General features: G+C 36.1%; 2 protein-coding genes across 3 annotated transcripts in view; both read left to right on the forward strand.

The window, feature by feature from the left end:
- The window catches only part of LOC149794074 (coadhesin-like), a 90,239-nt gene extending 77,668 nt beyond the window's left edge, over nucleotides 1–12,571 (forward strand). For both annotated transcript variants that reach the window (XM_089966510.1, XM_089966511.1), the window contains one exon: nucleotides 11,424–12,571. In XM_089966510.1, the coding sequence (XP_089822636.1) occupies nucleotides 11,424–11,452 (29 nt within the window). In that variant the 3' untranslated portion in view covers nucleotides 11,453–12,571. The remainder of the gene's footprint in view (nucleotides 1–11,423) is intronic.
- Nucleotides 12,572–30,469: 17,898 nt separating this feature from the next.
- On the forward strand, nucleotides 30,470–113,801 carry LOC149794076 (cytoplasmic polyadenylation element-binding protein 1-like). The gene is made up of 13 exons (XM_089966512.1): nucleotides 30,470–30,660; nucleotides 32,510–32,654; nucleotides 42,816–42,989; nucleotides 49,196–49,553; nucleotides 53,396–53,582; nucleotides 63,089–63,386; nucleotides 73,951–74,067; nucleotides 76,763–76,825; nucleotides 78,488–78,612; nucleotides 85,049–85,247; nucleotides 95,890–95,984; nucleotides 101,679–101,881; nucleotides 113,431–113,801. The coding sequence occupies exons 1-12, from the start codon at nucleotides 30,649–30,651 to the stop codon at nucleotides 101,874–101,876; spliced, it is 1,971 nt and encodes a 656-aa protein (XP_089822638.1). The 5' UTR covers nucleotides 30,470–30,648; the 3' UTR covers nucleotides 101,877–101,881; nucleotides 113,431–113,801.
- The last annotated feature ends 30,378 nt before the right edge of the window (nucleotides 113,802–144,179 follow it).

Below are 144,179 nucleotides of genomic sequence, written 5' to 3' on the forward strand. Positions count from 1 at the left end.
TAAATTCGTTTCGTTTATTTATTATTAACAAAACAGTACCTGAAAAGAACACAAACTATTGCGGTTTCTTCTACTGCATTTCAAAAAGTTGAGTGTGTTATGAGCTGTCATTGAATTTGATCTTAAAGAAAAGCCATTACAAAGTGTTAATTACTATTTTAAATCATTTTATTAAATATCATAAAAATATTAATTGACTTTGATAAAAGTGGAAGCATTTTTTTAAATGTCGCCTTAATGGTTATTTAGTGACGGTGGGGCTAAACACAACTTTAACACACGTACACATTTTTGCATAACAATATTTAATAACTAGATGTATATCTTAAGTAAAAAACATTAAATATGAGTTCAAGGCGATATTATAATACTTACATGAAATTCTGTATGTGAATAAATGAGATAGATAATGTACAGCATGAGAGCAAACATTAAGGTGACACAAATTTTGTCACCCTAATGCTACTGTCGCCATAATGACTACCCAGTGACAATGAACTGTCGCCGTAATGACGGTTTCGCTGTAACACACACACACCACGCACACACACACACACACACACACACACACACACACGCGCGCGCGCGCGCACCACAGAGGGAAGAAGAATAAAACCATTATACACTATCCACACGGAGTGAAGAAATAACCCTTTACATATACTATCAACAGAGAGTGAAGAAAATAACCCATTATATTCCATCAACAAAGAGTGAAGAAGAAAAGTTTTTTGAAAGCACCTAAGCCCTCACCTGCAATGACCAACTCTGCCAAACACCTACACCCCACCCCACCCCCACTCCCAACACTACAAAACCCATTTAACCCGTTATTTTATGGCATCAGTGTGTGCTTTAGGAAACATCAAGACACAAAAATGATGGATGAATAGACTGACTATTGTTTACGAACTTGCATGCCTAAAGAGCGTGCGTGAAGGAAAACATCCTTCCATTTCAATTTTAACTAAAACATGATCCAGAGGGATAGAGAGAGGTGAAAGAGCACAATTTCATAAAGTGTGAGTAAAAACAAAACACGCCATCCTTATTATACAATGTCAAGACCAAAAGACACTTACGTTTTCTTTCTGGTCTATTCTCTTTTAGAAGGTAGTATGAAATTTCACATCAGGGCCAACGCATCGGCTCACATTGTCAATTTTTCCATTTCCATGTCTTTACTGGCACAAGTTCTTCATCATCTTCAATTTCTTCTTCTTCTTCTTCTGAATCCCTCTTCTCTGTTTCGTCTTGTGTTTTGTTTCTTCTCTTTTCTCGTAGGGCACTCTGAATTCCAGTGTCCTTTCTCCTGACAACGATATTAGGTATCTTGACTTTTGTCTCTCTTTCTTAGACGAAGTAGGTATTTTGGAGACAAATACCCATTTACCTTTGCAGATATAGCAAACTTCATTCGCACACACTTTCGTATGACTCTCATCAAATCAACGACCAAAAGAGTAAGTTTTGTTGCCACTTTCGCCTGTGAATTATGCTTTCGTATGACTTTTAGCAAATATTTGACCAGCAGGTCGATCTGTGCTGACTCTTCCATCTTCGTGATCGTTTGAGAGCGGAATGAATACTCTGACGCTAAGACACTCTCCTTATATACAGGGACCTGCTGCGTATGAAACCTAGTCAAATGTAATTTTGCAATAAGATGAAACGATTTCATTGAGGAAGTAAAAGGCAATGATGTACCGTATCGCCTCACACAAAACCTGAAGTGTTAGCTCAGATCCGTGTCAGCAATTTCGAAGACGACATAACTGAGCTTTCATCAATGTTCTCCAATTATGCCACAAAACCACGAGTCCTGATTCACGCAAAAAGAAATTTCGTTCGGTCCATAAAAAATAGTATCACATCTGAAAAACGCAAAAACGAACTTCCAGAAAACTGAGAACGACGGCTTACACCTACAACGTAAATGTATGAGTTCAAGTAGTGCGTAAAACTTAGTCAAATTAAATTTTTATAGTCAAGACGAAACGATCTCTTTTCGAACAAGAAAGCAGACACCAAGCGACAATGGCAATCCGTGTCACACAACACTTTACAAAATGTATATGATCAGAGGTTTGTTCTAGCGATCTGCACGGTTAATTAAATGTTGATGTATTTTGCAATAAGACGGACACAATTTCCATGGGATCGCCATTGGTACGATTGTTCGTGCATTAGTTTAATTTTTAAAAATATTTTTTATATAAATCGCCTATAGGATAGACCCAGTAAAGCATGGCCATTCTCGTCACTGTCTGAATAGCTACTCAAGTCAATTCGAAGTGAACGCGGTAAGAAAATAAGTATAGCCAATGAAATGGCTTACAACGGGTGATGCATTGTTTTGTTCTAGGACTGTGTGGCATAATAATCCCTATGTTCTTGCGTTGTTACCATTACAGTACAGACAGACTGAAATGTGAACTTACAAGCCCTCTTTGTCTGTGTTGTACCATTTCTTCTTACCACATCAAAATACTGAGCGTCACAGTATTGGTTCGCGTTTTCAAGCTGACCATTTTTTTATATCTCACTTAAACATTTTAACATAAACACTCACACTCACATCGGTAGAGTCAGAACAGATGTGTTACAGTATTGAGGGGCATGTTATCTTTTTTTTCAAACTAATAAATTTGGGGTTTGTATGAAGTAAAGAACCGACAGTACAGTGAAACTCAAGGATGATGACCCAATCTGTCTGTCTATTGATGCCTGTATTTACTTAAGAAGAAATATGACCTCTAAAACACAAAGAGATACGGCAAGCATGATTAGAATGAACATAATGATGTTTTCCTTCCCGCCCGTGTAATTTAGAGCTTCAATCCTCTTTGAAGACAAACTTGGTCTCCTTTTGTAGGGCTTGAAATAATAAAAAACCTGAAAAAATCTTAAGCACTTTGCTATAGATAATTTCATCAACAGACTAAACAACATAAATACCGTTACAACACTAGAAAGCCTTAAATCTTCTATCAAAAAGAAATGCATCAAAAAATTAAAGACTAACGATAACTAACCAATGAAACCGAATTTAACAAAGGCAGTGACATGTACTCTGTCATGCACATCAACTTGAAGAAAAAAAAATTATAAACAGAGAGAAACCTGAATTCAAAATTCAGTTGTTTTTTCTTATAAATTGTTTCGTTTCTTTTTTCTTTTTTGGAACAAATCTAAGCACTAATATAGAGTGGAAAAGGGAAAATGCACATGCAAGCTTTGATATTTCTGAAAAGATGAGGGGACATTCCTAACGTTCATAACCACCTATGGACTTGGACTTGTCTGTCACTTATCCACAAAACAAGATGTACATATTTCTGGTCAAGCTGCAAGTGTGTGCGTGTTTTTGAAAATGGTAAAAATTGGATATACAATTTTCTCGTGACACTTATAAAGTGAAGAGTCTGTGCAAGTGTCAAAAGCCAAAGTCATATAAGTTTTGTATTTTGTACGGCTTGTAAAGATTTCCACTTTAGAAAATGTGAAGTATCACAAGTTATTATCACAAACAGAAGTGGAACATAGGGGCTTGCAAGAAAGAAAATAACCCATACAGTTGGTGTCATCAAGAGTGCTAGAGACGGTACCCGAACTTGCTTGCTTGCTTACTTGAATTAAAGTGATTTTCGCTCTAATGGAGCATATATCACTGGTTTAATAACGCACCGCGTGATTTTTAATTACTCCTGGGGAAGGAAAAGAGAGCCTCATCCCCCAGGCTTTTATGTACTCACAGACTACTTTTAAATTTAGCCACTCAGGTGTAGGACTAACTAATCCTTAACAACCTGACTGAAAGGCTTTAAACATGAGTGGGAATAGTCTCACCACACACTCATTTTTCTGTCCGAGCGTGGTAAAGGAGGGAAAAGGTGCTCAGCAAGACAGCCATGGGTGTTAAGTACTCAACAAAACGCTAGCCCGTACTTATTTCAAATCAAGTCCCGTTTTTGCTAATGGACAGTAAAAAGTACCAATAATGTGTTAACCACTTGTGCAATTAGTTCAAATCTAACGATTCTGTTAAATTTCCTACTTCCTAACATATCTATCTAATATTAGTACTTAGTGTACATAAAAAAGCCATACTGATCTTATTTAAATTATTATGTCTAAGCGACATATACCAGTTTGGTCACTGTTAGGTTTAAAAAGTTAAGTTTGTTGCGGTGTTCCAATGGGTCAAGTTTGTTTCGAGAATAGTTTAGTCAAGGAGAGATACCAAGCCAAATATGGTTCCCTAGTTAATAAAAAGCAATCTTTTGGAGCCCTAAAAAAGGCTGTTTTTTTCTGTTAGAAGGTAACACGTCTCTCTTTTGCTTTCACGTTCTTTCCCGCACTCCTAGTCTCATGATTCTTGATATCAGGAAATGCGTAGCCATGATGGGCGGCAATGTAAGCAGCGGCTTCTACCAGTTGACTGAGGGGGTATCCAGTGTAGGTTTGTCTGTAGAATTGGGGAAGAACTCTGACCCTAATCCCCATTGAGAAGGTCTTGGTTTAAAGGTGTCTAGAGATTTGTAGGCAACGTATTGTATGGCTCTAATAAACTACCCTGCTTTGTTGACGTCATACAATGCTTGATCTAGTCCCATTTCGGTGTACTTCTCAACGAGTGTCAGCGTCCCCCTCCTCCTCCCCCTCAATCGCCTCAATTTCCTCTTCTGGTTCAGATACTAATTCTTTAGTTGAGGTAGATAGTTTCAAATCCGCTGTTATGGTGTCTGTCGCTGTTATTGTTGTTGTGGTTGTTCTTTCAGCTGAGATTGCCTGTAGTATCGGAGTGAGAAAAGAACGTTGTTGTTGTTGTAGGGTTTAACGCCATTTTTCAGCACGCGATAGGCTATACATGGCGGCCAGTATTAATGGTGGAGGAAGAACCCGCGAAAAACCCGGAAAGAACCACCGACCCACGAGAAGCTACTGGCAAGCTTTCTCACATACCCACATTAGCCGAATCCGAGACTCGAACCCACGCAGACAAAGGTGAGATGACAGTGATCCGTAACGGAGAGCGCTTTAGACCACTCGGCCACTCGGGGCCCCAGAAAAGAACGTAGTGCCTCCGATAATTACATTTGAGTTTGCCATACCGTTTGTCTAACATAATTGGCCCTTTGTTTTACCACCACTCTTTCCGGGGCAGGTTGTTTGTTAGGTATAGTCGGATGTTGATTAGATGTTATTTGTGTTCTCGAGGTGGGTGGAGTGATAACTGGTTAGGTCTGCATTTCTTGCTCCCGCTACTGTTGCGTATATTTCTTCCCTCCACACCGAGTTCTGGGCCTAATTCTTTTAATTTCGTTGTACCCGAACTTACATTATCCATATTATCACCAAAAAAAAAAAAAAAAAACGCACAAACCTAAAAGAAACACTCACTCACTTTTTTTACAAAACATTACTATTTTTAAAATTTTGATAAGCGACGGAAACGAAGGACTTAGAGTCGCACTTTCTAACCAAGATAAAAAAATCATGTGCTGATAGACTCACTTCTGTATTTTTTCTTCTAACTGACTAACATATCATAGGCAATGGAATGTTATTTCTTTTCGAGAGTATGGGGTAGCCCTGAATATTTTTTTTGGAACTTGAAGCTATGGCGGTCGCTTAGGTTATAAGATGGCGACCTCCTCTGACGACAGGCTTTCTCACAGGATAAGGTCTGCTTCTTCGGAAAAGAGAAGAAGAACCCTTTGGTGTCGATACAACTGTTGACAAAGCCTCTGTCAGGTTCATGCTGCTGCTGTTGCTGCTCTCTCTGCTGTTTATGAAGTCTGTACTTCTCCATCCATTCTTCTTTCTCGTTCTTGAATTCCTCCTTGAAGAGTTCTTCTTTCAGGTCTTCAGTGACTTTTAGCATTCTCACATTTTCTATCTCTTCTGGCTTCGGTATCAGACTGTGTCTGACCCTATGCAAATTCACGTAGGCTTCGTTTAGCTTAGCTAGTTTGGAGCACATCTTCGTAGGAGGATGAGTTAACAATGGATGGGCAGACTGGAAACTTCCCCGGTTCTTAAAGTCAAAGCGCGGACGTGAAGGAAAACATTACTACACGGTTTTCTAGCCGGAACGTTCAAATAGTGTTATGGGAGGGATAGAGAGAAGTCAAAGAGCATGAATCAACATTCCTATAGCCAAACAAACCACAAAGGCATTTTTTTCTTCAAAACACAACATTTTTTATTCATACTAACAAACAACTCTAACATTTTTTAACAATAATCCAACACTATAACATCAAACATTTTTTTCAAATACCAAACATTTTTTTTTCAATTCACACTCTACTTTAAACAGGGCTGACAACGTTGTGAATGAAATTGTGATTTCCACTATTGGAAGTCATTAGGCCATTGATGGACACTACGTTTCCTAGTTAGAGACAAAAGATAAGCATACTGGTCACAAAACCATCGATCTACTTTCACATCGTTTCTAGAAGAATGACGAGGATCAAAATGAGTCACTAAATGTTCTAAAGAATAGCCCAGGCTGCAATGATGCAGAAAATACACACAGTACTGTCCACACACCAAGGAATATGTGCCTTGTTATTTCACATTATTGAATCGTGTGGTCTGAGCATTTCTTCTCAGAAAGTCAATGATATCGTCTTCCAAAGGGGGCAGTCCATAGGAATCAAAATATTCCACACATCCTTCTTGAGGAAAGTAAACGGCTACCCAGTGGGTTCCTGGGAGATGACTGTCGTCCGTGTTGATCACATAAGCTTGATGGTTTTGAGGTGTGCAATGAGGGAGTTCATCTTTAGCACAGACGACAGGATTCCAAGAAGCAGTGTACAAACTGTGGTTCAAAAGGTAATAAAGTTCTCAGGTATCCATTTTTTGTTTTTTTTTTCTTCTTCACAGGTAATGATAAGTCATCAATTCGATCCTGACTTTTTGCTTGAAAATGTCTGACAAATAACCGTTTCTTCACCTTGTCTCCTCACTCTGATCCAACAGAGCTTCGATGCGATGGATCTCTTGAGTTGTTAATGGAGGACAATAATGTTCACGCAAGCCTTTATACCACTGTTGTAACACGTCTTCTTCCGAGATGAGACTCCAAGCTTCGTCCAGATATTCGTCCAATTTTTCTTCTTGACTCAGCATCAGGCATTTATCGTGTTGAATTTCACTGGGATGATCGTTATGACATCCATAGCAATCTTTCTTGATCAATTCCTTAATTTTTTTCTGTCAAGACTATAGCATAACAGGAAACTAAATGTGATTCTTGTTCTGGCCATCTAGACTTCATCATGATGACTTCTTCGTCTTTGTCTTGGGGTTCTCCTTCCTCAGGATCTTCACATTCCATGTCCAAAGAATCCCTACTATACAAACATTGATAAAAGTCTTCCATGACTTCTAATAGTCTGGAATGACTTCTCTCAAACTGTTGGTTTATATCGTATTGTCCAATTCAGCATACAGGATGACGTTCACCGTATTATCTGCGCGTAGATTTTCTGCAAACTGAAATTCCACACGCATCTGACCGGATTTTATAGGGTGAAAATGTCCCTCCTCGCTGTCTTGACTTACAATTCGTTAGAGAACCGTTTTCGAAAATGGAGTTTCACTGTAACTTTCCCTTTGGAGAATGGAATATTTTGTCCCAGATCTCCTTTTATAGCAATGTTGACAGTGTCTAAATAAGACTTACTGACGGGCAAATAGTGAGGATGTACAAATTCACGGTGTACGTGATAGGTGTTTGCACCTTCCTGGTCATTGTTTGTGGTACTATCCACTTTGAAAGGAATGACACGCAGTAACGGCACAGAGGTGTGTCCCACCACGTTGTACTCCACCACATCGGAATACACGAACATCAAATTAAGTCCTTGGTTCAGTTCTACCGGGTTTCCAAAAGCTCTGTAAAAATCCATATTACTTTTGATCTTGGGGCTCATATTGTTTGCGACCATTTCTGCATGTCCACCCAAAATTTCAAACAAACTACCATTGAACCTGAGGGACAATGTGTCCGTATCTTGAAATTTGATCACGAGACGATGAGCCACTTTATGGTACTCAATCTTCACACTTTTTTTGGTTCTGTTCAGTGCTTTGCCAAAGGCTAAGTTGAACCTGTCCGCAATAGTGTCCACCAAATGTTCACCACTAAAATAATAACCTGAAGGAATTTTCAAGGTGTAGATAATGAAGGCTGGATTGCTGGCTGGTCTTGTGTCCCCTAAAAACCCGATTTTGTTGATTTCTTCCTCCAATTGGGCATTCAGGATTTCCACCTCGAAAGTGTTTTGCTTTTCGGTGATGTTTTTGATTTGTGTTGGGTGAATGATTTCCACTCAAGCCACTTCCCAATGGGCTTCGTGATCTAACTGGATGGTCTGAGGTAATTTGACCGTGTAACAGCACAACGTGTTCTTGGGAAACACCTCCATGGAACTGTCACTGGGTAAGGTTAAGTAAAATTGGTTGTTATTGCTCATAATTCCAGAGTTTTGTGGCTCTCCGGGGCGATACTGGAAGTTAGAGGAGTGTCTCCGCCCAAAATGGGGTTGTTGTTGTTGTTGTGGTTGTTGTTGTTCGACTGGTGACTGGCACTGGCACTGGACACTAGGATCCCGTGGTTACCGTTCGAGGAGAATTTCAGGGAGGGATTAGGAAGCAGGTAACCGATGTAACTGCTCAATACAATGGTCCACAAGTGTTTGTCTCCTTGTTGCAAACTCAAATTGGCAATGGCTGAACCGATGACACAATACACCACGAAGGTTTGGCAGAAAAAGACGATTTGCGTTTTAGGCACACGTTTTCCATACCACACCCACAAAGGTTGTGTTTGTAAATCTTGCAGAGAAGAATTGGGTGAAGGAGTGATCGCAGTAGCTGAATCTGTGTGAAAGGGCATGATGGTCACTTCTTTTTATAGTGCGAAGCGTCGATGCAAGAATCAAAACTGGGTGGATATCCTTTCCAATGTACTTTGACTTCTTTGACACGTCGTTTGCCCACTTTACGGTTTCTGCGTTTGCCAATGCCTTTGATGTCGTACACGTCGTCTTTTTTGGTGACACGACTTGATTTGAAATAAGTACGGGCTAGCGTTTTGATGAGTACTTAACACCCATGGCTGTCTTGCTGAGCACCTTTTCCCTCCTTTACCACGCTCGGACAGAAAAATGAGTGTGTGGTGAGACTATTCCCACTCATGTTTAAAGCCTTTCAGTCAGGTTGTTAAGGATTAGTTAGTCCTACACCTGAGTGGCTAAATTTAAAAGTAGTCTGTGAGTACATAAAAGCCTGGGGGATGAGGCTCTCTTTCCTTCCCCAGGAGTAATTAAAAATCACGCGGTGCGTTATTAAACCAGTGATATATGCTCCATTAGAGCGAAAATCACTTTAATTCAAGTAAGCAAGCAAGCAAGTTCGGGTACCGTCTCTAGCACTCTTGATGACACCAACTGTATGGGTTATTTTCTTTCTTGCAAGCCCCTATGTTCCACTTCTGTTTGTGATAATAACTTGTGATACTTCACATTTTCTAAAGTGGAAATCTTTACAAGCTGTACAAAATACAAAACTTATATGACTTTGGCTTTTGACACTTGCACAGTTTATTCTTATTCTATGGTTTTATTCTTCTTCCCTCTGTGGTGCGCGCGCGCGTGTGTGTGTGTGTGTGTGCGTGTGTGGGGTGTGTGTGTGTGTGTGTGTGTGTGTGTTAGCGTACGTTGTGTAGATCGTATATTTGGTTGTTTTGTTTCTTCCTCCCGAGTGTGGATAGTATATTTGGGGTTTGTTTTTTCCTCTTCCCTCTGTGTGTGTGTGTGTGTGTGTGTGTGTGTGTGTGTGTGTGTGTGTGTATGTGAGTGTGTCTGCGCGCGTATGTTGTGTGTGTGTGTGTGTGTGTGTGTGTGTGTGTGTGTGTGTGTATTGGTCTCTGTTTGTCCCTATAAAGCTCACTTTATCCCTATCAGATACACTCTACCTACCTACCTACAGTAGCGCGTATTCAGGTCAGCCACTTGCAACACTGTTGCCATTTATCCCCTAGTGTTCAGTACAGTGACGTCACTGACGCTGGAAATTTTGAGACTATGAATATCGACTTGGGGATTTCCACATTTTGTAGCTATACATATATACTAGAATTCATAAACAGGAACGTCACTCAAGCTGAGGCTATAAAAAGATAGTGGGATTTTCCAAAGGAAAAACCCACAAGTTGGAGCTATAAATAGATAGTGGGATTTCATAGGAATTTCAGCTGATTATAGATACATAGGTATTTATCCACGATCGTCACAGAAGTTGTTATTGTAAGTAGTTACTAATTTATCCATTTTAGTCTAAACCATTGTAACTTAATTTTCGGGGATATGTTTATTTTCCTTTAAATTCTGGGACAATTTCGTCATTTTAGCGTTACTTTTAGTCACATCCATTTTGTCGTTGAGCATTTCCTTGATTATAGCTATTTATAGCATCATTACAATTATGCAAATTTTTGAACACCCCAGCAAGATTTCAGGTCTTGGTAATGCTTTATATATAAATCTCACGCTTGTACTAGTGTATGTATGTCTCTGTCTCTGTTGTGTTTGACCCTCTACCATCATTGTCCCTAGACAATCCCACCATGTTCAATTCCCCTTGACGCTATACAGACCCACCATGTTCAATTTCCATATGTTCAATTCCCCTTGTCCCTAGAGTGACCAGCAATTTTTCCCATGTTCAATTTCCCTTTACGCTATACAGTCCCACCCTGTTTAAATTCCTTTGACGCTATACAGTCCCCTATTCCCATGTTCAATTCCTCTTGAGGCTATATCGTCCCACGAATTTTCTCCATGTCAAATTCCCTTGAGGCTATATGTTCCCACGATTTTTCTCCATGTTAAATTTCCACTGAGGCTAAACGTTCCCGGGGGGGGGGGGGGGCTGTAATGCTAATTCCCATTGAGGCTAATGTATCCCCATTCACTACTTATAGTGGTATACAAAACTATACAGCAGATGAAACATATACTAGATACAGTGGTATACAAAATCGTACACGAGATTATATAATCATGATAGATACGGTGGCATGCAAAATCGTACACCAGATGATATCTACTCATGCTAGATACAATGTAGTTTTACTTTAGCTAAAACTCCGTAACAGTTTTGCATAGATCTTATTGAACTTCACTTGAACTCAGTTCAAAATTTGTTTCGATTCCACATAATGTTTAGTATGGTCTTGTATTCTCAAAATGATCTGTGCGAAGTTCCAAGAGATAAATGCTTCCTTATTTAGACTAACATATTTATGTAAGTGGAATGACAGCGTTGTATAAGAGCATAATGAATGATCTTATATTTCCGTATAAATTGCAGTATTGTATGTGAAAGTGTTCTATTTACAGAAAAACACACAGACGTACAGCAGAAATGAAAGAATACGCCTGAAGGCCCATGTCACGAAACCGATGCTTAACAATTTTATCTGGTGACCCGTACAGGGCCAAACTATGTTCAAGCACTTTTGCTAATACTCTGTGAATATATTAACATTATCATTTAAATACATAATATTCTCATTATAATTTCAGCATTCAGAATACATTCCTATGTTACAATTAAGGATACGGAACCCCGGAAACAAACATTCAGCTAAATGTTAGAAAGTTCTACACCAGAACAAGTAACTTCCCACAATATAAAATTTTGAGCACTCGTAATATTTAGCATTTTCATCTATGTTTAGAAATTCTATATAATCCGTACCGTTAATTGTAAAATCTTGATTAGTACGTATATGTTGCTCGTGCTGTTCTTTATTAGATAACCTACCAATTAGTTCCACACCAAGGACGTTATTTTTCACAGTGATGCACAATGAGTTGTAAATCAGTGTAAATCTTATTGTCCGTAATCATGAATAATAAATACTTACACCCAGTGAAATCGTTTGGAAAACAATACTGAGATTATGCACCGATTTATGCGTGCAAACGTTTGATAGAGCATGAGCGAAGACTTTGAACCCAGAGGATAAGTCCGATGATTTAGTCATTTTTTGTTACTCAGGCGAATGTTTGCAAACAGAAAACCGCGCTCGTTATTTGTGTATGCTCAGTAATCCTAATGAGTAATTTTCAATAACAAATTATCAGATTAACAATTTAGAATATAAGCATATAAGCTTTTCCGCACTTCGGACAACAAAAATTCCGATCTCCCAAGTTTTAAATATTCGATGTTCAGGTCAAGTTACCAGACTTTGCGCTAAACTTGGTGAGGGACTGCAAATATGGCAAGGGTAGTCTTGCCTTAGTTCAATTACTCCCGTCCATCTGCAAAAATATGACATAACTTAAATATTCGATGTCCAGAACAAGTTACCCACTTTCTGCCAAAGCATCAATGTGGCGTCCATCTTAAGTTGAATTTGCGTAAGACTGCCCCGGAATAAGCACATATAAAATAGTAAAAAGAAAAAAGGGCTTGTACTGAAGCAGCAAGCTGATTTTCCATTTTCAACACAGGTTACGTCGCAGAAAACACTCGTTCATTTAAGAAAGGAAAATAGATATTTGTATTATATCATTTGCAATTATATTACAAATAGTATAATAAAAAGTTCCCAAGGTATTATGTTAAACCGTCTGAGTGTACGTTTCTTTAATGTCAGTTTTCTGAGTCTCAGTCTCTTCAAACGATTCAAATGCTTATTTTTGTTGTTACTGTTATCATTATTAGTACTGCACATTTCCACCAACATCCCTTATATTATAAATACATCCATATCTGTGTTTCTGTTAGTGCAATTACATCATGGATTTACAGCAAGGAACGAATAACGCGCCGCTTAGAGATGGCGCACTTTCAAACCTGACCTTTTCGCAATAACTGTATCGGTAGCATAATTGATTGATAGCTTGCATCTAAACTCGTTAGCATTATTCATAAAGTATAGACCCCCTTTCATGCCATGTACTTGTTTTTCTATTGTTTCGACCTCTTCATTACTGTATAGTTTTTCTTCTCTATGCTAAAATGCAAACATCACTATTATTCGCGTACCCCTCGGTGCGTGTGCGCGCGTATTTCCTGCCTTCTTCCCTACCACAAACCTTACTTATGTTATTTCAGTTTAATACTGCTCGAAGTATGAATAATGCAAATGAGGTGCGGAATTTAAGCTGTTTATACGTGCCACAATTTCTTCGGGTTCTTTGTCCAGAGTTATGAATTTCCAGTACGTTGTCATTTCAGCATGGAAATACTTTCTTACCGACCAAATATGCATCCAAAGGAAGAGAGAGTTAACCAATATGTGTTTTCAAAAATAGTATCACACATATTTGTATCCAGTCCATACATTAAGTCACATCACAGCATCTATAACTATTTACTCACAATTAACAGTCTCGCTGGAGGGCTGAAATAAATCCTTAAGGTGATTAGGGTTTCTACAAAGAGCGTGGATGTATGGAAGAATAGTGTTTAAAATCATCACAAACATTGTTGAAGTATTCGGTTGCCTAAACTTTCGTTGAAGTAGTCCAAATTCTTTATTCTTTCTTCAATTAATTCAGCAACCTTTTCCTGCAATTCTTCGATGAATGTATTTTGTCTTTTTCATTCTACGTTTGCATTAATTGATCAAATAATTCAAACAATGTAATAGGTCCTTCAGATGCAAGATCATAAGCTATTGCACCACCTATCATTAGTGCAACTACCGTCTTTAGAGTTCACGCTATTTAATTATAGTATCATCTTTAGGATTTCAGCTTTTTTATTCTGTGGAGATAAGGATCTATTTTATTTTTTCACATCTAAGGAGTTAATAGCATTCTGGCTATCTATTACACACAATGTAAAATATAAAACAATTTCTATCCGTTTTAATTGTTTCACCAGAAAACATCATAAAAATGGAAGTATACATCCGACATAAAGGATAATATGGTGTGTTTTTCTTGATATGTGTTCAATGAATCGTGTTTGACGAATCGTGATCCTGCATCATTCAACCCATAGTGTAAGTAAAGAAACCGCAAGACTGAGAATTTCCAACAATCCTTTGGTTAATTTAATTGTGTTCCTTGACCAATTATAACTGTATCCATTGTTTTATTCCAGCAAGTGACCGCACCGGCCACCTAGTGGCTATAGCGTCCGCTTTGGACGTGGATAGTCGCGGGTTTGAACCTCGGCCGAATCATACCAAAGATTTTAAAAATGGCACTAACAGCTACCTCGGTAGGCGCTCAGCATTACGAGTTTATTGTTAGGACTGGTCGGCCTGTTGTCAGGATAATATGACTGGGTGGGGACATGATGCTACATGCCTGCGGCATGATTCCCCAGTGCTAGACATCACTATCAACAGCCACACTGCAGAGATCGTGGCGATATGACTGCAGACATATGACTGAAAAATTGTTAAAGCTTCGTTAAAAATCAAAATCTCTCTCTTTCTCTTTTTCTTTCTCTCTCTCTCTCTCTGTCCCTTCCTCCCCCCCCCCCCTCTCTCTCTCTCTCTCTCTCTCTCTCACACACATGCACAATCCAGCAAGCTGGTAGACAATGATAGTTTAAGACTTTAATGTTGTCAATGACATCCAGTATAGATAAATCATAGGTATGAATTATCGATCTGTAATACTTCCTTTCAATTTATTCTTATTTGTAAGTCTTTTATCTTTTCATTGACTTATTTATCTGCAATTGTGAACTATTATTGGTTAGCTGTCAGCTTATCCTCCAACTTTAGCAAACCATCTTTACAGCCATCAACTTACCTTTTAATCTTTTCATCTTCCTGGTTTTGTCTCATCGTTTATTTCTTTCTGGTATTGTTCAAGTTGTGATTGTAAAATATTGTAATCTTCCACACAACGTATTTTTTCTATATCAGTTTCGAAGGCAGATGTTTTTAACAATTATCATTTGTTTGATGGGTCGTAAGTATTGTCCTGTTTTCTACAAGTCTTTATCTAACAGTTTGTAAAACCTGTAAAGCACTTGGTAATTTAATTAGTCTCTGGGAAATAAATCAAGAGCGACTGACCGATTCTTCTCTTTCTCGTCTATTTGTTTCTGCAGTCATGAGAATTTGACTGACCTGTCATTTGAGTTTTGCTCTGTCAAGAAACAGATTCGCAAGCTTTACAAACTTTTAGAGCGGAATCAAACGTAAGATCTGAAGAAACATACAATAATATATTACAACCAACTGCACAAAAGATACATGCTGAAGTACTAGCCTTAGAGAGTAAACTGCAAGAAATAGACAGGTCTCTAGAAAGGTACAATACATTACAATCACAACTTCTACTGTTGCAGAAAGAATGAAACTATGAAGAGAATGATAATGATAAAGAAAATTAAAAGAAAGTTGAGCTCTTTCAGCTGGCGTGAAAATGTTTAAATATCAAGTGACCGCTATCAATACTAGTCATTCACAAATTACAGATGAAGAAAGACTTTCTGAAGTCAACAAAAAGAAAGAGGACGGAAACATAAGGTTAATACCGGTGAAAGTACGATTAGATCTATGAAAACGACCTATGCTCAATCTATAACGGACTTTAGCAAGTAAATAACCCAGAACATATTGGTTGTCCAAATTAAACAGTATACAGGAATAGAAAAAGTAATAACAGATAGTAAAGCATATAAAGATAAAGATCGTTGGAATAATACCAGTATGCTGCAAGGAGGCATTGACGAATTAGGGAAAACGATGAAACAATTAGGAAGAAATTGTACTGACATAAAACAAAATATAACCCATAAACAGACAAAATTAATAATGACGCAAAGACTTTATCAACAAGTGAAAGAATTGTAAAAGTTCAGACAGAAATAGAAACAAAATAAAATAAAAATTTATATAAGGTGTAAAGACTCTACCAAGTTGATTGAATTAAATTTAGAGAATGTTGAATCACTGTAGTATCAGGTTAAATATTCGTAATAAAAGGTTGAATATTAGTAATACAAGGTTGAATATTCACAAGTCTGAATATTCGTAACACAGGGTTGAAAGTTCGAAATACAAGGTTGAATATTCGTAATAAAAGGTTGAATATTCGTAACAAAAGGTTGAATATTCTTAAGTAAAGGTTGAATATTCGTAACAAAGTTTGAATATTCGTAATTAAAGGTTGAATATTCGTAATGCAAGGTCGAATATTCTTAACACAAGGTTGAATATTCCTAATGCAAGGTTGAATATTCGTAACACAAGGTTGAATACTCGTAGCACATGGCTGCATATTCGTAATGCAATGTTTAATATTCGTAATAAAAGGTTGAATATTTGTAACACAAGGTTACATATTCGTAAGTAAAGGTTGAATATTCGTAACAATGTTTGAATATTTGTAATAAAAGGTTGAAAAATCGTAATGTAAGGTCGAAAATTCGTAACACAAGGTGGAATATTCGTAATGCAAGGTTGAATATTCGTAACACAAGGTTGCATATTCGTAACAAAAGGTTGAATATTCTTAACACAAGGTTGAATAGTCGTAACACAAGGTTGAATATTCGTAACACAAGATTGAATATTCGTAGTACGAGGTTGAGTATTCTTAACATAAGGTTGAACATTCGTAACATAAGTTTGAATATTCGTAATACAATGTTGGATATTCGTAATACAAGGTTGAATATTCGTAAAAAGATTGCATATTTGTAATACAAAGTTAAATATTCGTAACACAAGATTGAATGTTCTTAACACTAGGTTGATTGTTCGTAATATAGGGTTAAATATTCGTAAAAAAAGGTTGAATATTCGAAATACAAGGTTAGGTAAGTTTGATGATGAAATATGAACCATATTACTACATGAGTCCTTATATATCAAAGGGATGTACTATGTTTAACACAGGAAAAGAACCATCTTAATATTCTAAAAGTGAAGGAGGTAATAAATAAAAATTCAGTGAATATTTTGTAAATGTTTTTCTGGATTCAAAACACCACAGACATTGGATGGATTTAGTCATGCTCCATCAGGTTTTGATGAATTCAAGTTACATCGTAAAGATTCAGTACTCTGGTGTGTTATTAAAAATAATAAGTCAGGTTTATCTTCAAATTTTATCAACTTAAATCTCCAAACTCAGGATAATTAAAAACTTGTATATTGTGATAATACTATATAAGTAATTCTTGTACAGTAAATATAAATAACGAAATTGAACTAAAATCATTTCAAATGTTATAACTCTAAAAATGATATAGTATAGAACAAAAGAACCAAATCTATAGTAGTTAAAAGAAAACAAGATTTAAGGTTTCTTTTATTTATGGCAGTTCAATATTGTTAATCTTACTTACACAGACTTAAATTTTCATATTCGTGACAAATTAATTTCATTAACGATGATGGTGAACAGGTATCCCAATTAACTTGTCCGTGTCACCGTTTATTTTTAATAAACATTGACATAAATATCACTAACTCCACAGCTAATATCTTCAAGAGAATCAGTCCTTATTAATAATTACTAAATGTATCTTTTCCCATGATATGGTTAATTGTGATGTTACGAATTACTGAAATATAAAGTTGTTGAAAACAATATAACAACTCATTATATCAATGTTAGCATTTACCCAACCTTTAAGCACTGTAAGGACCACATCAGGAAATGACTTTAAGCACTGTAAGGCCCACAACAGGAAATGACTTTAAACACTGTAAGGTCCACATCAGGAAATGACTTTAAGCGCTGTAAGGCCCACAACAGGAAATGACTTTAAGCACTGTAAGGCCCACATCAGGAAATGACTTTAAGCACTGTAAGGCCTATGTTAGGAAATGACTTTAAGCACTGTAAGGCCCACAACAGGAAATGACTTTAAGCACTGTAAGGCCTACGTCAGGAAATGACTATAAGCACTGTAAGGCCCACAACAGGAAATGACTTTAAGCACTGTAAGGTCCACAACAGGAAATGACTTTAAACACTGTAAGGTCCACATCAGGAAATGACTTTAAGCGCTGTAAGGCCCACAACAGGAAATGACTTTAAACATTGTAAGGCCTACAACTGAAAATGTCTTCAAACAGAATAAGGCCCACACATGAAAATGACTTTAAAAACTTTAAGGCCTCCAGCAGAAAATGACATGAAATACTCTATGGCCTCAAATAGAAAATAACATTAAAGGACAACACTGTAATTCTTATAAATCTTGGTGATAAATTCATTCTATAACCCGTTAGAATTACTTATGAGTGTATACAATGAAACTAATAATTTGCTATTATAGATCATTGTGCGATTTTATATGATGTAAACAAAAAGAAATCAACAAACATAAAAAGTAAGCATTCAGTGGAAGACATAATGGAATATTTATTACAGGTAATAGTAAAAATATTACTATCGCAAAGCTACTCATGAAAGGGTCAGATTGTAGTAGTGTTATATTCAGAAGAAACAATGTCCATGGAAAACAATTTTAATGAAGATGATGCAGTATCAGAAATTATTATATATACAAATGATAAAGAAAACAAAATAAGCAAACTTATTTTGACGCTGGTATCTTCATTTGATTACAAGATGGCAGGAGGTTAAATTAATTTGTTTTTGTTTACGTAACAGACAGAAGGTAAAGTATTTATTTATTAATTAACGTTTATCATCACACGGTATAAAGGTAATCTAATTTACTGTGATATTTTATATCTATTAATTGAATAATCTAATTCAACTCACCTCTTGATTATTTAGATTTTGGTCAGGTAAACAATATCTTGCACATATCTAATATGAGGTTCTTGTGTTACGAATATTGATCTTAAATTATTTAACAAGAGTGAAACCAACAAATTAGGTCAAATCAACAAGCAATTTAGTTCCCTACAATACAAAGTAAAACCAACAAATTAGGTAAAATCAACAAGCAATTTAGTTCCCTACAATACAAAGTGAAACCAAGACATTAGGTCAAATCAACAAGCAATTTAGTTCCCTACAATACAGTGTGAAACCAACAAATTAGGTAAAATCAACAAGCAATTTAGTTCCCTACAATACAAAGCGAAACCAACAAATTAGGTAAAATCAACAAGCAATTTAGTTCCCTACAATACAAAGTGAAACCAACAAATTAGGTAAAATCAACAAGCAATTTAGTTCCCTACAATACAAAGTGAGACCAACAAATTGGGTAAAATCAACAAGCAATTTAGTTCCCTACAATACAAAAAGAAACCAACAAATTAGGTAAAATCAACAAGCAATTTAGTTCCCTACAATACAAAGTGAAACCAACACATTAGGTAAAATCAACAAGCAGTTTAGTTCCCTACAATACAAAGTGAAACCAAGACATTAGGTAAAATCAACAAGCAATTTAGTTCCCTACAATACCAAGTGAAACCAAGACATTAGGCCAAATCAACAAGCAATTTAGTTCCCTACAATACAAAGTGAAGCCAACAAATTAGGTAAAATCAACAAGCAATTTAGTTCCCTACAATACAAAGTGAAACCAAGACATTAGGTCAAATCAACAAGCAATATAGTTCCCTACAATACCAAGTGAAACCAAGACATTAGGTCAAATCAACAAGCAATTTAGTTCCCTACAATACAAAGTGAAACCAAGACATTAGGCCAAATCAACAAGCAATTTAGTTCCCTACAATACAAAGTGAAATCAACACATTAGGTCAAATCAACAAGCAGTTTAGTTCCCTACAATACAAAGTGAAACCAACAAATTAGGTAAAATCAACAAGCAATTTAGTTCCCTACAATACAAAGTGAAACCAAGACATTAGGTCAAATCAACAAGCAATTTAGTTCCCTACAATACAGAGTGAAACCAAAACATAAGGTCAGATCAACAAGCAATTTAGTTCCCTACAATACAAAGAGAAACCATGACATTATGTCAAATCAGCAAGCAATTTAGTTCCCTATAATACAGAGTGAAACTAACACATTAGGTCAAATCAACAAGCAATTTAGTTCCCTACAATATAAAGTGAAACCAAGACATCAGGTCAAATCAACAAGCAATTTAGTTCCCTACAATACAAAGTGAAACCAAAACATTAGGTCAAATCAACAAGCAATTTAGTTCCCTACAATACAAAGTGAAACCAAGACATTAGGTCAAATCAACAAGCAATTTAGTTCCCTACAATACGAAGAGAAACCAACAAATTAGGTAAAATCAACAAGCAATTTAGTTCCCTACAATACAAGGTGAAGCCAACAAATTAGATCAAATCAACAACCCATTTAGTTCAATACAATATAAAGTGAAACCAAGACATTAGGTCAAATCAACAAGCAATTTAGTTCCCTACAATGTAAAGTGAAACCAACACATTGTGTCAATTCAACAAGCAATTTAGTTCCCTAAAATACAAAGTGAAACCATCACATTAGGTAAAATCAACAAGCAATATAGTTCCCTACAATACAAAGTGAAACCAAGACATTAGGTCAAATCAACAAGCAATTTAGTTCCCTACAATACAAAGTGAAACCAACACATTAGGTCAAATCAAAAAGCAATTTAGTTCCCTACAATACCAGGTGAAATCAAGACATTAGGTAAATTCAACAAGCAATTTAGTTCCCTACAATACAAAGTGAAATCAACACATTAGGTCAAATCAACAAGCAATTTAGTTCCCTACAATACAAAGAGAAACCAACACATTAGGTCAAATCAACAAACAATTTAGTTCCCAACAATACAAAGTGAAACCAAGACATTAGGTCAAATCAACAAGCAATTTAATTCCTTACAATATAAAGTGAAACCAACACATTAGGTCAAATCAACAAGCAATTTAGTTCCCTACAATATAAAGTGAAACCAAGACATTAGACCAAATCAACAAGCAATTTAGTTCCCTACAACACAAAGCGAAACCAACACATTAGGTAAAATCAACAAGCAATTTAGTTCCCTACAATGCAAAGTGAAACCAAGACATTAGGTCAAATGAACAAGCAATTTAGTTCCCTAAAATACAAAGAGAAACCGAAGACATTAGGTCAAATCAACAAGCAATTTAGTTCCCTACAATACAGAGTGAAACCAACACATTAGGTAAAATCAACAAGTAATATAGTTCCCTACAATACAAAGTGAAACCAAGACATTAGGTCAAATCAACAAGCAATTTAGTTCCCTACAATACAAAGTGAAACCAAGACATTAGGTCAAATCAACAAGCAATTTAGTTCCCTACAATACAAAGAGAAACCGAGACATTAGGTCAAATCAACCAGCAATTTAGTTCCCTACAATACAAAGTGTAATCAACACATTAGGTAAAATCAACAAGCAATTTAGTTCCCTACAATACAAAGTGAAACCAAGACATTAGGTCAAATCAACAAGCAATTTAGTTCCCTAGAATACAAAGTGAAACCAACACATTAAGTCAAATCAACAAGCAATGCAAAGTGAAAATTCAAGACACGCTTATAATGTTGTGAATTAAATTCCAAATAATCATAAATATCCTATCATAAACAAAAACATATACAATGTTCCGAATGAATTCCAAAGTTTTGAATGTCCTGATAAAATACAATGATGCAAACCATAATGTCTTTGAATGAGTTCACAATAATTCAAAGTAATCTATTGATGAACAGAAGGCTCTGTACTTTTTCATCTTTTTTCAAATTCCTTTGGAGTGCAGATAAATCTCAATCACTGGCGTCTTTTTTCCTTACACAAAAAGATAATCTTTTAAACAGTTCTGCAAATCTCTTGAGAATGGTAGTCGCCTTTGCTTTGCTCCACTCCGATATGGTCTACAAAAACATGTCTTGTTTTGCAGGACATTACATTTATTACAAATTAATTAAAATTTATTTACATCTATATCAGTGTTTCTTAGATTAAATGCCTGATCTTATGTTAACTGTATGTATATATATATATATATATATATATATATATATATATATATATATATATATATATATATATATATATATATATATATATATATATATATAACCTATGTATTGATATTACCAACGCAAGTATATTTTTATCTGGTGAATGCCGACCTTTCAATGTTCAGACGAAGATGTGTTACTTTAATCTCAAGATAAACAATTTCCTACAAAAAAAGGACGGATTTAGATTTTTACACATCAGACCAAGAATACTTTTTTCAAGCCATTTACTGTCACACATTTTTTTCTCCAAGAACACAGAGCCCTCATAAAATTATATGGTATCGTTCTGATAATACTGATGACGGTAGCAAAATTCCACATCCCGATTGATGTACAACGTTTTAGATACAATCAGGCACTCGAATGGCAAAAAAACCAAACAAACAACAAAAACAATTGGGAGATACTGAAATGTTATTTCTTGTATATTTCTTTGAAAACGCCGATTTGGTAATATTATCTGCGACACGTTGAACCACACGCGAGTGAATATCAAAATGTTTGCTGGCTGCGTTCATTGATTGAAATATTATTCATTCGCCAGTCTTTGTATTTACAGATTTAACCACACTTTTTGCAACTGTTTTATATTTACAAGTACCACCACATGCAGAATTATCACTGTGTGTGATAGCTCGTAAATTATTCCAGGAATCATCGAGTTTTCTACCGTGGATATGATTAATCACAATACAATTTTTAATCAATCCGTTAAACACTCGTAGACAAATTTAAGAGAAATAATGTTTATTTCCCTTAGTATTTATTGCACATTAGGTAACCAGTATTAGTGACATTACCGACTGGTTCTTTTTAGTCGCCAGTTTCTGATTACACCATCACGAGATGCCTCGTAATCCTTGATGATATGATGTTTCATAAATTCATTTTGTTCCATTTTATATAATAATATTATTTGTCTAAATGATTATTTTGAAAATCTGGCAAGTTAATCTTCAGCATTTTTTATGACCTTGTCATTATTGTCGGTGTTATTTTTCTACGTTTCTTCTCTAACCCCAACACCATACTTCAAACACGGTTTTGGTCCTAAACTCCCTCTTCGTAAACTTTGTAAGTGAAGTCCACAGAATTCGTTTAGGAAGCTTTGTTACAAGGAGTTGTGTAATCTATCACAAGCCATTTGCATTTGCAACAAGCTGCAGATGAATGATGATAAAACTGAGGCCATTCTGATTACAAAACAAAGACTTTCTCATTCACATCCTCTACTTCAAACAATAAATATCAGCAACACCAATATTAAATTCACACAATCAGTACGAAACCTAGGTGTTACTCTGGACAGTATTCTCACATTGCACCAACATGTCATGAACTTATGCAAGGCTGCATATCTTGAGCTGAGACGCATCAGCTCAATTCGCAAATATCTTTCAGTTGATGCCACTAAAACACTTGTGTATTCATTAGTACTTTCAAGACTGGACTATTGTAACTCAGTTCTGTCTGGTTCATCTCAATATCTACTCCAAAAACTTCAAAAAGTTCAAAACACAGCTGCTCGGATCATACTTACAGTACCACGATCAGAGCACACCTCCCCGCTGCTCTGTACCCTACACTGGCTCCCCATTCGATCCAGAATCAAACACAAAATGTGTTCTCTGTGCTACGTTTCACTGACGGACTCTAGTCCAATATACCTATCCGACCTCACCAATGTGTATACACCAGCAAGATACTTACGCTCCTCTTCTGACAATCGTATACTCATTATTCCCACTATGAAAACAAAGTCATATGGACAACGTTCTTTTGCATACCAGGGCCCAGCAACGTAGAATGAATTGCCCACTGAACTTAGACACAAAGACACGGTGATCCCATTCAAGATGGCTCTCAAAACCCACTTATTTCGACTGCAAGAACAAACTTAAAGCCCTAATAATGTTTTCAACCATAAATATTCTCAGCATGTTTTTTATGTTTTCTAATTTCATGATGTTTGTGTTTGTAATCATATCATTATATATGTTTTTATCTTATAGGTGTTGTCTAATGTTGTAAAGCGCTTAGAGCTTCTAAAGATTAGTCGCTATACAAAGTCTTCATTATTATTACTATTTGTTTGAATCATTATATATATAAACATTCAGAGAAAATGTTGGAACCAACAGGATTATTACGGTATATACCTGATGTAAAAATGCTATTGTTGTTAACAGTAAGTGAAGCAATTATATCATATAGCCCACAAAAACAAGTTTTGTTACCACAGCAAAAGAAATATTCTGCTGATTAAAATCCTGATTTTACCGATTTTGAAAATAAAATGGCAAAAGATCTTGGTAGAAAAATAATTGTTAAATTTACCCAATTTACACATGGACTCGCCAGAGAAATGAACGAACGAAGAGTTAAATCTTATACTTATCACAGCTTCTTTCGATGGAATGGAGATACATGGACTCCTGAACGAATGGATGAAATATATATTCCAAAGATTACTCTCTGGGATAATATATTTAGTGTCGCTGGAGACATAAAATATTTCTTGATTGGTTATTGACAAAAAATACTGCTGTAATAATGTGCGGCGATCATGGTCAACCACCGCCTTTTGTTGGATTGTCTCACACGAATGGTTGAGGAATTTTGTAGATTATTTTGAGGAAATAACTGATGATCATAGAGCACTTGATCCAGAATGAAGAGAGTTTAAGAAATCAATCAGAGTACAACCAAATAAAATTCAGTTTGAAATAATTCGTGAAATAATTTCAGAAACCCCTATTCACAATTTTTGGAATTTATGGAGACCAGATGATCTGATATTTGCAAGTGGAAAAATAGTTTGTGATACACTTCAACAACAATTATTTATGTTACATAAAGAAAAGATTTCTAATCTACCTGTACCATTGTGTTATCGACCAGCAGATACGCGACGACAAAATATTGAAGTTGATATATCAGGATCGTCAGAAAAACAAAATCTTGTACTAAATTATATTGTTTTAGTTCCTGTCAGTGTTGTTGAGAACGCGTTAACAATGGACAAAACTCCGTGGACACTATGATATGCTCTAACGATTCATCGTCACAAGGATTAACTATTTCTGATATTAATATTTGGATTGTTGATGATCATATCGAATGGTCAAATTTAGTTTATCTCGCAGTGTCTCGAGTCAGAAGATTATCTCAGCTGCGGAGGGTTATCATAGACTTTACAGAAACAGCTGGTAATAGCGATAATCTTATTGATAATTATGTAGTAAGATAAAAATTAGTTAGTTATAAACAGTGTGACAAAAAAAAATAACCGCGAATTTGATCTCGCCTCTAAATTTATCATGACGCTTAAATAACAACAAAATAATCATTGTGCAAGCTGTAACACAGTAATGTTTTGGCAGTATTCAAATAATAATCCAAGACAATTTACCGTAGACAAAATTAATAGTAATTTTCGTCACACACGCGAAAATGTGATGCTGACCTATCTTGAATGTAATCGACGTCGATGTGCTAGTTTACGAAAGTGAACGCGGTTGTAATTGTGTCTTCGGGAATTACTTGTAACTGTTCACGTACAAATCCACGTTGAGGAGCAGTTGAATCTAGTCTGTAGATTGCAGGTCCACTCGTGGATCTTACCACACTGGAAATTTTATATGTCGTAATACTCCAAATAGGATCAGTCGCTTTCATTTTACCACCTTCAAGTTCGCCAGGTTCATAAAAATATATTGCAGTCGCATTACCTAGTACTGGTTGTTTTGAAAAGGAGTCATGTAGTTGTACTGGTATATGTTTTTTGTGATCGCATTGATGGGTTTCATAGAAATTGCACGACTAATTTCATTATTTAATGCAGCTATCACACATGGTATTCTTGCAACCCATTCACGAGATCTTTTGTATTTCTGAATTATTTCCTTCGCATACTGATATCCAAACAATCTCTCAGCAAGTGTTCGATTAAATCGTTCAACAAGTGCCTGATCTCGATGAATTGAAGCATGTCCTCGTCTGATTTTGACGTTATGTTTTTTCATCAGAGACGATACTGCACTAAGATATTCCTTGCCAGGATCTACCTGTAGTAAATGTGGCCATTGCAAGGGTCCTCGTTGATAAATTCGTTCAAAAGCAGATACAACTTCAGCTGATGTTTTGGTTGATAGTGGTTCTGCAAAAGAATGATAATAATAGGTCCATCTGGATAAGGTAAAACACAGTTACTGCTTAATTTAGTAATGAGATGGGTCAAGTAGGATAAAATATATTTAGTGGCACCATCTGTAAATTCTCAGAGATGCTACGATGTACTTAAAGATTTTACGAAAATGAAAAATTACCGGATGAAAATGGTGAGGATATTATTGATTTTATTGCTGATATTGATAAAGCCCCATCTGTAGATGACCTCGATGGATTTAATAATAATCTCGTGGTATACGATGATGTAATTTTAGTAGTATTTAATGGAATCGATAGACATACTCTGCGTAACATTCACCAGACCTGGTGTTCAGGGGATGTGGACATGATTAAGTTCAAAAACTTCTTTTCAAAAGCACAAGCTACCCCACACGGATTTAACACAATAAATTTGCATATCCTCCTTCGCGATATCATATAGTTCTTGATAAATCTTTGGTTAAAAATGGACTGTTTGATCTGCCAAGTGTATATAGGTTTATGGGAACCTTGGCTAGCGAAGATGACCGTCTGTAATATCAAATGAGATGACTCCAAGACAATGTTTTGATGATCCAAGCCAAATTTCCTTTCCAAAAGCCGACATACATAGTTCACATATCACAAGCTATCTATTTCATCACCTTTACAAATCGTTATATAAGTCAGTTATTTAGTCCTTTTGTAAAGCAATAAAACAATGGCGTCACTACGGGGGTGCGGCGGTGCGGACCGCACCGGATGACACCATCAGAGGGGGTGACACCAAAATGACTGTCTATAAAAAAAAATAATGTTTGTGCAGGAAGGAGGTTCATGGAGGTGACAACAAAATGAATGTCTATAAAAATTTTGAACTTTTGTGCAGGAAACGATGTCCATGGGGGTGACACCAACCTTAGTGACGCCACTGCAGCAAAGCCAAATGTTATTTGTGTGAACTCATCAGATCTTTGAATCATTATAGGAATTAGTCACGTGTCAACGAGTACATTATTTTTCAAATTGTCAGCTGAAAAGAGAGCAACTTGAACTTTGCACCAGAGAATAAAACAGGGTAAATGTGTACGTTTGAAAGCGAAGTTTTGTGTCATTTAGCCTTGTCGTGTGAGCCCTGAATTTCAGCAAGCAAATGTAGAAAATTAAATTTTCAGTGTTAGAATTTGATTTTTTTTGTTTGCTGCGATTGCAGAGTATATTCTATTGAGCTACAATTGAATAATAAGTATAAAATGTACTGTGAATCTTCCAAACAATGTACACGCACACATCTGATGACAATGGCTGTTTCACAGCAACACACTAATAACCGTGGTAGCAGCTGTATTTTTTTTTCCCGCTGCAAGTCTAATGGCGGCAATAACGTTGCACAAATTGCGCGGGGGTGGGGGACAGGGATTTGTCAATTTGAACACCTTCTTATACCTTGGTCAACCAAAAACTTCAAGGCAATGTTTGTTCAAAAGTTTGTGACAGACACTGCATTCAGCTGCATGATTAGAAGAGTAATAACTTTCAACAACAAATGCATGGGCATAGTGGTTTGCTGATATGGCTATCTTCACAACTTGACCATAACATTACAGAGTTTCACGTCGATTCACTGAAGACCAGATGCGTTCACATGATTATTTCACATACCACATCGAGCGCCAAGTCATAAAGGGAAGTAACTCTTACAAATATTGCGGAAGAACAGTGAATTGGTGATATGTATCATCAGCATAATATGTATCGAATTTCTCGGCGATCCATTTAACTGTGAGACGCAAAAATCCTAAAGTCAACGAAATATAAAAATTAAAAGTTAAGAAGAAGATTGAAAATTATTAGTCTTATTTGTGGAGAAAATCGATGATATAATGAATTAAGTTATTATAAGAAATTAAGCTTCATTCTTTGATATCTCATGCACAAAGCGTCAATGTGACTGTGAAAAATCATAACGTAACCCTGTTTATCAGAAGCATAAATGATTTTTATGTGCCAAAATAGTCTATAGCATTCCTTATGCAACGAATTTTCTTGATAATTAAATCTTACTTTTGACGATCATTTGATGATCATTTAGATACAAATTTATGACGTATTCGGCACGTCATTAGAGCGTATTTCACATGTATTTATTGTAATCAATAAATTAATTTTACCACTTGGTAGAAATAGAGAAATAATAACCTACTTATTTCCAAAGTGAAGAAACTCGGTCTACTCTGTGTAAAGCATAATATTTTGAAGGAACCCATACTGAATTATTTGCACGGGATTTCCGCTTGACTTGTGTCGCATTGACAAATGACATGACCCAGTATGGTTCCTCAGGACAGTATTCATCTTCATGTTCGAATGAATAAAGTTTTCATTATCAAATTACCCCAAAGAGACACAGAAACTGAATATGTTATTTGGTCGTCATAGAAACTGTATTCAAATTTAAAAAAAAAAAATTAAATGGAGGCATATTCAAGGGTTTCATTGTGTGAAGATAAGAAAACTTATGAGAAAAGGGAGAGAAAAAAAAAAACATTCCACTAGTGTTTCTGACCCAATGTTTCATTAAGAGTGAGCGAGGACTATATGATCCCGTTCATCTATCTGTCCACGCATGCGTGCTATGGTATTTTCTCGTGCCGCGCGTTTCATGCTACATTTGTGACAATAACTTTTAAGTGGGTGAAGATAGGATGGGAGATGATCTGAAATTAGCGAGTATGCGCAAGATTCGTATTATTTTGTCTCTCACCCCTTTTATGCAGGGTTAATAGTTCAGGCTTCTGGAACGGGTGTAAAAATGAATTTATGATCATAATTCGAGGAGAACAAATTTTTTTCCAGGGAGATACCTGGTAGTAAACTAAAGGATTGTTACCGAAAGGCACGTTTACAGCAGTATAACGTTTTCTTCTAACAATTTTTACTTTTGTGTTGTTGTTGTTGTTGTTGGTTTTTTTCACCTTTCCAGTCGTTACCATTGCTATAAATATCTTTTACACCGAAGTAGTAACTTTACTTCTAGATAGATATTGCAGCCTGTTAGAGTATAGTTCTATATAGTTTCTCATGATAAAACATTTTGAAAAAAGAGAAAGCAAATTCAGTCCGCGGAAAACAACATTGAAAGATGTGTGTGTTTGGGGAGGGATGGATCATGCACTTTGTGATATGTAACATGTAAGTCGGGGATTTTTTTTTATCAAGGATATGTAAAAAGAGAAACAACATTTTTTATATAAAAATTCTCAGCACCTTTCAAACATTTTTAAATTACAATTGTGCACAATTTAGCTGGAGCCAGATGTCGCCTAAATTTCAGTTCTGAAATATATTCTCCCGTGGCGGATTCCGAAGTATCGTTTAAGGTGTGGGTGGAGTGGGGCGCAAACAGGTAGGCGATGGTTCTGTGGAATGGAATTACTGGCGTGTGCCCAGGAGGCAAAGCCTACATAATCGCCTGCATTTTAATCCTTTGCAGCGCATAATTTTGCCCATTGAACTGTACAAAAACATTGCACTAGAAAATGTTAGATCTTTCGAGCTTTTTAGTTTTGGAGGAGGGAGCGGATTCTGCTTCCCCGCCTCCACAACCGATAAGCCCTGCTTTAAAAATCAAAATCAGTCTACTAGTATATTTCTTTTCTTTAAGTTGTGTACCATTATGTAAAATAAGTCTGGATTTGTACACCATGACTTAAGTTGTATAATACGACAGCGGTTGATATTCAATAAATTGGGTTCATTGTTGCTTAAATAAAGCTTTTTTTTCTTTAATTCCAATATTTTATTCAAGTTTGCAATATCTGAACAGTTTAATATGAAGATTAAGTCACCATTGGGATGATAATTGTTGTTGGAGTTGTTGTTGTTATTATTATTATTATTATTATCGCATCTACTGTAATTTCTCATTCTTCGTTACTTGGTTAAGCTGCAAATACAACGTCAACCGGCAGGAAGTACTGGTCGGGTTCATTTTACAATGGGAAGAGTGTACTTTTATATTTTCATTAGTTCATCACATTTGTATGCTTCTTTGAAAAATGTCTGCATCGAACAGTCTTTTCTTAGGCATTTTGTTTTTATTTTCCATCTCTCTTAATGCGGGTTAACATGAGCTGATTTACTCCCACCTCGATATACGAAACATCATACCGCATGCCCAACAAAACAAGAAAATAACAACTTACTCCCCTCTGATAAAATGGACATGACACGAAATCAGCACGTGGGAAAGTTGGCAGACAGGACTCAGAATGGTCACCGACAGGTTACAGTTGCACGAGCTTAAGCGATCGCCAGGTGAGGTTCGTTTTTCATTGGAACGACTTTAGTTGAGCATGTTGGATATATAAACAAGATTATTGCTAAATTACTTGTGCTCACCTCAATTACGCGGGAGAGGGGGGTCTAAGTTTACTTATACCAACACAGGCAGTATTACCCACTCTAGTTGATGTGAAAAAGTCACAGAAGTTTGCACCTGGATTTTTTTGCCATAAAAATGTCGGGAGTGGTAAGTGTTCTCCATCTTTTCACGGGAACTTACGTAGTTGCTTCTCTAGAGCTGTCATTGCTGAGGTTTACCAATGTTGTCGTTTTGACGAGACACAACTTCCGGCAAGTGACAAATGAATTTTCAAGTGACATATATAAGCAGAACAGGGTTTTTATATTTTTTAAATTGGCTTTTTGAGCATCCCGAGTTTCCACAGCTACATCCACCGAAACTCGTTTGCTGACATAGCTAACTTGCGAGATGCTGGTAAATTTAATCTGGCCCGATGGCCATACCTCTTTTACCTTACAATAATTCCATTCATGGAATTTTTCTTTTATTTATATCTCAACCATTCCATCATTATTAACCGTTTTTGTAACGCCTTCGCTGTACTTATATTATTTTTCCCCCAAATGTTATGACTGCCTTAGATGTGCAGCGACCAGAAATGGGTTATGAATATTGGAAGAATGATAGAAGGATAGATAACTAAGAAAAATAAGATAAGAATATGACCAAGAGGATTTGGTTCCCAATGATTAAGCACATCCAAAGCACAATTTGTATGGTTCAAATGAAAACTGAAATTTGTGTATTTTCAACAAAAAAAAAGATTTTGTTAGACTTAAGTTCTCATGTCATCTGTTTAAAATCCATTGCATGATCCATTTGGCTGATTGTTTTTATGCCTCACTACAGCTTAGTAGGTGAATATTGTGTTGATCTAGTTTGTTCATCTGTCCATCACACATTGGTTGAAGTTTGTATTGGGTCAGTGTTCTATGAACACATTTTTGGTTTGAGTAAATTTTCAGTATTAAAAAAACTATCTAGTCTATTCCAGAAAGCCACTCTTCAGGGTTATATATATATATATATATATATATATATATATATATATATATATATATATATATATATGAAAAGATGGACCTCTTGATTTTACTGAAAGATGCCAGGTACAAATGCAAGGAAAACTCTTGGAGTTTACATTTATCTTGTTTTGCATTCCTCATTTCTCAAGATTATTCATTTTGCCATTGGCATCTCCTTAATTATTACCCTTTTATTAGGGAGGGTTGAGGTAAAGTGGTGGACATTTACCTTGAAGCTGTCTTATTTAAAAAATAAATTCTTAAGATGTTATTTCAGATGCCAGAGCTACAAATTACCATTAGCCCTCTAACCTGAGGCTAGTATATTTCTTGTCAGATAAGTAATTTTCATGATTTCAAAAATCCCAAATTCTAGATCTAAAAGGGACACATGGACAGACAAGGGTACAAAAAAGTGGTTGAGCCTAAAATGTCACCACATTAATGCCCATCAGAGTGAGCAAATCCACCAGTAAGAATGCCATTAGTAAGCAGTAATTTGTTTCTTGGATGACTGATAGACTATAGACAATTAATGGGGGGTAGGGGGAATAGTTTTGGAATACAGTATAAGGAACTAACAGAATTGGGAATTCAGCATGTATTTGGAAAATTTCCTTTTAACTTCGTCATATAGTACTTGATGTTTGTTTGTATGGTATTATTGATCTTCCTAGCCTTTTTTGCATTTTATCTTTATACTTGTAGAACTTTATTTTCAGTTGGCACCATATAACCAATAATGTGTTGACATGCTATTAAACCATACAACTTCTGTTATAGTTGGGATTGGAGCAGTTACAGCCCCTGATGAACCCTATTTCCTGTTAAGAGACTGCTGATGGTTAGATTTTTTTTTCTGTTTTTGGATGTGAGCTAAAGTTTTTAGAAAGACGTTATCCTACAGGAAATGAGCTGCCATTGGGTACAGCTAGGACAACAATGATAGCTGATTGCATATAACATATTTTGCTGTTGTTTACTTGCAGAGTTCAGACATACCTTCCATACAGGTGGAGGATTTTGATTGTGGTAGGAACTTGGACATCTTCAATAGAATAAATGCACTTCTAGACAACACACTTGACCTGAAAAATCTAACTGGGGTGGCACTGTGCAACGAACAGGCAAAGCGTAAGGAGCTTTGATGTATTCTCTAAGCAAACGGCAATAGTGTGCAAAATTTAGTGGCTTACCATGCAGGTTCAATATGGTCCACCTTGACCCACCATAAACTTGAAATAGCATGAAAACTACATTAGTTTTTAACAAACTTGTGAATGTAAAAAGCTAATATTCAGGGACCAACGTTGTGGTAGTAGAATTTTGTCTGTAAAGTTGGAAATTTATAGACACTATTGTATCAATTTTCACTGATGTAGGGCCACAAGATTTCCTCTGATAATCAATAAAATGTTGAAATGGGGTAAGTTTGCTTTGAAACAGCCCTTATCATCAGGTTAATTTTGATGTAACACAAAGACGTGTTTTACTGTTGGTGACTAAATATTGCAAAGATTGTTTTACTAGTGGCAATTTAATGTCACAAAGATGTGTTTTACTGGTGACAATTTGATGTCACAAAGATGTTGTTCTGGTGGTGATTTGATGTTACATTTTATTGTTGGTGACGTAATGTCACAGATTTACTAGAGGTAACTTGTTGTCTTGATGACTTGATGCCACACGAAGATTGTACTGATGGTGATTTGATGTTACACTTTATTGGTGGTGACATAATGTCACAAAAATTTTACTGGTGATAATATATCACCTTAGAGTTCTATTTGTGACTGGAGACCTTTCATAAATTAAAATCCTCATATGCTTGACAGCAAATCCCTAATTGTCTTCAAGTTTGAAAGCAATTTTTAGTTAAATTATTGTATAAAAACTCTGGCTTAATGTCTATGGCAATGCATTATGAAATATTTTGACTGTTTATTATCATTTTTATATACATCAGAAACTAGGATTCAGAGTTTTACTTTTTCTGTTTAAATTTCAGGAGATTCTACCAAAGGGGGATGGTAGTTTTTTCCAAATTCCTTGTCCCATAAACAAGTGGCTTTTCAAAATGAGTATACTTTGTGTTATGCCATATGTCACATAAAAGCCCAAAAATATAGTTTGTAAAGGATAATAGACGAGTTAAGTTGAAAATGTAAATAACAAATTGCAAATGCTTGAAATTCCATACTTTTCAATAGTTGTCTACAAATTGAAACATTTGTTCATAACCATTCTCATTCACTCTTTAAAAACATTTTTGCTCTATTGATCATGGACATAAAATAACTTATGTCATGACCTTTTCTCAAGCATCCAGTGTCCATTAGCACAGATTTGTTATAGCTGCTCTTAAATTATTCAGAAGATTGCGAAAAATCTTTAGATTCATTCCTTGATCTGCTTGGTCCTAAATGAAAATGATGTCCCTCAGACACCCAATATAGCCACCATTGGCATTCCCATGATCTGCTTGGTCCTAAATGAAAATGATGCCCCTCAGACACCCAATATAGCCACCATTGGCATTCCCATGATCTGCTTGGTCCTAAATGAAAATGAGCCCCTCAGACACCCAATATAGCCACCATTGGCAATCCCATGATCTGCTTGGTCCTAAATGAAAATGATGCACCCCAGACACCCAATATAGCCACCATTGGCAATCCCATGATCTGCTTGGTCCTAAATGAAAATGAGCCCCTCAGACACCCAATATAGCCACCATTGGCAATCCCATGATCTGCTTGGTCCTAAATGAAAATGATGCACCCCAGACACCCAATATAGCCACCATTGGCAATCCCATGATCTACTTGGTCCTAAATGAAAATGATGCCCCTCAGACACCCAATATAGCCACCATTGGCAATCCCATGATCTGCTTGGTCCTAAATGAAAATGATGCACCTCAGACACCCAATATAACCATCATTGGCAATCCCATGATCTACTTGGTCCTAAATGAAAATGATGCCCCACAGACATCCAATATTGCCACCATTGGCAATCCTATGACTACTTGGTCCTAAATGAAAATGATTCCCCTCAGACATCCAAATAGCCACCATTGGCAATCATCTAGAAAATCTTGACAACGCTACCATTCCAGTCATATTGAATGGAGTTTTACTAAAATGCTTCATGTCAGAGACTTGATACGAATTGAAAATATTTCTGATATGACAGCCAATATGGTGACCATTGGCCACCTTTCAAAATCTGTAGTTGCTTATCTTTCGGAGTGGATGGTCATATTGACAAGGATTTTACCAAAAATGTTTCTTGAAATGGTGTCACTTGGATATCCACATAAGGCTACTATAACCATCTTGAAAATCTTGTTGCTACACTGCCCTAACAGCTAGTCATATGCATGACACATTTCTTATGATGTAGGGGTGAACAAATGGTTCAGAATGAAAATGGTGCCCTTTTGGACATCCAATATGGCCACCATGGCAGCCATCATGAACATTTTCTCATCATAAAAGTAGATCACTGTTAACCATGTTTCACATTTCAGACTGGTTCACTATGATGTTTTTACATTTGTGCTTTAATCATTAAACTAGAAATGTGTACATTTCTCTTAGTGCTAAACCCTTTCAAAATAAAGGGAATTATGACCTATATTTGACATTTTAATGGCTTGGGCTAAGATTTTGCATTCAGCTAAAGACTACTTAGGTTTTCAGCATCCTATGTACATTCTGTCCTATCTAAGATCCTAAAGCTGAGGTTGCATTTTGATGAGCACTATTCAAGCCCTCATTTCATTTGTGGGGCCCCGAGTGGTCTAAAACACTCCGTTACGGATCGTTGCCATCTCACCTCTGTCTGCGTGGGTTCGAGTCTCGGATTCAGCCAATGTGGATATGTGAGAAAGCTTGCCAGTAGCTTCTCATGGGTTGGTGGTTATTTCTGGGGTTTTCCCGGGTTCTTCCTCCACCATTAATACTGGCTGACATGTATAGCCTATCATGTGCTGAAAAATGGCGTTAAAATGAGGTCTATGCAACCTACATATGATACTAAAGTGACTTTGTTAAAGTTTGTATTCATTGGGTGCTGCTATGTTCCAATCTTGAAATTGTTAATACTGCACCCTAAAACCATGGTCAATATGACCTACATTTTTATTTACTCACATAAGTTAAGTAATTGCATGATTTTCACACAGGCATGGAGTCACTGTGGCTAATCAAGGTAATTAGTGTTTCAAAAACATTTCATCTGGCTGTCACTCTAAGCTTAGCCATAGCCTGTGACCTTCATCCTGTAAAATCTGGCTTTGTGATGGACAGTGATGGCCTTTATGAAGATTTTAGAAGATTGATTTTTTGAAATAATTATGCAAAAACATTAATCTGGTTTCTTTAAACTCGTTCATATCACATCAAATTTTATATAAATGAACTGTCTTATTTTTATGTATCCTGTCATGGTGGGTAGGTGTGTTGTGGTTTATTAGCTAAACTGTGGGTAGGAGGTTTCACATTGTCAGTACAATAACAGCTATATAGTGCCAATAAAATAATTTCAATTTCAGATGTAAGCTAAAAGACTGCACACCAAAAAAATCCAGTTTGGAAAGGGTCCAAGATCACTTTCATCTGAATTTATTTTTGGCTTGAAATGTTTTCAGTGGCTACTCGAGATTTTAAGTAAAAGTAGAGGTGAGCTGCATAATCATGGATTACATTCTGGCTTTTCACTCCTATCGCTATGATGTTTGCAGCGTGACAGTTAATAGTGATGTCTAGCACTGTGGCATGGAAGCCGCAGACGTGTAGCATCATGTCCCACCCAGTCACATTATCCTGACATTAGGCCTACCAGTTCTAACACACTATCATCTTAATGCTGAGCACAGACAAGGCAGCTGCTAGTACCATTATTATAAGTTTTTGGTATGACTATCTTGGGAATTGAACCTTCAACCTCCCACATCAGAGGCAGACACTCTAACCACTATGGCCAATCTTCTGCTGTAAAATGGCATCAAACCCCACAACTAAAAATAAGAAACCTTAATACTGCTGAATGGAATTTAATCAGTTTTGGCACAAAGCACCCAGGCTTGAATGGCTTTAAAATATTTGCAAATAATGCCATCTTGCCACCAGATATGACCATTTTACTGAAAATAGTGATTTTGAAAACAACACTGGCAGTAGTTTGACCAAATTTGGCAGAAATGGTTATCCTAGCCTCGAGTTTGTACCAATAATGCTGATCTGCTATCAAATTAGATCGCTGTTGCTTAAAATTGAAAGTCATTGAAACAATGATTTGGGAAAAAGTAATATACAAAAACATTAATTTCAGATTGTTACCAACTTATCATAGTACTTTCATTTTGATATTATAGAAAAGATTTGCCTTTTCTTTTATTCCCTGCTGTGGTAGGTAGGTACGTAGGTTTGTGGTGTTATGGTATGTCAGTACAATACTGCAGTATAGTTCAGATAAGTGTACATTTTTAAAGAGCTTATAAATTGCATTTTAATTAGAGAAGGAGCCAATATTTAATTGTTAAGATCAGTTTGGTGTGAACTTGTTTTCAGCTAATAAGTGCATACAGTGGCTAAGGGTGACTACTAAAAATTTTTTAGAGATCAGTAATGTAGTCACTATTTGCTTTTTGAGTTTGCTTGTGAGGACCGTGCAAATAATTTCCTGCAGTTGGCAACAGTAAATTGACACCCTGTCCCACAGCTCTGTATACATTTTTAATGTTAGCTCTATTAGCCATAGAACAGTATTCTCAGCTTATGTAATGGTCTGTTATCCATTTGTCATCTGTTCATCATGTCATCCATCTGTCATCTGTCCATCTGTTAGCACCAGCTTGTTATTGCTAGTCCTCACTTTCTAAAGAACTGGGAAGATTGTCATGAAACATTGCACACATATTCCAATGTCTAGGTTGGTGCCTCTTGATGACCACTGTGATGAAAATGTTGCTACTACTTGTGTGTAGACTGCTCCAGTTGCCTAGTGGTTAGAGCATCTGTCTCAGATGTGGGAGGTTGTGGGTTCAATCTCTGGCCAAGTCATTCCAAAGACTTACAAAAATGTTACTAACAGCTGCCTCACTTGGTGTTCAGCATTAAGAGATTAATGTTAGGACTGGTCGGCCTGGTGTCAGCATAATGTGACTGGGTGGGACATTATGCTACATGTCTGTGGCATGATGCCCTAGTGCTAGACATCACTATAAACTGCCACCAGACATTGTAAAGATATGACGGAAAAATTGTTAAAGCTACGTTAAAAATCCAAATCGCACACATGGCACATGCATGCTACTACTTGTGAATGAATGGTCATGTTAAGGGCTTTTTAAAGAAAGACTTTTTATGAAAAGTATGTTTTCAATCAAACCTGAATGTATTTCTGGTGACCATGTTTTGTTGAAAATCTTCTGGATAGACAGTTGAATAGATGTCCAGTTTGTACTGAAAGACATCATTGCTAGTGGGCAATGTTTCTAGCTGGATAGTCATTGTGACATTGGGATTTTACTTGAAGACTGTCTATTGTGTGTAGTTTGTCCAAAATGAAAATGGTGCTAAGACTTCCAGTATATCTACCATAGTAGCCAAGCTGAAAACCTTGTTTAAGTTTTTTGGCACAAGGTTTTATGATAGCTACTTGTCCCTAAATAAAAATATTTCTGGCCATTTTACCAACATGATTGCCATGGTGGCCATATTGAATATCTCACCACTGCTCTTTACGACATTTGTATGCTGAAATGGGATTTACACTAAGATAATGGAAATAACGCTAAAGTGACTTCCGAAAGTTGAAAACTCCTGACTGCTACTCCTCCAGAATCCTTGGACATTCTATCATGTAAAAAAAACCACATTTCTTTATTGTAGTATATAGTTTTTAGCTCCTGTCCAAAAGACCAAGTGTGCTTATGGTATGGTCTCTCATTTGTCAGCTAGCATGTGTCATTCATTTACAATGTGCTATTTACAACATATCAAAAACTGCCCAGTAGAATTTTGAAGTTGGGTGAAAGAATCCTAGCATAAAGGTCTTTCCGACCTTTCAGCTGTTGCCAATCTGTTTAATATGTCTGCTGTTACTATAAATAAAAAAGCTTGGTGGCTTGTGCTCAAAAACCACTCAACAGAATTTGACCAAAAATTTGATGGAGAACAAAAGTATCTTAAAATTTGGCGAAACATTGCTAAACCATTATTACTAAAAGTAGAAGAACCTTTTAAACTGCTTCTCAAAAACCACTCAATGGGCTTTGAACATTTTTGGCAGAAGGCACGAGCAGCTTGTCAGTAGATTTATGATGACAATCCATTACTAAAACTATAGCCACCATTATTAAACTGGAAAAACTTTATAAAAAACCTTTTTAAGCACTGCTGTATAGAATCTAAATAAATTTGACGGAAGGCATTTTGGTAACAAGATCTTTAAGAATACAGATGATGCCAGTTGCCATAAAAAGTAGCCACAATTATGTAAAATGGAAAAACCTTTGAATAATTTATTTGGAAAACTACTTGCCAAACTTTGTCCAAGTTTTACAGAAAATGATTTTCCATGAAAGGCTGTCAATTTTTGTACAACTGATACCGTCTAGAATCTAAAATGACTGATGCTGCTAAACGTAATTCTTTAAAACGTGTGAATTCTTAAGAGAAAAAATAACGGACCATGATTCAGTTGGACAAAAAGTTCTTTAGCTTGAACACTTTTCATATTTATGCAAATGATGCTGCCCACCATTAAATGACAGCCATTACAAAAAACATTTACAGGACTTTATTGTAGTAAACTGCTGAACTTTGATGGAAAAGTACAACCTGGCATAGGACCTTTTAGCATTCATTCTATTGATCCTGATTTCTTGTTAGAATAAAGAAAAGTAACCTATTGTAAGGATTGTTTAGAATTGCATGGTAAGGACTGTTTAGAATCACACGTTTGTGGTAATGCAGTTACAAGACTGGTTTTGTTGAATACCAGTGGTTAGCATGCTCAGCCAGGACTTGTGCCCCTGAATACCAGTGGTTAGCATGCTCAGCCAGGAATTGTACCCTTGAATACCAGTGGTTAGCATGCTCAGCCAGGACTTGTACCCTTGAATACCAGTGGTTAGCATGCTTAGCCAGGACTTGTACCCTTGAGTACCAGGTTTGTTGTTGGCTGCTATTCATGTCCTTGAGAGCAAGACACTTAAATTAAATTGCCAAAGAAAAAGAAATGTTGCTTGGCAAACTACATTAAGGAGGGCTTTCCTTACCAAACCATAAATGCTGTTTATCTAGGATGCACTGATGAAAGCATATTATAGCAGATGTGCGTCATTGGATCTTTAAGTTCCTAGGCAACTTTTCAGAGTGGATTTCAAAGCACCAGTACTCCTAGGCAAGGGCCTGAGGGGAAAAAACTTTGCATGTGTACCTTAGTCAAACATCTTTGTGAAGTTTTGTTTAGCTGGAGTGTTTTGTACACTTATAAATTTATAGATATTATGATCGTTAAACTTGGTGAGGGGCTTCATCTTTTTTGGTGCAAAGCCCTTATTTCAAAATTGTCACTTTGACCTTCATTTCAAGTCTACTGGTACTGCCTTGGGTGAAGTTTTAGTTTTAAATCCTGACCAGCTAGAGTTACGGTACTCTTGTGTGTGTGTGTGTGTGTGTGTGTGTGTGTGTATATATATATATATATATATACACGCACACACCTCACAAGCAACTGGGTCCATAAGCATAAAAATAGATGGAATGCTAGATTGTTAGAGGGAAAATGTATTTTTTAAATTAAAAGCTGACATACAGCCCCTTAAATTGGTACAACAGTAAACTTTGAGCTGCCTCCCCCTTAGTATTAAACCACGTGTATCAGAATGAACTAATTTAGTATTAAACCATGTGTATGCCAATGAACTAATTTAGTATTAAACCATGTGTATGCCAGTGAACTAATTTAGTATTAAACCATGTGTATGCCAGTGAACTAAATTAGTATTAAACCATGTGTATGCCAATGAACTAATTTAGTATTAAACCATGTGTATGCCAATGAACTAAATTAGTATTAAACCATGTGTATGACAATGAACTAATTTAGTATTAAACCACGTGTATCACAATGAACTAAATTAGTATTAAACCGTGTGTATGCCAATGAACTAATTTAGTATTAAATCATGTGTATGCCAATGAACTAAATTAGTATTAAATCATGTGTATGCCAATGAACTAAATTAGTATTAAACCATGTGTATGCCAATGAACTAATTTAGTATTAAACCATGTGTATGCCAATGAACTAATTTAGTATTAAACCATGTGTATGCCAGTGAACTAAATTAGTATTAAACCATGTGTGCCAATGAACTAAATTAGTATTAAACCATGTGTGTCCCAATGAACTAATTTAGTATTAAACCATGTGTATGCCAATGAACTAAATTAGTATTAAACCATGTGTATCACAATGAACTAATTTAGTATTAAACCATGTGTGTGCCAATGAACTAAATTAGTATTAAACCATGTGTATGACAATGAACTAATTTAGTATTAAACCATGTGTATCACAATGAACTAAATTAGTATTAAACCGTGTGTATGCCAATGAACTAATTTAGTATTAAATCATGTGTATGCCAATGAACTAAATTAGTATTAAACCATGTGTATGCCAATGAACTAATTTAGTATTAAACCATGTGTATGCCAATGAACTAATTTAGTATTAAACCATGTGTATGCCAATGAACTAATTTAGTATTAAACCATGTGTATGCCAATGAACTAAATTAGTATTAAACCATGTGTATCACAATGAACTAATTTAGTATTAAACCATGTGTATGACAATGAATTAAATTAGTATTAAACCATGTGTATGCCAATGAACTAATTTAGTATTAAACCATGTGTATGCCAATGAACTAATTTAGTATTAAACCATGTGTATGCCAATGAGCTAATTTAGTATTAAACCATGTGTATGCCAATGAGCTAATTTAGTATTAAACCATGTGTGTCCCAATGAACTAATTTAGTATTAAACCATGTGTCCCGATAAACTAAATTAGTATTAAACCATGTGTATGCCAATGAACTAATTTAGTATTAAACCATGTGTCCCGATAAACTAAATTAGTATTAAACCATGTGTGTCCCAATGAACTAATTTAGTATTAAACCATGTGTATGCCAGTGAACTAAATTGGTATTAAACCATGTGTATGCCAGTGAACTAAATTAGTATTAAACCATGTGTATGCCAATGAACTAAATTAGTATTAAACCATGTGTATGCCAGTGAACTAAATTAGTATTAAACCATGTGTATGCCAATGAACTAAATTAGTATTAAACCATGTGTATCACAATGAACTAATTTAGTATTAAACCATGACCCCAATGAACTAATTTAGTATCAAGCCATGACCCCAATGAACTAATTTAGTATTAAACCATGTGCATCACAATGAATTAAATTAGTACTAAACCATGTGTAACTTCATAGCTTCTGAACCTCCACATCCAGGCACATCAGTATGGCTGCACTGGATAATTCATCAACATGGTGATGTCGCTACTTCTGTGTTGATAGCACCTGTATGATTGAATGTTGTTTGTATTGGTATTAACAGATGGTATAGGGCACTGTCCCCTGCACACTTTGGAGTTTTTAATATGTCACTACAAAGTTTAGTGAACAGAACAGTCAGATTAGCCAAAAGCAAAGAGACTTGGGAATATCTACTGTGTGATTTAAACAAGAAAAACAATTATGATCAACACAGGGGTGTTCATGTTAGTAGTACATAGTTCCTGTTAGTACATTTAATAATGCTAGATGATGTATTATCAGGAAGTTCCTGACTTTCAGTCAGTCAGTGACCTTAATTAGTTCATCCTGCCAAGTCACTGCAGTATAAATTTAATGTATAGGGATATTAAATATAGCATTTTGTTTTGTTGGTTTTAACAGCACTAAGTTTGACAGATTTTTGGTTATGTATTGCTGAGGAAATGGAAGCTAAATGCCTTTCCCCAAGGATACACCAAAACAGTCAACCTGGACTGGCTTAGTCAGGTATCAAACCTGTGACTCTGATTACTTGTTCTGTATGCTCAACGTTTCTTGACCCATAAATAGCCTATTGCAAAAATCCAACCTGTGATTTATTAATTTGTATATACCACACGGAGTGTCATAGTTTGTATAATATATGTTTTATGTCAACCATTAAAGTTGAAATTTTACTGACTGTTTCAGAGGCCATGCCACATATTCCAAGCAGTCAGATCCAGCATCAGCATCAACTTCCTCATTCACAACAACAGCAGCATAGTGCATCGGCTGCATCACAGCAGCATGCTGAAGCATCCCTGATGCCCATTGCCAACTATGATGACTACTCCAATAGTGCTATTAACAACCTATACTCAGGTCAGTTAGCTCATAAATGGTGGAAAGGGGCTTGGAACTGTGCATCACTTCATCTGATCGTTCATTACAAAAGCTACTCTTGAAGTCATCGATAGTCCAAGTCATATTTTAATCAGTTTGTACATCTCTTGTTACATCCATCACTCATTCATGAAATGTTTGGTTTCTGCAGGATAACTTGTACCATGGATTTTGAGTTTCTGGGAATATAAATCGTCCACATTTGAGATCTTGGCTGAAGAGTTCACCATCATTTTGTGGTGGTGATTCCTGTGTCGCATGCCAAGTCATTCTCATGCAGTAACATTATTTATTTTATCAGATTTTCGCTCAACTGAATTATCTGAATGCTTTACATTTAACTTAATCCTATTGGAAAGTCATGATTATGATAAATAGTTTGTTAGTCGCCACTGTTTGCCATGGTCTGTGACTAGATCTATTGCTTTCTGTTTGAAATGATGCCCATCTCTTGACAGCTCATGATTTGTGTATTGTCTGTAGTACTGTAGTATGGATGGAAGATGGATCCAACTGCAAACAATAGACACCCTGATCTGTCATTGTATAATTCACCAACAGATCAGGGTCTGTGTTGTTTTACCAATTAGCCACTACTGCATAGACCCAGATATGCTTGCAGATTTGGATCTGTGCTGTTTGCACTTGGATCTGGCATGTTAGTTTTAACAGCATCCTAACCTACATCCAACATTAAGAAAGTGTCAGATTGGGGAAGTTATGATTAAGATGGAGTTTTTATACTTTAAAGGTGGGGGTATGAAATGTGGCCTCACTGAGCAACTTAGATTAACTATGTAAATGATAATGACTTGATCTGATTAACTTATTAAATCATAGTGACTTGTCAGATTATTTAAATAAGTGAGAACTTATTGATGCATACAGTGGTACATTCTTGTGGCTTTTACACGTGTGGAACAAGATGGATACATGATGCTAATCTGGTTTTACTCACATGGCACATTATAAATGTGTACAAACACAATAAGTGGTATTGATATAAAGGTTGGTAGATAAAACACTATACATCTGTTTTTACACATGTGGCAGATAAAACTATATACATATACAGTTTTTACACATTGGGCACCAGTGGGTACATAAATATTATTGTGACTCATACACAGCAGGTATATAAAATGTACCTATGAGGTTTTCATGGACTTGAGAGGATTAAGTAAAACGTTGGTTTACTTGTTATGTTTTAGTCATCAAGACTTTTTATTATTCATAATGATTGCTAATATTATATTAGTTGGTTCAATTTTAAAAAAATTCAAAATAAAAGGCATTCTCTTAACTACTCAGAAAGATTCATTTTCAACCATTTGTAATGCTTGATTGACTTTTTATCTTGAGTGGTTTATAATTAAATTTATGCTAGGCTGTAAAGTACTGGATATTCCTATGGTCATCAATAGTTATTGCAGTGAAATTTGAAGTTACTATTAGATGCTCACATGGCTTAGAGTGGTTAATTTGGTTGGCTCCAGTTAAAGATTATTAGAGTTCAAATCCAACGAGATGCAGATTTTAAAAAAAAAAAAATATATCTGCTACTTAAATTTGAATTCGGAAGGATAATTATGTAAAACCAATAGTTTGGAAAGGGATTTATCTTTTAGAATTTTGCATTGACTGGTTTACATTCCCATTGCTGAGTTTTTGCTATTTCCATCAGCAGGCCAGATTTCATTCAAACCATTTATGTACTCCCCTCTGGCATTGCACCTTTTTACTGATCCTCACCCATTTTTAGCTCTCTTGGTCATAGACCAGAAGAGCTTATGGGATGGCCTGTTGTCATCTGTCATCAATCTGTTAGCACAAGTGTTATACAGTGGAACCCCGCTATAACACGCCCCGCCATAACGCGAATTCGGATATAACGCGGTCGTAGCATGGCTCCCGAAATTTCGTATATTCATTCACACATGAAAAAAAAAAATTTGGAGAAAAGTAAAAAAAACAAAACAAGAAATTAACTTCATTTTGGGCATGAGATTAGTTGTGACTTTTAAAATAATATGATCGTGGCATGGTTCCTGAAATTTAAATTCATTTACGTGTATTTTTATCGGACTGTGAAAATATTTGTTTAACGTACGAGAAATAGTGTGTAAAACGTTTATAATTTGGTGGAAGAATTCGCGTATGACTTTTAATAATAAACGATCGGAACTTAACAATTTATCCAGGTTCTTTAAGTGATTTTGGAGAAGTGATCGTGTATGAATTCTAAAATAATACGATATATATAACGTACGAGAAATAGTGTGTACAACACTTGGCTTCTGAAATTTATCAATTTGAACAGGTTGTGGTGAAGCTCCATATTCTACTCTAGAAGAGAAAACTGGTTTCATTAGGTTTTTGAATTGTTAAGCCGAAGTAAACATTATCGGAAGTGTTACTTATTACGGATCCATGAGTAAAGCCAGTAAATCGTCTTTGTGATTGTCTTCCATGAAATCTGTATACAGTCGTTGCTCAAACAATAGCCGACATGGGCTTCTTATTTAACTGCAATCACAGCCAAGCAGCAGACAAAGCTGTGGTTGATACAAGAGTCGCACAATTTAATAAACATCAAAGGACGAAAGCCGCCAACATGTGTGCTGTGCTTGGCGGTGTGATCAAACAACAAACAGTTGAAAGTAAATAATATCCAATACAGACACCGTATGTAGACCCGGGAATAGCTGCATGCAATGACCGTACGATATCAGACGGCAAGTAAATGGTTTCAATATTTTGTTCATCCTATATTTTACACGACGAATTCAGACTATTACAAAATTATTGAATATTTTAAATCTGTACGATTTTCAATGAAATTACATCCATTATGGATGAACTGCATGCCACGACGGCACGGTAGCATACGGTGTTGATACACTTTTCATGATATAGCGATAGTCTGGTATTATCGGTCAATCTGTATTATCGTTCAAACAAATAAAAATTAGTAAATGTTTTTAATGCACAGTAATAACCTATAAATATATTAGCCATCGATTATTTTGAATATATCTTAATTAATGCATTCCAGTTAATATTCATCTGATGATAAGCCGACTTTTGATCATTGCACATGTATACACGTATATGTTCTGGGAAAAAAAGTTAAATATTGTAAAACCCCGCATTAATGCGACCCCGCTTTTAACGCGATCCGATTTTATGGACCCCGATCATCACTCAACTCCTCCTGAATGAATGGTCAAATCTGAATGAGGTCTTCACTAAAAGACTAATACTGTAAAATCTGGATGGTCATAAATGAAAAAGGTGCCAGTATGACATGGCAGTAGGGTCAGCACACCAGCCATCTTGAAAATCTTGTTATTGCTACTCCTCCAGAACAAAAGGCATCATCAGATTGGGGTTTTCACTAGACTTCTTATGGTGTCTGAATGGTCCTAATGAAAAAAAATACAAATTGATCTGATATCCAATATGGCCACCACAGTAGCCATCTTGAAAATCTTACTGCTACCTCGTCCTAGACTGAGTTATATCAACATTGGTTTTTCACCAAAGACTTGTTAGGATGTATAGTTGGTACATTAAATATAATATAAATGGTGCCCATTTTACATCTAGTATGGCCACCATTGCAATGATCTTGAAAATCTTCTTACTGTTACTGCTAAGAGAAAGGTCATATCAACATAGGGTTTTCACCAGAGAATTGTGATTTCTAGTTGGTCCTAAATAAAAATGGTGTTGATCTGACCTATAACAAAAATATGACCACCATGGCAGCCATCTTGAAAAGCTTTCCCACACTATGCCTCCTAAATGGAAAGTCTTATCATCATTAGGTTTTCATAAGACAATTTTATTTGGTGTTAAGTTGGTCCTAAATGAAAAGGATTCCACTCTAGCTTCAGTATGGCCACCATAGCAGTCATCTTGAAAATCATATCAATATTCTAGTAATAGCCACAGCAGCATGTTGGGTTTTTACTAGAATGTTTTATCTAGTTGGTCCTAAATGAAAGACATCCATTGGCTGTCACAATGAACATATTGCAAATCTTGTCAGTAATTCTCTTGAGTCAATCATCATATTCTTATTGGGTTTTCACCAAAAGTTGTCTAATGATGTCAAGCTTGTTCTACATGAAAATGGTACTGATCTTGCATCCAGTATGGCTGTCACAGCAGCTACTTTGAAAATCTTGTTGTTCAAGAATACCAGCAATGGCTTCAACATTCAGCAGTTAAAAATGAGTTGTCTTGAATTCCTTGAAATTCATTCTGAACAGTGAAGACTTTTCATGAAATTTAAGATTGTTCCATATCAGTCTGATGAAAATCAGATCTCCATTCTCGTGCATGAAGATCTGACAGTAGCTGCGTAGGGATCATGTTCTGGTGACCTTTGAATTAGCCAATGGAAATGCAGCTTTCAGAAATCTGAAAGATCAGAAATCATTCAGCAAACTTTGGTGCTCTTCAGTCGTACTGTTTAATATACCAAAAATAAAGATACAAGATTTTATCTGATTGGCTGATACAAATATTGATTATGATAATACCATAAGTAACATGACAACTAAGTAGTCACTATCAGATCTTATCATAGGACAGTAGAGATCTGATTTTAATCAGAATAGTCAATATATATTTTCTTTCTTGTATGCATGTATTACATTTGTTGTACACAGGATTTTACCACTTAAGATGTATAATAATTAGGACTGGCATTTGCTTGGATGAAATCCGAGTTTCTTGTGAATAAAACGTGAAAAATAAAACAATTTGTTCTTCTTAAACTGAGTGTTTGTCCAGGCTAAATGTACATTCTGACACTGGTGGCTTAGTACTTATTGTTCAGATTCGCAACTGAAAGGGTCAGGTTTAGAATCTTTGTTATCAGAACAGCTTGGGTCAGCTACCGTTGCATGTCCTTAGTCGAGGCACTTTGCTCCCAGCTGCTTTAGCACTAAATAACCTACTTGTTGTGTTGTACCATAAAGAACCAAACAAAAACATAAGCTGATCCTAACATAGAATGAGTGTCTGTCAAACTGAACCAAGCAAGCTTAATTTGACATAATGCAGTGCTTGTGAAACCAAACCAAACAAGCTTAACTTGCCATAATGCAGTGCCTGTAAAACCAAACAAAACAAGCTTAACTTGACACAATACAGTGCCTGTGAAACCAAACAAGCTTGATGTAATACATTCTGTCATGCTAAACCAAACAAGCTTAACTTGACATAATACACTGGTGGCTTAAACCAAACAAGCTTAACTTGACACAATACAGTGCCTGTGAAGCCAAACAAGCTTGACATAATACATTCTGTCATACTAAACCAAACAAGCTTGACTTGACATAATACATTGCCTGTGAAACCAAACCAAACAAGCTTGACATAATAAATTGTCATACTAAACCAAACAAGCCTAATTTGACATTATAGTCTGTCAAACTAAACCAAACAAGCTTAACTTGACATAATGCAGTGCCTGTCAAACTAAACCAAGAAAGCTGATCCTGATGAGTGACTGCCATGATGAAACATGAAGCTGATCCATACAGTCCCTCTCAAAACAAAACAGAAAGCTGATCCTGACATGCACAGAGTGCCTGCCAAGGCAAAACAAAGCTGATCTTTACATACATTAAGTGCCTGTTGCTACATAACATAAATGTTCATCCTGACACACTGAGTGCCTGCCAAGACAAAACATAAAGCACATCGATATAGGTAAATCCCTATTTTCAGGGAATTCCAGTGAGAACCTGTCTGTGCTGAATTTACTTGTACTTCAGCCAATGAAAATGTGTCTTGGAAACCCCACATTTGTGGTCAATGTTTATTTAAATTCTCAGTCCTGCTACAACTGAAAATCAGTAATCTAATACATGTAATTGAAGATTTCATTCAGTGATGACAGTGTTACACTAAAGGAAAGATGAGTTGCATTTGACCGTAGGTAGAGATCCACATTGCATTGATTTTGTTAGTTGATTATAACAAAAAAGTCTGACTGTTTGATGCGGAGACTTCTAATTTAAGGGTCAATCTGAAGAGTGTCATATACTGCAGAAATATTATGCAATATGGAAACCTTTTTGTATTAAATAATACACTGTTGAGTGTTATAAATGAGTTTCATTATTATGCAACATCTCCAAAATATAATTATCTTTGTATTGCAGGATTTCAGCTGTTTTCCTTGCCCAGTCAAAATTCAACAAACCCCTCACAGGGCTATACTGGTCACTACAAGGCAGATGTGGGGTCCTACAGTCAACAGTTTAAAGTCACTGATATGTATCTGCAACAGCAGCAGTATAACAGGCAGGCAGCCGAGGCCCAGTATGCCCAACAGCAGCAGGCCAGCCAACTGCAACAGCAGCAACATTACAATTCTGCAGCTGATTCTTATGTTACAGACTACCGGCCTGATGTCAGCAGTACTCCACTGAAATCCCAAGACATCAAGAATACACCCCAGAAGTTCTCCCGTGCAATAAAAGGGTCAGATAAAATGCTGCTTTCTCAGACTCCACAGAGGTGATAAACAGTCACCACTCTGATTTCCTCATTAATCTTATTCTGCTATCCCGTGCATGATTTGGGAAAATGCACCTTCCTGGCCGATGGTAGGGGTACAGAGATTAGCTACTCCCTCACCCCTTGCTATCAAAGAAATTTTGCCACAATAGGGTATTTGAGTGGAATTTAATTTGACCATAAAGCCCAGTTAAACTTGACTTGTCATGCTGATTTTTGTGTTTTAACAACCTTTGGAATTGTGATTGATGGGGTGGGGTTAGGTAAGAAATTACATTATATTTTAAAACCTTTTGATCAGTTGAAAATTGATGATATGCAAACTTTAACATGCTAGAGATTTCGCTCCTATGGGAACTTAAACACATCAAAAATTTTGCTGCATAGGAAACACTGATATACAAAACATTTTGCTGCTATAAAAGACAAATTTGGATATCTAGGGACTTTGGCTCATTGATTGATCTAAACCTATGGGAGACGTGGCTCCTGGTTTATGAGTTCTGCAAACTCTTTTCCACACTGTGTGGGTGTGTGTTGGTGTGTATATATGTATGTATATGCATTTGTATGCATATGTAGATACATATATTTATATATATGTACATTTATATGTATATATGTATATGTATACATATAATATATATGTTGGTGTGTGTATAGATATGTGTATACATATGTGGACCGCTCCGGTGGCCTAGTGTTTAGAGCATCTGCCTCGGATGCAGGAGGTCCAGGGTTCGATCCCAGACAGTCATACCAAAGACTTACAAAAATGGTTCTAACAGCTGCCTTGCTTGGCGCTCAGCATTAAGAAGTTAGTGTTAGGACTGGTCAGTGGTGTGTCATAATAATGTGACTGGGTGGGACATCATGCTACAGGTCTGCGACATGATGCCCCAGTGCTAGACATCACTATAAACTGCCACATTGCAGACAGCATAGCAATATGACTGAAATATTGTTAAAGCTACGAAGCTATATATATATATATATATATATATATATATATATATGTTTGTATGTATATATGTATGTATGTGTGTGTGTGTGTATATATATATATATATATATATATACACACATTTATATATACACATATATATATATATATATATATATATAATTCGCTCTACATCCCCAAACACAGAAATGCACATGCACACACAGGGACTTGTTGAGTTACCCATCCTGTAATTATAACTCTTTTGGGGCTGTGGATATTAGAAGAAAAAAAACCTAAGGCAAGCTTACATGGAAAACATAATCTCCTGTTCCATTGTTTCATCTTAAAAATCTTTCAAGTAGATTTGATGTACATCTTGCATGCATGAAACTTTAATGTGGCAAGAGAGGAAACTTCAAATCAGAAATGCAGCCATTCTGAACTGTTATGTAAAAATATTTCTGAAATTGTTTGAATTACGATAGGACAACGATATTCTTTACCAATTTATGAAATATATGTTCAAGTAGTTTTAGATAAAAGAAGAAGAAAAAATTCCATCATTTACATTGTTTTTGCTTAAAAGAAAAAAGCCTGTCTTCAAAATAAGTCCAACAGAAACTGCTAATGATTATTACAAGCTGCAGCATGTTTCAATTTGTGTAGTCTTACTGAAATGAAAAGATGCATGCAGTGCACAGATGACATTAGTGTGTGTCATCATCAATTGCAGTTTTCAACTTCTCAAAAAACTGCACAAGTTTCAACCTAATTTGGCAGTTTCCTGGCATGAATTTAGATCTTCCAGTTTTGTGATAATGATTTGATATCAACTGGGTACCAGTTAAAGAAAATAAAAGTTTCTCTAAAAGCTCATAATAGAATATGTAAAAATTTGATTGAAAGCATCCTGAAATGCTGGCCTTTCAAGTTGGTACAAATCATGCTGATCTGCCATCAGATCTGGATACCATAACAAAATCAGAAAATCAGCAAACCTTGAAACAAATTCTTCTCAAATACCTCAACAAAACTTGACCAAATTTCACAGAAAGCATCTTTGCATAACATTTTGTTTTTCTTCAGAAAAGTTCTCCACAGTTGGACCTAGTTTGACAGCATACTGGCATGAGGTGATTTCATATTTGTTTCCACTGCAGCAAAGTCAGATATGGATGACATGACTAAAAAAAACAGAAAAACTTGAGAATATGTTTTTATCAAAACCCCACTCAACACATTAGAATGAATTTTACAACTTGTAAAAACAAAAATGCACTGCACAGTTTGACAATTTTGACAAAAAGAATTCTGGTTCAGAGGCCTTCAAATTTATAGATGAAGATACACAAAATAGAGAAAGGTTGAAATTGTTTTTACAACCAACAATGTTGAAAGAAATTTCTAGATGCATGCGTTTTAAATCGTATTTCATTCATTGGCTGTTGTATAGACGTCAACATGATGAGCAGTTTTAAGCCTATGTGGGTCTCTTTAAATTGGAGTCTTCCTTATTCGTAGCTGATTTCAGTATGACGGTCTTGGATCCTCCACTAGTTTTGTAGTTAATTATTGATTTCTTAGATACTTCAGGGGTTTTCCTAGGCCTGATGCTTCAGGGGTTTTCTTAGGCCTGAGGGGTGGGGGAACAAATTTTGGCCCCATCACCCAACCCCCAGATTGATATATTTTCCTGAGAAAAGCTAGACTGGAGATTCAGAGAAGTAAAATGTGCAAATCTTTTTCATTTCTGGTATTCCTAGGGCTATTCCAGTAGAATATACGTGGGACCCAGGGAAGGCACTTTTAATATAGAATAGTCACCCATAGATGCAATTTAGAATTTTGCATTGTTAATACATGAACTCTTCGGGTAATCTGAGTACCCTAGCATATATTATTTTTAAAGTACCTTCCCTGGGCAATATGTATGTTTAAATGGAATAGCCCTGGGTGCCATGTATGTTGAAATGAAATATCCCTGAGTACCATGTATGTTGAAATGAAACAGCCCTGAGTACCATGTATGTTGAAATGAAATAGCCCTGAGTACCATGTATGTTGAAATGAAATAGCCCTGAGTACCATGTATGTTGAAATGAAATAGCCCTGAGTACCATGTATGTTGAAACGAAATATCCCTGAGTACCATGTATGTTGAAATGAAATAGCCCTGAGTACCATGTATGTTGAAATGAAATATCCCTGAGTACCATGTATGTTGAAATGAAATAGCCCTGAGTACCATGTATGTTGAAATGAAATATCCCTGGGTGCCATGTATGTTGAAATGAAATAGCCCTGAGTACCATGTATGTTGAAATGAAATAGCCCTGGGTGCCATGTATGTTGAAATGAAATAGCCCTGGGTGCCATGTATGTTGAAATGAAATAGCCCTTACTAAAAATGTGTACAATGCACATGCAGTCTTTTTTTTATTCTGGAAATTTCCATCCGAGCTAGTTAATGTGCATAATTTTCACTTTGGGAATATTGGAATAGTAGAAAACTCCATGTGTAGTTTGATTGACCACTACATTTTTGGTGGAGTTCTTACCCATTTTAACTAACATCGAGATGCAGTATACAAATCTTGCGACTGCGAATATTTATTAATGGGTTTTTTGTGATATTTGGTACATATTATGGTTGTTTTGATTAAATCTGTGATTTCACTGAAATGTTTATTTTCAGACAAATGGAAAGTTTTCTTGATTGCAAAATTGTGCATTTCTGTCTTTTTCATGTGTTGCAATGTGTCATATGCATCATTTTGAACAATCTTGCATACGTTCCAGACATCAATCAGTGTAAAAATCTATTGACATCACATTTTTACTAATTAGTGTCATGTATCACTCTGAAGAAGCTAATAACTGTTTCTGTACATTCCAGTGACTATGGTTCTATGACCCCTTCTCCCTCAAGTCTGAATGAGACCCTGTCTCCTATAGAGAAGATGCTGTACACCAGTCTGATGAATTCAGGAGGGTCCCGGTATTCCCGTAGTCCCTCACCGTACGAGTCTGACACCAGTGGTTTTGGCAGTGAGAGTTCAGATACAGCTCTGCTTGATATGATGGTTTGTGGAAAACTGTTTCTTATTTGTATCATAAATCTTGCATTTAATGCCACTATTGATCTAGTTAATGAATCGGCTGATGTTTGTTACATATACATTTTCATGGGAACATTTAAGTCACACCATCATAGTTCTTGTGTTCTCTAGCTGTAATTTGTCGTTGCAGTTTTTGCAATTTAGTTTCATTTTTCAAATAGTCTGTTTCGAAATAGAAGATAAAGAGAAACATATCTGCCTTGTTGTTAGAAATAAAAGAAATTACATAAACACACAATTTCCAGCCAAACAAAAATTCTAAATGCATTCTAAAAAAAACTAACAAAAATTGGGAGGGTCTTCACTCTAAACAAAACTTAAAAATTGGCAATTTTAATTGACATAGTATTCAGCTCTAAATACTTAAAGATTAATCAAGCTTTTATCTTACCTTGTGAGGACTGAGTCATTGACACATCCTTTAGCACAGTGATGTGAGTATTGAAAGAAACTGACGTGTCCTTTTTCATATGGATGTGAGTATAATGAGTTATTGACATGTCCTTTATCACATGGATGTGAGTATAATGAGTCGTTGACATGTCCTTTATCACATGGATGTGAGTATAATGAGTCGTTGACATGTCCTTTATCACATGGATGTGAGTATTGAAAATTATTGACATTTTGTTTAGCACATGGTTGTGAATACAATAACTAAAGTTTAAACTACCAATTATTATCAAGCTGGATGGTGCAGCAATTAATACATCAAAATAAACTTTGGTGAAGGTTAAAAAAAATGTTACTATGAAAATTTAAAATACTGCAGTAATGGATCATAAATGTGGATGTATGTCAGACAGCTCACATTATGCTGTGATGTCTATCCATATCCATCTGTCCATCTATTATATATTTAATTTCTACACAGCAACTCAAATTGTCCACCTCTACTGTTATCAAACTTTGTTGATGGCCTCGACTTGGGGTAAGAAATTCCTAGCAATTTTGGGGTCAGAAAGTGATGTCAAGGTCACTGACTAAAAGTAAACTGGTTTCTGCACAATAACTTGAGCTAACCTCTATCTAGTTACCAAATTATGTGGATGGCTTGGACTTTGTGTATGGAGGAACTCAAGGTCACTCTGGGAGATGAATGGGTTTCTACACAGTAACTAGAACTCTTCAATATATATTAAGGGTGAAATTTGAAGGTCACCATGACTGAAAAAAGATAAATATTTCAGTTACTGTCATAGATATTAAAATCTAGGCCAATGTATAATGTACCATACATAATATTCTGTTTTGTCTTTATTGTTTGGGGTTTTTTGCATGCCTTGTCGAATACTTGCACTTGAAACAATATTGGATTGCATGCCTTGTAGGATACCTAAACATTTTGACACTGTATAGCCAGGATTACATGCCTTATAGAATAGCTATAATTTTAAGCAGTCAGAATTTCATGCCTTGTAGGATACCTACCTTGTAACCATATAGCCAGGATTGCCTGCCTTGTAAAATACCTGTACTTACTTGGAACGTTATAGCCAGAATTGGATGCCATATAAAGTACCTGTACTTATTTGGCACTATATAGCCACGATTGCATGCCTCGTAGAATACCTGTACTTGGAACGTTATAGCCAGGATTGCCTGCCTTGTAAAATACCTATACTTACTTGGCAGTATATAGCAAGGATTTCATCCCTTGTAAAATACCTGTACTTTCTTGGCACTATATGGCCAAGATTGCATGCCTTGTAGAATACCTGTACTTTCTTGGCATTATGTAGCCAGGATTGCATGCCTTGTAAAATACCTGTACTTTCGTGGCAGTATATAGCCAGGATTGCATGCCTTGTGAAATACCTGTACTTACTTGACAGTATATTATTGCCAGGATTGCATGCCTTGTGAAATACCTGCACTTACTTGGCAGTATATTATTGCCAGGATTGCATGCCTTGTAAAATAGCTGTACTTTCTTGGCACTATATAGCCAGGATTGCATGCCTTGTAAAATACCTGTACTTGCCTGGCACAATATAGCCAGGATTGTTGTTGTTGTTGTTGTAGGGTTTAATGCCATTTTTCAGCACAAGATAGGCTATACATGGGGGCCAGTATATCTGGTATAGGAAGAACCCTGGAAAACCCTGTGAAGAACCACCGTCCCACGAGAAGCTACTGGCAGGGTTTCTCACATACCCATCTTAGCCAAGCCTGAGACTCAAACCCACACAGACAGAGGTGAGATGGCAGTGATCTGGAATGGTGATGGTTTTAAATCCACTCAGCCACTTGGGGCCCCTAGCCAGGATTGCATGCCTGGTAAAATGCCTGTACTTGCCTGGCACTATATAGCCAGAATTGCACTGATGTGCCATTAAGCTGTATACAAACAGATACTGTTCAAATCCTGCCAGTCCACCATCAGACATGGCCACTTTTGGATACAGGACAATGAAGTGTGCATATTTGTGGCACAAATGATTACCTGGAAGAACCATTTACACCTGGTTTTTCTTGGCTATTTGCCTTCATCCCCTGCAATAAGTCAGGTGATTGAGGAGGAAGAGGTGTATGATTTTAAATGGTAAAAGAAACCTTGCACAGTTGAACCTTTGTTGCTTCTCCCTTACAAGAGGGATCCATACAGCAGAAGGGGTGGTATGCCCCAATTTCTACATGTTGGATCCTTGTCTCAGCTAATAGCTACAGGGTCATTTACCTGCATAGTCCCTTGTGCCCCCAACCATTGGATTCTGGTGCCACCCAGGTGGGAATGTTGGCTGGGACCTATGCCCATCTTACCATCAGGGTTCTTGAGGACATTTTTTTCTTTGCTGCCTTCTTCAGTCAGTTGAAGGAGGAATGTTGGTCTTCAGATGTCTTCCACAGAATGATAGAAGCCATGGCCAGGATATCGAGATTTTTAGCGTGGGGAACAAGTTAAAATATACAAGTCTGAAAGGGCAGGAAATAGCAGAATAGCAGTGGCAATATCAGGTTTCCAATTAGCAATAAGTTGTGTGTGAGAAGTTGGAAAACATCAATAACAGGTCTGGGATTCAGGAATGCTTTGACAAATCTAAGTAACAGGTCAGCATCATGATAAATCTGGGTAACTGGGTCATATTCCTGCTGTTTCAGCCCCATTTAGTTATGCTATGATCTGGGGATAAGAGGGCTGTCTTTCATTTAGTAATGGTTAGCCAATCATATTCTGTATTTGGGGAAAGTTGGTGTGGATTAGGATAATATATATATATATGTATATGTATATATATATTAATGTGTATATATGTATATGTGTATATATGTATGTGTGTATATATGTATATATATATACAGTAAAACCTGTTATGAGAGACCGCCTCCTGCCAACCAAAAGCGGTCTCTCAAGACAGGTGGTATCTCATAAGAGGTGTGAAAATGGACTGGTTTTCAGGGTAGTAGTTAGTATTGTTGAAAAATAAATAATACCCATATTCACTGTACATGTATCATATCCTTTTTTATAAATCTTGTTAAATATTGCATGCATTCCTCTCAAAATATTTTTATATAATAAAGATACATCAAACAACGAGAATAAAATTTATATTTCAACATCACATTAATATGTACAAAAAATGAATAGTTAGATATGATGTATATATCTTATTCTATACACTTATTCACTTGTTTTTTAAGAAATCCATTATACTTTTTTGTTGACATGTTTTACTCAGCTGTTTGGTCTGAACATGTATCTCCATTTCTGAGCAAAGAAGCAAAATTTTGGAATCACCATGTTGTAAAGCATATTCTTTAATCTCTTTTAAATGTTCTGTGACTGTAGAATGTGAAATAACGAGGCAGAATTTCACCAACAGATGACTCATTGTCACTATCACTGTCTGCAGTTGGAGAAGTACCAGATTTACCTCTCTGAAGAATATCCTTCTCCCAGTCGGCCTTGAGAATACATTAGAAGTTTCTAGACTGATCCATATTGGCATATTCTTCCAATGTCATGCCATTGAGAAGAGGTTCCATTGATGGATGCACATCTTGTTCACTCTCTTCGCTCTCTGGCATTATGGCTTCAACACTTACAGAAAAGCCACACTTGGCAAAACACCTTTCAGTGGTGTATGAAGACAGAGCATCCCGCACAGACTTGATCCATAAAATGGCATCTAGAACAGTGACAGTCTTAGATATTTCAGTTGCCGTAGAGCACTCATCCATTTTGGAAAGAATATAGCGCAGCAGTTTCTTCCGATAATGAATTTTGACAGTCTGAATTATCCCTGCATCACAAGGCTATAGTTTAGATGTTGTATTTGGGGGCAGAAAGACCAGTTTTACATTGCTAAACTGACAATCTGGGTGTGCACTGCAGTTGTCTACAATAATTAAAATGTTCCGATTTTTCCTTTTCATTTTGTTATTGACAGTTACAAGCCATTTACTTAAGATGTCTAATGTCATCCAAGCCTTTCTGTTGGATTCATAGGCAACACCCACAGATCTTAAATTAAATGACCTAAAACATCTTGGGTTGTGCGATTTGCCTATAATTAAGGGGTCCAGTTTTTCTCCAGTTGCACTACATGCTAACAATAGTGTCAACCTCTCCTTTGCTTTTTTCCCTCCTTTGCGAACATCATCTTTCACCACTAGGGACCTGTCAGGAAGTCCTCTGTAAAAGAGTTCTGTTTCATCAACATTAAAAATATCACATAGGTTATACCCTTCTGTGATGGTAGGTAGTCTTTTTTTCCAGTCATCAACTGTCTGTAAATTCACATCAGCTGATTCTCCACTGAGCACACTTGCTGTGATATTGTATCTATTTTTGAAGCTCTCCAGCCATCCGCTTGATGCAGCAAAGTCATCATAATTCAGTTCTGCTGAGACAATTATTGCCTTTTCCTGAATCAGCTTTCCACTTACTGGTATGTTTTTACTCCTTGCAACACAAAACCACTCCCATACTCGCTCGTTCAGATCTCCGTAAACTGTCTGTCGTGCCGTGGCATATTTCCTCTGTGCTTGTGCACCTTTCTGCCATTCGTTTCTAATGGACTCCTTGTCTTTGATTACATTTTGAACTTGCGTTTTACCAACGCTTAAGCTGACTGCTATTTTGCGAGCTGTCTCCCCTTTTTCATTTCTTTCATTGACATTAATCCTTTCTTCCAGTGTTAAAATTTCTTTTTTTCAGCTGAGGTTCTGCCATTGTTATTAGTGTTGACGTTATAAAGACTATCGGTTTTGATCAGGTTTTGGGGAAATGTGGAATAAATATATATTATGTACCAATGAATGAAACCAAAAGACATAATTAACTCATCAAGAAACAATACATTTATTCTGAGACAAAGTTTAAATCAACAGCGTTATAGCTCAATAAACAAAGGTTGCGACCATCTGCACCCAGGTAAACAGATGGTGGTTTGGTGAAACACTAACAAAAGAAATAAAAAAATCTTAAAAATCCGGAAATGATTCTCACTTACTAGTATCACTGCCATCTCACCTCTGTCTGCGGCGGTTCAAGTCTAAGATTCAGCCAATGTGGGCATGTGAGAAAGCTTGCCAGTAGCTTCTCGTGGGTCGGTGGTTCTTTCCGGGGTTTTCTGGGTTCTTCCTCCACCATTAATACTGGCCGCCATGTATAGCCTATCGTGCTGAAAAATGGCGTTAAACCCCACAACAACAACAACAACAACACTTACTAGTATTAAAGACAATGAGCTCATTCACCCTCCAGGCATTATGGATTAACTGGAAAGACAAACAATGTACTCAAACCTACACTGAAGCCCTTTCAAACGATTTCTCACTGGGACATATGGACTACCTGCGTTTTGCAAGTTTTCATAAAGATGAAGAAAAAATACAAGCCTCTAAATTGACTGCATATATCCATCATTACTCCCTTTGATGTTACTCTTACTGGCTATTCACATGACTTCAGCACTACAATGGCAGTTAGTGCCATGTACTTTAGTCTGGTTTACTGCAGTTTACAAATGACACCGTACGCTGGAGTTGTAAATTTCACAAAACTGGTACTGTAGCAAGACAAATTCTTTTTAAATACGTTATTAGAGCAATCTTTACTATTTATGCAGCCTTTGTTACAAAGGATTAAATGATGGTTATAGGTGTTTATCTCGATATATGGTTGTTCAGCTATAGTGTTATTTAATGTGCACTTGGTTTGCATACTACATTTATCCTGAGCTCTAGTGTTTACAAAGGATTAAGTTAAGGTCAGTGGTGTCAGTCTGTTTTGTTTTTTTGGCGATGCAGTTCATAGCAGTGTCAAAATGCATATTTTGCCAAGAAATCATGGTCGCTGGTCGCATTCAGCTGGTGGTCGTTCATAACAGAGCATTTATATAGTAAAATCGATCCGTGCATTACGATTGTGGTGGGAAATGACAGGTGGTCACTCATAGCAGAGGTCGCTCATGACAGGCTTTACTGTATATGTATATATATATGTATGTGTGTATATATGTATATATATGTATATATGTATGTATATATATTGAGCTGAGAAACAATGAACAGATTAATGCTTATGCAACTAGAGGCAACATCTTTTAAAGATTTTGATTTTAATAGGGGTCTTACAGAATGCATATTGAAGTGTTATGCATAGGTGTCAACTTTTACGGTTTACCTGTAATTTATGTTTTTTTTTTCTTTTTCATCTCTGTATGGCCATACAACCATTTTGTACATTTTTTTATTCAAATTTTTTAATTTTTAGTTTTTCCATTGTGTGTGCATCTCGGACTCTGGGCGTAATTTGTATAGAATGAGAATTCAGTGAGACTAGAGTGGCCCGAAACAACCAATCCAATCGTACTCAAAAATGCACTTTTTCTTTGATAATGAAACTAGTTTCATTCATGGTTCAGCTCCTGAAGATCTTGTCATTTATTGCTCAGAGATTAGACGCTCACTCGGACTTCTAATATTGACTAACTACCTGCGAAGTAAGTATGTTTTCTTGTTTTATACATGATTATTATTTTATTATTTTTACTTGTATGGTTAAGGGCATAAAGTTTGGAGATAAAGTTGATTTATTCAAATTTTTAACAATATACTTATTAAAAATACTCGACGATTTTAGCACTGGCATTTTATCATGCTGTTAGTTTTGAGTTAAGTTTGTCAGATATGTAATGCAAACAGGAAGATGCATTGCCATAATGACAGAAGTAGTACAGATATTGAGTGATGTTATTCTTGTGGCTTGAAAATATGTATCACTGCCAATTTATATAAAGTTTGTGACCAAAATTAGTACACCATATAGCAAGTTAATAACTTTTCAAACACCAGATATGCAATTTTAATAGAAACGATCAATAGCTTATGAGGTATAAACTTCTGGATGGCTACTTTGTCAATTTTTTTATTTTTAAATTTCAGTTTTTGGAGCGCTTTTATGAGGAAAAATATAAGTTTGTAACATATTTTTAATCGCGAGATCTTACTGTATCGCATGTCAAATCTAAACTTTTAATTTTGTTATTATTTCTCTCATCCAGTTGAAATATTCCATCCATCAAATGGCTGAGCCTAACTGAAATAAACGCAAGCTTGAAGACACTGACCGAGGTAGTGGCAAGTTTCAGGCTGATTGGATTAAAGTCTTCCCTGGCATTGTAGATGTATCCAAGTTAGGATCTTCACATGCTTTTGTAAATTATGCAGTTAAGACATGAAAGTGGGTGTCGAACATATATGATCTGGAGGAACACTTTTAGAAGAAACTGCATGAAAGAAATTGTTTAATGAAGGGAACATCCATCAAAAGCTTCTTTGCTTAGCCAAAGCAGGAAGATGATAGTGTTATAAGTAAAAAGAATGAAATAAATTTCAGAAATATAAATAATTATGTAAATGTGTAAAAATACTTTGCATATAACATTTGTTGTTTTAAAACTGTTGATCTTATATAATGTATGAATATATTTTTTCGTGCACGATGTTTTTGGTCTTTATAACCTTTTTTTGGTCTGGCATACAGGTTTTCATCTCAAGGGGGTTGATACCCTTGTACCCTTGGTTATGTAAATAATGTATGGCCATTTCCTTCTACTCATTTGTTCCACTCCCCCCCCCTTTTATTTTTGGGACAAGGGGAGGCCCCAAGTAGCAGAATGCTCTAAAGTGCTCACTGTTACTGATCACTGTCATCTCACCTGTCTGCATGGGTTTGAGTCTAGGGCTTGGCTATTGTGAGTATGTGAGAAAGTTTGCTGGCAGCTTCTTGTGGGTCGGTGGTTCTTTTCAAAGTTTTCTTGGGGGTTGTTCCTCCACAATTAATACTGGCTGCCCTGTATAGCCTATCTTGTCCTGAAAAATGGTGTTAAACCCAACAACAATAATAAAAGCAGACCAGCCTTGTATTATCATTCTTTTGTATCAAATAAAATTTTACAATAAGTCAAAAGGAATAAATAAAGTTAAAAGGCAGTTTCTGCCTGCAGAAGAGCTAACAGTTACAGTTGTGCATCAGGTCAACTCACCTCAATTGCCCACTTGAAAATTGTTGTAGATATGTGGAATGCATGCTTTTGAGTCCTAACCTGTATTGGTTAATTAGGATGATAATTGATGCATCTGTACCATCTTTCTACTGTTGCCCATCACTTGAAGGCTTCTTGTATCTGTAACATTCACCTACAATAAATGTGGCTTCCTTGAGTAGAAAAAGAATAATAGCTTCTAAAGCAGATTTTAGGTAAAGTGGAGGAAAAAAGATAGAAGAACCTTCTCCTGTTTTCAAAAGTGGAGGAAAAAAGATAGAAAAACCTTCTCCTGTTTTCAAAAGTGGAGGAAAAAAGATAAATAAAGATTCTCCTGTTTTCAAAAGTGGAGGAAAAAACAGAAAAACATTCTCCTGTTTTCAAAAGTGGAGGAAAAAAGATAGAAGAACCTTCTCTTGTTTTCGAAAGTGGAGGAAAAAAGATAGAAGAACCTTCTCCTGTTTTCAAAAGTGGAGGAAAAAAGATAGATGAACCTGCTTCTGTTTTCAAATGTGGAGGAAAAAACATAGAAAGGCATTCTCCTGTTTTCAAAAGTGGAGGAAAAAACAGAAAGGCATTCTCCTGTTTTCAAAAGTGGAGGAAAAAACAAACATTTTCCTGTTTTCTTGCACCTGTAGTACTCCATCTTTGGTGTCAGTGAAAAGAATATTTTGTTTTTGTCTTTTGTCCCCTGTCATAGTACATAGGTAGATACATTGTCAACACAATAATAGCCTGCTGATTAAATGTTTCAGTATTCAGTTTAAAAGTTTATATGTAAGGAGAGCAAATTAGAACAAAAATCAGCAAAAGGGACAAACATTTTGTTTACAAGATCATTTTTGTCTACTTATTTTCTGTATGATAATTAATGCTTATAATCATTGCTGGAGACTACCAAAAGCTTCACATAGGTGAGCTATGTTGTCTTAGATTAAACTTAATTTCAAATGATATCACTTTGAATTTCAGAATGCTCTGAACATCGGTGGTAACAGAGGAAGCAAATCCCCTCCTCCTTCAAGTGTAGCCCAGCAGCTGTTTTCCATTAGTGGTATAAGCAATAGTGGTCAGCAGGGTCAGGTGTCTACCTCCCCCTCACATCTGGTATCTTCAGCATCTATTAACACAGACGTTGGTCCCTCCTCCATCCAGACAGCTACCAATCATAGCCGGGCGACTGCTGTGAACTTCATCAATCCTTTCTTGATGCCTAATTTAGATCCATATGCCATTGATAGGGCAGCCAGGTTACACAGAAGTGCTGCAGGTATGGAACTAGTCCAGTGTTTCATAGTCAGGCTGGTTCCAGCTGACATGTCATTTGCAAGTTTTTTAGTCACCTGTACTCGAGTGATTGAATTCCAAATGCCCACACAATGTACTCAAGTAAAGGAATTCACTTGCACACTAAATCTACTCAAGTTATGTCTTCTACATGCCCACTAAATGCAGATTTTTATGGATTGTTTTTGTATGGCACCATTTTCATAAATTTGTGGTTGATGAAAAGGACATTTAAAGACCCAACAAACTATGATCCCACCCAATTTAATTTCTTACATATATATATGCACAAATGATACACATCTTGGGATGTATTTTTCTGCTTCTGTGCTTAATTTGTGTAGATGTAAGAGTTGGGCTTGTCATGAAGTATGCATAAATCATGAGTTTACTGTATCGATTTGTATCAGAAATCGCATTATGATGAGACGTGTTATAATGGGGAGCTGTATTATTTAGCATTCAATTTATTGCTTTGTTACACTTATAGACTGCACTGTTCTTTCAATCTGTGCTCATCCTGCATGTTTTGCTCTTCATTTTTCTCTCATTCATCATTCCATTTGCTACATACATTATATATATATATATATATATATATATATATATATATATATATATATATATATATATATATATATATATATATGCATGCATACAGAATGGATGGACCAGCACAATACAAAATGCACATTTATGACAGGCAAATAAAATTGTCAAGAACAGGCAAGAAGAATACACATGCCAAGTTTCATGAATTTCAATGGCTTCAAGTTAGAGAGCATCTCCTTATGCCATTTTCCCTCCTATATTGTGCTTATGGTTATAAATTCCACAAACACTGACTTAAACAAGGCTGAAAAAATGTGCATTTCCGGTCTGCTGGCCCTGGCACTCCCCCCCCCCCCCCGAGTTAAAATTTCCCCCCCCCCCACCAAAACATCCCTAAATTGATCTGTTTTTCTAATTGACTAATTTAATTGTCTTAGCCCAGTACTTGAACTGCTTAGTACATTATATATATCAATCATTATAATATCTGTGTAAAAAAATAATAATAAAAAGCTATCTACCTAATCTAATTTAAAACCAGTGCAACATGAGCTGCATGTATTATTCCTAAGTTCCAACATGTATCTAAATTTGTTTATGGAATGAATCTGTAATGGGCTAATTTGCTGAAATGTTATGTGGTCTATTACTCTTTATTTTCTCTTGAGTAAAGAATGAAGGTAAAGCAATAAGTATGCATTAAAAATGTACAAGTAATCACATTTAGCAGGAGTTTGCTAAATTCCATAGAGAATCATAAAACATAAAAGTAAAAACAAAATGGAAAAGTGATGAGAATCGCGTCTGATTTGAAAACCTTGTCACCCTCTTGCTAATTAATGACAACATGATTGCATTGATAACTTGAGTATAGCAGGTGCAGCAGTAAGTAATAAATTTGCAAAATGGACTCTGTGATTATGTGCTGCAAGATTACACGGACATGTCATTTAATGTACAAGATCATGGGGGGCAAAATAGTGCAGCAACAATGTAAAGTGCCCACCAAATAGCAGTCCCATAGATTGAAAAAATGCAGCATAATAATTTTACTCACCAGCATGGTAACTCCATGAATTTCATTGGGGCAAACATCACTGTTACAATAACGCTTGCTGACATTAATGGGGCATACACCTCTATTACCATTGCACTTGCTGACATTATTGGGGCATACACCTCTATTACCATTGCACTTGCTGACATTATTGGGGCATGCACCTCTATTACCATTGCACTTGCTGACATTAATGGGGCATACACCTCTATTACCATTGCACTTGCTGACATTAATGGGGCATGCACCTCTATTACCATTGCACTTGCTGACATTAATGGGGCATGCACATCTATTACCATTGCACTTGCTGACATTAATGGGGCATGCACCTCTATTACCATTGCACTTGCTGACATTAATGGGGCATGCACCACTTGATGGAGATGAACTATGCCTGACACGGAAGGATACAAATTTGCAAATGGTCTGTCATGATAGGTAATTATCTACCAAAACACCAAGCAGTCTATCAGTAAAAAAGTTTGTGGCTTCTCAGTAGGATAAGACTTTTTCTCCTTGAAAGGCAAAAAAAACTATTTTATAACAGTTCCATACAACACTGTTTAGACTAATATAGTATGGGGTGATTAAAATGATAAAAACAGAAAAACTAGAGTAGAATATCTTCAAAAAAGAGCATTTGGGCTGATATCAATCCAGAAAAAAGGCGAGGAAAATTTAGCTGGTAGGTTAAAAATATTATCTATTAAAGATGAAATCTGGTTGAGAAAAGCCAAATTAATGTACAGGATATCCAATAATAGTGCTTCTGAAAATTTACAATCACTATTCCAGTATAGGCTACCTGGTAATACTCACCTGCAATCCATGTCTACTAAACAGAATAAAATTCTTGAACAAAATAAGGAATTATTCAAAAAAGAGTTTCCAATACTCTAGAACTCTGCTCTGGAATAGTATTCCAGTTGAGATTAGAAATGCCCACTCTGTTTCCTTCTTCCAAACCCAATATATCTAGTGGCTTCAGAGATGCAGTTAAAATAAATTTTCTTTGCATGAGGGCCTGAAGGTAGATTAGTTCTTAGCTAATTGTGTTACCCTCTTTAAATAAAGTCATTATTATTATTATTGCCTTAAAACTGTACAATTTAATCCTGAGGTTTATTTGGTCTGGAATGAAAATGGCATTGCTTGTATAACCAATATAGTTGACACAGTAGCCATCTGGAAGATCGTTGTACCTTTTTTTGAATGACATGTAACTTTCTCAAATAAAGTTTGATGTCTAGTTGGTCCTTAATGAAAATGGTGACAGTCGGACACCAAAAATGGCCAACAAGGAAGCAACCATGAAAATGTTGTTACTATTATGCCATGATGGAAAGTCATGTTGACATTTTGTTTTCACCAAAGTCTTGTGATGTTCAGTTGGTCCAAATCAAAATCCTATTGACTATTGTTTCTTCATTTTACATTTTTAGCTCTATAGATCAGAAGAGCTTGTCATGGCCTGTTTTCCATTGTTGCCCATCTTGTTAGTTTGTTACTGCTACTTCTCCCAAACTACTTGGAGGATAATTGTCATGAAACGTTCCATACACCTTCATCCCAAGGTCTAGTTGGTCCTAAATAAAAATTATGTGGCTCAAGCAACCCATATGGCTACCACAGTATCCATTTTGGAAATCTTGTCACTACTCTTGATGTCTATTAGGTTGAGAGGATTGGAAATGGTTCCGGTCTGACATACACAGCAGCTAATTTAAAAATCTTCTAACTACTCCTGATGTCTATTAGGTTGAGAGGATTGGAAATTGTTCCAGTCTGACATCCACAACAGCTAATTTGAAAATCTTGTCACTATCCCTGATGTCTATTAGATTGAGATGATTGGAAATGGTTCCAGTCTGACATCCACAACAGCTAATTTGAAAATCTTGTCACTACTAGTGATGTCTATTTGGTTGAGATGATTGGAAATGGTTCTAGTCTGACATCCACAACTGCTAATTTGAAAATCTACTTATTGCTGAAGAGTATCAGATATCATTTCAACACATGGCAGTTTAAAATAAAAAAGTGGTCCTATCTAGAAATCTTGGAGAGAAAAATTCAGCCATTAGAGCATCAGGGCCTGTTCTTTATTAGCTTGATTATTGGAGAGAAAAATTCAGCCATTAGAGCATCAGGGCCTGTTTATTAGCTTGATTATTGGAGAGAAAAATTCAGCCATTAGAGCATCAGGGCCTGTTCTTTATTGGCTTGATTATTGGAGAGAAAAATTCAGCCATTAGAGCATCATGGCCTGTTCTTTATTAGCTTGATTATTGGAGAGAAAAATTCAGCCATTAGAGCATCAGGGCCTGTTCTTTATTGGCTTGATTATTGGAGAGTTAAATTCAGCCATTAGAGCATCAGGGCCTGTTCTTTATTAGCTTGATTATTGGAGAGAAAAATTCAGCCATTAGAGCATCAGGGCCTGTTCTTTATTGGCTTGATTATTGGAGAGTTAAATTCAGCCATTAGAGCATCAGGGCCTGTTCTTTATTGGCTTGATTATTGGAGAGTTAAATTCAGCCATTAGAGCATCAGGGCCTGTTCTTTATTAGCTTGATTATTGGAGAGAAAAATTCAGCCATTAGAGCATCAGGGCCTGTTCTTTATTAGCTTGATTATTGGAGAGAAAAATTCAGCCATTAGAGCATCATGGCCTGTTCTTTATTAGCTTGATTATTGGAGAGAAAAATTCAGCCATTAGAGCATCATGGCCTGTTCTTTATTAGCTTGATTATTGGAGAGAAAAATTCAGCCATTAGAGCATCAGGGCCTGTTCTTTATTAGCTTGATTATTGGAGAGAAAAATTCAGCCATTAGAGCATCATGGCCTGTTCTTTATTAGCTTGATTATTGGAGAGAAAAATTCAGCCATTAGAGCATCAGGGCCTGTTCTTTATTAGCTTGATTATTGGAGAGAAAAATTCAGCCATTACAGCATCATGGCCTGTTCTTTATTAGCTTGATTATTGGAGAGAAAAATTCAGCCATTAGAGCATCATGGCCTGTTCTTTATTAGCTTGATTATTGGAGAGAAAAATTCAGCCATTAGAGCATCATGGCCTGTTCTTTATTAGCTTGATTATTGGAGAGAAAAATTCAGCCATTAGAGCATCATGGCCTGTTCTTTATTAGCTTGATTATTGGAGAGAAAAATTCAGCCATTAGAGCATCATGGCCTGTTCTTTATTAGCTTGATTATTGGAGAGAAAAATTCAGCCATTAGAGCATCAGGGCCTGTTCTTTATTAGCTTGATTATTGGAGAGAAAAATTCAGCCATTAGAGCATCATGGCCTGTTCTTTATTAGCTTGATTATTGGAGAGAAAAATTCAGCCATTAGAGCATCAGGGCCTGTTCTTTATTAGCTTGATTATTGGAGAGAAAAATTCAGCCATTAGAGCATCATGGCCTGTTCTTTATTAGCTTGATTATTGGAGAGAAAAATTCAGCCATTAGAGCATCATGGCCTGTTCTTTATTAGCTTGATTATTGGAGAGTTAAATTCAGCCATTAGAGCATCAGGGCCTGTTCTTTATTAGCTTGATTATTGGAGAGAAAAATTCAGCCATTAGAACATCATGGCCTGTTCTTTATTAGCTTGATTATTGGAGAGAAAAATTCAGCCATTAGAGCATCATGGCCTGTTCTTTATTAGCTTGATTATTGGAGAGAAAAATTCAGCCATTAGAGCATCATGGCCTGTTCTTTATTAGCTTGATTATTGGAGAGAAAAATTCAGCCATCAGAGCATCATGGCCTGTTCTTTATTAGCTTGATTATTGGAGAGAAAAATTCAGCCATTAGAGCATCATGGCCTGTTCTTTATTAGCTTGATTATTGGAGAGAAAAATTCAGCCATCAGAGCATCATGGCCTGTTCTTTATTAGCTTGATTATTGGAGAGAAAAATTCAGCCATCAGAGCATCATGGCCTGTTCTTTATTAGCTTGATTATTGGAGAGAAAAATTCAGCCATCAGAGCATCATGGCCTGTTCTTTATTAGCTTGATTATTGGAGAGAAAAATTCAGCCATTAGAGCATCAGGGCCTGTTCTTTATTAGCTTGATTATTGGAGAGAAAAATTCAGCCATTAGAACATCAGGGCCTGTTCTTTATTAGCTTGATTATTGGAGAGAAAAATTCAGCCATTAGAGCATCATGGCCTGTTCTTTATTAGCTTGATTATTGGAGAGAAAAATTCAGCCATTACAGCATCATGGCCTGTTCTTTATTAGCTTGATTATTGGAGAGAAAAATTCAGCCATTAGAGCATCATGGCCTGTTCTTTATTAGCTTGATTATTGGAGAGAAAAATTCAGCCATTAGAGCATCATGGCCTGTTCTTTATTAGCTTGATTATTGGAGAGAAAAATTCAGCCATTAGAGCATCATGGCCTGTTCTTTATTAGCTTGATTATTGGAGAGAAAAATTCAGCCATTAGAGCATCATGGCCTGTTCTTTATTAGCTTGATTATTGGAGAGAAAAATTCAGCCATTAGAGCATCAGGGCCTGTTCTTTATTAGCTTGATTATTGGAGAGAAAAATTCAGCCATTAGAGCATCATGGCCTGTTCTTTATTAGCTTGATTATTGGAGAGAAAAATTCAGCCATTAGAGCATCAGGGCCTGTTCTTTATTAGCTTGATTATTGGAGAGAAAAATTCAGCCATTACAGCATCATGGCCTGTTCTTTATTAGCTTGATTATTGGAGAGAAAAATTCAGCCATTAGAGCATCATGGCCTGTTCTTTATTAGCTTGATTATTGGAGAGAAAAATTCAGCCATTAGAGCATCATGGCCTGTTCTTTATTAGCTTGATTATTGGAGAGAAAAATTCAGCCATTAGAGCATCATGGCCTGTTCTTTATTAGCTTGATTATTGGAGAGAAAAATTCAGCCATTAGAGCATCATGGCCTGTTCTTTATTAGCTTGATTATTGGAGAGAAAAATTCAGCCATTAGAGCATCAGGGCCTGTTCTTTATTAGCTTGATTATTGGAGAGAAAAATTCAGCCATTAGAGCATCATGGCCTGTTCTTTATTAGCTTGATTATTGGAGAGAAAAATTCAGCCATTAGAGCATCAGGGCCTGTTCTTTATTAGCTTGATTATTGGAGAGAAAAATTCAGCCATTAGAGCATCAGGGCCTGTTCTTTATTAGCTTGATTATTGGAGAGAAAAATTCAGCCATTAGAGCATCATGGCCTGTTCTTTATTAGCTTGATTATTGGAGAGTTAAATTCAGCCATTAGAGCATCATGGCCTGTTCTTTATTAGCTTGATTATTGGAGAGAAAAATTCAGCCATTAGAACATCATGGCCTGTTCTTTATTAGCTTGATTATTGGAGAGAAAAATTCAGCCATTAGAGCATCATGGCCTGTTCTTTATTAGCTTGATTATTGGAGAGAAAAATTCAGCCATTAGAGCATCATGGCCTGTTCTTTATTAGCTTGATTATTGGAGAGAAAAATTCAGCCATTAGAGCATCAGGGCCTGTTCTTTATTAGCTTGATTATTGGAGAGAAAAATTCAGCCATTACAGCATCATGGCCTGTTCTTTATTAGCTTGATTATTGGAGAGAAAAATTCAGCCATTAGAGCATCATGGCCTGTTCTTTATTAGCTTGATTATTGGAGAGAAAAATTCAGCCATTAGAGCATCAGGGTCTGTTCTTTATTAGCTTGATTATTGGAGAGAAAAATTCAGCCATTAGAGCATCATGGCCTGTTCTTTATTAGCTTGATTATTGGAGAGAAAAATTCAGCCATCAGAGCATCAGGGCCTGTTCTTTATTAGCTTGATTATTGGAGAGAAAAATTCAGCCATTAGAGCATCATGGCCTGTTCTTTATTAGCTTGATTATTGGAGAGAAAAATTCAGCCATCAGAGCATCATGGCCTGTTCTTTATTAGCTTGATTATTGGAGAGAAAAATTCAGCCATTAGAGCATCATGGCCTGTTCTTTATTAGCTTGATTATTGGAGAGAAAAATTCAGCCATTAGAGCATTATTGGAGAGAAAAATTCAGCCATTAGAGCATCATGGCCTGTTCTTTATTGGCTTGATTATTGGAGAGAAAAATTCAGCCATTAGAGCATCAGGGCCTGTTCTTTATTAGCTTGATTATTGGAGAGAAAAATTCAGCCATTAGAGCATCAGGGTCTGTTCTTTATTAGCTTGATTATTGGAGAGAAAAATTCAGCCATTAGAGCATCAGGGCCTGTTCTTTATTAGCTTGATTATTGGAGAGAAATATTCAGCCATCAGAGCATCATGGCCTGTTTTTTATTAGCTTGATTATTGGAGAGAAAAATTCAGCCATTAGAGCATCATGGCCTGTTCTTTATTAGCTTGATTATTGGAGAGAAAAATTCAGCCATTAGAGCATCATGGCCTGTTCTTTATTAGCTTGATTATTGGAGAGAAAAATTCAGCCATCAGAGCATCATGGCCTGTTCTTTATTAGCTTGATTATTGGAGAGAAAAATTCAGCCATTAGAGCATCATGGCCTGTTCTTTATTAGCTTGATTATTGGAGAGAAAAATTCAGCCATCAGAGCATCATGGCCTGTTCTTTATTAGCTTGATTATTGGAGAGAAAAATTCAGCCATCAGAGCATCATGGCCTGTTCTTTATTAGCTTGATTATTGGAGAGAAAAATTCAGCCATCAGAGCATCATGGCCTGTTCTTTATTAGCTTGATTATTGGAGAGAAAAATTCAGCCATTAGAGCATCAGGGCCTGTTCTTTATTAGCTTGATTATTGGAGAGAAAAATTCAGCCATTAGAGCATCAGGGCCTGTTCTTTATTAGCTTGATTATTGGAGAGAAAAATTCAGCCATTAGAGCATCAGGGCCTGTTCTTTATTAGCTTGATTATTGGAGAGAAAAATTCAGCCATTAGAGCATCAGGGCCTGTTCTTTATTAGCTTGATTATTGGAGAGAAAAATTCAGCCATTAGAGCATCATGGCCTGTTCTTTATTAGCTTGATTATTGGAGAGTTAAATTCAGCCATTAGAGCATCAGGGCCTGTTCTTTATTAGCTTGATTATTGGAGAGAAAAATTCAGCCATTAGAACATCATGGCCTGTTCTTTATTAGCTTGATTATTGGAGAGAAAAATTCAGCCATTAGAGCATCATGGCCTGTTCTTTATTAGCTTGATTATTGGAGAGAAAAATTCAGCCATTAGAGCATCATGGCCTGTTCTTTATTAGCTTGATTATTGGAGAGAAAAATTCAGCCATTAGAGCATCATGGCCTGTTCTTTATTAGCTTGATTATTGGAGAGAAAAATTCAGCCATTAGAGCATCATGGCCTGTTCTTTATTAGCTTGATTATTGGAGAGAAAAATTCAGCCATTAGAGCATCATGGCCTGTTCTTTATTAGCTTGATTATTGGAGAGAAAAATTCAGCCATTAGAGCATCAGGGTCTGTTCTTTATTAGCTTGATTATTGGAGAGAAAAATTCAGCCATTAGAGCATCATGGCCTGTTCTTTATTAGCTTGATTATTGGAGAGAAAAATTCAGCCATTAGAGCATCATGGCCTGTTCTTTATTAGCTTGATTATTGGAGAGAAAAATTCAGCCATTAGAGCATCAGGGTCTGTTCTTTATTAGCTTGATTATTGGAGAGAAAAATTCAGCCATTAGAGCATCATGGCCTGTTCTTTATTAGCCTGATTATTGGAGAGAAAAATTCAGCCATCAGAGCATCAGGGCCTGTTCTTTATTAGCTTGATTATTGGAGAGAAAAATTCAGCCATTAGAGCATCATGGCCTGTTCTTTATTAGCTTGATTATTGGAGAGAAAAATTCAGCCATCAGAGCATCATGGCCTGTTCTTTATTAGCTTGATTATTGGAGAGAAAAATTCAGCCATTAGAGCATCAGGGCCTGTTCTTTATTAGCTTGATTATTGGAGAGAAAAATTCAGCCATTAGAGCATTATTGGAGAGAAAAATTCAGCCATTAGAGCATCATGGCCTGTTCTTTATTAGCTTGATTATTGGAGAGAAAAATTCAGCCATCAGAGCATCATGGCCTGTTCTTTATTAGCTTGATTATTGGAGAGAAAAATTCAGCCATCAGAGCATCATGGCCTGTTCTTTATTAGCTTGATTATTGGAGAGAAAAATTCAGCCATTAGAGCATCATGGCCTGTTCTTTATTAGCTTGATTATTGGAGAGAAAAATTCAGCCATCAGAGCATCATGGCCTGTTCTTTATTAGCTTGATTATTGGAGAGAAAAATTCAGCCATCAGAGCATCATGGCCTGTTCTTTATTAGCTTGATTATTGGAGAGAAAAATTCAGCCATTAGAGCATCAGGGCCTGTTCTTTATTAGCTTGATTATTGGAGAGAAAAATTCAGCCATTAGAGCATCATGGCCTGTTCTTTATTAGCTTGATTATTAGAAGAATCTGAGGTGTTTATTATTGACCCTGTTGTCATTATTCTGCTTTGTTACCAATTTGTGGCAAGTTACTCTTTTAGTTATAATTGTTCATTTATAAGATGGTGGCTTTTTTATGTACTTGTGGTAGGTATAGTAAATCTGTATTTACCAATTCATCTCATGATCAGGTTAATTAAGCTGGATAATTGATACCATATATACTCGCTTGTAAGTCAACGCCAACTGCAGACAGCATGGACCATGATCTGCCATAACATAATGCACTTGCATATTGGGATCTGTTTCACCAATTACTCATAACTGTATACATTCAAATCTGCCAGAAATTATTTGACAGCAGATCTCGGTCTGTGCAGGTTACCGCTGGATGCAGCTTGTAATTCTGTATATACAGCACCTTTTGTCCAACTAGCTCGTGTATAATTTTTAAAAAAATCTAAGGTTTAAAGATTATTTCACTTATGGCATAAATATGTATTTATTTCAGCCATGTGTGAAGCCAGTTGCACGTGGAGTGGACAGCTACCTTCCAGAAACTACAAGGGCTCAGTTATCTACTCCTGCAAAGTTTTTCTCGGTGGAGTTCCATGGGATATCACTGAAAGTAAATCGGGTCATTCTCACTTGCATATTTCAACCTTTCATTAGAATTAGCTTAGTGTTATCCTGGTCTTTCATTCCATCCTTTGCCCAAATGGGGCTTATTTTGCAGTTGCCTTATCTACAGCTTTTTTTTGAACAGCAAAGATCCAATTTTTTGTTTAAAAACAAAGTATTAAAATGTTATAAGACGGACAATCTTTGCCCCAGCAGAAAAATCAGCACAGAACTACAGTGTCAAGCTATTTTCTTCCCTGATAAACTTGATTAATGTCACCTCTGTCTGTGTGGGTTCGAATCTAGGATTCGGCCAATGTTGGTATGTGAGAAAGCATGCCAATAGCTTCTCGTAGGTAGGTGGTTCTTTCCTGGCTTTTCCCGGGTTCTTCCTCCACCATTACTACTGGCTGCCTTGCATAGACTATTGTGTGCTGAAAAATGGCATTAAACCCCACAACAACTACTACTTGGTTAATACAATGTATATCAAGAACTTGTAAGAGGGCTTCATATCAGACATGGTTATTTTTAGTGAAGTATTTTAGAAAACTTAATGCAAAAATGGAGAATGGGATTGTTATCAAGAATGCATTTATCAGATGAGAATGAAAACAAATTTAGCATGCTTTAGATGTTTAGTATTAAACGAAAGCAGGCATTAGATGTGTTGTTTACCTGGCCATGAGGCGAGGTGAGCATATGCCTTTGCCTTGTGTACATCATGTGTTGTCAGTTATCTTTTTTCCATCAACATTGCTATTTTAAATTCTCAAGGCTGCTGGGCCAGTTGCAATTAAACTTTGTTGACATGTTCTGTAGGACATGTTTTACAAAATGCTTGTTCAGCCCGACTCCCCAAGCATTGGTGCACTGTCCGAGGCAATGAAAATATTTTCAGCCACTTAAGAAAAAAAATTCACCGATTTTGATAAACTTGGTTGGAATATTCTTGAGGACTTGATTGATCAGACTTTGGTGGCTCCCCTTACTAACAATGCATATTCCTTACCTAATGATGCAAAACTTATTCTTGACTTGTGCTTCAGAACATCTTTGCCAGTTTTGAGCTTAGTAGTGTTTCATAGGATATTAAAATCAAACTTTTATCCAACAGTGGCATGGCTTACTGGGTAACCAGGTGTTAAACATAGTTTTGACATCTCAGGAAGAGTTGAGCCAGTTTTGATCCAGGTTTGTATGCATTTTCTCAAAATATTCTCTCTTAGAACAGTATCTAAGGTTGTTCCACTAGTAATTGTGAGACTTCATAGCAACTAAATGGAAAGTGTATATTTTCAAATTTTCTTAAATAGCTGAGCCACTTGAATACAACTTTACAGGAATGTTTCTAGGGACTAAATAGAAACTGTTGCATGCACATCCAATATGGCCACTAGAGTGGCAATCATGAAAATCACTTTTCTTCCTGAATGTATGTTCACATTAACGTATGGCTTTTACATGTTGGTTCTTAATAACATGGGCTGCTCCAACATCCAGTATGTGTAAGCCACAGTATCAATCTTAAAAGTTCATTGCTACAACTGGATAAATGGTTTTATTATTATGTATTATGGAGTTTTCATTGAAAGACACTGTCTGGTAGGTCGTAAAGGAAAGTGGTACCAATCTGACCTCCAATATGGCCACCATAATGGCTATCTTGGAAATCTTCTTGCTATTACTTCTCCTAGATTGCCAGTCATGTTGAAATTGTGCCTTCACCAAAGGTTGGTTCTAAATGGAAATATTGCCAATCTAATATCCAGTATGATCACCATGACAGCATCTTGAAAATCTTGTCCAAAAAGGAAAGGTTTATCAACATCTGAGTTTTTACCAGAAGACCTCTTGTGATACTTTGTTGGTCCTTAATGAAAATGGGTGCCAATCCTACTGTCTGGCAGCTTAGAGGAAGTTTTGAATTCCTGGAAATTCATTTTGACTAGTAGAGTGTCAGTCTCTTTGAGGACTCTTTTCTAGAATGTGAGAGCCAATTTTGATTAAACTTGCTTGGAACAACTATTCAGACATGCTGTACCTAAAATGGTTTGGGGGTTTCTGTAGCACCAAGGTTGAAATGTTGACCAATTTTCAATTTTTCCATTCGACTGTCTCCTGCAGGGTTGATTATGAACTGGAATTGTTTGGGGAGGATCTTTAGTAACATTGTGGTTTCTATAGCAACCAGTTCGAAACCTGTAAATAATGCTCATCTTCAATTGGGTATGGTTATTATTACTTAAATATATTTAATAAATACCCATCAAAGAATGATCTCCTCTCCAAAATTGCCTTGTCATACCACATAAAATTCAAATGGCAGAATTCTAGTGTGAAAAGAGTCTAAAGGCACCAGGTCTTTGAAGGTCTGTCACCAGGCACCAGGTCTTTGAAGGTCTGTCACCAGGCACCAGGTCCTTGAAGGTCTGTCACCAGGTGTGAGGTCCTTGGTCTGTCACCAGGCATCAGGTACTAAATACTGGGTCAAGGGGTACTGATCACTATGCACTGAGTGCCAAACACTGAGTATGGTGTATGTGCCATTGTCATTCACCTCTAAAGTAGTAGCCTAATAATACAATTTACCTCGGTATTAAATATCATGGAAGAGTCTGTATGATCTTCTGGTAATAAATTTCCTTGATCATCTCAGTTCATTTGCCTGTTAATGCAATTGACTGTTCTGTTTTTTTCAGCTGGACTTCAGACTGCCTTCAACAAGTTTGGCAACTTTAAGATCGAGTGGCCAGGACGAGATGGTAAGTACGGTTTTATATTTTCAGAAAGCCTTCAGGAATGAGACTGTGATTTTCTCTGAATGTCTGAGGGCAGATATCTTGGCTTCTGAAAATATCCTGGTACTTTTCTGAAAGTTTTACTTTGGAACTGGAATATATTTCTAATGATCAGATTTTGGGTATGAAATCCAGCCAAAATTTTATTTTTTTGTTGATATTTCGTCAGAAATCATTTGAAATGATTTCAAATATGACCAGTACTACCTGTGTGCAGGGTTTCCTTGTGAAATCCTTTGGGTTATATTATAAACTGTTATCACCTCTCACCTGTGCAACATGCATCAAAACAATCTTTGACAATATGCTGATTGTTAAATCGCTTGTTCCATATGCATACAAATATTACAGTCATAATATAAGTTAAAGTATAAATATTTCTTGCTTGACAAAACTTTGTTTTAACCCTTGACCTCAATGTCTGCTACTGTGAATGGGGTTCATATATATGTGCCAAAGCCACACAGTACAGTGTGCTATAAATAGATATACGAACAGACCTGCCTGTGGAGTTTAAAGCAGTGTACTATGTGTCAAGTTCAACATAAATTTTAATGATTTTACCTTTTTTGTACTTATTTTTTATTTGTAGATTGGTCTTGAGAGCAAAAGCTTATATTTATGGCTGTATATAATTTTTCTCTGCAATTTTTTTATATGCTTTAAAAGAATTCAGTTAAGTCAGTATGTTACACGACCGACCCGTAGCTGACTTTTCTCAATCTCTAAATCTGCCATTTCAGTGTCTGTCTGGATCAGTAAATCATCCAAATTTGATAAATTACCAAAAATCCCATGTTGCCTATATTGAACTTGCATCAGACTCGTGAAAATAGTTTTGATAATAGTCCTCCAATAGGTCTTCCATCCATTTGCTGTTTTCATCAACTGTCAGTAATTATGCAGATAAAACAATGATGGATAACATTGGAATGGATGGGTCTGTGTTGCAGCAAAAGATATTTCTAAAGTGTTTTCTGAAATGGGGTACAGTTTTCATTTTAGACATGTTATGTAACTTAGCAAGAAGAAAAAAAACTCAATATACAAGAGATTGTTTGCATACATTTACAAAATTTGTTCCAAATTCTGGCTTAATCGTTTTATAGTTGGCCCATAAAAAAAAATTGTAATGGCATTGGAACAAATATTCAAATAAGAATCAAACTGATGGTAAGATTTTTTTAGTATTAAAATCATGTAATCAATTCAGCACAATAATAACATTAGTTCTACATAACATACCTCAACAATATTTTGTGAAAGGCTTGCACTTGAAATGAGGATGAAGGCTGTTGATTTGGGGATCATGCATGTATTGCTAATAGCCCTTGGTCCATACAATTTTAAAGATCCTAATCAATGATGCGCATCTTTTCAAGTCTTGGAGATCTACAAAGGTAGATACTGGGAGTATTTAGAGCTTGTACTTAACCTAGATAAAGGATCATTAGATTTCTTTCATCTTTAAATGGAACTTACTTTTCTTTTGGTCACATTGATTTTGCTTACCGTAAATATCGTCTTTAACAATGAATGCTCCACCTTAATGTTAACTTTAAAAAAATTAACGTGAATGATGAGCGCCAGGCAAACAGTGTTTAAGACGTAAAATTCTTTTTTCAGGTTATGTTTATTTGCTATTTGAGTCGGAGAAGGCAGTAAAGGCACTATTACAGGACTGTACACACGACTTCAGTAGTGGAGATTACTATTACAAAATTTCAAGTCGAAGGATGCGTTCCAAAGAGGTATTAGCTTTGTCTCCCTACCCCACCCTATTCTTCTCATTTTTATTTCTCCATCAACCTAGCCCCATCCCACACAGCTTGCAGAGTTGGCTATTTAAAAAAAGGAACAAAACAAATGATTAACTTGTCTTAGACAAATTGACTATAACTGGCATATATGTATTTGTGTGATAACCTGATTAGATTTGCAGGTCATTCTTCAGGTTTGTATTTACATACGTAACGAGGAGTATACTGTGTTTTGATGTTGCCAAGCAATCTGTCTGTTACCAATATGTGCACAATAACTTTTGTTACAAAACTTTGTGGATAGCTTGCACTTGGAATAAGAAAAAAATCCAAATCAGTTTCTGGGTCAAAAGATAAAAACGTCTAGGTCACTGTGACCAATGAAAGAACAATGGCTTCTGCACAATAACTCGTAAACCATGATCAGCAGTAACCTAACATTTTGGATTGCTTGCACTTGAGGTAAAGAAAAAAAAACCTGTTGATTTCAGACTTCATTGGTCACTGTTTAAGGTTACTTCTGCTAATTAGAGAAAAATAGCTTCCATGCAATAATTGAAGTTCTCCCATCTATAGTTGCCAAATATTATAGATGGCTACAATTGGTATTAGGAAGAAACCAATTGATTTTGGTGTCTGAAGGTCAAAGATCATGGTCACTGGCATACATTTTTGTACATCACAGACCTGGTCCAGACTTTGTGGATGGTTTGTACTTGTACCATGGGTGAGGAAGAAGCCTGTCAATTTTGGGGTCCAAAGAGCAAGATATATGTCACTTTTGACTGAAAGAAGAAAATGGCTTATGCACCAAATTACCAGTTAGCTGTGTTGTATGTTTAAGTCTATGACCTGTTTGAAATCTTTAAAAGTATTTCAGTTATTTTATAATATGAGAATTGTTTTATGACCAGTCTAGTTTGCTTATTTGATGTTTGCCAAAGAGTTTTATAAGAAGTTTGGTCCATAGTCTAAGCAATTTTTCATTATCCATCACCAATTGCCCTCTTCATTTTCTCAAAATCTGTCATGACCAATAATTCTCAAAGATGTCAGTCATTTATATTTTGACAGAATTAGTTCTATATTTAACCTTGGATAATACCATTATGATCACTGCTGTCAAATTCAGTTTTTCATGTCAGAAAAGATGTCACGCCTTCATCTCTAGTATGTCAAAATCACTGATGCACCCTTATTAACCTGGAAAAAATTCCAGAAATATGTAGAGTTGAAAGCAGATGATGATGATTGTGCCTGGAAGACAAATAATGTCAGATATCCTAAATATGATATGCATATCATTAACATTGGATACATCTGATGCCTTCGTAGACTTTTCTCCATATGTACTTGAGAATATTTCAAGGTGGGAAAGACAACTGCCAGTAGGATGTTTCAACCTCAAACCCCTTTAACATAGAAATATTTAATGCTTAGAATGTATAGCCAGATGAAAACTTGAACACCTGGATTTCAGCTAAATGTGGCTTTTAATTGTTGGCACCTAATCTTGTTTCTGCATAACAATGTCTGTAAGTAATGAGTGTTAATAGATTGGTGTGCAATTTGGTTATTGACAAGGTCATTGACAAACAAATTTTATGTCCTTGTTTGGTGTTTCTTTGGTTACATATGAAAAATATTGTTGTAGGATTTAATGCCATTTTTCAGCACACGATAGGCTATACATGGCGGCCAGCATTAATGGAGAAGGAAGAACCTGGGAAATCCCCGGAAAGAACCACCGATCCACGAGAAGCTACTGGCAAGCTTTCTCACATACCCACATTGGCCAAATCCAAGACTCAAACCCAAGCAGACAGGTGAGATGGCATTGATCTGTAACTGAGAGCTCCTTAGACCACTTGGCCACTCAGGGGCCCCTCTGACAAATGTCTCTAAATGTAAAGATTTGATGTTGCTATTTCTCACAAGGTAAAGTTACATCTGAGGAAATTAGCATGAGTGTTGGAGGCATGTATCGCCAAACTCTTTTAAGTGTCATTGCCTTTTTGATGTCTTTTTAAAATGTCTTTGGACCTATTAATTACTTTGCTTTTGTTATCTTGATGAATGTTTATTAAACTGCTATTTATCATGAAGTCAATTGTATCTGATAAAATGTGCATGGGAGGTACCTTGTATATTCATGTACAAGTCTGGTCCAGCTGGAAGCATCTGCTGTAAGGCTATGCACTGGCAGATTAGGGCCTATTTCGTTTTTCTACTGATTAGTCCTCACAAAATGCATAGACCCAGATCTGAAAGTACATTATGTCATGGCAGATATGGGTCTATGCAGTGTGTAGTTGGAATGGACTTGAGTATGAACATTATCTACAGCAGCATCTCATGTATATTTTTGTCAAATCTTGACATTTAGAAAAGCTTTTGGACATAGCAAAAAGAAGTAACGGCTTGAATTACATTATTGATGTATTCAACTTGATATATACATTGAAATGTTCATTATATTTGGATAGCATACTTTAATCTGAATTTGTGATCCATCTAGGTCTTTCTCACAGCATGGCATTCAGTGTTCTGGGGAGTCATCTAGGCTTGAAAACGTGTATTGAGAAGCAGTGCAAGTGTTTCCAAGTTTTAGTATCATGTTGTTGGAGTTGGGGTACTGTTTGTAATTATTTTTTAAGCCTTCAGTGACATCTTCAAAAGCGGGGCCCCGAGTGGCCGAGTGGTCTAAAGCGTTCTTCGTTACGGATCACTGCCATCTCACCGCTGTCTGCGTGGGTTCGAGTCTCGGATTCAACTAATGTGGGTATGTGAGAAAGCTTGCCAGTAGCTTCTCGTGGGTCGGTGGTTCTTTCCCAGGTTTTCCCGGGTTCTTCCTCCACCATTAATACTGGCCGCCATGTATAGCCAATCGCGTGCTGAAAAATGGCGTTAAACCCAACAACAACAACAACAACATCTTCAAAAGCAAATGTGGCTTGCACTATTTTGATATTTTTAGCATATATTTCTGCAAAATGACTTGATACACACTAGAATTAAGTATGTAACTTTTAACATTGAAAAGTTCAATTAGCCTTTTTTTGTGAATGAAATTCAGAAAAATTTCTACATGGAAAATGGGCTTAAATCATTCCGATCATGGATGAGGTCATTAATGTACAAGATGAACACACATTCATGACATGATCTTTCGTCTGATTAGGGCCAAGCTTGTTTCAACTCAGGAGACCATATTTCTGATCCAACTTTGATCAAACTTGAACTGTAGGTTTTTCATCAAGATCTCGCATGTTTTTAATTATGAGCAAGATCCAAGCATAGTAATGAGGTGATGTTTGTATCTTATTGGCTGAACTTGACAGGACTCTGATGTCTATTTATGATCAAATTTTCATCTGGTTTTGCAAATGGACTTTTATCATTAGGCTGTCCATTAAGTTGTATTAAGTGAGATCTATGCATATTAATCAGGTGATCTTGCATCTAATTTGGAAACTGTATTTTTGATCAGACTGATGTTTTTGCCAATCTGGAGACTATTTTTCATAAAACTTTGTAAGTAGGCTAATATCTTCATCTGGTTAGCTGATGTTTTTACCAGTCTGGAGATGTTCTTTTGATACTACTTTGTAAGTAGGCTAATATCTTCATCTGGTTAGCTGATGTTTTTACCAGTCTGAAGACTATTTTTGATCAAACTTTGAAAGTAGGCTAATATCTTCATCTGGTTGGCTGATGTTTTTACCAGTCTTAAGACTGTATTTTTGATAAAACTTTGTAAGTAGGCTAATATCTTCATCAGGTTGGCTGATGTTTTTACCAGTCTGAAGACTATTTTTGATCAGACTTTGTAAGTAGGCTATTATCTAGATTTTAATTGATTACGATTACAAGTTAGATACATTAATATTAATAATGTGATAAAAAAGTGAAAATATTAAAAGGAACATGTCCCCAAGATTGGTGGAACTTTACAACATTCTTGGAGCTGTATTTTTTATAAGAATTTTATAAACACAAAAATCTCTAATTGATTTTTATTGATATGAAACACGGAAATGACTCTCTGTAATAGCAGTAATACATTAACTTATTATGTTGCATTTTTAAATATTTTCCTGATGTTAGACCTCAATCCAAGGATAATTTTCCTTTCTCCAATCAGCAGTTGGAGGCCCATAAGAAAGCAGTCATTTTGATCCACCCAGGACAACTGGAATGATTCATTCTTCTTTCCCTTGAACTTCATGCATTTATACACATCTCTTGGGTGCTCAACATTTTGTCAGTAATATCATCTTCTGTCAATCAGATCTTTCTGAGTTGTATTTGTTTTTCATCCCCAGTACATGCTTTATTTTCAAGGGTGATTGATGTTGAAAGTTTGGCATATAATGCATGAGAAGCGGTGAATCCTGTATTTTGTACCTTGCATAGCAACAGATAGTAGCCATTGTCAGTGTAAGTCATTTCTACCCCTTATTCTGGGTGATCATTGGATATTTTATTTATACCTTTTAGCCTTCAAATTTGCCTCAAGATGTTGGCGGATGTGGACATGAAAAGACGGCATTGAACATAAATGTCTTGCATGCATAGCATGTGTACGCACATGGTTGCCCCATGTGGTTTGAGACTTGGCTAGTCGCTAGTTGTAAGTCATATAGGGCCGGAAAGAAGGATCTTCCATCATTGGGGGTGGGGTGTCGGGAGTTAGGACATCACTCCTTGTTGTGAGTCTCCAGTGAATGAATCAATGGCTCTTATCAATATAAGAAAATTGACAGCCCCGATTGGCAAGCACTACACTTCCGATGCAAATGATTGCATTTGTCTTGCATTTGTAGACCTTGAATTAAAGTAAGATCTTATTCTTCAGTCAAGTTCCGTAGATGACTAGGCACCATAAACTGCATGAGCACTGGGTATTGTTAGGTGATGGTCTGTCATAAAGCATTTGAAATTTGTCTAGTAACGGTCATAGGTCTATTTCCAGTCACTGGTCCCCTGGTACCAGGCTTTGGTCTCCATAGATCTTCAGGATGCTTATGTTCACATCCTCATCTTCAAGGGAAAGTTTGTTTGGTTTTGCCAAAGACATGAAATCTTTGTTTCACGCTAGTCTTCCTTTTTGGCTTATGCTACTGCGCCTAGAAATTTCAGCGGGATGTTTGTAATAGTGGCTCATTTGAAGTCCTTGAGGGGTTCCAATCTTCAGTACTTTGATGACTGGTTACTGCAGTTATCAGACATGCTTTTCAAAGTGATCTCTGTTGGGAGATGGTGACTCCGCTAGGCCTAATCCCCAATCAGGAGAAGCCTGATCTTATTCCTCCTCAGAAGTTTGGTTACATTGTTGTGAATTTTCTCATCTTTCAGGGAACAGTCTGTATTCCTTCCATCAGAATCTCACAAATACTTGATCTCTTAGCAAGACTAGATAAGAATAGACCATAATCTTTATTCTTCCATGCCTCTTTCTCCTAGTGACTCTAAATTCAGCAGTGAACTTGGTTTCTTGATGAAGCTTCAGTTCTTTCTTGTAGTGAACTGGAGACATGCCCAAGTTACAAAGTACAGTTGCTATAAATAGAACACCTCTTACCTAAAAGACTCCATGCAAGCCTGTAAAATCGATGGCAATCTAGTATGTTAACATAAATATTAACTATTTACCATTTTTGTACATATTTGTTATCTAAAATAAAATTAGGTCTTTATAGTAGTATATCTTGCATTTTATATATGCTTTGAAAACTTAATGTTCACGATCTAGTTAGTCAAGTGACCTACTCGAGCTGGTCTTTCATAACCTCTAACTCTACTGGTTTGTTGTCTGCATCTCTCATAAAATCTTTTAAATTTGATAAATTATCAATTTTTTAATAAATATTTACATGAATAGCTTAGCAACCATAACGTTACTTGATGTAGTGGCTATTTCCCTCAATGTCTGTAGTTTCTTATAGGGGGTTTTCCCAGAAGGTTAGGCACTGTGAAATCCAGCTCAACATTGTTGATGTTTACAAGATGGGCAGCTTATATACAGATAATGTACTAGCATCCAAATATGTTTTTATGCAGGTGGACTGAAGTATTGAAAAGTGCTTTGATTGGAATGTGGTAGCATCCAAAGGAATTTATGCAAGGTTAAAGGTTAGGAGTTTTACGTGCATATAAGTATTTAAGTGCTCAGGCATGAACAGTATAGCATTCTTGTTATAACAAATGGTCAGACAAGGTTCCTCTAGTTAATTCCTTTGCATTATGCATGCTTAATCAAATAGCATTACCAATTCAGCAGAATGGTTTACTGATGGTAAGGCATTAGGAAGTGAAAACACTGTGCATAAATCTTTACTGCGAATCAAGCACTAAATTGAATACTAGACTAGTGAGCTCAGACAAAATACGTTGCTCCATCTCAAAGCCTATTTGTTGTTACCAGGTGCAGGTGATACCATGGGTGTTAAGTGACAGCAACTATGTGCGGCAGCCCTCTCAGCGCCTAGACGCCAACAAGACCGTGTTTGTGGGAGCCCTTCATGGCATGATGACAGCTGAGGCAGTGGCAAACATTATGAATGATCTCTTTGGAAATGTTGTCTATGCTGGAATTGATACCGACAAGCACAAGTACCCTATTGGTAATTCAGAAGCTATAGTGAAAATAAGCATTTTTATATTAAGATGTTGACTTGAGGAAGACCTTATCAGTCACATCAGTGTAGTACCCACTGGTATGGCCTTTGATTAATGAGATAGAAAGGATAATCATGCACAGTAAAATGATGTACATCGTTGTACATATATTTCAAACTATTGTATGTAATACAGAGCCTTATGGAAGATTAATTTTGTAAACAAATCGGTTTACCCTCTAAAATTAGACATCATTATTATTACTAATAACAAGAAAATTAAAATTGCATAACATTTATATATTATTGCATGGATGTCTATCACTGAACATCAGCTCAGGTCAATGTATGTAGAAAATGTGATGAAATATTGGTCAGTGTAATGATCGGAGATTTAAATGAGTGTACAAGCTTAGGCTGTCAAGTCCCAACAGAGGTTGCCATTCCCATTTATAGAAAGTAGACTAGAAGGGATGCATCATTTCATAAATAATGTTCCATTTTTATTGTTGTTCCCATGCGTAATTTGAGGTAGGTAATTTTCATATATTTCACAACTCTTAATTTTTCAACCTTTGCAAAACAAATTTTTGGAGGCACTAAAAAGTTTAATATGATTGGACATGTGGCAGATGTTTCCATGAAGAGACATGCATCCTTTATCGCCATTGTTGTTGTTGTTGTTGTAGGGTTTAACGCCATTTTTCAGCACAAGATAGGCAATACATAGTGGCCAGTATAATTGGTGGAGGAATAACCCAGAAACCCCCTGGAAAGAACCACCAACCTACAAGAAGCTACTAGCAAGCTTCTCACATACCCACAATGGCTGAACCAGAGATTTAACCCAAAGACAGTGGTGAGATGGCAGTGATCCTTAATGGTGAGTGCTTTAGATCACTCGGCCACTTGGGGCCACTCCATATTTGTAATTAAATCTGATCCTGCTAGAACAGATCTTTCTATAACAGTCACCAGGTCTTAATGGCAATTCCCATCTGCCACCCACCCACCCATGAAATTTCCTCTTCAAAAGTTCCGTTTTAAATGGTCACCTGCCTGCTGCGGTAAATGGCCAGGCATTTGCTAACCACAGATTGGTCTCTTACTGGTTAAAGCAGTCACTAGACTGTTTGACCATTCAAATTAATGATTTGTTTGACCATTCAAATTAATGATTTGTTTTCCCATGAAAAGCTTTGTTTAGGTGAAGATGTGTCCTGTAAATTGATGTGAAGATGCCTTACCTTGCATATATTCAACTTGCTTAAGTCAATATGTCAGTGCAACATTAAAATGGCTAATCTCTTCTTTGCTCTACCATCTCAAGAATTTAAATGTCACGCTTGTTTTTAAGTTCATTGTTAGGGTAAATATTCTAGGTAAATTTTCATTTTTATTTATAGCCCTTCCCCTCATTTGGGGTGGGAGGTGGGGGTGTTCTAATTACCAAACTAAATATGTTTATTTGAGAAGAATAGAGAACAAATTATGCCACATTTTTGTCAAATTTGATCTACCCTACGATTTCTGATAATAATAGCTTAGGATTAAGATAATACTAATTCCTTTACATATAATAAACTTATGTTGGATTAGTGAATTGTTAGTAACATCAGTAAAAAAAAGGAAAAAAATGGCTAAAGTAATAAAATACTATGGAAATGAGAGGACAAGTCCACGCATGCAAAGTGCATTGTGGTCAATTAAATTGGAACAGATTGTCAAAATGGACATACCATATCTTCAGTAAATATCCATCCATGTTTGAAATGAAAATGCAGACATGCATTTAATCACTAGGTTATTCCAGTTAATCCAAGAACAGATAATTGACCAGCATGACAGTCACTATTTCATTTAAAATTTCCTTCTGGTTCAGTGCTGTTCCAAATTTTGCAAGAACATGAAGCAAGGACGAAAACTTGTGCACATTTGATTTTATACATAAAGAGAACAGTTTCAATTTGGAAAGCATTACAAGACTTTGTAAAACAGTGAACTGTGAATCACTGGTTGACTTTCTATATTTGACCAAGGTCTGTTCTGTGACGGCACATTCCAGGTGCAATATACCAGTAACTCGGCAATCTCCTTTACAATATATGTAAGCAAAAATGTACTACATGATAAAAAGACTAAGGACAGTTTGAAGAAATCTATGAACGAAATTCTTTCCCACCAGGAATTCATGAATGGAAAACTTGTATGGTGTATTTTTTTAATAGGAAGTTATGCCAATTGCATGAATTAGTAAGAACAAGAATAATAATGGCATTCAGATGTTTCTCTGAATCTCTTAATTAGTTCTTATAGCACAACTGGATTTGATTGCTTACCTTGACTCTCGCTCATGACAATACTGAACATGGCATCAGGCTTAGTTCCCCAAGGAAGGCATCATATGTGGTCTTGCCATTTGTTGCTTCTTGCAAACTGGAGAGCTCACAGAGTCCCCGTTTTCTTGGATCACCTTAGGTATCCAGATTTTATCACCATCTATGCTGATGGTCCAGGAGTGGTTTCTGACTGAAGTTATTATTCATTCTGCAAGCTTCTCTCCTTCCTTATCATTGAAACATCAGATTTAATCTATGGATTTAGAGCCTGAAGTAGTCTTGTAGAGCCTATGGTCTCAGGGAGGATAGATGTTCCTTCATACCAAGTCTAGAAATATGTGCCGTTTCTAGAATTTCATGGGTGCATGATAAACATAAGATGTTGCTGTGTCATGGTCATTGGGTATGAAATGTCAGTTCTAGCATACCTCAGTCTTCAAGGGCACTCTCCTTGGAAATCTGGAACCTTCACATGAACAATTGGGAATAATAATGATGATAATAATAATAATAATAATAATAATGTTATAGAGGGTGACCCATTAATCAAGGACAATTCTCCCTTGAGGCCGCCCTCTTAAGGAGAGTATAACAATGTGCATTATATGAAAGATAGCAATAATTATTGTTTATTTTAACGTGATTATTATTAAAATACTAAATTCCATTATCTATTAAAATCACATACATGCTGATAATATCTCTTCTTAAATACTCTAATATTTTCAGCAGATTTGATATGTAGTGGAAGCATGTTCCACAGAACTGTGCCAGAATATTGGAAGCTCTTTTTAAATTGCTCTGTTGATTTTGGTGCTAGGTTTCCATGTCACTTAGGTTTTCATGTTTATTAGTATAAACATGATCAATGTTGGTAGCACTTATATCTGTTATTCTAGTTGGGGTGTTAATTAAGTAAGTTGTAAGTTTGAGTTACTTATCCATGTTGATGGAGTTTTCATGTCAGATGTTAAAATCACCTAATGAATTTTTGAATTTGCACCTAAAATCTATCAGTCCAATCAGCTGTGGAACTAGGTGGTCTTTAAACTGAACATAAGAGTATTGACTTTGATTGTGCAAGGGTTACTTCGATCCAGATACTCTCTACCCCAATAGTCTCTGGATCAACATGTCTGTTATAACTAATGGAACTGTCTACATAGAGAACACTCAAACCCCCCAATGGATTCCCCATCTTTTCTTTCAAAGTTAAACCCTTGTATTTGGAGAGCTGTATCATCACAGAGAAAGGTTTCACATAGACCCAGAATATTGACTGATCTAGTTTGCTGTAACAATAATTTAATCTCATTCAGTTTATAATTCTGGGCTGTTTCTTTAGTACTTAGGGGCATGTCGCTTAAATTTGGAAGTCGAGAACATTCTACATTTGACAATTTTGTCAAAGATCACTCTTGGACTCTGCTACATTTTGGGCAAGAGAAATACATTAGTGAGGAATCCTTATAGAATGTTCTCTGCCGTGGTCAGTTGTGGTCTTTTGAGCAATTCTTTGTGTAGAATTTCAGCAGGCATGCAAGTCATACTAATAGTGTCATTATCTTTTGGATGTGTTGACATGCTGACTGACATGCCTCATAATTTTGTCTCCTGTTATTTGGATAATTCTTCTTTTAAAAAAATCCAGATATACCTTTGTTAAATAGCAAAGATAACACTAGTAAATGCAGACCTCATAAACCATAATCTACAGTTGTTAGAAATATCTTTTCAGAAAAATATTTCTTTCAGAATAATGCTACAGTCTGTTGCAAAATAGTGATATAAGGAAGCCCCTTGGATACACACTCAACCCTGAACCTGTTTATGTACAGACTGTGTATTGACAGATGGAAGTCTGGCAGTCATGGTCTATCATGGAGACAAACCTTTAGGGTAGAGACGGTGTCTGCTTATGGTGATAGGCAGTCAATACAATACTGATGTGGATAAGCTGCACTAGTCCCCTTAGTTATGGCAAGAATTCCTCTGCAATTTATATAAGTCGCCTTTTTAGATCTGAGTATGGTGACTAGTAATTGACCAGGTACTGACCAAAGAACACTGGATAACAAGTACCTGACTTGGATTGTAGCTTTTGATCACCAGGATGAATGCATTGACCACTGGTCAGTTTGTAGATTCATGGTATGGAGCTGGGGACATTGGTGACATGACCCTTTTCACTACAGTACTGGGAATGAGGATCAGATCAACAAGCCCCCCCCCCCTTTCCAGTTTCCTTTTATTTCCCGAGGGGTGCTGGAGCCCAGGTGTCCAAATGGTATAAGGCACTTGCCTTTACAGTGGACATTGGACAGTTCATTTGCTTCACTGAGACTTCTAATCTCGGCACTTAATTATCCCTGTCTGGCCTCAAGCCCCTCTGATGCTGAATCTTTCAAGGGGGATTTCATAGTGGTGACTTCCGACCTCCCAGCCAAGTCATCAGAGACACTGGAGTGAAAGCAATGTCGATCATTTCTATAGCTTAACATTCTGTTCTATTTTAAGCTTCTTTTAATCTCTTGAAGGAAGAATCTATCATCTCCTGTCACTTCAGTGCTTATTAGAGACGGTTGCCAAGATGTCCAGATGCTCCTCATCCATGAGATGGAGATGCTTGAAAGGCAAATCGTGGAAGGCTATTGGCCCCCTCCCTTTTCCCAATCGCAGGAGGTGGGCAGTCCTAGGTCTCCTACAGTGCCTCTTCAACACCAGTAGGCACCCAAATACTGTATTTTCCAGCTCATAAGTAAATGCTAAGTACAAGTCAAATTCACTAATTTTGTAAATTTTCCATCCTTCATCCATATACAAGTCGATTCAGAGTATAAGACGATGTAAGGTCAATAACTTGGCTTCGTATTTTGCACTAGTAACTATCGGGTTCATGAATATTAATGGTATCACTGTATGACATTCTGTATTACCGGCAGTCATGAAATTGCATCACCGAAGCTAACATGCTTGTGATTTTACTCCTGTACAAGGCACTGCTATATTCCATTTTTAATTGACACAGCTGAATAAACAGTCCATGCTTGTTTCAGTTATGATGTCCATTGCCACAAGAGCCACACGGCTGTGCATGCGATGTACACATTATTTAAAGGTCTAAAGGTTTAACCTGATTATTCCAGTTGAAACAAGTCTCGAGTGCAAGATTCAACAGATGAGATAAACTTGATGAGGCTAACAATAGGGAAATTAGGTTATCCATAGGCAAATCAGAAATGTGAAGAAAACATAGACAGAAAACAAAAGTTACAAACGAAAAATGCAGTATAAAGTTTACACAAATGAAGTTTTATAATAAATATTTTTTAGTTATAATTGAAAACACATCGATGTTGTAATTCACATTATTACTTGTAGTAGAACCGTTCCACGTTCTGATTAAGAAAATAATGATTAAGAGTTCACTTAATCATCTCCGATATCTGAAAATCCCTCAGTCTTCAGAATGAAAAATGACTATCTTGGGGCTCAGATCATTGGAAACGTTCTCATTATCATCTGTCTCCATCTCATCATCCTCATCTGGCTTCTCTTTCCCGCTGACAATTTCAGCTTTATCAAAGCCATTCACAGTAGCTGATTTAGGAATCCTGTCCCATGCATCCTTAACCCAATGCGCAACCTGGGAATATGTAGCGCACCACATAATCCCGTGTTTGTGAAGCTGTGCTCGCCTGCTGTCATCCAATGTTCCCACAACTTCCAAAACTCAGCTTTGAAACAGCAATTAATGGAAATTTCTAATGGTTTTAATAACTTTGTCATACCATCTGGGATGATGCCTTACGATGTCTTCTTGGTTTCAATCTTCACCTTTGTCTCAGCACCGATGTGTGCATGCATATAATCCATAATGAGAGGAAAAATCCACCAACTTGATGTGTGAAATCACTATCTAACCACTTCCCCATCATGTTATTATCCATCCATCTTTTTGGTTTTACTTCAATCATTATTTCACTGGAGAATTTCTTCTTTGGCATTGTTTTTCTTTTAAAAATCAGCATTGGTGGTAACTTTCCACCATCGGCAGAACATGAGAACTACAGTGACAGTTTGACTTCTCATGACCTGTTGTCTTAATAGTAACAATGTTAGATCCTTTAAGCTCAACTGTTCTGTTCATTGGAATGTTGAATCTTAACAGCACTTCATCCATGTTTATCACGTTAGTCATTTCCAAATTGTCAGTCTTAATCTTGTCTTGGACATACTCATAGAAATTGTTAAATTTTTCCAGAAAGTCTACTGGTAGTTTCTTTGCCATAGTAATAATAATAATAATGAGGACTTTGTATAGCGCCTAATCTTTATAAGCTCTAAGCGCATTGTGAGATAAGTTGTACGATTTGTATGGGGATATTTATATGAATGATTATGACTGAAAAGATTGATCAAAACATACGTAACTCGTTAAAATGTGGCAGTACTATATCAATGAAAACAATGCCCACAGCTAAAATCATTATTTGCATCACATCATGAGAAGGGAGTGGGCATCATTTCCTGTGGTTATTAATCCACTTCATATTAAAAACAGATAGCGTAATTGATGCGGATTAATGATAAAGAACAATGGGGTACCGGATATCTAGTAACTAGTATCGGTAGCCAAAGCCAATATCAGGGTTTAAACAACTGCGGCAACTGGCTTGGATTGTTGTTGGAAACCAAAGACCAATTTATCAACTACTGGTATAATCAAAGAGACACCAAAATGATGGCTGGTTAAGACTGAATATAGGTGTTGTGTTGACATTAGTTTGCTTTGAACTGAAATGCGAAACTAGAAATGGATCATTGATCTTTATATGATTTGTTTAGTTTAAACCATATTTATTTGAGAAAATTAGTAGCAAACATAGTCTGGTATTTGATAAATAATCATAGAATGCTAGAGTTAATATGGATTACCTCCCTTTGTAGGATCAATTAGATCACTGAAAAAGCTATGGCAGTAATCGCTTGTGTGTCCAACAGTATACTGGAAAATCAAATATTAATGGACCAGTTGCTAAATGTGATCAGGAAGAATGAGGAATGGTTAAAAAGGGTGAATAAAACTAAATTATTTCATCTTCTTTTAGGAACAAACAGTATGCTTTGATTTAGTACAGTACACAATAGTATAGACCATAAGAGTGCTATGCTGCCTGGTGAATTTCTTATCAGTAATTAACTGTTTTCTTTTCTTTCATATTTGAGAAAAAAGAAAATACACGCAGAATGCAAACTAAATAATGACAAAACTTATACAAACGCAGTCATATTAGTTTATAACAATTTATTGACATAGTAATTTAATAAGAATTTGTACTTCTTTTTTTACCTTTTTTTGATTATGCCAATTATAGTGCAATTTTAACAAAATATCGGTTACTGTAATCCATATATAAGTTGATGAACTTTTCAATGACATGATCCATATACAAGTCAGTTTGGAGTATAAGACGAAGACCTGAGTAACAAGTCAAAAAGTATCAACTTATAGGCCGGAAAATATGGTACTCAGCCTGTAACAGAATTATCAGGTATCACAGGTGATAGGTGGGTCCTTCAGTAAAGGAGGGCTTTCACCTTTGATCGCCAAGGGGCACCATCCTATTTCATTAAGTCACACAGCTCCAGATTAATGGAAGGGGTACACATCCTTCTGCCGAGGACCACAGTAGAGAGCATATAAAACTCCAGCCTTCTACTCCATGAAATCCCTGCTACAGGGAAGAAAACTATGACTAGTCAAATTTCTTTCCCCAAACACATTTCTGCCAGAGGAATGATTAAAAATGTAAACTGCAGCAACAGTCCAGAATGCTGTCAGGCTTGCCAACTGGGCAATTCCAATCAAATATTAGGACATGTACTTTTTCACAACTCCATCTTTCCTCCTCATATGAAATACCTGCCATTTTTGCATCAAACGGGTGGTTTTTAAATTTTTAGCCTAGCCTCAGCATCCAGGGTTTTTTGATCACAGTAATGCATATAGTGGTTGCTTAGGGATCACCCTATTTAGTCATTTTGATGACTGTATGGCTGCTACACAATTGCAACGTTTATCTTACTGTCAGTCCACAGTGACACAGCCAGGGCTTGTGCTGTACCTGGAGAAATTCCTTAATTCAATTTCATATAACACAGGAAAAGGTAGACAGAATCCTTGCAGTTTGAGGACACTTCAGCCAAGACTGAAGTGTCTGACTTTCCCTTTTAGGGACCTTGAACTCTGGCAGACCTGGTTCCTCTGGGTAGGCTTTCTCTACATACTCTCCAGTTTTTGTTTCTGGCAGTCTGGAAACCACACGAGTATTGTTAGCCTGAATTTATCTAGGGTCAGATTTTCAGTACCATCCAAACTAGGAGTTCAAGACAAGTACTTGAATGGAGTTCCACTACATGCCCCAAAATCCCACTCGTATCTGTACAAAGATCATGTCAGATTCAGGTTGGGGTGGTATATTTTTGCAAAGCCTTTGGTCTACTGAGGAGTTTCTACTTCACAATTTGGATATATGAGAGTGGCATGTTTAGCACTACAACAGTTCATAGACCAAATTGGGGGATTGCTTGATGGAGTGGTCTCTGCATGAAGCAGTAGCAGAGTCCCTATTCAGTCAGTAGGTGAGTTCTCTAGCAGACTTGTTTGCTGAGAACTGAACAAGCTTCCCCAGTCACAAACTGAAGAGCTTTTGCAGTGGATGGGATTGGCTGTTCGATTATGCATTCACTCCCTTCATATGGATTGTACATGTTTTACAGAGGGTCTGGACTTGCATTGCTCAACACCTAGTTTCAGTGGTTGTGGTTCATAGACCTCCTTGACCTGTTGCTAGACCAACCCAAATTGTTATCTTTCTACTGCCATAACACGGGTTCTCTCCGCAACAACCCTTCGATTCTCCAACTTTATGCTAGGCTCATCTCAAATTATCTCTCTGCCAGGAGAATTTTTTTAACAAGGTTGTCAAATGCATCATCCAGTTAAATTTGTCTCTCCATGGTCTGTGCAAACTAGAGAATTTAGTGTGATCCATACACTAGGAAGTGTTATTCCTCATTGACATTCCTCATTGACACTCACCTGTTTGCATGGATTTGAGTCTCTGGCTCAGCCAATGTGGACATAAGATAGCTTGCCAGAGTGCTTCCCATGGATCAGTGGTTATTCTGGTTTTTTCCGGATTCTTCCTCCACCAGAAGGACTTGCCATCAGCAGTGTTAAAATAGCTGTACCCAGTTGTGAAAATGTGTACTACACTTAAGAGTAGAGTACATGCTATAGAGTAGTGTATATGCTATAGAGTAGTGTACATGCTATAGAGTAGTGTACATGCTATAGAGTAGTGAACATGCTATAGAGTAGTGAACATGCTATAGAGTAGTGAACATGTTATAGTTAACATTGTTCAGCATTGGTGAACAATGTTTGCAAAATGCATGAGAAACAAAGTACATCATGCTGAACTTGATTATATACTGACAGTTTGTTGCATAGAACTGTTCCTCCTTCTGGCCCTCTGCAAATAGAGTACAAAATATAAAAAATGGGAACTGTTTCTTTCCAAATAAATGATTGAATCAAACAATTGCAGAACCTTTTGGTTGAACTAAGTAAAGAATAGTTATTTCAAACTTCTCCACATTTAATATTAGCATAATTTTTTTAGTGAATACGATTTTAAAAAATCTATTTCACATTATTCATTTCATGAATACTGTAGTTCTTCAAGTCTTGTTGGGATGGTCTGTGGTCCATCATCAGTCAGTTAGCAGAAGTTTGTTATCACTACCCCTTCTAAATTGATTGAAGAGTTGCAATGCATAAAGCTTTGCACACACTTCATCCCAAGGTCTTGTTTGTCATAATGAAATAGTTGCTCAGACATCCAATATGATTTCACTTAATGACTTCTGGAATCCAAAATGACTGGAGCCAATGCCATAGAAGCCATCTTGAAAATCTTCAGAATAAGAGGTGTGGTAATAGTCAGTCATGATAGCTGTTTTCAGAGATTTAGAATGAAGAGAATACTAGACAACATCTACCCAAAATCTTGACCAGTCACATCTACCCAAACATTTTACCAATCACAACATCTATCCCAAATATTTTACCAGTCACAACATCTACCCAAAATTGTGACCAATCAGATATGTAATGGTTATATTGCAAATTGAGGATGGGGGGGGGTAATTGCTACTAGCCTTTTGACACCGTGAATCAGTAAATGACAGACATCTTTATTATGACCACTAGTAATATGCTGACTTGTGATCTATTATAGGGAGTGGTCGAGTGACATTCAGCAGCAAGAGAAGTTACATGAGAGCTGTCCAGGCAGCCTTTGTGGAGATAAAAACACCGAAGTTCACCAAGAAGGTAGTTGTTTTGACACAAGATATGAAGTGAAATTATTTTCTTGTCTTCCAGATGACATTAATGTTGCAAAAGGCGTCATGTAACTGTGGTTACCTTTTCTATCCGTTTATCTGTAAATGCATCCTTCCAGCCCAAACCTTTTGCAATGTTTGTTTGTTTAAATGCCTTCGGATTACTAGTTTTGCTGCTGTAACATCTTGATTTCATTCACTCCTGTTAATATGATTGTGCAAAAAAATTGAATGTAGATGAACAAAATTCCACAGGCATATTTGCAGATATATGTAGAGGACATGATTAGATTTCAGGCTATGACAACAATTTATGTAGTCCAGGAGAGCTTATGCCCTTAGTACAATGTTAAAATCAACAGATGGAGACAGCAAGTTAATGTGCACTTAGGTTTTCTTGAAGTCCTTTAGGAAAGAAATGTGCATTTAAATGTCACTGTGTTCATTGGTATCTCTGTACTTGTATAAAGCTTTTTTATTCAGTTTTAAGGATTTTTTTGCAAGCCAGTGTTAGTGGAAAACCAGACACAGGAGTTGCTTTTCTAGCAATGTTGCCATTTATGGTTTTGGTTCAAGTTTTCCGTTTTCCATATATTTAAGAAGAAAAAGCATGGTACATTCTCGACATTCTCATCATGCATTGGATGAATCATCATGAACCTCTTCTGTTACAATTCTGGCAACAATCATCATATGTGCAACATTTGTTTCCAAACAACATTATAGTACACCACTCCCTCGATAACTCGTGCACATCGGGGTCCAGAAACATCGACCGCACTATAAGTGAGGCACGAGTTATCGAAGGACCTATAAAATAAGGCCAAAGTGATTGACGACATAACGGAAAAATAAGGGGGGGGTAGGCAGATTATACTGTTGAATACTCGCTTTAAAATCTTTCTGAGATTAACTGTGAATAAATATCTCTTCATAACAGTGTACTTTATTATTTCCTCATGGGACAACATTAATTTCAGGATAAATTGCAGTATATTGAAGCAAGCATCGAAAACATTATTCCACGTGGTTTCCTTTCGCTTAACATGTGTACCACTTCACACATTGTGTACTACGTCACTAATTTTTATGTTGAATTGGATACATTCTAGTTTTATTGTTTGATCCAAATTAGACGTTTTTGATAGACAAAAGATCGACTCTTTTCGAGAAACAGTGTCGATCGAATGATAGATAGATTTGAATGCGATAGAAGTAAAGTGGAAAACAAAAAAACAAGGGTTAATCAGTACTAACATATTTAATTGATCTACAAATTTAAAACAACGTAAATTAGAACAAGTTAATACTTGCTGTTTGTGCCACGCTTGACAAATATCAATTCACTTTTTGAAAAAATCAGTTAATTTTTTGTGTGTGTTACTCCTTGGTTTCTTGCCACCGAGCAAAATCCCTCAGATTTCTCAACTGCATGAGCTTTACATAGTCAACATTTTGGGTCTCCAGCCACATTATGGCAATATCAAAATATTTGATTGCTTCCTGTACAGAGGGGTGGGGGGGTGCAACATCTGCGTCTGCATCACTTTCAACAATTGTGTTACTCCAGTTAGAATCGTCTTCTGCTGCAAATTTGTTCGTTATAGAATTAGTTTCATCTGACATGTATTCGGCTGTGGGGCAATCATTGTCAGCACAAATCCATTCCTCCATATCAAGAGAAATCCCCATCTCAGGACCATGAGTCTGTACGAATTTCTCCCAAACAGCCTCGGCATTAATGACATCAGTTTCACTGAAACATTTGAAGTCACTATCATCATCGTTGTCTCTGTTACTGTTTTGCTTTATTTCAAAGGCAACTCCAAGACCCTTAATCCAGCACCCCAGGTCTCTTGCAATCAATTTTTTTTTTTTTAATGCAACAAACACTTCCCCAAGTTGTTGATCAAAACAAAGCTGGCATGTACATGTAATTAGGTTCTCACAGAAGTACTCATGGGTTTCGATGTGACGGTCGATTGACTCTTTTCATGTTTTCAATGAACAGAATATGTTCTGATTATAATGTTTACACTGAAACGGAATTAAAGGATTAGAACGTGACTTTCACACAGGAAGACATTTAATTGGTGTTTATTTCATTCTCTGTTGCCACCTGTTAGCATTTACCAGAAGTTTTCATTGATCGCTATTTCACCAGACTGTTTATTTACAGTATACTGACAAATATTTATCATAAAAACTTACATAATATATGATATCTTTAAACAGAGGTCTCGCTAGGATTTTAAAACTGGGTCTTTCTGCCTCTGAATTCAATCACTAAATATCAGTACATTTTCTCACTCAACCGCCAGTCAAAGCCCTTGAACCAGCCGCCTAGCTGTTGCATCATGTTTTTTTTTGTTTTTTTTAATGTAGTCTTATAAAATGGCAACAGTACATTAAAACGTCTTTCAGTCACTAAATTCTGTCATTGTAAATATCAGCAATTAACTGATCAACACATTTTCCCACAAAGCAGGTGGCTGAAACAGGACCGGCAAATCTTTGAATTTTCCCGCGCACCTATTACATGCATATGGAGGACTCCCGCCTCAGTGATTTTCTGCGTCCCAGATCAAAAATTGGCATCCAAATACGCGTAATTAAGCGTTTTCAAGATCTCTGAAATTAATTCTTCTTTAGAACTTGCAAATTTCAAAATATGGATTATATTTTTACGGGCATTAATCACCATTTTTGATAAAACGAGCAATTATCAAGGTTTAATTTATCAATTCTTGTCGTAATTTTTTCATGTTCATCATATTTTAAAGATATTTTAAATGCATTTTCTCTGGAAAAAATTGGGAGCCAAGAAGGACACCACGTTATAAGCGGGATCGCGAGTTATCCTGACGCGAGTTATCGAGGGAGCGGTGTACAACATAAACAACAGTATTCAATGAAAGTTCGGTCAGTCAGAATGTCACTAATGTCTACTGGAAGCAACAGTTTAATAAATAAATATGAATTAAATAATTATGTAAAGTGAAATGCATGTTTTTCATTTTATCTTCGAGTCTGGTTTAAGAGTAATGCAATGTGCCTTCATTCATTCAAACATGTGAAATGTCAATCTACCATTTCATCTATGTCCACTATCATTTCTTTGAGAACATAATAAAGTGCTGACTGTCTTGATATCAGGCTTGTGCAAGTATTTATTGTAGTGCACTGAATTAAAAGAAGGCCTGCTTTATATTGTCACGTTAATTGAGAGCTTTTATATTGTATCAAATAAAGGGGGTGAAATAAAAATGTTAAAAAGCATGCAAATCCTACCTGCGTAGGAGCTAGTGGCCACGGTTAAGTCGGGTGGAATCATTTCAGCTGATCAAAACTGTTACAAATATTGTGTATGTAATATAATTAAGATACCTTAAATTGGCAAACTTGTTCACAAATGTGATTAAAGGCAACCAAGTAAGGTGAGTGGTGCAATAAAATGCTTCTTTCCATAGATATGGTTAATTGTGGGGAAGTGAGTTTCAGAGTTTGTAGTGAACTTAAAATTCATGAATTAGCACAGATTTCCTCAAGGATGACTATTATTTGCAATGAAATCCGTGTCAGTATTTTTCTAATAGAACAATTTTTTAAAACTTAGTTTAGGCATTGGGTTTTTTAAATTAAAAAAACAATGTTTGGTTGTGAATCAATAACGAAAAACAGATATAATACATCATTTTCATGAACATGTGATGGTTGCTGAAACCAGTTGGAATATTAATGGTTGGGTATCTTAAAAACAATGGTAATTTATACAGCAAGCAAACAATGAGACAATAGCTCTTTATTAACATTATTCCCAGCACAATTATCAAAGCAAGTACACCACTACCTTGATAACTCACGCCCTGATAACTCGTGAACCTGTTTATAATGCTGTGTCAGGCATGGATCCCTATTTATTTAAAACCAGAGAATACCAAAAAACAAAATTGATCACTTTTTCTTTAACTTGAAATAAAAATCGTGATAAAAATTGATAACTTGTACCTTGATATATCACTCATTTTATGGTTGAAAACTGTAGATATGACCTGGAAACTTTGAAATTATCAACTTTTAATAAGTCATTTAATTGGTTACATTTTCTTTCCAAACGACATTTTCAGTACACCATAATTAAAGGTATTCGAGGAAATTTTGATCAATGAAAATGTCACTTACGCCTAGTGTAGGCAGTACTTTAATATTTAAATCAATTTTTATTAAGTGAAATTTATTTTAATTCTATCATTTAGTTTCACTTGAGCATAATCATCATAAATGCAATTTGTATTTAAACGTAAAATGTGTCAATCTACTGTAACAGCTATGACTGAGCATTTCTCTGAGAACCTAATTAAGTGCCAACTGTGTTTTCATAACTGACTTGTAGAAGTATATGTTGTGTTATGCAAATGAATTAACAGCTGGCCTCCTTTTTATTAGGTCCTATCACGTTAATTGTCTTTTGAATCAAAAAAGGAGGTGGAATATTTTTAAAAAAGTTTAAAGGCATGCAAATCCTGTATACCTAATACTTAGTGGCCCCGGTTGGAAGTTGTGTGAACTCACTTCAGTTGATCATTTGAACACTTAACTAATTTTATTGTGTTTGTAACATAAACTGCCTTAAATTAACTCTTTCATAACTGTGATCAAAGATAGCAAGGCAACCAGGCGAAATGAATACTTCATAAAGTAAAGAACTTGGTTTCACAGATATGGACTATTGTGGGCAAGCGATTTTTTTGAGATTTTCTTAACTGGCATTTAGAGATGTCCTCAAGGATAAGAAGTTTCACTGTTATTTTCAATGAAATAACAACTTCATTACTAATTAAACAATACAAAAATTGAGGTTCAACGTAGGCGATTGTCTCACAAAATAAATGGCGGTAGTTTTTGAAAAAAAGGAATCTTGTTTGGTGGTATATCAACAGATAGTCTAGTTTCCCACTACTTTAACTCCCAACTTGCTAGTATACTATTTAATACCACTCCAAGAACCAGACTAATCAACAAAATAAAAAGCAGTGACATAATACAAACGTTTTAGTGTACACGTGATGGTTGTTGAAACCAGTTGGAATGATCTTTTACATGTTGGAAATTTTGAAAATGTTATTTATACAGAATAATGAACATCATTAGAAAAAGCACATTAACAATTGACAAATTTTGTCTTGCACTCAGAGGTATCTTGTGAATATTTTCACTTGGACATGTAAAAAATAATTTTGATACCAGATTTTGTCTGGAGTTTTTCAAGAATATCAAAAACGGTCTCGACTTGGATTTTGGAAATTCTTTTTGGCTAGTAGAACATTTCCTTTGCCCGCTGAGGGTCTCTCTTTTTTGTGCAGTCTTAGGTAGATCTGTGTTGAATTACAATTCATCTTCGTCTTATGCAGGTCACTCAGTAAGCGGCAGATGACAAATTGGTTTAACTTGCAGGATCATGTGTATTTAGTCTGTTATGTCTCACTAGGAATTTTTTCGGAGCATTTAGTGATGCCCTTGTATATGTAAATTTTTATCTCAAAATGGTTGTTTTTCATTTTTCAGTTTCATGGGTACTGTAGTGGGTCATTCCAGTTCTATCTACCCTGATAATTTCACTCCTTGACAGGTCAGACTACATTTTTTTGAGATGTGATTTTCATTTCTTTGTTTATATTCTTAGATTCAGATTGACCCCTACCTGGAGGATTCCATCTGCTCCCTGTGTGGGGTCCAGGCAGGACCCTACTTTTGCCGTGATCTCCAGTGCTTCAAGTACTTCTGTCGAACCTGCTGGTACTGGCAGCACGCTCTTGATGCACTGCGACACCATAAACCTCTGACCCGCAACACCAAGGCCATTGCAAATATCAACCTCTGAGCTAGGTAAATATTAGAAATTGTATCTGTTGTGTATATTTGATTTGTATTATTTGGTGGCTTTTCTCAGTGATTAGGTTGTAACTTTTGTATGGTGTACTTGACCTTGTCCAAAAATCAAGTTCATGTTGTACCTAACCAGGAACATTTATTTTGTAAGCAATCCAATACATAGCTATTTTCTCTAAGAATATAGGTTAAATATTCAGGTCATTGTATTTGGAGGTAAACATGTTTAAGTCTGAGTCTAGGACATAGTTTCTCACTTTGAAATTCCTAAATTCGTTGACAACTTTGAATGTTTTAGAGGAGGTTCGCGAAGAAAGAAAATAAACATTGACACATTTGACTGAAGTGAATGTAAAATATAATCAAAAATGTATGATTTTAAAAAAAAGTAGCAAATAACTGTTATAAACACTAAATTATTCTACCTTGCTTGTAGCTTGACCAGTCCATATATTGTCAACAGATCACCCAGTGTCTATTATGGGGCATGTGATTGTGGGATTGCACTAATTTTAAAACATTGCACAAAAACTTGACAACCCATGAGATCCACAATCCTATTTTCAAGTGAAACCTTTATTTTGTAATTGTCCTTAGAAAATTTTACTTTTTCTGAAGAAAAAAATTTGGGTTTTCAGGTAAGGTGTAGATCCCAAACATGCTACCCAAGGATTTTTTTTTTAATAGCTGGCTCCAAAATGCACTGGAATGGTGATCGAGAATGCTCAGAAGTCTTGAAAAAGTGCCTGAAGTTTTTAAAAAATTCTGTTTGGGAAGAACATTAATTTACTGATACAAATATCAAGAAAGAAATTAAAAGATCCATTAAAGATGCTTCTAACCAGATCATCCTGATATTTCAGTTCTGAATTGCTTACATATTTATCCAGACATTGGTTTAGATTTGTTACAGTCTCATTAGTAATGAGTCATTTTTTTGTGAATGAAAGCACCACATAATTAAAATGAATGGATTCTGTGTTGACTGGACCATTAAAGCGCCACATGATTAAAATGAACGGATGATATGCTGACAAGGCCATTAAAGCACCACATGATTAAAATGAATGGATGCTATGCTGACTTGGCCATTAAAGCACCACATGATTAAAATGAAGGGATGCTATGCTGACTGGGCCATTAAAGCACATGATTAAAATGAATGAATGCTGTGTTGACTGGGCCATTATAGCACATAAAAAGTCTGCTTTGTGATGGGAAGCTTATTTTCAAACAAAAAGTGCTATGAGCACTGTACACCATGTATATAAAGTATATGTTGTGTTCCTGAAAATACTTTCAATTAGTGGTAACTGCTGTTATGAGGTTATAATGATGGTTTGAACATTACTGTTGACTTTCATATTGATCACATTAATAAAAAATGTGATATTTCTAGTTGTGTTGCACCAATAATGACTTTAAGCAGTAGAAAATTGCTTCTAGGATACAGTATTCATCTTACTGAGGTAAAATCTATGAACACCATAGAACTAGCTCAAGTACAGATTTGCTGGGATTTAGCAACTTTGCTGACAGTGTATATGCATTTGAACTTTGCCCTGCCCTAGTCCCCACCATCACTACAATTTGGACTTGTAGAGCTAGATCAATGAGATCAAGAGCTTGAAGTCTCAAGGGAAATGTGAAAATCATACAAAAATGAAATATCAACTCTAGAAATAAACTTCGAACATATTTTGCAAAAATCGTGACAAACATGAGTTCTAAGCAATGGCAAATAAAAGTTCTTATAAACAATAGCATATAAAAGTGCTTATTAACAGTGCCAAATAAATGTGCATGTTAACTGTGCCAAATAAATGTGCATGTTAACTGTGCCAAATAAATGTGCTTATTAACTGTGCCAAATAAATGTGCTTATTAACAGTGCCAAATAAATGTGCTTATTAACAGTGGCAAATAAAGGTGCTTATTAACAGTGGCAAATAAAGGTGCCCTTATTAACAGTGGCAAATAAAGGTGCTTATTAACAGTGGCAAATAAAGATGCTTATTAATAGTGCCAATAAATGTGCTTATTAACAGTGCCAAATAAAGGTGCTTATTAACAGTGGCAAATAAATGTGCTTCTTAACAGTGGCAAATAAAGGTGCTTATTAACAGTGGCAAATAAAGGTGCTTATTAACAGTGGCAAATAAAGGTGCTTATTAATAGTGGCAAATAAATGTGCTTCTTAACAGTGGCAAATAAATGTGCTTATTAACAGTGGCAAATAAATGTGCTTCTTAACAGTGGCAAATAAAGGTGCTTATTAATAGTGGCAAATAAAGGTGCTTATTAACAGTGGCAAATAAAGGTGCTTATTAACAGTGGCAAATAAAGGTGCTTATTAATAGTGGCAAATAAATGTGCTTATTAACAGTGGCAAATAAAGGTGCTTATTAATAGTGCCAATAAATGTGCTTATTAACAGTGCCAAATAAAGGTGCTTATTAACAGTGGCAAATAAATGTGCTTCTTAACAGTGGCAAATAAAGGTGCTTATTAACAGTGGCAAATAAAGGTGCTTATTAACAGTGGCAAATAAAGGTGCTTATTAATAGTGGCAAATAAATGTGCATCTTAACAGTGGCAAATAAATGTGCTTATTAACAGTGGCAAATAAAGGTGCTTATTAACAGTGGCAAATAAAGGTGCTTATTAATAGTGCCAATAAATGTGCTTATTAACAGTGCCAAATAAAGGTGCTTATTAACAGTGGCAAATAAATGTGCTTCTTAACAGTGGCAAATAAAGGTGCTTATTAACAGTGGCAAATAAAGGTGCTTATTAACAGTGGCAAATAAAGGTGCTTATTAATAGTGCCAATAAATGTGCATGTTAACTGTGCCAAATAAATGTGCTTATTAACTGTGCCAAATAAATGTGCTTATTAACAGTGCCAAATAAATGTGCTTATTAACAGTGGCAAATAAAGGTGCTTATTAACAGTGGCAAATAAAGGTGCCCTTATTAACAGTGGCAAATAAAGGTGCTTATTAACAGTGGCAAATAAAGGTGCTTATTAATAGTGCCAATAAATGTGCTTATTAACAGTGCCAAATAAAGGTGCTTATTAACAGTGGCAAATAAATGTGCTTCTTAACAGTGGCAAATAAAGGTGCTTATTAACAGTGGCAAATAAAGGTGCTTATTAACAGTGGCAAATAAAGGTGCTTATTAATAGTGGCAAATGTGCTTCTTAACAGTGGCAAATAAATGTGCTTCTTAACAGTGGCAAATAAAGGTGCTTATTAACAGTGGCAAATAAAGGTGCTTATTAATAGTGGCAAATAAATGTGCTTCTTAACAGTGGCAAATAAATGTGCTTATTAACAGTGCCAAATAAAGGTGCTTATTAACAGTGGCAAATAAATGTGCTTCTTAACAGTGGCAAATAAAGGTGCTTATTAACAGTGCCAAATAAAGGTGCTTATTAACAGTGGCAAATAAATGTGCTTCTTAACAGTGGCAAATAAATGTGCCTATTAACAGTGGCAAATAAAGGTGCTTATTAACAGTGCCAAATAAAGGTGCTTATTAATAGTGCCAATAAATGTGCTTATTAACAGTGCCAAATAAAGGTGCTTACCCACACCAAAACTACCTACCCTTCTGCACATGAGATTCTCACGTGAGATCTAACTCAGGTTAGTCTCATGTGCAATTTAACATGCAAATTAGGTAGAACTCCCGTGAGCAAATAGATTCTAATAAGAAAATCACATGTGCAGGAATTATTGTTAACAAGAGCAATATCTTGCTCATGTGAGCAAGATCTGCTCACGTGAGCAACATCTTGCTCACTTGAGCAAGATTTTGCTCACTTGAGCGGCATCTTGCTCACATAAGCAAAAACAACAAAAAACTATAGTATTTAGTTTTTATTGAATACATACATACATACATCTTTTACAAGAATTAAACACAGTAAGATCAATATTCAAATCTAGTAATCATAATCATGTAATTTGAGTTCGATTAGTGATCTTCTAATAAGGTAAGACAACTAGAGTATGTATGTCTCTATGATGTATGTATGTATTTTTGTATGTATGTATGTACCTGTTATATCAATACATCACATTTATTCTAAAAACTTTAAGGTCATAATGAAAGATACTGCTGGAAATTTGCTTCACATGAAGACCATTCTTCACTGTTCCAGAAAATTCAAAGCAAACAAAACGTGTAATTGACATTCCTGCTTTTGAATTTCATTATTTGCCAGTCTGCAACAATATTTTCACTTGGAGATTGTTCTCTTTGAATCAATGCACTTCCTGTTGACCACTGAATTTAAGTTAGCAGGCTCAGTTTTGAACTGTTGAAAAATGAAACCTGAAATGGAAATGAAAAAGTTGGTAGAAGTTGTTTTCTTCTGATCACAGCATTTGAGACATTCTGTAAGGTGGATTTTTGAAGATATGTTTTACAAGGTAAAGGCAAAATACATAATTGTAGTTTGGATTAGATGGCACTTTATCACACTGTGAAAATAGGAGCCAACTGTTTTCCCAAGGACATACTTACGCAGCCAACCCAGTCTGAAAATTCATCCTTTGGACTATGAGTCAAATTGCTCTACCAATAGAATTACCATAGTTCAGTAGCAAACATATAAACTGCACTGTTGATGAGATACCTGCAAGTCACGTTGCATATTCCAAATTTGACTACTTTTGGATAAAGATGCCAATGTGTACCTGGGTATTCTCCCATTGATAATAACCTGGGTAATAAAATGAACAATTGGGTACCCGTTTAAAAAAAAGTGTTCACAGGGGCTCATATGGTTGCTTACAATTTACTTGTCATACATGGTCAGTATAATAATACAATCCTTTCTCATGTGACCTATTTAAGAATCAATGCTGATATTTCAAGCCTGACCATCCTAACTTCATGTCTGTCCATGGTTCATGTGACAATTTTCTCATGACTTAAAACACTCTTGTTTTCTGATCCTGGTGACATTAACTGGGTCAAATAAAATTAAGCACAATAAGCACAATATGAATGTCTGGTTTAACTTGGCTACTGTAACATGCACTTCTTATACCACCATGTTAGGACAAAAAATGAATGAAATGGACAACTATACAGACTGAAATATAAAGATTAAAAAAAGTTTGCTACTTAATAACAGTTTTGAAAAAAATCAAACAAAAATTAATGTATTGGTAACTTCTTCATGACTTTTACATCAAACAGCTCCAAGAAAACAGACAGGTTCTTGAATGTGAAACCATTTTCCCTAGATTCATTCTAGTATGATACTACACACATAGCAATCCAGCTTAAATAGAAAATAAATGGCACCAGATATCATTTTTTAAAAAAGAAGAAAAAAAACAACAATAATAAACTGGGATGTATCAATGCAACTGATGGATGTTATGTAACTGAAAAATGTTAGAGAAAAGATATTTTGTTAAACTTAAAAACATGTTGCACTGGACCGTCGTTATGGGATGAACCATGGCAGGTTGAGGATAATACAACAATCAACATTTATGGACTTTATGATTCGCGAAAGTTACTGTAGACATGTACACTAGTCGAAATGACTGTTATGCACAAATAATTTATCAATTTCTTTTGTGTCTATTCTCATCTATACTACTAATCCACATGAGTTCAGCTGATTTGTGACAAAAATTATAACTGCATATACATTTTTCATACAGTTTTCTGTAATAATGGCATGTAATTTATACTCTTGTTGTGCTCAGATTATGATTTTTGCCACTTATAGTAGTAATAATTATGCTTACAGCTCTTTTTGGGGTTGTAACATGTGAACCTACAACAAAGCAGTTCAGCTTCACATTTAATAAAATTTCCTTTTGATTGTATACTCTGGTAACCAGTCGTTAGGAATGATGGGTACACATTAGAAATTTCAAAAAAATTGACATCTCTACTTCTGGAACAGTCCTCTGGAAGATTTATCCAAAACTTTTAGGATACATTTTTCCAAAATATGTACATTTGCAATATATAAAGAAATTCAAAATCTGGTTTCCAACTTTTATATTAAACAAAACAAATGTACTGGGGGTCAAATTTTAGAGTCTGAAATGCATATGTTATCATGTGTATTACATCAAAAGATTTGAAGTGTCTTATACATACCCTTTACTGGAGTTGGAATTTCCTCTAGCATGGCAATGGGGTTTTGTCCGACTTCTTCCTGTTGCTGTCAGTGTTTTGCACTTCTTTCAAATGATTGCTAACTTTGTTGTGTTGATTAAATTGTGTGACCTTCATGAAGTTTAATCTGTATAAAGATAAAAATTAGTATAATTGATCATTTTATTTATCTATGCATAACAGAAAGAATGCACTGAAATGAGAAAACGATTTGGTTGGCAAGAGTCCTAGTGTATATAAGCATTAAGAAAAGCTGTAATCCTTATCCAATTAAATCTCTATTTTAAATTTACCAATCAAAATATTTGACAGACAGGGCAAATGTCTTTTAGGAATAAAATCATGAATTAAGCTACTGCATTTGGTTCTCAATTGTGTATGCTTATCTTGATCCACCCAGTCAGCAATAAAATAATACAAATTGTTTCAATCTGTAACGCAAGTGCTTCTCACTGAGGCGCCCGCATTATTATTGGGGGTGGGGGTAAGAGCCAGACATGATCGCACAGTTGAATTGTGGAAGGCTTAAATATTCGATGATAGTGTGGTGTAGATATCATTTTTAGAAAGAGGAAGTTGAATTATTATCTTTAAGTAAAATCTGAAACAAACCATTGGCTCAATTTTAAATGACCATGCGAATTTATGCTTATGCTTATAATGTCGATGATTCAGGTTATCCACTTTGATCATTCTATATGCGAAAATTGTAAAAAGAAATGAGTAAAAGTAACTTACCTCTTTCTCAGCAAAGAACTAGTCTTTCATAATCCTTGAATCTTCCCTAACAGCACGTCGACGTCTTCTGTTTCGTACTGGACATTAACATCAGTACCGATGTGGACATCTTTAGATGTTGGTGTTGGTTTCTATATTTTAATAATGTCCACACTCTTGCTGTCAGAATGTTTTAAGAGCAAACATGTTGCAGGAGAATATTAAATAACTTTCTTCATAAACAGCGTGGCCCTTGCTAAGAGAACATGGCCCGCGCGTAAATTTCTGTCTGTTCGGTTTAAAAGTGCTATTCTACATGTACACTGTAGGTCAACATCCAGCATCTGTTGAGTTCATCTGAGACACCATAACGGGTTAATTATTAGTAAACATGTTGTTGTACGCATTGGGGCTTGTATCATTGATTACAATATAAAAGTCAGTCATACATGAATATAAAAATAATACTTTTATTATTTTATACTGCTGTATGACTGACATTTAAATTGTAAGCAACGATGCGAGCCCTTATGGTTTTACACTCCTTTGTACATATATACTCGGGTATTTCTTAATGTTATATTTTATATATCAAATAAATGCTATTTTATCTGATGTTTCATAAAAACTGAGCTATAAGTGAATTCATATCATTAATAAGTTAATTAATATAGACCTAGTTAATTTTGATGTTTTTACAGTAGCTTGTGTCGAGCCATGCCCCATAGGACACTCTAATGGTTCGAACTAGCCGATTCTTCCATCATGTACCCTGATAACCTGGGTCACAGAAAAGTTAACGGAAATGTCAGTGATTTGTTTTGTGATTATTTCAATAGGAAACTTCTTTTATAAACTTTGAAATGACACGATCAGAACATTTAAAAGGCTGCAGATAAGCAAAATGTTCCATTGCCAAGAATATACACGTGTAAAACAGTGCGAAACAGCTACACAACCAAACACAACTGGATTAGGCAGTTTCTTACGGATTTATTATATTTTATGTACAGTACATGTTTGTTTTTTTTACTGATAATGTACATATGCATAGGAAATGGGGTTGGGGTGAAACCTTGATAATAATTTGTCTAATACGTAACCTGTTCGACTGTTCAGTCGGCATTTGAATTTTAGCGGACACTAGACAAAATGTTTAATGTTACCCCACGTATTTCTTTGATGCCAGACATTCAACATCAGTGGACAATGTTTTATTAAACACGTTAATATTATTAATCCTTTATGGTTTCTGCGTGGATTAAACATAGGCCGTTATATAGAATATGGGGAGGGGGGCATCAAGCGTACATACGCGGGGGGGGGCGTAAAAAAAGTATGCATGCGTACTGGGGGTGGGGTGGGTGTCAAGCTTTGCCAGATTTTTGCGTACATACTAAATGGATGACCCCTAAACCGAATTACACAATTCAGTAAGTATAAGATTGTATTGACTTTTGTGCGAACGTTAGGCATGGAAGAAAACAACGTAGTTTATGTAATTCTCCAATTTTTCTGGAAAATGACTTGAAGTTTATTAGGCCAAAAGGACTGTGCATCAGTGTTTATTTTTTTCCAGATATGTGGCTATGTATTTATTTTACAATTTTATAGCGGGTTTTAGAAGTTTGTGAATAAAGGAGTTGCATCATATGTTTATGGTACATAGGATTCATTTTAGGGCAAAAGTTGTATTTCCTTTTTATATCTGTAAACTGTGTATTTTGGTGAGAGAAACATTTCACCTTTTTACGGATTGCTTTATTAAACATCAACCACGATCAGTATGCAAGTTAACTGTATTCTTTGACAGCTGTTAAAGTTTAATGGGTAGTCTGGTACGTTATACGAGACCTTAATTCTGAATTGTTTCCTTTTATGAACAGTGAAATGAACCTTAATATGTTCAAATACAAGGAGCCTGTTGGGTCAGAATAAGATTAAAACTCACTGTGAGAAAATAAGTTGAAAATGTTTTAAAATTTAAAAAATACAACAAAGCAACAGCAAGTGCAAATTAGAAATGATGTCTGTTTGACAATAATGGAGATGCTTGACATTCAACATTTACACAAAATATTAAGTCCAAATTGCTCATGTGATAACTCACATGAGAAAATCCAACTTTGAATAAATTTGAAATAAGTGTTTAATCAGAATCAAAGTCCAAGTTTCTCACGTGAGAAATTAGAACTCTGCCTTATTTTCAACATGGTTGTATGTAATGGAAAAGAATGTTTTCTAAGTTCTACTTTCTCATGTGAAAATTGAGATTCTCACGTGAGCAAAATCTGCACATGTGAAAATCAGATTAGTTTTTCCTTGGCTCACAAGATCTAACAAACTGCTCACATGAGCCTGCAAAATCTACCCAATTTGCATACATTTCTAACAAGGTTCTCATGTGCAGCTTATGAGCAGCTCATGTGAACGTGAGATTTTTCTGTACGGGTATTAACAGTGGCAAATAAAGGTGCTTATTAACAGTGGCAAATAAAGGTGCATATTAATAATGCCAATAAATGCTTATTAACTGTGCCAAATAAATGTGCTTATTAACAATGGCAAATAAATGTGCCTATTAACAGTGGCAAATAAAAGTGCTTATAAACAATGGCAAATACAAGTGCTAAATCCCAAACTGATCATTGCATTGCTACCTCATAATCCAAAGCTTCTTAACCTACAGTGTCTTTTACTTAGTTCTTGTTTATAAATGAAATATTTTAAAGTCGGATATCTGGTGGACACTGCATACCATAATCAGTTATCCTCCTAAGTGTTTACACAGTTAATTAAAATGCTTCAGAATGAAACATTTTTATCACATTTTTGAATAATTTGAAACGTTTCCTCTCGGATTGGATATTTGTTTAATACGATATAATCATTCACTGCCCTTACCACAAATAATTTCACAAGTTGGACCAATATCAACATTCTGGTCTCTGGAAGTGAATAGTCTTCCAACAAGTAGTATAAAAGATGAGGAATCTGCTGAACGATTTGGTCCTTCCAGGAAGAATGTTCCGAGATGCTGCCAAAGTGCTCATTTACAAAGTGTGTACAAATTTGCAGTTGATGAGTGATGTGCAACAAGAACTCCTGCAAATTAGTTTAAAGTTGTGCATATGAAAATGTACTCCACCCAGTATTCAATTTTTATTCAACCATTCCCCTTAAAATACATGTCGCAACAGGAGTTAGGCTGGTAGAGGTATCATAGCACTTGTTGCTACATCCATTTTTTTTCTTCAGATGGATTGTCTGCACATTTGGGTTCTGCAGCTTTAATGCTTATAAACTAAATTTGATTGGCATGCTTGGCCCTAGAACAAGCATTTCCTCATAGTTTGAATTTTGCATCAAGGTCATTTTACAAATTTGTTTGAAATACTGGCTGCCTAGAAACCAAAAATGGCTGGTTCATAGTGTGGTTCATTTTTAGGCATTTCATTTTGCAAATACTGGATGATAATGACGATAACAATATGTTTTTAAAGTGATAAACTAGGTCAGATTATTTTAGTTGTGAAAGTGTTAATGGAAATGCCAGTGAGTGATTATGAACCCAAAAATGGTGTCAAATAGGTCAGTCCAACATACATGCTGGATGGACAACAGCTAGCATGCTAGATTAACCTCAGAAAAAAATCAAGTTTAATGTTTATACAACCAGAGGCAACATCTCTTCAAAACTATTATCTCAATAGAGCCAAAACTTGTGGAGTAGGAAGAAAGAGATAGATATTGATAGATATCGAAGGGTTGTTAGATCGAGTTTCCTCCTACCTCTTTCTTCTACTCCCACCTTATTTTGGTGACATTTGAGATTTTTAGTTTTGTTAGCTTATTTGTGAGATTACTGCAGTTTTATTAGCTTTTTATGAGATTACCAGTTTTATTAGCTTATTTGTGAGATTACTGCATTTTTAGCTTATTTGTGAGATTATTGCAGTTTTTTTAGCTTATTTGTGAGTACTGCAGTTCTGTTAGCTTATTTGTGAGATTACTGCAGTTTTATTAGCTTATTTGTGAGATTACTGCAGTTATTTTAGCTTATTTGTGAGTACTGCATTTTTATTAGCTTTGTGAGATTACTGCAGTTTTATTAGCTTATTTGTGATATTACTGCAGTTTTTTAGCTTATTTGTGATTACTGCAGTTTTTTTAGCTTATTTGTGAGATCACTGCTAATAAATATTAGCTTATTTGTGAGATTACTTCAGTTTTATTAGCTTATTTGTGAGATTACTCCAGCTTATATGGCCTGAAAGATAAGTCTTGAACCTTTAGATTAGCTTAGTTTAAATTAGATTTTTTTTTAAATCTCAGATTCTGCACTTACAACGCTCTGGTGATCTAGTTGTTAGAGCATTAAAAATCAAAACACGAACACACTTTTTATACCTTAGTCTCCTTTGCATTTTGCACTTTTTTACTTTAGTTTCAATACTTTTTTGGGTCCACTCCTGTTTCCTCTTTCTCATTCTCATAAAATTTGCAAACTTGATTGATCTGTTGAATATGGCAGCTAGCTGTTCACATTACAATGTATAAAACTGATAAGATGCCAAGTTGACAAAAAAGACTTGTGCAGATACAGTGTATAAATAAGTAGTTGTATGATTATTTTTATAGCTGTTTGTTGAATTTTCTTTTTATTTCAGATTCGGCAGATGATTCTCTGAGCTTTCTTTCCACAGAGCTGTATAATCTCACATGCCTCGTGGAATTTTATTCTCTTTTACAGATTATCAAAAATTTTACTCCCATGCTACAATGTAATAGTGTAAATCGTAAAGTATATATGATGTGAGATCTACCAGATAAGGTATCTTTTTTACTCATCTGTGCAAACTTCTCGACTATCTGGGGCTAAATTTGAAGAGAAGTTATTGTTGGTGATCCATTTGGCTTGAAAACATATTGATATTGTACAAAAACTGTTTTCAAACTGGCTTTCACCTGTCCTTGCCTCTCACATTTCCACATGTGATGTAGTCATTGTACACATTTCCTGTCCCCAGTACATTGGCATCACTCTTGTTAGTCTCTATGAGCATTAGATATTGTTTATGAATTGGTGCATTAGCCCTTCATAAAGTAAGATCATTAATGTACCATTTGTACTCTTGAGTGTGCCAGCAGACCAGGGTCTGTGGACTGGTAGGAGTAATTGGTAGAACAGGTAATATAGACCTTGATCTGTTGGTACATTGTGTGACAGCAGATCAGGGTCCATATTATTTGCAGTTGGACCCAAGGTATAACAAGTAAAGATGGTAGATATAAAATTGATGTAAAAATAGTTAACATAAAATTAATGCAACAGGAAGTTTGTACATATTTTACCATCTCCATTAATTAGACACCTGCAGGAACAGTTTACAGGAATTGGTTTTGTTGTTGGCAAATCCAGGTGTAAGATTTGCAAGATTTTAAGTTCTTGTATGTAAAGCTTGTCTTGATGGTGGAATTTATATTTTGTATTGATAAGTTTGAAATTGAGCAGCAGTCACTTAAGTTTATGTGTATTCAATGTTTTGTCTACATCTGTCTACAGGTGAATTACTTCAAGTGTTAAACAATGTACAGGAACCACAATTTTTGCACCACTTCCATTTTCATGTATAATTTGTCTGTTGTACTTGCATTTTGCAACAAGCTGCCACTGGCTTAGGTCTCAGTGGCCTCATTTTGACTGTATATAGTGCCCAGTAATCAGGAAGAGGTGGAATTCGTGCCAATCTTTACAAGACATAAACCTTTATCTGTCTATCTATGTCAGTCTGTCTTTCTGTCTACCTTCCTATATATCTATATATAGCTATCCTTATTTATCTATATTTCCAGTTACCTGTATTTGATTTTGATGTGCATGATCATTATAAACAGGTATGATTTAATAGCTTTTAACTATTTATGATCAACTGGATCAATTTCTTATCCATGAATGAATGATGTAACAGTAGTTTTTGAGTTTTTAATTTAAGTAGTAACTTGAATAAGGACAAATTGTAAAAAGAGGTAATAAATTCATTTGGTGTAGATCACTCAGTAACTACTAATAGTTAAATAAATATCCCAGAATTTATTGGGGGAACAAAATGTCTATTACTTTTATCTTTCTGTCAGATCCATCTGTACATCTGTCATGTTGCTTGTCAACAAACATTTCACTATCCTTGATACAACAGTCAAACTTTGAAGTTAACTTTGTGCTGGATTTAGATTTGCCATATGGTTTTAGAATTATACTTTGACCCCAGGGGAACCAGGTAAGGTCAAGATTCAGAATAAAGGCATTGCTCAGATGGTTTCCACACAGTTCTATATGACATTTATCAAACTCTGGGGGTAACTTGCAGTTGTAGTAAGGATAAAGCCTATTGATTTTGTGGTCAAAAGGTCAAAGTCACTGTAACTCAAACAGGTTGCTTCAGGATACATTTTGCAGTTATCTACATAGAGAACTATGCAATATGGTCACTATACTCTTTTTTTTTTATTTCCATATTTTTAACAAATTTATATCTATTTAAAATGGTGACCCATTTATTGATTTATTGTTAATATGGTTTTAGGTTTATTCTGTCACTATCCCTCTCACTGTTTAAATGGAATTGTTTTGCATGAATATTGTTGGGGGTATACACATACCAGTTTTAGCCAAGTTAAGATTTTATCAAGCAAAAGTTTCAAAGTGGATTAATTGAAGTGAAAATGAGATTGCAGTCATATTTAGAAATATGTCACATGCCACTTGTTGAAATGCTGCATTATGGGTCGATATCAATTATAACATTATTCAGGTTCAACTGCAGTGTCTGGTATTTTAGTACTCTAGAAAAGTTTGGCAGACTTTTTATCTTGGAGATATAAATAAAACTTTTCACATTTTGTAGATTACACCTTGAACAGTATTTTTGTTTTTGTTTGTTCATAAGAGCTCTTAACATTTTGACTTTCATTTATTATAGCAAAGATTCATTATTTCTTACAAATAAACATGTAGGGACATGTTAAATGCCAGAAGTTCTGGATCCACTTTTTAACTGAACATGTACACACACAAATGAAAATCACAGCAAGCTCATTTTTTCTGTCATTTGAATGCTTGACTTGACTTATTATTCACAATTCATTAAAAATATGAATTTAATACTATTTTAAGTATTTCACTTCTGAACCAAGACTTTTAGTATTAGTCAAGTTGAGTTTGGAGTTTTTTGCTCAAATCGGGTTGGATTGGTGGTTTATTTTGCAAATCCCTTTGCACCAGCTTCTTGGTTTTTGTTTCTCCATTAAGCACAATTCTTGCATTTTTCCTTTTTATTTTCACATTAAGGGTTTGCAGTGGCTCATTGGTTAACATGATCAGTGTGAAACTAAAATGATGCAAGTTAGAATCCTACCGTGTGACAAGCCTGGTGCATCCACAATGGTGTGTTGTTGGGCAAGGTATTTTACCCGAATTGCCTGGCACCATATAACCTTCTTTTGGTGTGAAACCAGACAAGATCAATCTTCACATTAACTTTATGGAAATATCAACAGGAATTGAAATAAAAATTGCTAAGTCTCCACACAAGATGTATATCTTTTGTCATGCATTTACTTGTCCTGTATTTGTGGGGAAATTTTAATGAGGTGGTTATAGTAAATCGTACAATTTAGTTGATCACGACATTTAGGTCCAATAAATGGCAATAGTGAACATTTTTACGGTTGTAATCTACTCTTCAGTGTTCGAAAACATTTTGTTGCCTCTGGGATGATTTGTACATATTTTCTTTGCCTAGTTGTCTCCTCTCAATGAAAAGATTCCATGAAACCAGTTATAATTGATATCTAGACCAATGTGATCACTGGCATGTTGTACCAGGTGAAAGAAAATAGGTTGGGTCTCTTATTTCTAAATCAGTTTTATGTCACATGGCATTCTGAGGTGATTGGGTTTTTTAACATTTCTTTGCGAGTACTTAACTGATTTTATTACATCTGATTGAGTAAACTGTTCAGTAATCTGCAAGGCCAAGGTCATTTAGTAAGTCAAAGGTTAAGGTCATGCAGTAAACACAAGGCCAAGGTCATTGTGCAGAACACAATTTTAATACATGCATGCTTTGTATTCCACTTGAAACTTCATTTGAAATAAGCATATATTTTATGGTAGGGTATTACAAGAGATCAGATCAGCTTGAATTAATCTTTTAAGACAATAAATTCTTACACTCAGCCATGACATTGACAAGAACATGTAGCATTACTTTTGTCCATTCTTTCATCTCTATCATCTCTTTAAGGGATGTGTTCATGAGGCATCCATGTTCCATTTCAAGTTTAGATATGTACAATTTTACTGTAATTGCTATTTTTATATTGCACAGACTTGTTTCGTCTTTTTCATGGAATATTTATGATCTGGCTTGTAGTGACATTTTTAAAAAATAAAGTATTTCTTAGGGAACCCATTTTATTATATTAGTCCAGACTGGTTTAATTCTTTGCCATGCACATATTTTACCTTTCATTAAATCTTGTTTTGAATCTTGAATGTCAGATTTTGTCTTTACAACTCAAACAAAATTTATAAGGATTCATGTTGCTTGCAACAGCCAAGAGTGTCTAGCCTTTGTATTGAACATATGTTGATCAGTCATTGTCAAAACAAATCTGTGCAGAAATTTCATTGTAACTAAATGTTGACTTTGTTGACAGATAGCAAAACACCTTAATTGACAAGATAGCTAGACAGGAATGTTGACGGACACTTGCTGTTTAAGCCAAGATCCAGTTTTGTTGTCCTGAAACTAATGTAGCAAGAACCTGTATACTGTCCAGCTGCAGTGTATTCTCAAAATTGGTTTAGCAGCATTTTTTTCATGCTTTATGTTGTTAGACTGGTATATGGTCTGTTCTCAGCCCAATGTTTAATTTTGTATATTGGGGTATTTTTGTTAACCAAAATCACAGTATTTAACTCCTCTTTTCCTGACTTTCATTCCACTTGGTTTAACAAGAACATTTTTTTTAGCAATTATTAGTCTAATTTGTACAAGAGGATTTGACTTTGCAACAAATGAGGCTATCCAAATTAACTTAATATTTACCATGGTATCACTTGATGTTGATTGTTGTTTTTTAAATCTTGTGTGATATAAAATATCTTGTGGAAGTAAATTTTCCTAAATAATTGATCTTTAATTTCAAAAATATACAGATTTGTAAAACTGCAGAAAGATGAGGTTGAGTACACATTTTCATCCTGTAGTTTTCAATATTTGTATTGGATGAGTAGTAGAACTTGTCACTATTCACATTCAGCTTCTGTGGTTTTCTTTCAAGAGATTTTATTGGTCGAAAGTCATCTTGCCAAATGTGATTTTCTTTCATGAGATTTTATTAGTCATCTTGTCAAATGTGATTTTCTTTCAAGAGATTTTATTGGTCAAAAGTCATCTGGTCAGATGTATTTAGATGATTATTTCATTCAAATTTTAGTTGTTGACCATATGTACTTTGAACAGGATGAACTACCATCTTAATACTTTTCTCCTTAATTACCTTTTGCACCTGCACATTTTACTGGGGTTTTGTTTTAGTGTTGAGGTTAAGGTTTCAACTTTTCATACTGTCTGCACATTTTCTTCACTTTGTTTCTCTTTGTTTGATTAATTTGAGTTTATTTGATTAGTTTATGTTCATTATGTTTGCATTGTATGTGTATATATGTTACATTCATACATTTTACAAAAGCTGCAGAAAAACCAAAATTAAACTAATTGGTTACCTTGTATACTTCCTTACAAGTCGGATCAAACTGCAGATTGCACAGACCAAGATCTGCAGTTTTACATTTCATCAGCAGATATGGATTTATGCGATTTATTGGAAGTAATCAGTAGAAATAAAGACCCTGAGCTGCTGGTAAATTGTATGATGGTAGGTCTGTGTTGTTTGTAGTTGGATACAACTTGTTTATAAATGAGTATATACAGTACAGGCATCTCAAAGAATATTGAATAATGTTGGCCTAAATTTATTCTTAGAAAAAAAAATAATTTTATCATAGATTAAATGTGCTACCTTGCAATTAGCAATGGTCTCCACAAAGATCCAGTATCTAATATTACAGATTTTTAACATTTTAAAAGAAAATGGAGAGAAATGTTTTACAGATAATATAGAGGTCTTGCCTATTGTTTACCTGAAGTAGAAATTTACACAATGATACTGTATATTTGGGTAACTGTAGCAACTATACATTTGTTTTTAGAAATCAATAATCTTTAATTTTTTTTATTTACTTTGAACAGATTTCTCTTTTTCATCATTTTCTCTTGCGCGTCATGCCATAACTCCTTTCATCTTCTGACCCACTTGTATACAAAGTATATAAAAGCCTGCTGCAAAATTAAAATCTGTAAAATCCCACAGTTTATAGATCATGTTTTAGAGAGTCTGTTAGAGCAGATAGTTCACCTGTTTAATGTAATGCCTTGCAGTTTTAGTCCACTTGTCATTGATCATATGAGCTTATGGTGATCTGTTGTCCATCATCCAGCATTTGTCCTTTTCAGGTTTGTTATTGCTAATCCTAAACTATGTGGACGATTGCCATGAAACTTTAGTAAAGTCACATAAACGTTGGGTTTTCACCAGAAAACTAACTGATGTCTAGCTGGTCCTAAATGAAAATGTTGCCAGTCTAAACTCAAAATGTTTCTGCCACATTAACATATTGAAAATCTTGTTCCTAATTTGTTGGACTGGATAGTCCTATCAACATTTGAGTTTTCACAAGTCTTGTAATTGTGGTTAGCTTGACCTAAATGAAAATGGGTGCCGATCATAACATCCAGTTTGAGGTTACAGTGGCAAAAAATTTTAAAATCTTATTGCTCATGTTTATAGAGATGGTTTCAACACTTTGTAATTGACGAAGAAATGGTCTTATCTAAAATTCCTGGAAATTCTTTTCAAATAGATCAGTTCTTTCAAAGGACTCGTGTCCTTTTTCTTTAATGGTGCTTTTTAATATTTCAATGATATGAGGATGCAGGGTTTTTATCTTTTTCAACAGTTTTATCCCAGGGTGTAAACATTCCATTTATGGTTAATTTTTTTTTATACAGTAAAATCTGAGAACATATTGCAGAATTTTACAATATCTTTATATTGATATAGAGTAATGCAGTTTGGTTCCCATATTATTAATTTTGTGCTATATGGACTTTTATCATTAATTTGTCAATGTTTATAAATATCATAGCTGAAGAAAGCTCTTGCTTGCTCAATAAATAGTAGTTCCATTTGTTTAACAGAAGTCTTGTACAGTATAAATACTGTATTCAATATAGTAATGCGATTCACATCTTGTGAAGCCATTTTGTAAACAAACCGGGCACCTTGTTCATAATGCGGTTAAGAAGAGTTGCAACTAGCCTATTGATTTGAAATTAGGATTGTTTGGCTTTTGGTTAGTAATATTTAGTTGGCAATGACCCATTTCAATAAGATTTAATGATAATATCTCAAGATTTCAACCAGCAGTATTCTTCTTCATAATAGTTACAGTTCTATGGTTTCTTTTTATGTTAGTACCAACATCTCGGGGATTTAAGCAAATGTAAAATGAAGATTTATTTCCATAGTGCTGGTTCAGTCAAAACACACTCCTCTACTTCCCATGGAAAGCAGAAAACTTAGGTTCCTGGATTTTGCATCAAATTCTAAAAGATTGGCCCCAAGTGGACGAGTGGGCTAAAGCGCTCACCATTATGGATCACTGCCATCTGCCTGCATGGGTTTGAGTCTCGGGTTCAACTAATGTGGGTACGTGCGAAAGCTTGCCAGTAGCTTCTCGTGGGTCATTTCTTTCTGGGGTTTTCCCAGGTTCTTCCTCCATCATTTATACTGGCCATGAACAGCCAATCTTATGCTGAAAAATGGTGTTAAACCCTACAATATCAAATTCTAAACCAGAATTGAAGGATTCATTTTAATTTTAAAGAGGCTATTAAAAGAGGTCTCCTGAGCAAGCAAGACTTTCCTTAACATAAGTTGTTCTTTTGTAGTTCATTTTGTTTTCATTTATGATGACAGGGATAATCCGAGTCTGTGCCAAGAAGCTGTTGTTTTTAATTGTATTTGAATACTTTATCTGGCCATAATTCTACCATGTTTGTGGCATGTAATTGTGATTGTATTAATTGATGCAGTGCATCTTGTAGGTTGTCTGCTCTTGTACTTGTGATTCAGTATAATGGGCAGCTTCAAGGCATGTACAGTACAGCGGATCTAGAGCTAGTTGACTGGCATTGTTTGCACTGAAGACCAAAAGAACAAGTCTTCATATTTCTTAATTACATTAATATAGGCACTATCAAAATATACTTAGAAAGGAAGAACAGACTTCTTAGGACATGCATGGTGTTATCAGTTTGTTCAGATCCAGGTAAAAGTCTAGTACTTTTATATTGGCCTTGATAATATAGCCAGTCCAATTCAGTTACATTTATTTGCAGGAAAGTCAGCTATTTTTTTGCATGGTATTTTGCAAAATAATACTTTTATATGTTTGTTTTGCTAAACCTAAAATCGTCCAGACTCTTTCAAAGAATTTTTGAAGCTGTAGTACTTGTTTATAAGTGATTGTCCATTTATCACGACAAAGACTTTGAAATAAATTGTTCTTTTTCAACCATGGATAAATATGCTATCCATTTACATGTAGGTGGAATGGTCGGACTATAGTCCTAAACATAAAGGTAATCAGTATCACTACTGTAGGTATTCAGTGCTAATCGCGGTATTCAGCATCACTTCTGTAGGTATTCGGTGCTAATCAAGGTATTCAGCATCACTTCTGTAGGTATTCGGTGCTAGTCAAGGTATTCAGCATCACTTCTGTAGGTATTCAGTGCTAGTCGAGGTATTCAGCATCACTTCTGTAGGTATTCAGTGCTAGTCGAGGTATTCAGCATCACTTCTGTAGGTATTCAGTGCTAGTCGAAGTATTCAGCATCACTTCTGTAGGTATTCGGTGCTAGTCAAGGTATTCAGCATCACTTCTGTAGGCATTCAGTGCTAGTCGAGGTATTCAGCATCACTTCTGTAGGCATTCAGTGCTAGTCAAGGTATTCAGCATCACTTCTGTAGGCATTCAGTGCTAGTCGAGGTATTCAGCATCACTTCTGTAGGTATTCAGCAATAGTCGAGGTATTCAGCATCACTTCTGTAGGTATTCAGTGCTAGTCAAGGTATTCAGCATCACTTCTGTTGGTATTCAGCACTAATCATAAAGGTATTCAGTATTACTTTGTAGGTATTTAGTGTCAGTCATATTCAGCGCTTGTCATATAGCTATTCAATGATAACTACATGTGTATTCATTGTCAATCCTATAGCTATTGCTAGTCATACAGCTGTTAAATATTGACTGCTTAGATGTTAAGTGTCGATCATATAGCTATTCAGTGCTAACTGCTTAAGTATTCAGTGTCAGTCATATATAGCTATTCAATGATAACTACATATGTATTCATTGTCAATCCTATAGCTATTGCTAGTCATACAGCTGTTAAATATGAACTGCTTAGATGTTAAGTGTCTGTCATATAGCTATTCAGTGCTAACTGCTTAAGTATTCAGTGTCAGTCATATATAGCTATTCAGTGCTAATCACACAACAGACTCTAGTTATGTGAATCACTTTGATGGCTCTAAATGTAGCCATTTAGACTTGCTAAGGCTTTCAGTGTTCAATCTGAGGACTAGCAAGGACAAGATAATTTGGGTGAAAATGCCCAGTATTTCAGAAGTTTGTAAATTCATTAAAAGTGTAGATATATATTGTATGTACATGTTTAGATGATTATACCATTTAATGTAATCTGTGGGATTAAAGTTCAGATCCAGAATGCTGAAGTTAATGTCAACTCAGATCTGTTTTTAATATTTACCCAATTGTAATGTCCAGTTATAAAGTAAATCTTTGAAGTTGCTTTTCAGTGAAATAATGAAAATAGTGAAGCTTTTAAGAAATGGCAATTCATCATATTCAGTTAGTGTTTAAATTTGTGCCACTATTCATTTTTATACGTTTTGAGTTTGTAAATTAATTTCTTTTTGAAGTTCAGAGCAGAATGCACTTTTTCACAGCTGTAAAAGTATTTTTAGAAAGAAGTCTTTCTTTTTGGATCTATCATAATAAATTCGTTTTTCAGTGAAAAGACCTTAATTGTTTTCTGTTGTTAAAAATGATGTTGACAAATTTTGATTTAAATCCTATTAGCATGTATGATTGCACCTGTGTGAGTTTTGAGGAAAACCTCCATTTGTTGGCTGGCAGTTAAAAGCTGCATGAGGTAAACTTATTTTTGACAAAGTTCTTGAAAGCAAAAGTATGCAGTTATTCAGCAGCTCTCCATGGGAGATTTATGTAAATTGCCCCTTTAAAATGTGTTGTGTTTAGGCTCGAATAAACAGTAACACAGAAATAGTGAAACAACTAGCTTAAAATTTAACAAATTTATTTTCCTGGAAAAATTCTGTAAAAATGAAGAAAAAAACTTAGGTTTCAAGAATAAAATCCAAAAATTGAAGAATAATCCACGAATTAAATTGCATTAGTCCTAATAATAAATGTTCTAATTTGAAGTTTGATTCCTGATGGAAAATCCAAGATGGATGATGTATGTTGTAGTCAGTACTGTGCTTATCTACAGTTCCTTGTAGAAATACAAATAATGGCACTCCAGTGTTGGAAATCCAAGATATTTGCAAGCAATGTCTTTCCAAAATTTCTGTGAGCACTCCTCAAAATATTTCCAGAGAAAAAAGATTTCTTTTGAAATCCAACTGATCTGAAAAAACATTACAACTCAAAATCTGGCTACAACAAATAACTTGACATCAGTGTAAAAAGCCCAAAACTGAGAAATCTCTAAGCATCTCTATTAAAACTTGACAAATGCACAACAATGAAAAAACTGGAATTGCGAAATTGAAGGGGGGGAGGCAGGTGATCATGTTTGTCACGTACACCAAAAATGACCAACAAAAACCAATTATTTTAAAATAAAATAGAACTTATTTATGAAGGTTGCTACAAATTCTGAAACAAGGTCAAGATTTAGATCAACACCTAGTGTTTACGACAGAATAATTCTGGTCAACTAATTTTTTTGGAAAAATATCTCCAGTGAATTTACATTATAATAGCATATAACAGAATAAAAAATGTAAAACTGACAAATAATTAAATTATTATTTGAATTAAATCAGATATATGTAACAACTGTTGGAGTGAACTTTATACTGGCATGTTTTCATACACAAGTGCTAATCTCCAGTTTCAGATGTACTTGATAATTTCTGATAATGAAGACAACATAATTATTTAGCTCTCCATATAAAATGTTTTAATCTACTGCAAAATTCTTTCCGAAAATGTAAACATTTTCAAAGAATGTAAATTGTCTGGCTAAATGTTAGAAAGCCAAAACATTGTCCCTAATACCACAGAATAAAATATACATCATGTAGGAAAGTCACAAATATACTTGAAATGCTTAGCAAAGTATGAATATGCTTGATCTGCCCATTTTTAAACTTATGTTGAGATTAGTCTCTGGAACTTTGCTTTTAAATCTTGAAAAGTATCTATATGCACACAGAAGAGTGCTAATCCATGGTCCTGAAAATAAGTCACTGTGACTTAACCATGCTCTAGTGATCTGTATGCTTTTTATATTTAGTTCAATTTGTGGAACACTTGCTTCTATAGTTAGAAATACAAATATGTGCAAATTACCTTTGAAAGATAAATATTACTATGCGAGTTTACCTTAAGTAGGTCACTGTGATCTACTTTCTTGCTCCTGTGATAATGTAGCAGCTTTACATTTAGGTTTTCATTTGACAGCAATGCTTGTACAGTACAAAACATAAAATGTGTGCATGCATCTTGAGGAGTGAAAATAAAAAAGTTGCCTATTGTGATCTACATTTGATACTCCAGTCATGGTGCATGTTTTGTGGGTTTTGGTTACTTTCAGTGATGCTCTTGCTTGAAAGAAAGGACTTTGTGCTGGACTTTTTTTGGACATAGCTGTTGAGTAAAAATTAATGAAGAACTCTGTCCAAACTTCAGCTTATTCGCTCTCGCCATCCAACACACACAAACACAAAAATAATATTCAATCCACAAATATTTGATCATCACTGATTCAAAAGTACTCGAATCATTCTTCAAGTAAATTGAATGAAATCTTGACCTCCCATGATGGCCATATGTACAGATGGTTCAAAAGATGGAAACAAGGCCACAGCTTCCTATGCAACAGCCCATGAAGTATATTTTAACCGTGAGTGAACAAATTTCAATGTGTTTTGGATTCCCTTTCCATTCTGAAAACCTTGCAACACCTTACAGTTGAGAGCCCCATAATCATAAAGATACAAGAGTTGGTCATACAATTATTATATACTGTTAATTGTATTGTCAAATTGGCATTAAGTGGAATGAAGGGCAATTTAATAACAGCAAAACAATAACTAGTGCTATTGCAATGTTATCCTTTTGCGGGATAATAAATCTGTTACAAGCTTAATATAGTGTATTCAGTCCTACATTTAGTAAACGGATTGTCAGAAAGAGAAGAAAACAACCCCCAGTCCAGATTCTTATTCACGTCCAACATGGGGATTATATTATTTTTATGGACCCTCATGTTTATGCACTTTGGTATGCAGGCACAATGAACTGACCTTTGTTGTATATACATGTAGATTTCATTTTGGTGGTGTTTCAGTTGTTTAACCTTCAGTCCATGTTCTGTTTGTGTATCTTGTCGCTATTTTGAATGGGGGCTGGGGTGGAGCCTTTCTTAGCAAAGTGGTTCTTTAGTACATGTATATTGATACCACTTGGTACCAGTGGGTGGTGTGCCTCTTCCCTTTGATCGTTGGTTTCTGTCTTTAATTGGTGTCCATTCTAATGCTTGGCCTTTCTTAGTACTTTGACGGAGGTGCACCTCAACACTGATTATTGATGTTCACCTCTAGTTAACGGGTCCATTCTAAATATTGGCCCATTAAACCTGCCAAACCCCATATGGATTTGAGTGCTCCCATGAGAGGATATCTGTTGGGGACCTGCCCTCATCTCCTGAAATCATTTGATGCACTGAAACCAATGGCTAAGACCCTTTTTACAAAACCCTCACATGCCAATCTCTTTAAAAGTTATTTCATTCAGCTTGCTGAAAGGGAATCCATTGTTTCCAGCAGTTTTGAATCTGTGGCTAGCACATCAAGGCATGTGCTTGGGATGTCCATGGCGCTATCAGCTGAGTTTTACCACCTCCAAAGAGATACTACTGCTTTGAAGAGTTAGTAGGTTTTTCTACATCACAGCAAAAACCTGTTGACGGTAAGCAGCAGAGGGACTGAGCCCACCAACTATTCGTTTCAACAGAATCCTCTATCGAGAACACTCTTGATAGAGGGTCTTATTTCACAAAATAAACCCTCTATTCAGAAAACTATGATAAATAAGCCTTCTCTGCTGACTAGAAGAGTTATTTCATGAAAAATAACTAACTATAAAAATACTTCTTGACTCCGGGGTCTACTAGACGAAACACTTGGTGGCTCAGTCCCTCTGCTGCTAGAAATGTAAACATTCTAGGATTTCTGTTGTGAATTAAAAATTTAAGTTAACAATAATGGTCAACATTGGAGAAGCACATTCTGCTAGACTAGCTCGAGAGCGACTAGAAGCAATAAAAAAATTTCTTCCTGTGCGAGACAGTGTAAGACAAAAATTACAAGCACGGCAGCAAGCACAAGTTGAATTTGCAACAGGTGCAGAAGAATTATTTAAACCTGTTACAACAGCTACTGAAAAAGTTGCGGCGGTCACTGAAAAAGTTACAACAGCTACTGAAAAAGCTGTGGCGGTCACCAAAGAAGCTTTACTGGGGGATCCAGGTGATATAACAAAACCGGGTATTCTTCCAGTGCTAAAACAAACCGCCACGCAGGCTGAAAAGATTGCTAGAAGAACCAAACAAACAAAAAAGATTTTACGAGAGCTTCCAACTGATATAGCTGCGGCAATACCACCCAAAGAAGAAGAAGAAGAAGAAGCTGCTTCAGAAGTAGTACCAGAAACAGCTTCAGCTAAGGCTAAGGTTGATTTGATGGATAAATTTATAACGGGTGCTGTTGATGGTTTAAAAAAAAATGCCAGAAAATCTGTTAGATCCAATAGCTTATATAACTTTTGATAAGCGAGATAAATTTTTAAAACCCGAGCACGTTAAAATGGGTCGTGATGAATGGAATAAGGGTATATTTCGTGGGTATTATGGCTTTTCTCAGGCTAGAAAAGACAATCCTAAATGGTCTCAAAATTAATAAGGGTATTAGCGATTTTCTCAATAAACCTGTTCAACAACAAGAAAAACAAGAGAGCGCAATTCTCGTGGATCTTGGGCTTATTGATCCTCCTAAAAGTTTAACACCATTAAAAACACAACCAACTAAAAAAACATCCGGCAAAGGTTTGGGGGTGATTTTATTTCCTGCCCTGATAATATCATCAATGATGTATCACGGCTAGAAGTTCTCTTAGGAGGAAAACGTGCCGGAAATAACTCACCAGAAATAATTAATGAAGCGGCTGATATCTGTCAGCGACTATTTCGCGGCGGCATCATGGATACTCACATCTATCGAGAACTTATTGATGAGCTCATCGACGATTAGAGAAATAACAATTAAATAAAATGATCGTACACAATTCTCATCGTAGACCAGTCATGGTCAGGGTGGTAAATTCACGGGTACCTGTATACAGGATGACTTATGGAAACGGACTAGGCGATGTTGTCAAGGGTTTATTTGCGAGGATGGCACCTAAAGCAATATCGATCGCAAAACAATTATCAATGAAAGCCATTGATGTTATTAAAGATAAAGCCACTGGCGCTGTTGGTAGCGCTGCCAGTAAAGCATTTCAATCAGTCAAGGACAGACTAGCACGACTGATACGTAGAAAACCTCCGCCGGTAAAATTACCAGCCACCGCAGACATGCCAGCAAATGTTAGTAAAGTAATAAATGAAGCCGCAAATCAAAAACTAGCAGCGCTGATAAATCCTGAACAAATGAATACAAGTTTGATTGCGGGAAGTGGTCTTCGTTTTAGACGATAACTTCTATAATAAAATGTTTAAACGGGAATCCGACTCAGCATTCGACATAGACGAACCGGTTCTTAAAAATGAATCAGTGCGTGATTATCAGTATTACTCTTATGACGCACGAGAACCAAATAAACGAGGACGAATTGAACTTCAGGTTCAGGATACAAGTAGATATGTCCTGCCCGCTGAAGCATTTATTGAGGTAGAAGGTGAAATTATAAAAACCGATGATACAGAATACGGACCCAATGTTAAAATCGGTTTTGTCAATAACGGAATTATGGCCTTGTTTGATAGTGCTATCTACATGATTGATGGAAAAAATATTGAATCAATTCAAAAGGATGTCGATGTTGCTACAAAAATAATTGGTCTGGCAAGATATTCTGATGATTATACAAGATCAGCTGGTCCATCAATGATGTTTGCCAAGGACACTTCTAATTTTCCTAACAGTGATCAGTACGATATTAGACGACCAAGAAACTTTGCCGATAACGCTGACGCTGATGTGTGGCCGGTGGTTCGTGGTGCTAATGCAGAATTTAATTTAGGTTTCGCTGCCCGTAGACAAATGTTGAAAGGTAATCGTAGAAATTTTTCATGTGCCATTCCGCTGTCGCACATCTTTGGATTTTGCAGAGATGTCAGAAAGGTGATTTTTGGAGCAAAACATACAGACGTGCTTGTTAGAAAAGCCGACGACAATGATGCGCTATGGCGACCTCTAGGTGACGCTGGTAAGGTAAACATAACAAAACTATCACTATGGATGCCGGTAATGACTCCTGCAATTACTGAAGAACAGCGACTGCTTTCTTTTATGGATCAGGGTGGCAAAACGCTGCTATCGTGGCTTACAACAACCACAGATAGTATTCAAAGTGCCATCAATGGTTTATTCACATGGCATATGGCATCACAGCAGGGGGTTGCCGCGCCGCGACATATTTTCATTGCTCTTCAGGATGCTGCACGGGTGGGTAATGAAACACGTTCGCATATGATATTTGATCAACTTGGTATCACTGACGTTTCTCTGAGAATAAACGGACATCAGGAACCATCCGAGAACATAATGCTAAATTTTGGTAATAAGCATGTTGCACGTGCATATCAACGATTGACAAAATATCTAGCGCGTGATCTAAATATCGACACTGGTTTGCAAATATCACAATTGGATTTTATATCTCATTATCCAATCTATTACTTCTCGCTGGAGCATCTTGATTTAACCAGACAGTCTGTCGTTGATATTCACTTTCGGGCTACCGTGAATAGAGACGCAGGAGTTATAGCTAATTACAGAGCAATCGCGGTCATACTTTCCGATAAAGCAATGTTGCTTGAAGGTGCTGGCGGCCGAATGATACTCGTTGATGCACCAGTACAAAATATGTAATATTTTCCGAAGATATGTAACAATTAGATCAATCTCGTATTAAATAAAATATCATACAGTTATGTTACTGTCACACTGACTCCTGGTCAGGTGAAGAAATTACAATCGAAGAACGCGAGCACATGTGGGACAGCGATAACACTAAAACACGATCAACTAACGGGTGGTCCAAACAAACTGTCATTAACTAAAACCCAACTAAAACATTTCAATAAAGCAGCGCAGGCAACGACTGGAGTTCGACTTGATCTCTCTCCAGCCGCGGTCAAAGATATGGTTAAAACCGGCGGTATATTTCCTCTTCTCGCCGCGATAGCAGCACTGATAGCTGCTGCTGCTCCCGCAGTCGCAAAAGCAGCCGCGTTAGGGGCTGTTGGAACAGCTGCTGGAATGGCATTAAAGAAAGCCACAGGGAAAGGATATAAAAAAAGGGGACTCGCGGATCAGGGCTAAGACTCCCAGGAACTCCGCCATCATGGTACCCAAAAAGGTTCTAAAAACACAAAGTGTTTTCACACCGATGTCAAATTTTGATTTGCTTGATGCTGTTAAACAATTGCGTATAAAGAACTTCAGAGGCGTCTTTATGCGAGATCAATTACCAGCACGACCGAAGAATCCAGAAACCGGAATTATTAATCTTGATAACAGTGATGGTCCAGGAACTCACTGGGTTGCTTACGCGATCGATCCACGTGGAATTATCTATTTTGATTCGTACGGGCTAGCACCGCCAATTGAGTTTCTTTGATATACAAAAAACATCCCAGCGTCAACGGCGAAAGTTTGGTATTCAACGTTACCAACACAAACACTAACCGATCCTCCGATATGTGGCCGTGAAGTATTAAATGTTCTTGATGCGATCTCGAAATCAGCGAATTCTCCTCACAAAGTCGTGCATGAATACACGTTGAAATCACAGATGTGATTTCCAAATTTAAATAATCCTGTAACTAATAATGGTTGATATTTACGGAAGATCAAGCAGAACAAAGGAAGAAAAAAAAGATATCGATTTATCAAAGTATGCGACCAAAGATGAAATTGATGATCTTTTAAATCTGACCGGGATAGACCCAGATGATATTGTAATTTTTCAAGATCGACATGGCAAGCTAAAAACCAGTAACATTAAGTGGAATGATATAATTCGCAGGGTTATTGGAGCTACCACGGACAACATCGTTGTATTCACTGACAGCGGCAGAATTAGAGATTCGTCGATATCAATCGCGTCGCTTCAAGATGATATGCAAAAACTTGCACTAGCCCGTGTAGCGAAGACCGGTGATACAATGACAGGTGAACTCAATCTCGGCAACAACAAAATAACCGCGTTAGCGATTCCAACATCCCCAGAAGATGCCGCAAACAAACAATATGTAGACACCATTGACGGTAAACTAACCACGTTGCGGGCTGAGTATGATGTTCACGTGGGCGCGTTTACAAGACTTCGAAGAAACTTAGCAAAAACTGATGAGGCCGTGGATGAGTTCTTTGGGACTCCTCCAGTCATCGACATAAAACTTTCTGATATCAAAGAAAAACTTACTGGTAACGCCAGCGAAGTCAACAAGATTAATACCCGGTTAGGTGTGGTCAGAGCAGATAGAAGTTTTTCAGATCAAATCCAGATAATAGAAAATAACATTAACACGATCAAACAAACACAGCAGGATATCGTATCGGGAATTCCTGAGATCGTTAACAAAACCAGTTTGATTAAAGTCCCCACTGGAGTTACTCCCGGGCATATCACCAACATCGTATACACGGTATCATCGGGATTCGCAACATGGTCCCGACAAAATAATACTATCAAATATACAGCAACAGCCACTGGTGTGTATAGACTGTCTGTATTCAGTGCCGCTAAGTTTGAAATCTTCACAACATATCCCTGGAGACATTCCACTGACAAATAATCCGGGGTTGTGACTATCATACTAAACAAGGAAACCGAAGAAATATTTATACTGGAAGCCGCAGACAAGAAATTAACCGCAACATCTTACTGGTGGTGTTTGGAATTTGTAGCTGAAACGCCTCAATTGGTTACCGCGTAAAATAATAAAATGACAGAGTCATTAAACACTCAACAATACAGATACGATCAAGTACGTGAATACCAGTCAGAGTTAAAAAATATCATCAACGAGTGTACGGTAAAAGTAAAAAAATATAAACGTCGAGTAACCGTGTTAGATGTGTTAGTGTATTATGTTTCTGCGGTTGTTGCATCAACCGGAGTAGTATTATCAGCGTTGACTCCGGTTACAGCAGCAATCGCTGCTACCATTGCTGTGTCAGCGACAACCACAGTTGCCGGAGTTGCTAGTATTATCGCGAAAAAAATATCATCTTGCGCCGGCAACAAACTCCACGAGTACACAACCAAGTTAGAACTTACTCAGCGGTGTTATTCAAAACTTTCTAACGCGTTATCGGAATCCGTTGCTGACAGCAATATTTCCACGGCGGAGTTCACCGAGCTCACCAAGATATATGAGGATTTAAAAACATCACTGATAAATAATGACAGAACCACTTCAGCATCGAGCTTTGCTCGACATAGCCGCAAATACAGCTCCGGTAAAAACATCAATGATAACAATATCTTCGACGCAACCAGAGTTTAATATTAATTTTCCAACTGCAATTCCAGTAAAAGAAATCGCGTTGGCACAATTACGAGTATATCACAGTTGGCCCAACATCAGGTCGACATCATTTCACGGACAGTTGCCAGATAATTCATTTGTATTTTCGTATCAGAATAACCCCGACGGCACACCAGATTGGAACGTCATTCATTTACCAACAGGGTCTTATCAGATAGAAGAAATCAACAAAGAAATACAGCGTCAAATGAAGCGTATCACCGGAAAAGAAGCAAAAATATCAATAACCGCACACGAGCCAACGTTGTCAACGATCATCGAAGTCGCTTCACCAGGTTACGCCGTAGACATTTATAACAGTTCAATCAGAACAGTATTAGGATGGCCTGAAAATCCACCACCGACACCACCGATACCACCAGAACCTAAAAAGTCTGATTATATCACTGATAAACAATCATATCACGGAATTACACCGTCATACAAACAACATCTTGACAATATAAAAAGTGCAACGTTGGGTAACTTGATTAACTTCTATGAAGATGGCAGTGATATTGTGTGGGTTTTTGTTCATACAGCAGATGAAGGATTTAATATTCGCCTGAGCGAAATTACTGAATATTTTAAAATTATTAATCAATTACATAAAACACAACTAGCGCATCTACGGCAACGCTTCCAAGAACATCTTGGGCGCGCACACATTTCCGATATAAGTTCACGCAGCGAAATTATTAAACAAATTGAGATATTAAATCAGCTTGCCGCAGATATGGAATATAATAACCAGCGAGCAATTCAAACAGTAATTGACAGTAAACCCGGTGATAAACAAAGATTTCTAAATAAGTTCTCGCTGAAAGAAGCTGAACTACCGAATTTTAAATTACCAGGATACGTTTCCCCGGTCATTTTGAGAAAATAAGTCACTGATATCATCAATGAATACTTCGATGACATACTTGACCAGCACAAGCGAATATTGCCATCGCCAACTATCCTCAGATACGATAATTCCACAGCGAGCGATGGCAGACATATTTCTCCGGGAATCGTAAATATCACTGATGTCGTCGCGGTCAATCTTGTGTGTGACGTAAACGATGGCAGTTACAACATAGACACAACAGTATCAAATCAAGCCCAGCAAGGGTTTATATTGTATTCATTTACTCCTAAAGAACCACCTGGGTTTTTGATTGTGCAAGAGCCAATCAATCCAGTATTTCTGCAGTGTTTAAATCCAGCGCTGACAAGGATGAATTTTAAAGTCACTGACCAGCAGGGTAGACTTTTGGACCTAAGAAATGAAACTATTAGTATTAATTTGCTGGTGAAATCGTAGACTTCCAATCGTGAAAAATCTTCGAAAATTTTTCAATTAATAATGTCATATTATAATAATGTCCAAAAAATCTTCGAATTTCCGGAAGTACGATGATGCTGATGAAAATCTCTCTGACAGTGATTTTATTGTTAGTGACAGTGATCTCTCTGACAGTGATTTTATTGTTAGTGACAGCGACGACGATGATGGCACTGTTGGTAACATCACCATCAATGACAGCACTGTCACAATAAATTATATTAAATGATAAAAAAAAAATATAGCATGTATCAGCACGTGAAATGTTTCATGTACGACAAACAAACACTTGAAGAATATATCAAAAAATTATTCAGCGGATCGTCGTCGATTTCATCAATGATGAAATCGGGTGAAGTTAAAATAGTTATTGATAAATACGGCAATGATAATTTTTTACTGACAGAATCGCAGTTGAAACAAGTACAAGAGAATCATATCATAGCGATCACATGTTTTCCAGACCAAATCATGAATTATGCTCACTCGTGCATTTCACGGGATCATCTTGATAAGATACTGCAGTGAAAGTCAACGGGAAAAACATCACAGAAATCGGACGATTTCACGATAATTTTATTTTTTTGTGCAGTAAAAATATTTGAAAATTCTAAAGAATTTTTACTTTATATATATTTTTTACAACACTGACAATTTCACTGATTTTGATAGGGTATCAGCTAGTGAAAACCAACGAAATTGTCCAAGTTGCTGATTTTGATAGGGTATCAGCTAGTGAAAACCAACGAAATTGTCCAAGTTGCTGATTTTGATAGTGTATTTGTTAGTAAAAATCAACAAAACAGTCCAAAGTCGCAGATTTGATAGGGTATTTGCTAGTAAAAATGATAAAAATCGTGCAGTTTGTATAAATTTCATATAATAATTATTTTTCTGCGGGATTTTATTTTTTATTATAGTATTTTTCTGAAACAGTCCAAAGTCGCGGATTTGATAGGGTATTTGCTAGTAAAAATGATAAGAACAGTCCAAAGTCACAGATTTGATAGGGCATTTGCTAGTAAAAACCAACGAAATTGTCCAAGTTGCTGATCCTGACAGGGCATTTCCTAGTAAAAACCAACGAAATTGTCCAAGTTGCTAATCTTGATAGGGTATTTGCTAGTAAAAACCAACGAAATAGGACAATTGCATAATTTGGACAGTAAAAAAAAGTAATATTTTTTTTTACTTTCGATTTCACTTCCAAGTATTTGACGAAATCAAGGTGAGGTATTTACTTCCTCGTCAGTGACAAAGTCAGCGGACATACAATGCTTTAATTTTCTAACCCGATTATTTATTATCTTTTTAGTTTCATACTCGGCTGCCAGTGCCAGCCTGATCTTTTCGATTGCACGAGACAGTGGAACAAATTCATTTATTTGTGCCTCCGCTACGCTGGCCAGCGATTTATACAAATTATTTTGGATCATCTTTATGAATCGATATTGAGCAGGAAGAATATAACGCCCTGCACATTTAGATTCATATAACGATTCAAAATCAGACAGTATTGTTTCAGGATTTAGTAATATATTAAATCCTTGTTTTTCTAATTTTCTAATAGCATCAATCACATTATTGATATTTTCGTGATTCATATTTATATTTATTTTTATATATTTAAAATAAAAAAAAACATCACATCTCCTTTGAGCTTCTAGCTTATCATATGATAGGCTACCAAACTCAGGAGCGGTTTGCGAACGACGAGACATTCCCCATTTGTGAACCCCCTAGCTTACCATTTGATATCCTAGCAAGGTTCATATGGGGACAACACATAACATATAACTTAATTCTAACTTAACTTAATATAACTTAATTCTAATTTGTCCTAGGGACGGTACAAACATATAGTATTTACAATATTTACAGTAGAAGCATATTTACAGCAGTTGTATTCACAATATTTACAATTGCTTATATAAACTTATCCTAGGACGGTACAAACATATAGACAACACAGACAGATGCGGGGTTATACTCTACGTCTAACGAAGTTGCACCCCCACCCCGAAATCAATCCCGTTGGGTGGAGATAACGGAGATAACGGAGAAAGTTGTGCAACTTCGTTGGGTTTCGAAAACCCCATATATTATTCGGACGATATTGTATATAAACCGACTGATACCTGGAAGTTCAGAAATAGCTCAGCGTGATTTTAAAACATTTTTTCTTAAATATGATCGTGTGAAAAATACTGATGAACCATAAACCCGAACAAGTGTAATAAAATAGTGATATTGTCTGTAAAAAAAAAAGATAAATACGCGTTTATTCCTGACAAAGTCAGGGATAAAATCATTCTTGACTCTGTCACCTTGATAAAATCAAGGGTGATAAAATGAAGGGAAATTATTTACTTCCTTGTGCAGAAAACCGTCTGCTGTTACCTGTGAAGTGTTATAGCGCGCTGTCAAGGTGACAAGGGGGAAATAATTGTATCATTGACTTCAAAACTCCTTTGATTTTCACACAGTCGCTGAAGAGTTATCTACATAAAAAATATAATCTTCTGATTATTATATGTTTTTGACAACGCGGATTTATTTATTTTTTCTGCGACTTTTCGTACTGAAGCCCTACAAATACCAAAATGCTTGCCAGCTGCATTCATCGAATGAAATATTATTTCTTCATTTGTATTTAAATTTATGGAAACAACTTTCTTGGCGCTATTATTGTTACGGCCAGTATTACCAGCCCTACAATTTTCGCTCTGCATCACAGCTCTCAGATTGGATAAATTATTATTAAGTTTATCTCCATCAATGTGATCAATTACAAGACCGTCTTTGATCTCTCCGCGGAAACACTCGTACACGACCCTGTGATTATAATAGTTTTTACCCCCAGCCCTAAATCGGAGATAACCAGCATTATTAGCAACACCAACTGGTTTTTTCAACCTGCTATTTCTAACTATTCCCTCACGTGATGCTTCATAATTTTTAATGGTTGGATGTGAGACAAATTCTTGATTCATTTATATAATAATGTATTTGTCTAATTTATAATTTGTCTGAAAACTTAGTTATATAATCACTCTCGGATTTCAGCTCGTCTCCGTTATTTTTTTTATTGTAATATCGCTTGAGTTCACGGTATCGTTTCCCCCCGCATCCCGCACATAATTGTTTTACTCCTGACACCAATGCCACATCGCAGGCATGGGATAGGTCCTGTGCTTCCTCGTTTGATGCTTTGTATATGTTCACCGCAGAATTCCTTCCTGCAGGGCTTACCACAGACTGTTACAGATCCAACTTTTAACCACTTGCAGTGATTCATATATATATATATATATATATATATATATATATATATATATATATATATATATATATATATATATATATATATATATATATATATATATATTTCTTATTTAAATATTTGTCTTAAATATAATATGAAGGGTTTATTTGGCGCTGGGAGATTCGATCTTGACAGGCTAAACAGAGACTCACGACGGCGGAATCTAACTGATCTATTTAATATTATCAGGGAGGGTAAAAAAGAATTCCGCGACGACGGCGCTTCTCATGTATGGTCGTCATTTAAAATTATCCGCTACGTTGACGAAGTCATCGATACTACAATGACTGATGCCCGAGCAAAAACAATTATTGATTACCTCGCTGATATTCATCAAAGCGATGAACACAACAAGAAATATTTTTTCACAATAAAATTTATTGTGCAAACAGATTCCGATGAATGGATTATCCGTGACAAACTCGACCCTGTTCTTGCTAACGGAAAGACCATTCTGCTAAGTAGTGGTTGTAAACCAGGAATGCTGACCGGGATTGATAAACCATATTACGCTCGAGCGTATCCTGTAACCGCAGTCGTTTATGGAATATATCCGGTAAAAAAACCAAAAATTGATAAACTCACCCCGATGAAGACGTCATCAATGACTACGTTAAATTGTGTAGCCGAGCGAGTAATGGAACACTTTAAAAACGCAAAACGAGGAAACGGTTTAACCGATCTGCGACGTGAAAAAATAACAGCATGGGCTGAGCAAGTCAAAGATACTGGGGCATCAATAAATGATGTTGCTGTGCTATCAAATCAATTAAAATGTTCAATAACAGTAAAAACACTAACCGCGGAAATATTATATAATTCCAAACATTATAAAAAGTCAGGATCACCGATTGAAATTATTGATCATAACTCTCATGCCTGGACTGATGCGGTTACAATATTTCCACGAGATCGTGTTGTCAAACTTTATTCCGGAAATATATTTGATGCTATTTACACACTGAGTAAAACCGACCCTGTGTCAGTGTGGTTATTTAAGCGTTCCGAAGATTCCGAGTATGATCAATTTGTAAAACCCAACGGGGAATTATACCGGACGGAGTTGTTGCAACAACAAATGAAAAAACTCGCAGAGAAATATGCGAAAAAAAAACATTGATCAGTTATTGGTTAATTGTTTTACAGTTCCAAGTGTTGCCGCTCACGCAGCCAGAGAAAGAAATTCGTGGAGACCAACCCGAAGTCAGTTTCTTTCGGATATACAATTAAGCTGTGTCGAGTACGGGCACGGCGGGTTATGGAATACCCGGTATGACTACCGGGATATGATTTCCGTGGATATGATTGCTTGCTACCCAGGAAGCTTTCTCGGGAACGGCGAGTGCAGCGAATACTTTAAGCGATTTGGACATCCCACGAACTCGATGACACGAGTTGCTATAAACGGCGTTTTACCCGACTTTGACCTGACGAGATTTGCTCGTGTGACTTCGTTTGAATTTGCTAAAGGGCTTCATCCATGCTGTTATGTTTGGTTTGGCAGACATTTCAGTGAAAAGCGCTGGGTACCAATAGTGTTATTGCGATATATGCTTGACAGCCCAATACTGGTATCGTTGACTGTCAGTGAAGCAGTCATATCATATCGACCGCAGACCTCAGTTTGGTTGCCAACACCGGAGCGTGCCAGTGTAGATGAAGTTATCAGCGAGTATGCACGAGAGAGTCCAAATACCCCGATGGATGTCATTGTCAGTGAGGCTCCTAAAGTTCTTAAGATAAAACATAGCAATAGTGAAAGAGCAGCAAAAGATCTTGGACGAAGAATAATCGGTAAATTTACTCAGGGTGCAGCATTTGATCATAAAATGCATCACTCGCGGTTGATTATCGATGATGCTGAATTGGATTTTATAATTGCTGACGCTGTTGCGAGAAATATATTTTGTAATCGAGAGGATGTGTTCTTGTCCGACGGGAAAAAGTTGGGCACAATTGTAAGTTATATCGACGGAGAATCGCCTCAATACACACATCTAAGATCTTCAATGCTGGCTTATGTTTCTATAAATTTACTATCAATGATAAATCGATTTCCTGACACCGCAGTTAGAGTTGCAACGGATTCATTTTATATCAATAAAAAATATTCAGAATCACTGGCTGCTATAATGAAATCCGTAGGATTTTCGGATGAATGGAGTTCGTGGAGAATAAAAGCGGAGATGTTACACGAATATTGTGAATCCGCCGATGTTGCAATTAAGGATGATTATTGTAAATCAGAATTATCAGAAATGTCGAACGCACCATCTGTGTATGATCCAATCACCAGACACAAAACCGTTTATTTAAACGGGCCGGGCGGGTCTGGTAAAACAACTCGAGCGATTGAATTATTTGGAAAATCGGATATGATTGTGCTAACACCTACACATAGGCTTGCCAGGGAGATGAAACAGCGAGGAGTCAATTCTTGTACTTATCACAGCTTTTTCAAATACAGCGGCGGTGTGTGGACGTCAGATCGAATGGGAACAAAATATATTCCCGAGAAATTAATTTGGGATGAGATATGTACGGTACCGCTGGAAACGTTAAAAACATTTCTTGATTGGCTGCTAACGAAAAATACTGCAGTCGTTATGTGCGGCGATCACGGTCAACCACCTCCGTTTGTCTGCGCATCTCCGCATGATTAGCTGAGGGATTTTGTTGATTATTACGAAGAAGTGTCTGATGATCATAGAGCACTTGATGCAACGTTAAAAGAATTTAAAACATTAATCAGATTACAACCGAATAAAATTCAATGTGAACTCATGCGGGAGATGATTCCTGAAACTTCGATGAGCGACTTTTGGAGCTCGTGGAAACCAGACGATTTGATAGTAGCAAGTAGAAAGATAGTCAGAGACACACTTCAACAGCAGCCATTTCAATTACAACAAGAAAAGTTTCCAATGCTGCCAACGCCGTTATGTTATAGACCAGCTGATACGCGGTTACAAAATATAGATGTTGATATTCCTGGAAAAACAGAGAAACAGAATTTAGTACTGAATGATATTGTGTTAGTTGATATTAATGCTGTCAAAGATGCACTAAAAATGAATAAATCTCCGTGGACGCTAGGATACGCAATGACAATTCATTCATCTCAAGGACTAACTATCAGTGATACAACTGTCTGGATTGTTGATGATCGAATCGAATGGTCGAACTTAGTCCACCTAGCGGTGTCCAGAGTCAGAAGAATATCTCAACTGCGAAGAATTGTCTTGGATGAATCAAACGCTGATAAAATTAATAATGAAAACAACAGCGACATAATAAGAAAAAAAACTCTCTGGTTACAAACAGAGTGACAAAAAAAAAATAATCGCGATTTTGATCTTGATGTTGAATTTATCAGAGCGCTGAAACAGCAGCAGAATAATCACTGTGCGAGCTGTAATTGTATAATGCTATGGCAGTATTCGAATAAAAATTCAAGACAATTTACCGTAGACAGAAAAGATAACAATCGCGGTCATACACGTGATAATATCATGTTGACCTGTCTTGAGTGCAATCGACGTAGAGGCGCCAGCGCTAGTTAAGTCATTGAAATCACTGAAGTGATTTTGGCGGTAATTGTGTGTCCTCGGGAATTACCTGCAGTTGCTCACGTGTAAATCCACGTTGAGGAGCAGTTGAATCCAACCTGTAGATTGCTGGTCTGCCTGACGATCTTGTCACAGTGGATATCTTGTGTGTGGTAACACTCCAAATAGGATCAGTTGCTCTTCGTTTACCACCTTCAAGTTCACCTGGTTCATACAAATATCTAACTGTAACATTACCCAGTATCGGCTGCGCTGAAGAATCACGTCGTAGGGGTATATGTTTTTTTGTGATCGTGATGGCAGGTTTCATGTTGGTGGCTCGTGTGATCTCGCTATTTAGCGCAGCTATCACGCTTGGTAATCTTGCAACCCATTCGCGAGATCTCGTATCTTGAATGAATTCCTTCGCGTATTGATATCCAAATAACCGCTCAGCAAAAGTTCGATTAAATCGCTCAACAATTGCCTGATCGCGATGAATTTCAGTATGTCCTCGTCTGATGGTGACGTTATGTTGCTTCATCAACGATGATACTGCACCCTGAAATTCTTTGCCAGGATCAACTTGTAATAGATTTGGCCAACGTAGACCACGTTGATAAATTCGTTTCAACGCAGAAGCAACCTCAGATGCTGTTTTAGTCGTTAACGGTTCAGCATCTTAATAAATCGACTCCATTATATACCAGTACCTAACGCTAATTTACCTTTCATTGCGGATTTTATTAACCAGGATGCTAACCTTTCGCTGAGAGATTTATCAGTGATGGCATTTAACGCATGAATTAATTTCACGTCAGCGAGATGGCGCTGTTGCAAATCCTTGCTTCGGTAAGCTACATCATGCGCATGACACGCCTTATCAATAGCGTTTATCGGATACTCACCTGGTTTTGGTTGATCCTGAGCATCAAGTCTGATATCAAGTCGGGTTCCAGGACCGCAGTAATTATATCCTGGAATATGTTTTTCTCCTGGGCATTTAGCCCACGGAGCCCCTGGTAACTTGACTAACTTGACTGCGATATCACCGCCTCGCTTTTTAAAAAAATAAATTTAAACTTTTTTATACCGCATCGTTCACACTTGCCTGTAAGCGCTTGTCGATTATTTTTTGTTGTAATTGTTGTCATATCCGCAGTTGGGGTATGTGCTCGGCATTTCACACAATATAAATTCATATTTATTTTATGATATATCTAATGGAGATCACTGACTTTTCTGCGTCAAAGCGACGAGAGCCAATTAAACATAACTCAGTGCTACCAAATTCAATTCGAATGATTATTATAGGTCCATCTGGGTCGGGTAAGACACGGTTGTTACTTAATTTAATAATGAAGTGGATGAAGTGGGATAAATTATATTTGATAGCCCCGTCTGTGGACGATCAGCGGTGTTATCAGGTGTTAAAAGATTTTAACGAAAGTGCAAAATCGATAAGTGAAGAAGATGTTGATTTTATAACTGATATCAATGAAGCACCGAGTATCGATGATATTGATGGGAGTATTAATAATTTAGTCGTGTACGATGATATCATGTTGGACAAACAATCAAACCCTGCCAGGATATTTTCACGCGGCAGGCATACAAACACCATTGTGATTTATGTAACTCAACGGTATACACAAATACCAAAAGTGATCAGAGATAAGTGTAACGTTCTCGCGGTATTTAACGGCGTTGACGCACACACGTTACAAAATATTCATCGGACTTGGTGCAGCGGTGACATGAACATAAATAGATTTAGAAATTTCTTTAGTCGTGCTCAGGCAAAAACCACACGGATTTGTAACGATAAATTTACATGATCCTCGGACACGGTATCGAGTTGGGTTGGATACAATTTTTAGTTAGAAATCCAGAAGGATTAAAAATGTTTACATTTCTAGCAGCAGAGGGACTGAGCCACCAAGTGTTTCGTCTAGTAGACCCCGAGTCAAGAAGTATTTTTATAGTTAGTTATTTTTCATGAAATAACTCTTCTAGTCAGCAGAGAAGGCTTATTTATCATAGTTTTCTGAATAGAGGGTTTATTTTGCGAAATAAGACCCTCTATCAAGAGTGTTCTCGATAGAGGATTCTGTTGGAACGAATAGTTGGTGGGCTCAGTCCCTCTGCTGCTCGGTAGCACCACTTGATGTGGAGATAATCTTTGTGGTTCTAATCCTCTTTGTAGCGTCGCAAGACTTGTGGGACCAAAAGTTATTCCTGGCTGAGACTAGTGACCCATCTAAACCAAGAAGTGCTAACCCTGATTGGTCAACATCTGAGGTTTTTCAAATGGGGTCAGTCTAACATCCAAACACACAGTCCTGTTCGAAATAATACTGATAAGGAGTTGTGCCCTCTGCTGCAATGTCTTTCTCTTCCCATTGTCCAAGGAGGTGCCCGACTAGTCGTATGATTATCTGAATTGTCTCAAACGCAATTGGCGGCAATCCAGTCTTTTATCAAATATGGATGCAATCTTGAAAATATTTTTATTGCTACTCGTCCTGAATGGATGACAGTATTGGTATGTAGATTTTCGCCAAAAGCCATCTACCGATGTTGAGTTGGTCCTAAGTAAGTGCAAATAGTATGATAGTTACGTCCAATATTGCTGACACAGCTGTTCCTGTTTTCACTCAAGAATACCAAAGATAGGTTCAACACTAGCAGTAGAAAGACCCACAAAATTATTATATTTACAAACTGTTTCTACCACTACAACCATACTCTCCACCAACTGTGTTTAAAGAGCAATACCCTACCCACATCTCCAATTGTTTTTACAATCAACACACTATACTACTGAACATATTCTTTTTTGCAATCATGCTAATCATTCAATTTTGTTTTCAATTAGCATCCATCTAGATATTGTTTACCGTAAACTACCCCATATCTAAGAAATCGAAATTGAATAAGGAAGAAAAAGAATCGCATGAGGTATAATATAACACACACACACACACACACTTTTCGATTTATCAGTAACTGAATGCCTTGTTCTTGATAAGCCAATTAATGACGCGTTCCATGCAATCTATTACCATTAGTACTGTCAACTTAAACCACACAATCGGTATAAGCATTATGGTCACTTAAATTATTAAGTTCCTTTTTTCGGCAAGTAAGATTATATTCCTTCTGTAACGTGTTTGTTTCTTTTATACCACTGAAAAAGACCATGCTATGTAATCCTTCTTCATTAAAGCTTATATTCTTGAATCGGACGTTCTTTTCTGTATCATTTTCTCATTCTCTACGTAGTTCAAGCCTCGTGCTTTGGTAAATAAGATTAATGCATGTTATTTGTCAATATTAGCTGCTACATGAATAACTCATAAGCAGGAAATAAAGCATATAATTGCCGTCAGTATCTGGAAATCATTTGGTACATTACATTTCTCTCCGTGTGTGGTAAACTGAACGGCTTCTGTCTTATTGTATTATTGCAATGGCCAGTGGATGATCCATCAATTTCCAGGGGTGGGTTAAAAAGTACAAAATTAGTTTGGAAGCATTGTAACCATCTAACTGTAAAGGAAAACTTACTATATAAAATATTCCGGTTATTTCGCGCTCATTCGGTAAGTTTCTTTCCGGGTAGGGGGATAACACAGGCTTTTCTCAATATTTTGTTACTGATATCTTTTTTCCTGTGTAGGTTCTCGGAGACTCTGGTAACATTAAATCTTTGAACGTTATGAAAACATTGCAGTAATTAAAGTTACAAAAATATCACTACAATAAGATATTGTCTTCAATAAGCATTCTTCGCAGAGTGTTGCTAACTGCAGTATTAACATATCTGTAAGCTTTGCATTGATTGATATCAAGACCACCTCCCCCTCCACATCCCCTTAAAAACACCAGCAACAATTATGCTTTTATTTACCAGATTATA

The sequence above is a fragment of the Sinohyriopsis cumingii genome, chromosome 8 (genome assembly GCF_028554795.1).
Source record: "Sinohyriopsis cumingii isolate HCF-2022 chromosome 8, ASM2855479v2, whole genome shotgun sequence".
NCBI classification, from domain to species: domain Eukaryota; kingdom Metazoa; phylum Mollusca; class Bivalvia; order Unionida; family Unionidae; genus Sinohyriopsis; species Sinohyriopsis cumingii.

What these genes read in the sequence shown, in the direction of transcription:
- LOC149794076 (XM_089966512.1), top strand. An exon ending in GTGCAACGAACAGGCAAAGC is followed by an intron (nt 32,655 to 42,815) that starts GTAAGGAGCTTT and finishes TGACTGTTTCAG; the next exon opens with AGGCCATGCCACATATTCCA. An exon ending in CACCGAAGTTCACCAAGAAG is followed by an intron (nt 95,985 to 101,678) that starts GTAGTTGTTTTG and finishes TTATATTCTTAG; the next exon opens with ATTCAGATTGACCCCTACCT.